Raw genomic sequence first — 120,314 nt, 5'->3', positions numbered from 1 at the left:
CAGGCTCCGGACGCACAGGCTCAGCGGCCACGGCCCACGGGCCCAGCCGCTCCGCGGCATGTGGGATCTTCGCGGACCGGGGCACGAACCCGTGTCCCCTGCATCGGCAGGCGGACTCCCAACCACCGCGCCACCAGGGAAGCCCCTGGGTTCCTTTTTTAGTTTTTCTTTTTCCTCTCTGAAGGAATTCCTAGACATTACAGGTTTACTTGGCTAATTACACAGTACTGTTGATACAGGATCACCTGGAAACCATTTACCATCTTCTCTCAGCCTCCTAATTGCATCACTTACTGTTGGGGCCAGGAGTGGGAGGAGAGGAAACAACCTATCTTGTCTTCTGGGAAGCAGAAAGTGAACATACCAGAAAAATTAAGGAAACACTTGACCGATTCACTTTCTCCAATCTGGCCCACTCTACTTGTGTTTACAGGAGTGTGTATGTTGTCATGGGGGGCGGACAAGCTCCATGAAGATTCATCACAGGCGGATTATTGTAAAAATTTTTGCAGAGCCAGAAAAAAAAAGCGGGGGATGGGGGGAGAAGTTGGGAGGAAAGGTGGGTGGCTGAGTAGAAGTGAAAAGAGTCAGATGTCCATGAACATGGGGGAACTAGAATGAACATGAAAGTGGGCTGCCTTCCAGATACACTGCTGAGTGCCCACTGGAACATTCTAGGGCCGAGTAAGAATACAAACCATTGTAATGGCTTCCTTTTTGGCATCTGTTTGTCTGAGTACCAACTCCTTTTAGACTCAACTCATATTTGTAAACACTACAAAAACACAAAACTGACCACCTCACAGTATTTTCTGCCCATCCTGGAGGGAGTAAAATCAAATATTAGCAATTCTATGCTGAAGACCAGTTCTGACCTTTTAAAAGCTCTTAGAATCTAAGATTAATTTTTCTGTTTTTTTCTGGAAAAGACTTCAAGAGACTATCAACTAGCTCACTGACTTGAAGAAAGGAAGGAATTATTCATCTAGTTTCTGTTTTAGGGATGAGGCAACTGAGCCCTAGAAAGACGCAAGGATTTAATTCTCCTGAAGTCCAGCAGGAAATAAGATGGAGCAGGGTTTAGAAATCCAAGTTACCCCTTCTGGCAATGCTCTCTGTCTTCCCTGTGATCTTGATGGGTTACAAGCAGTAAATTCCTTCTGTGCTGGGAGGAGGGAGCGGGGAACAAACAGGTGATCACTTACAAGGCTGCTGAAATCTACAAAGAGAACAGTAGAAGCAGTTCTGGAACCCTGGCTGTCCATCAGAGTCACCTGAAGAGTTATGATTGGGTCCTCCGGCAGGTGAGTTAAATCAGAGCCTGGGGCTTCTGGGAGGGGCCAGGGTATCTATTTTGCGAACGCTCCCCAGGTGATTCTAAGATGCAGCCAGGGCTGAGAGCCACTGTCTAGAGCTGTGATTCTTGATGGGGATAGATGGAAGACAGCCTCACCTAGGGCCGTGATACAGTGAGCGCGCCTCACACTGGTCTGGAGGGCTCGCTGGGCCTAGGCCCTGTGTATCCAGGGTCTGGGGTGGGACCGAGGATTTGTGTTTCTAACAAGCTCCCTGCATGATGCAGCTGAACCAGGGAACACACTTTGAGAATCGCTGCTCTGCAGGTAACTTTTCAAAGTTATATGTATGTATATATGTAAAATTCATATATATGTAAAATATATATAAAGTATATATGTATGTATGTGTATATATATATATATATATACACATCTGTCCCTAGCCCGAGTCGGCTGTACCCCCTAGAATGGACTTGGGGACCACAGGAGGGGTAGAAGACAGTTCTGACTAAAACTCCAAGCAAAAAGGATCACAGAGCACAGAACTCCCATTGTAGCTGGTGACGTCTCTCAGGTGTCCTGCAGGAAAATATTGCCAACCAGGAGTCCAGAACATAAAAAGCAGAACTGAATGCTGATTCTATTTCTTTTCTTAGCTGAAAGTCAAGTCTCCCGAAGCTCACCCTAGACTAGAACTAGTTAACTTTTGGGAAACAGTTCTAAAAAGGCTATAAATGGTCTATTATCAGGCATCAAGGGAAGCCAGCTACCGGGAGCAAGGGCTTTATCTAAAAAAACCCATCTTGCCAGGAGATTGGGGGCCTTTTGACCTCTGTGGGGCTTGTCCTGGCTCCTTTTCTTCACCTTATAGGGTAATTGCCAGGACCTCAGTCACAGAATGAGGTCTGAGAGCAATCTGATCTCAGAGGAAAGGCAGCAGTGAAATGAAAACACAGTGGATGTGTGATCACGCCCACAGTTCTCTGAATAGAACAGCCAGGCCTCTGCGGCTCCCTGGATGATCCAGCTCGAAGATGAACCATGCCGGGGCTGGGCAAGGCCCTGATGGCTCAAAGAAATGATGTGTGAGCTGGTAAAAATCTGATCGAGGGGACATGGAATAGAGTTCATGAGTGGATGGACAGACAGTGCTGGCAATGGCGGGGGCGGGGGAAGGGCAGGGGCTGCACCAGGAGACCTTCCAGAAATGCAGCCGTTAGTAACTATGTAAGAAGTCGAAAACTGAAAAGAAATCTCCAATGAACTTGTACGTTCAGAGCCACGCCTCACCAAACCAAAGCCTCCTTCCGTGAAGTGTTGGAATGCGGATGTATGCAATGACACGGCAAAACCCTCCAGGGAGGGACAGGACATGGGAAAATCCTTATCTCCAGTACAGTCACGTCACAGGCAGGACCCTACTGATGAGGCTTGGACAAACTCCCAGAGCCAAGCTACTTGAATGCGGCAGGTACGTCTGGAGGCTTTTAAAACTGAGAGTTTAAGGGATTCCTTCACAGGGAGAGGCAAGAATTTGGTGTCACAGTAACTTTTCCAGGTGACTAAGGTAAGTGTCTGACTCAGTGCCCTGAGTCCGTCTGTAGCCAAGGCAATACTTCCCATGGACTTGATGTGACGCGATGGCCCAAGGCTCTGGGAGCATCCGCCTGGGGTGACAGTTCCAGGATGCTGTACTCTGGACTAGCTTCTGTTCTCTCTAATCTGAGCTGCTCCAGAGTCCACAGACCAATGGAAGTACATTAAACCCTACGGATACCCCACAAGGTGCTGAATTTCAGGGGATTTAACTTATCTGAACAGGCCACTGGTGAAAAGGCTTTTTCCGAGCCCTTTAGCTGGGCCAAGGACGTCAAAACGCCAGTGAAAAACAGTCCAAGGAGGCATTAGCGTAGACTTTTGGGGTTCTTTGTGACCAGGCTTGAATTGTTTGATGAGCCCTGGCCCAATTTCCACAAAGCTTTCAACACCGAGGATGAAAGACATTCCAGAGCTGAAAAGGATTCTGTCTTCACCAGAGCCGGGATCGTCAGTGGTGATGCAGCTGTCTGCTGACTCCTGACAGGCTTAGGAAACAACCTTTCATCCACTTACATTCTGGTAACACCCACCCGTGGAAAGGAGAGCTTTTGTTCCTGAAAAGAAATATGAACGAGAGGGCCCTGGATGGCAGCAAAGAGGCAAAAAGGAGTAGGGGTTTCCAGGATGTCAGGCTGGCTGACCTGAAGGGCGGTGGGAGGAGGAGGTAGGGGCTGGGTCTGCAGCTCAATTACTTGGGGAGCTTAACATTTTTTTTAATTGTGGTAAAATATACAAAACATAAGATTTACCATCTTAACCATCTTTAAGTGTATGGTTCAGTGGTCCTCAGAAATTCACATGATTATGCAATCATTCCCACCATCTATCTCCAGAGCTTAAAAAAATGTCAGTTAGAATTTTTCATGTAGATTTTTTTCGATACAGCCATGAAAAAGAATGAGGTCAATGTTACATGCTGATGTGGAAAGAGGTTAAAAATACATTACAAAAAAAGAGCAAGACCCCACAGTGTGTACAGTATATATATAATATTTGTGTGGATGCTGGGATAATTTCAGGGAGAGGATACAAATTGTGGATGGCAGTTGCCTCTAGGAAGTGGAAATGAGGGTCTGGGATAGAAGGGATTTTAACTTTCATTGTATAATACCTCTTTGTACAGTGTGGGCTGTTTAATAGATGCCTGTGTTGTTCGCATTTTTAAAATTTCCAGCTACCTCCCAAATCAATTCAGGTGGTGTAGTGCAGAGCCCCAAAATCTGCTTATATTAAGATGGCCCTTTTGGTACCGGTGCTCAGCTTTGTTTGGGAAACAGGGCTTTGGAGTAAGAACTTTCTCCAAAGGAAGACATGGTGGGTTCGGACACCCAGAAGGGGTCTTCGGATTTCAGAGTATCTCTTTTAAACTAAGTGTGTCATTATTTAAATCCTATTCAATCACCATGGAAAAAGTTTATAGTTGAGAGCAAGGACCATGCTAAGGCTATTTGTGCCATACTCGGAGGTTCTCAACTTTTTTGTGCCTTGTATATCTTTGGCAATCTGGTGGAGCCGATGGATGCCTTTTTGGAGTAATGTGTTTAAGCCTCGGAATACTGTTTTGAATGTATAAAATAAGACACATATGACTATAAAGTAACAAATTACATTGTTATATTTACCCCCCCAAATTTTTAAAAGTTGTGATAGGGCAATGTATGGGCTTTTAACTGCAGTATTAAATAAAAAGATCTGGTTATAGTATAATGATTTCCATAATTTTAGAGCAGTGATGAGTATGAATGATATTTCAAGGTATCTGTAAAACCAGTGATAAGATCTGAAGCTATATGTGATTCTTACTGGTGATAAAGTCACAGATACTGCTAATCCAACTGTAACTTAATGCTACAATTGAAGAAAATGCTAATTTCAGGTAGAGTTAGTGAAAATTAAGATGCACTTTTTTGGTTTTTGGTTTTTTCTTTCCATCCAAGTTCAAAGACTCCCTGAATCCATACTCTGGCCCAGCTGAAGGATGAAGGGAGAGTTCAGTGGACAGGGAGAGATTCCAGGTGGGGAACGAGAGCAGGCTGGGAAGGGATGAGATGCAGCCTTAGAAGGGAAAGATGTCTGCCTTTGCTTCCCCAGGCCCGGATGAGGAAGTGGGTCAGATACAACACAGGCTGGGTGATCAGGAAAACAGGTGGAGAGGCTCTCATCACATGACCTCTGCTCGGATGAATGGAGAAATGAAAGCAAGAGGGTGTTGTAAACAAGGAAGGAAGGGAAGAGCCTGGATTTCACAGGCAACCTGACGAGACCCAGGACAGATCCAAGGACTGAGCCAGGGGACTCAAGACAGCAGAAGCCAGGGCTGGATGTAACTGATGAGCATCCGCTCCTGCTGGGCCAGGCCTGCTCCCTCCGGGGAGACTTTCTTCAGAAAAGCTCTAGTGCAAAAGGAGAAAACAGATTGTAGCGATGGCCTGGTGGGCAGGGTCTCTGAAAGCTGAGGAGGGATGAGAGATTCTGTGTGTGCAGAAAAAAAGAAAAAGGCTCTCTGGAAGATTCCTGAATATGTCCAAGAGTCCCTGGAGGGGACTAAAGGACAGGGCAAAATGGCAGCTGGTGAATCCTTGAAAACTTCAGGTTTGGGGGCGGGGATTGCAAATAAGAAAAGCAACGAGAAAGGAGGATGGGCTCAGGGTGCACTTGGGGTATGGTGCTCATTTAACACAGAGGTTGGTATGGAAATTTTTCTAGCAAATGCCGACAGTTGGATCGCTTTGAACAGCTCCCGAAGTGAGTCAGCCAGACTCTGCCAAGTTCTACAAGAATTCCTCCCTCGTGCCTTCTCATCCGCTCCCCTCCTCCTCCCTCAAGCTGTCCTCAGAGCACAGATTAGGCCACAGAGGAACCGCGTTTCAGTTATCTCATGCAACATTTACTTATCTACAGAAACTTTCATAACTCAAATGCTCGCCTCTGCCCTTTCTCCAAGTTTTCTCCCTTCACCTCTTTTTTACCCTTGGCGTGAATTTCCATTCTTGCTTCTGCTGTGTGTCTCCCCGCCCCGCCTTGACCCCAGTTCTCTCTTCTCTTCTTTTCCCCATCTCTTCCCACTCACTTCTTTCTTAGTGATACATGCGTGTCAGCATCTCACAGCTGTACAGATACGCAGCTGCTGGTCCCAGGCTGACTCTCTCTTCTGCTTCATGGGGGAAACCTGAGTGCCAAGTCAGATGCCTAAGCCCAGCACACCGAAGTGTGACTGATGCTCCAGGCTCCCTGTTAGCCACCACATCCCAGATAAGCAGCCTCAGAAGGCCTAGAAACACAGCGGGGGCTCTGGCCTTGCTTCCCCACTCTGTAGTTTCACTAGCTATTATGCCTGCTTGGTCTTTGTTTTTTTGTTTGTTTGTTTGTTTGTTTTTGTGGTACGCGGGCCTCTCACTGTTGTGGCCTCTCCCGCTGCGGAGCACAGGCTCTGGACGCGCAGGCTCAGCGGCCATGGCTCACAGGCCCAGCCGCTCCGTGGCCTGTGGGATCTTCCCGGACCGGGGCACGAACCCGTGTCCCCTGCACCAGCAGGCGGACTCTCAACCACTGCGCCACCAGGGAAGCCCTGGTCTGGTTTTGAGGGGTCTGGAGTGAGTCACCATCCCCAAGACAGCCTCAAGCAGCTTTGGTCTGTCTTTGGCCTGATTTAGACCCCTCAGGGCTCTTTAAAAGGGAGGTAGTGACTTGGGTAGGGGGTGTTTCAAGACTGGGGACTCCCTAGGGCCTCGTGTGCTTTGTGGATGTGAACTCCACATCTGTTGCAGCCACTCACAGCCCTCTTAGGGTTCCTCCTCCCCAGGGTGTCCTGCTTCCAAGGTGCCGGTGGCCAATGATGGTCAGAGACAATGGTACTTCGGTACATGTACACCCCAGATGGTAAGTCTGGGATTGAGCCCCATCAATATACAAATCATCCACCAAGAAAGGAATGAATCTGCAATTGCCCAGGAAGTTGCTTCTAAAGTTAGTCTTTGATTTTCACTTGTGGCTAAAGGGAGAGTTTGGTTTGACCCAAGGTGATCACAATCTGTGTAACATTAGAATAGAAAGGTGTTCCCTTCGCTAGGATATTTTTGGAGGAAGCCAACAACCAACTTAGATATGACTTCATCTTGTAGAGCTGTGGTTGGACCAGAGCAATGCTGCAAAGGCTGTCCTAGCTCAAGTCATCTCTCAGGAATTTACCCAGCAGATGGAGACTCAGAGATAGGATTCAAAAGGAAGCCTGAACTTGAATGAACAAGGTGAAGAATTTTGAATGTTTTGCATCAGCTTCTTTGTAGAGGTTTTGGCTCAAGTAAGCTGTCGCGCTGTCTAGTTGGTTGTGACACGGCTCAGCTCTATGAAGTGGCCTCTGTTCCATTTCTGTCCCCTACACTTCCTGGCCAGCCTTCCAGCAGGGGGCACTGCTACTGACAAGTGCATGTAGGGACTGCCTAGGAATACCTAGGAATACCTAGGCAGAGGGATCTTTTCTGCTCAGGCAAGATTAAGGTAAATGTGTGTTGATAAAATGGGAGCATACAACTTAGAGTGAGGTGAAATTATTATTCTTTCGTTTGTATACAAAACTGTGCACACTTTGTAGATGTGTATTTCATTCTCATAACAATTGTAGCTGTCATTTTATCCTTCACGTTGTATCACCCAGACTTGTCAAAACCGGTGCTAAAAATGCACAAGATAAAAGAAGGTAAGGGCTTCCCTGGTGGCGCAGTGGTTGAGAGTCCGCCTGCCAATGCAGGGGACACGGGTTCGTGCCCCGGTCTGGGAAGATCCCACATGTCGTGGAGCGGCTGGGCCCATGAGCCATGGGCGCTAAGCCTGCGCGTCCAGAGCCTGTGCTCCGCAACGGGAGAGGCCACAACAGTGAGAGGCCCGCATACTGCAAAAAAAAAAAAAAGGTGAAACCGGAAAATGGTCCTGTGTATCTGTGTGTGCCCGTGTGTATGTGTGTGGTGGGGTGGGAGTGGCGAGGGGGTAGATTGGCATAGGAGGAGACATAGATTCTTCTTCGTTTGACCCGTAAACTACTGATACAGCCTGAATGACTTGCAATGTAATTGCAACTGTTCTTTTTAAACAACAGTTCAGAGACTACGAAAGCAATGTGATCATATCCTGTAATTTAGTAGGACAAGGCATAATCCCCAGTTTACGTAACAAGAAATAAGCCTACATTGAGAGAAACCAGCATCACAAAGAGATTCCAAATCTGTGAAGGAACAACTGGATTGAAAATGTCCATAGACGCTCAGGAGCGTGGAGTCTTCCATCAGGGGTTGGCTCGCAGGCCACTTGGCTGGAAGAAACTAGAGAAATGGACCTCATCGCAACCATATTTTACATTTGGGCAAGTGGGGCTTTCAGCTCTGACAAAGCACTCTCTCTCACGGCCTTCTTCAGAACCGATCTTAGGGTATGAGAATGTTATGTGTGCATGGTCATAATCCATGTGACTGCAGGGATTAGCTGCAACTTTGAATGGACAGGCTGTGTTCTGAATGCACTAACATCATGATCTGCTCATGAAGGAATCAACAATGGGATCTCAGCTTTTGTATTTTTCTTCCCAATTCTTAACTGTTTTTAAGTGAAGGGAAAGCATGGACCAGGAGAATCACCTGTGTGTTGTCTAAGGCAGCAGAGGGTAGAAAGGAAAGACCGGCCCATCCATGAGAGACGTCATCCATGCAAATCTCACATTCGGCTGAGCTCAGTCCAAGATGGTGGCCCTGAAACACCGCTAAGAACGACATAAGCAAAGATGCTCTTCTAAAGAGGCAACTAGGCCTGTTTGAACGTGTCTTATAGGGCTTGGTGGGAGGTGTTAGGTTAAGATCCTGATATAATAGAGAATTCTAAAACGTGCTCCCCAATCTAAAGTCTATTTGTCTGGACTGGGCTTTCACACACACACACACACCCCCAAGTGGCCTTAGGCAGGTTATTTCCCCTCCATGTCCACATTTCCAAAATTTGAGCCAGGATTTGAACCAGACTGCTCTAAAGTACCTCCAGTTCTAATATTCAACATATCTACCCTCAAAAAGCAGGTCAGTGGATTCCATTGTTCTGTTTCATGGATGCTGACACACTAGGCACACCCCCCCCCCAAGATGCACCACCATCATTCCCACCCCCATTCTTAATTCAGATCCCACAAACTGGCCAGCTACCTAACTCATCAGGGAGAGCACCCAGGTGTAATAAACAGGAAAACAGCTGCAATTATATCTTCTCTTCAGTCTTTATTTGCTACTTCCATTCCTTTATCCCACCAACACAAACTGGGGAGGACAGCAGGAAGCCACATTTGAAGCGGCACATGCCAGCTGGCAGGGTGATGGTAACCATGGCCCCCTGAGCATTCCAGAGGTAACACGAGGCATCCGCTCCGGGCCTGGTAGGGAAGGCCACCTCCCACAGCAGTTTGGCTTTTAAAACACTAAGAACAGGTGCGTTCATTGTCTTTTTTTTTTTTTTTTTTTTTTGCTTTAATAATAAAAAAAGAAAACCCAAACCTTCTATAATTTATAAGCTATTTTTTGCTATCTACATTATATATAAAATATAGACTCTGTTTACTTTATAACACACATCTTTTTTCCTTGATAAATAACTCTTTAAAATATCTAGTATACATGCCTTGACTTTTTATATGTTATGTTTGTTTTTATACATATACATACATATACTCATGTTTGTAGAATAAACACGTACTCGACATTGACAACCAAACAAATGCAATTTTTGGTTAAAAACAACAACAACAAAATAAAACAACAGTAAAAGCACCAGGCAACCAACAGAAAACCATAAGTACTAGAAACTTCTCCCTCTCCTGGGCAAGGCACAGGGCAAGAATACTAAATATGGTTGGATGCCTGATGGGGAAGGAGAGCAAAGGAGCGGGCAGGTCGCTTCCTTGGGTTGTGTTTCTTAGCCTGGGACTAGAATCAAAGATCAGTCATGGAGTTCCTGGGGAGAAACCATGGGGCTCCTTCAACAACGTAGCCCTTGTGATGGCTGCAGGGGACAGCAGAGACCTGGACCTGGGTCAGTCTGGGGGCCCTGCTCACACCACCCAGGCAAGCATGATTGCCACGCCAAGCACGGAGCCACTGCATGGGATATGGCCTTGTTATTTCTCTACTCACTGCTGGTGTAAACAGAAAGGGGCAACAGATTCAAGAGTATTCAGTAGTGCAACACTTGAGGAGCCTGACAGAGCCAGACGCTTGGTGCCCCTCTCAAGAGCTCCAGCAAATAGTGACCGTGACATGGGGAAGAAAAAGTCAGTAGGCCACTGCCTTTCAGTGCTAACTGGTGTGGAACTCAGGTACACGGTACTTACTGGCTGCACCTGCACACTCTGATGGGACCACGGAGCCCAACACCCCTTAAAGAAGCACAGAAGGTCTACACTCCTCTTGGGAAAAGTTCTGAAGCCCAACTCACGGCTGTCCCCTCAAACTTGGGGTACTCTCCATCCGCCCGCTTCTCTGCCCAGGATGCTACAGGCCGGGGTGGGTCCGTGGGCTGCAGACAAGCACAGCTTTTATTTCATTACGCGTCTCCCTGTCCCCGAAAGGGAATTGAAAGGCAGGGCTCTTGAGAGTTGATTTAAAAACAAAACAAAACAAAAACCTCCCCAGTGTCGTGACCTCTGCCCTATAAACTTCAGGATTTGGATGGTCAAAGATGGAGGCGGTAGGTGGGGCAGGAATCCTAAGCTAGTCAAGACCTCGATCTGTGCGCAGACGCAGGATAGAGCCCGGAAGTAGAGCTGGCCTCAGGAAATCCCAAAGGCGAGCATCTGAACGTATGTCCCCCATCCCTGCCAATAGAATACAAATTAGAGATAACTGTTCACATTACAGTCACAAGGGGAAATTTTAAACAGCTAGTTTTCTGAGTACATTCAAGACACAACTGAGTTTTTAAAAAATGGATTCAGCTGCAACAGCTCAAGGAATACCGTCGGTTGCAGGTCTGAGTTCTAACGGCAGCTCTTGCACCAACTGGCCCTGCGCCCTGAGACCAGTCATTTCACCTCTCAGGGCCTCCCTCTCCCCGTCTGAGAGCTCTGAAGATGCAGGATGGGACTCAGAGTCAGAAAACTGGGATTTTAGTCCTGGCTCTACCACTACGAAGCCGTGTGACCTTGGTCATCACTCAACCTCTTGGGGATGTAAAAATAAAGGAAGTGAATATATTGGGCTCTGAAGTCCCTCCAGATGCAACGGGCTTTACTTTCTCCCCAGGGTACCCTTATCAACGCTGAATTCCTCCCCCGCCCCAAACCCACCAGAATAAAAGTGATGCAATCAGAAACCTACTTTGGGACCACGGGTCGTATTCAACAGCTGCGGCTACGAGAGGAGATGAAGAGTTAAGAGAGTCTAAAGGTACAAATGCAACGCACAGCTAAAGCCTGAGTCACAAACAAATGAACTGTCAAAGCCCCACTCCCTGAGAAAAGACATTTTCCTATGTTATATACTCAGTGAAAGCAAAACCCAAGGCCATCCATAATAATCGGTCAACGTTCTGAAGATCCCCGACTCTGTGGCTTGCTGCATCGCTTACAATCAGAATCAACTTAGGAAGTTGATCTGAGAAGAAGCCGAGTGATATTTCCATTTTGGAAGAGGAAGAAAGATCGACTCCTTCTATTTGCAGCTCTACAAGGAACCTTCTGGCAGAACATCAAACGTGGCATCCTGCTCCACAGGCAGGTGTCGACAGCAGCAGAGGGGCGCCCCACACAGGTCACGTGGAACTCTAATCACTGTTGCTCCACAGACCCCGATACGGTTCGAGCAAGAAGCGCTTTCCTGCCCGGCAGGAATTGCAGAGGCTCAAACCTTTCTTCGTGGGAGGCAGCGTGGTTTGGAGGAGAAGAAAGGTTTGGATTCAGGTGACCCCACTTCTACTGAATAGTTTTGTGACTCTGGGCAAGTTACTCTTCCTCTCAGCCTCAATTTTCTCATCTGTAAAATGGGACTGACAATACCCAATACTACAGGGCTGTTTTTATGGATTAAGCGAGATAACGTACTTAAAATACCCTGCACGCAGTAGATGATCAAGAAATGTGGGGGCACAGAGAGTACTGGCGTGGCTCTCTGAGGATGGAGAAAGGGTCTGGGAGAAGTTCACCTTGAGCTGGAGTCAGCCAAGCTGCCCTTAGAGTCCCGAGGTATCTGCTGCCTGGTGGGCTAAGGAGGATCTGTGGTCCCCTGCCACCCCTCTCCATCGGGGGGAGAAGTCGTAGGGGAGCTGACAGTCGTCATGAACTCTCCGGGAGAAAACTCAAGAGAATCCAACCCTTCCAAATAGGCCCAGAGCATTCCCAAACACTCGTGGTTACCCTGACTTATACCCCCCATCTCAGAATTTGGAATTTGGAACATTCTGCAGAGGCCGCCAGTGGCATGAGCCCAAATGTTCAGCATCAGAGGCCCCCCTCACAATGACGGGAACAAATCAGGCAAGTGGGGATTAAATGTGATGACCCTAAAATGGAGCCTCCATTACTCTGGGTCCTTGAAACACATTAAACAAGGCAGAGAGGGCTGGGTTACTCCAGAGACTTCATCTGAGCTCAAACCCAGCCAATGGTACCCAGTGCCCTATTAGGGGTGCTGGGCTGGGACAAAGTCCTTTCATAGAATGTTGCTGAAAGCTTGAGATTTCAGCTTTATATTGTGACTCCTAATCAAGTCTTTGCAAGTGATAAGACTGGGGCCCAAGGAGCACTAAAGGACCCATTGACTGTAGTTTTTACACTTAGAGAATGAACTCTCTTTTCTTCCACTTGTTCCTGCATCTACCTACTACATGCATTTCAGTAGACAGAATTTAAGAACACTTACTAAAATATTTTTCATGCTTCTTTTTAAGAATGTATATTCTGGGCTTCCCTGGTGGCGCAGTGGTGGAGAGTCCGCCTGCCGATGCAGGGGACGCGGGTTCGTGCCCCAGTCCGGGAAGATCCCACATGCCGCGGAGCGGCTGGGCCCGTGAGCCATGGCCACTGAGCCTGCGTGTCCGGAGCCTGTGCTCCGCAAAGGGAGAGGCCACAACAGTGAGAGGCCCGCGTACCGCAAAAAAAAAAAAAAAAAAAAAAGAATGTATATTCTTTCCATATACCCCAGCCTCAAATGAGAATTTTTGTTTTAGACACTAAATATTTATCACGGAGCTCAGTGATCTTTGGGGGGAAAGAAGTCCCAAGTATTTTAAGTACAGAAACAAGACTGAAACCCCAGGAACAGCCCTACTTAGATTATAAATGACTTAGAAAAATGAGACTCATAGAGTCACTAGTTTCCTTTCTCTACATCCTTGATCACAGCCTTTCGGGGCCAACTAGAAAAACAAAATATTCATTCCACTCAGTTTCCACAAAAGCTATTTATCCAGAGGGGAATTTAGGAGAATCTGAACCAAAACAGTCCATGGCATGGCCCTCTGCTCAAATTCTTACTGGGAGACTTCCATTCTACCAAATCTCTAGTTTTGAACTGGTAGCTAGGAAAGCTGGCAGGCTGATTCTGTCAACGGAGCAGGGACCAATCGTACGAGGGAGAGTTTTAGCTCACTAACCTTCCCACATTGTAGTAACGGACCAGGAAGCAGGGTAATTCTTTCTAGGGAGGCGATCCCTACCCCTCCGTGCTAGAAAATACCACATTCCCGTGGTGTTTGGACATGGCCACGCAGTACCCACGGGCAGCCTGGGATTCATAGTGTATTGGCCCTGGGAGGAAGAAAGAGGGAGCATCTGATCGCAAGGTTCATTTTGGGACTTTGCCCACTCAGAGCCTGGGGTTCACTCTCAGCCCCTTAAATTCCCTTCCAGTTCCACTGCGGGGCCATCTGAAAAGATGTCTAAATGTCACTTGTGTGCCAAAGACAACGGCTGGATTTCTGTGACTGTGAACAAACGCTGTGTACATTTACAAGTAACAGTCTCCACAGCCAAGCTCGACAAATGTCCTATGTGGGGTGAAGGATTAAGAAAAGATAACAAAAGGATAATTCCCCATTTTCAAAATGTATTTGACTTGGGCTTTCTTTCAAGACTAGGTCTGAATTTTTAAGAGCGATTTTAGTGACAATGGTGGTAGTGAGCATTTATAAACCCGTGTGTGTGTGTGTGTGTGTGTGTGTGTGTGTCTCTCTCTCTCTCTGTCTCTCTCTCTCTCTCTCTCTGGTTGTCCCCTTCTGGCACTGCCTGCTCCAAGCCTGCAGTTTGCCATCTCCAGTAAAAGCCCTCCCTGTAAGCAGAGGATGACAAGACAAGAGAGACAGGAGACCAAGAGGAAGAAGATGTTTTTTCCTACATTAGCCTTCTTCAGCCCACGGGAACTATACACCTCAGAGGGCTCTCAAACCCCATTTAGAAACACTGCAAATTATGTTGCTTGCTGTCCTTTTGTTTAATACCTATTCAAAATTTTTCATTTTTTGATGCGTGAAAGCAAAGGTCCAAGCTAAGGAAAAGAGCCTTGACTATTTTTTTTTTTCTTTTAAAGGGGAGAGGATTATATCTGAGTGGACCTGAAGGCTTCCCTTTTAAAATCTACAAAGCTGGGGAATCTCCTAAGAACCCTTCCCCAGCTTGCTAGGAGAGATGGGTCCAGGGCTCACTTTCCCTCCTGCTGGGAATTGCCACTGCGACCCTGGGGCGCAAGGCTGCCCCCGGTCCTGGAGGACAGCACAGGAGGCTGTGGTCAGACGCACAACAACTTCCCGCTGTCTCCTTGGCCCCGTGGAAGGACAACCTCGACGCTCCAGTACCGAACCCCTCCTTACAGGCAATTCCCCTCCACCGGAAATGGGCTTTCAATTGCTGGCAAATCTGAAGGGATATTTTCTTCTCTGCCTCGTCTGTTTCAGCGCAGGCTGTGCCCCTGCTCTCTCCTTTTGACTCAAGGGAACCCGATTCTCTGCTTGCTGTTCCTGGCCCTCCCTTACCCTACCTCAGGCCAGGAAAAGGGCACTGAGCCAGTTAGGAAGACACTCCCTCCCTCGGGCTTCCTGGGAGGAAGCCCAATCCATCCAGAAAGCTGTACACTTTGCTACCAAGTACTTTTTCCTTCAGACACTTGAAGTGGCTTCCTGCAATCTGCACTTTCTCTTTAGCCACTGGCGCCCCCCCGCACACACACCTGCAGGCTTGAGTGGGCACGTGAAGATGTGCCGTCTCCCGGTCTCCCGCCAGCCGAGCTCGCCCTTGGAAACGGGGCTCAGAGCACGCAGGAGCATTTGGCTTGCCAAGGAGGCCAAGGTGGGGGAGGGGGATGGACGAGGGGCGGAGGCCGGCAACCCCTCCCGGCTTCTCACAGTAAAGGGCAGCAGAGGCGGCTGACCGCCTCCGTCTCAGCCGACGCCAGCAGGGATGACCTCAGGGACCGCGGGTCACCGTCCCAACAGCCTCGTTCGGGGCCCCTCACCCGGACACGGGCTCAGCCTCCCAGATGCCATTTTCTCACCCTGCCTTTCCACTTCCCCACCCCTACACTCCTCGAGGCCACCTCTCTCCCAGCCTTTCCCCCTCTCTGGGCCCCAGGCGGGAGCCCTAGGTCGCGCTGGGTCCCCAGTCCGGGCTAACAGTACAGGGACATCCGGCTCCGGCGCATGGCCTCGCTGATCAGGTAGGCGGGGCTCAGCTCGGGCTCCTCCGTCATCACCGCGATGTTCTGCCACTCGCCCGTCTGGCTGGACCGCTTGATGGTGTCCACCACGCACAGGGCGTACAGGCAGTCGTCGAAGGTGGCAGCCATGGTGAGCGGTCGCCCGTCCCACGTGCGCCGGTCGTCCTGGTCCTGGAAGGCCTGGCGCACGGCCTGCATCATCTTGATGGTGCCGCGCAGGTAGGGCGAGGGGATGTCGCTGAAGGCCTTCTCGGGCAGCAGGGAGTTGCTGACGGGCGTGGCGTCCTGCACCAGCAGCTCCTGCGCCGGGGCGCTGTTGCGCTGCCCGTACAGGTCGGTGCCCACCGCCAGCAGGCGCCCGGCTGAGCCCACCACGGTCACGTCGTGCTTGAACTCGCCGGGCACGTTGAAGTTGAGAGTGACGGTGCAGCACACGCCGCCCTCCAGCACCATCTGGAAGGTGCAGAAGTCGTCGCTGGTGATCTGGCGGATGCCCTTGATGTGGTCGGTCTGCTTCACGAAGGTCTTGAGCAGCCCGTGGACCTTGACGGCCTTCTGGCCGGTGAGGAAGGTGAGCAGGTCGATGATGTAGGTGCCCACCGAGTGCAGGCCGCCGCCGCCCATCAGGTCGTCGCAGCTCCAGTTGTACTTCTTGCCCAGCAGGCTGCCACCGTGCACCTGCACCTCGCACACCAGCAGCTCGCCCACGTAGCCCTCCTCGATGAGCTGCTTCATGCGCACGAAGGCCGGCAGGAAGCGCAGCACGTTGCCCATGATGCTCATGAGCTTGGGGTAGTAGTGGGCGGCCGACATCATGCGGAAGGCGTCCAGGGGCGTGGCCGTGCGGTCGCAGATGACGTTCTTGCCGATGCCTGCGGGCGGGAGGACAAACAGCACGTCAGGGCGCTGGCGCCGAGCGAGCGACAGGGGGCGCTGTGGCCCCCAGATCGTAATTTAGGGACCGGGAACCAGACGCGACCGGCTACCCTTACTACACTTTTAAAACATCTTATAACACCTTTTACTTATACAAAAATAACATATTCTATACATTTCAGTGTTACTTTAAATATTTAAGTCGAGGGCCTCCCTGGTGGCGCAGTGGCTGAGAGTCCGCCTGCCGATGCAGGGAACACGGGGAATACGGGTTCAGTGCCCCGGTCTGGGAGGATCCCACACGGAGCGGCTGGGCCCGTGAGCCGTGGCCGCTGAGCCTACGCGTCCGGAGCCTGTGCTCCGCAACGGGAGAGGCCGCAACAGTGAGAGGCCCGCGTACCGCAAAAAAATAAATAAATAAAAAATAAAAATAAATATTTAGGTCGAATTACTTTAGTATTAAACCATCACACTGATTTAAATATTAAGATTTATTTTCATACATTTAAATAGTCTATATTTTAGCAAGTTTTTAAATGTTTGCCAATATAATATCAAATGCTTCATTTAATATTTTATTTATATGAATCTATAACATTTTATATACAAATGTATTTTACTTGTAAAGTTCAAATATTTAAATACAAAATGTAAGTTCTATTAAAGTGTACAATATCACATTCTACATATATTTTATTAAAAGTTATCTTACATGTGAAATGTTTTATATGTTTTATTTTATTTGTAAAATATAATTTTTATTAAAAATATCATATGTAGAGAAGAGAACAGTGTCTTTATCTGGACAGAACCTCAACACATAAGCTGAAATCACGGCAACACGAGTCTGATTAAGGATGAGGAGGAATTTCTTAACCATATACTTCAAAAGTCTAAGCTTTTAGCTGTCTCTCCCACAACCAGCAAGCTTGTTTACTGCAAGCTTGTTTATTGCTTGCAATAATCAAGCAAGAAAACACCAAGGATTATGTTTTGAGTGTTTTCCTGCTTGTTTATTTTGCATTATGGATTAGAGTTGGCTGTGCTCACAGAAGTGTTTGTTTAATGTTTTCCTGTTCCTTACAGGAAGAGCGGATAGTCCTTATATCTGAGGGATGGGCAGTGACTCGACCCTCATCTGTCTCACTGGCCTGGGAGGGTGGGGACGTTGGTGCCTTTGGCAATGGAGCTGAGGCCAAATAAGAATTAAGCTTATGCGATGACTCTACCGAGTGCCTAAGTTATAGGTAGGCGGAAGCCCTTTAGGAAACTAAGTGGTTCTGGGTCAGGAGAAAACAAAAGATCCAAGGATAAAAGAGTGACAGGGAATAAGAAAAGGATTTATTCCAAGATAAAGCTAAGAGTCAGGGAAGAAAGACAACTCAGCTGAACCTGGAGAAACAGCCAGTTGGAACTCAAAAAAATAAAGTAATCATTTTTTTAAAAGTATACCAATTTGTTAGCAAGCCAGATTGAAGGATGCCAGATTGGGGAGCTTCGGAGTCAAGGCACATGCCTGCCTATGAGTTCTCTGCTGTCCGGTCATGTTCTGCACGTAGACCCTCCTATGGAGAGCTGGACACTCCAGCCACAGACAAGGGACGCGCCACAAGGGAGATGGGGCAACGAGACTCGCACCCATCCCAGTTGTCCTGACCGCAGGCACCTGACTTGACAAAATCCATGAACACCCCCAGCAAGCCCAGCTAAGAGGGTCCCGTGGAAGTCCTACAACTGTGGGCGTCTGTCCAGTGGAGATGCCTAGGCAAGGCCACAGGCACGTGGTGCTCTCATTTTCCCATCGGAAGAGCTCGCCAAGCAATAGAAGTGGCCAGAACAGACTGGAGAAAATAAATACAATCGATGGCTGTCAGTTTCCAGGTGCACATCGAATTCCAGCCCCGAGTGAAAGGCCTGGAGCCACGCAACGACCCCATCTCCTGGCCTCCTCCACACTGGCAGAGCTGGGCTGGCTTTCCTGACGACCCTGAATGAACAGTAAGAAGCTTCTTTACCTCTGAGTAACCAGGTGAGGACTGAGGCTCTGGAAGAGGGGTGAGGAAACAGTGGTTTGTGTTACCAAAAGTGCCGGGTGCACCTGTGTGACATCGTGTTCTGATAATATGGTCCTATCGGCATCAGGCTCATGTAACACGGGATCATGCCGGAAGGAGATTTCTATGTAAACAGATGGGTAGGTCACTACAGGTCCAGGTGACAAATGTTGCCAAAATCTGCCTCACACCTGTTGGGTATAGGCTGTGGCCTCTCCTATACCCTATCTCAGGGTCCACAAAACCAAGACCCCTGATGGCCGTCTTCTGAGTACATGCTATTGTCATATTAATGACACATGAAAAAACGAGTTTATCTTGTTTTTTCTATTCTAAGAACTATCAGATAAAACATTAAAAGAAAAAATAAATTGAGAAAAATAATTCACTCCCCTCCACATACCCAAAGCAATCATCGCATGGGTAATTCTCTGAAGCTCTGTAGAGGTAAAGATACTGGTGAAAGCTATAGACTCCCTTTCCAGAAGAATGCAGGCCTGCCTCCCCCAAGGTTCTGAGATACAGGCATCTCTTCCTTTGGGCTATTTAAGTATGTTGTGGTCCCACACTTGACAGCAGCTTCCTCAAGGATCAAGGCTGGGCCTTCTGCTTTCTTAAGTCTCCTCTATGCCCACGGCACCTAGAGGCATGCGATGTGTGTGCGGGAAGCCAGAGATCATTGCTGCCTGACACCACCTCTCTGCCCACAGTCCTCTGCAGCGTCCACACTTTACAGATGGGTCTTGGCAACGTCTTAACACACAACATCTTCCAAAGTCAAAAGAGACTTCTAGGAATCTATCATAAAGAAATCCTCGAAAATGTAAGCACAGCTTCTCGCCCAAAGATGCCGTCACTGCGTGATTTATTAAAGCAAAAAGCTAAGAACAATGCAAATGCCCAATAGAAGAATGGGTAAGTAGGCTGTAATACATCCATATAATGGCGTATTGTGCAGCCATTGAAAATGGTGTTTATAAAGACTTTTTAAGGGCAAGCAAGATGATTATGAGGTCATGTTAAGTGAAAAGGGCTCTATTCATAGACGTCCTATGATCTCAACTCTCTCTTAAAAGGACAAAAGAAGAAAACCTGGAAGGGACTACCTCAAACTGTTTACAGTGGTTAATTGATTAGTAGGATTAAGACTAATTTTTATTTTCTTCACTACCTTTTTCCAAATTTATGAGTTCTAACTTTTACGGTCAGAAAAACATTTGTTTTTCTTTTTTAGGTCCAAAGGAGACACGAAGACTTAACATGATGGCAGAAGGGCCCTCCAAAGCCACGGGAGGGCAGGCGGGTTCCAGAACTCACGGACCTGCCCCAGCTCCTGTGCCCAGGGAGCTGACGAAAGCCCCTCTGACCCTGAACTTGTGATGCTTCCAAGGCTCACGTCTTCCTGTTCCAATTCCTCAGGACTTCTTCATGATTCTGGTGAAGGCTACGGACTCTCTTCAGAAGGTCAATTCACACGTACACGTAAAACTTTACCCACATCCCCAGCTTGTGCATGGCCCCCTGGGGTCCTGCAGAACAGGCAATTCCATTGTAAGTTGTAAGATAACTCCTAGAAGCTCATATAACGTATTGTTAAAAATAAGATAATGCTTCCAGCTTCAAAGGAACCCAAAATGCAGAGCTAGCAGACTGCTCACAGATTTATAAAGCAGTTTGTTTTCTCTGTTTTACGCAATCTTCCCTCAACGCTACCTCTTGGTAGGGCTTCTGCAAAGCGCTCTCTGGGACCATCCCCCAACCACCAAGATCCTTAGGTTCTCTTGGTCCACTTTTCCCCACCAAAATCTGCCCTTCCAAAATGCCCAGAACCTGAAACTCCAATGTTCTTAGCAATACCATTCTAATTGTGGACTTTCAGTCATTGGATAGTGTGTGTGTGTGTGTGTGTGTGTGTGTGTGTGTGTGTTGGTGCATCAGCGTGGCACAGAGCATTCCCCTCACCCCTAAAATCACATGCCATATAAGGGGAGCTTGTGTTGTCTGCACAGAGGGGTGACACAGCCCACAATCCGGGTGTGTCAGATGCCACTGAATATACGCGGGGATTTTTTCCCAAAGAAAGCAGACAGATCCCTGCCTTCCAAATTGCCCCTGTCAGCCTGGGCTTTGGGTCTGGTTCTCCAGAAATATCATAGGTCTTTGGTGTCTTCATGATTTTCATATGTCTCAGCACCATGCCTTTCTGGCCACCTCCAGAGAAAGTGCTGGAATGGGCTCTTCAGAGAAAAGCCCTCTCCATTTTGTGCTGGCAAGGAAATAATAAGTAGGGGCATCCTCCCCAAGCCCGTGGCTCTGACATTCCTTTGCTATGAAGATAAGTCGATTCTCCCAAGGAGACAGGAACTGAAGAGCTCAGGGAAAGGCAGAGCCCGCCCTCAAAGCAGCCATGGCTGACCCCTAAGAGGAAAATGACCACCCTGGTCTCTGCTCTGCAAACCCTAAGAGGACAGCCTATGCCCTGTCACTCCTGGGTGTACAACTTTGCCAAAAGTACAGCAGTGCCATATCCGCTGCCCTGCGTCCACAGGTCTCTCTCTCTCTCTCTCTCTCTCTCTCTCTCTCACACACACACACACACACACACACACACACACACACACACACACACACACACACTCCCTTTAGGTTGGGGGTTCATATCGTCTTGTGGCAAGATGTGTCTTCCTTCTAAGGCAAGAGATCCAAAACTTTAGCGAAAATCGTGCGGCAGAGAATCAAGCAAAGGGACTTGAAACATACGGACCTGATTTCACTCCAAATGCACAGGCAGTGTGAAATGGACCGGGGGAACATCCCGAGTGTCCAAGGAAAAGCTGGAGGCTCTGCCAAACCCCAAACATTTCCCGAGCAGCTGGAGAGTGTCAGCAAAGCCCACTGGCCCTCACAGTGACGCGGAAGAACAGCGGGAGCTTTCTTGGTTCTCTGGGCTACGGCAGCCGGTGGTCACCCTGCCGCTCCCTCTGGGGACACCACTGCCCCGCGCTCATCTGGCTCCACCCAGGGGCCTGTGGCTGCACCAGAAATGGCTGTCTTGGGACCTTGCTGCATTTGTCAAGGGGGTACAACGTGACTCTGGTGGGTGGCAGAGGACGTGTGGAGACTGGTCTGCGTGTCCTGGGGAGTCTTCCTAACCCACCTCCATGCACACCGTCTGCCCGTTTGCGTGAGGACAAAGAACGTAAGCTGGGTCTTTGGGGAGCCTCTGGGCTGGAACGAACTTACTTTATCAAGACAAGAACCCCTTGTCAGCAAATAAAGTGAGAGCTCTCTGTCCGGAGGATGGTGGGGTTAATGCCTTCTCACCTATGTCACGGAGCTGAAGTTGGGGAGAAAATGAGATCATGGGAAATTTCTGGAAGGTGAGTGTCATGTGCAAGGCAGTATGCCTGTTCTTTGTCAGGCGTTTTTACATGAATTCATTTCAGAAGGAGTTTTACTGCCCTCCTGAGATTCCCTCAGAGGGAGATGGAGAATTTGCTTCCTCCAGAGCCTGCTGAGTGTGTGCTCTCTGAGTCCAAATATCCACGGCCCTCGGAGGACTCAGTGCCACAGGGAAGGAGTTTCCAACCAACAGACCCCAAAGTCGCTTTCAGGCAGCTGTGCCCCTCATGCCCTCCAAGCTCAGGGTCTCCAAGTTGTGGCTGAGAACCCACCCATCTCTCTTTCCAGAGACTGGAGCTTTTATGAGGGCTGATACTCCATCCCACAGACCCCAGGAGCAGGGCAAGGGGCTTCCCACTGACACCTCCGGGGAAAGACACATGCCCTCTGCTGTCCCAAAAAGCTGCTGTCCTCTCCTGCCCTTGATCAGGTAGGTGGTACCTGGAAATATGGATGCCACCCAGCCACCCAGAGTCATTCCTTAGCAAAATCAGCCTGGAACTTCAAAGCATCCCTCCTGCCAGCACAATCCAATTACACACTCCCTCATCTAATCGACAGTGGCGATCTATGAGGCCGATGCTACTTTCCCACCAGTTCTTCCCGATGATTCCACTTGTGTTGACAGCCCCTTATCTTCTGAAAGCCAAAACGGATGCTGGTCCTGGAGGCTGGCTTGCGCTGTCCCGGCAGGTTGGCCGAGCCCCACAAGAAGTCCCATCAGATACAGCTTCCTAGTTCCGCTCCCCCCCCAACCCCATTCACCCAAGGCAGAGAGGGCTTTCCCTGTATTTCAAGCAGGGAACTCATTATCTTCCTTTATATTCCATTCCTGCAACATTTCTGTGCTAGGCACTGGAACCCAAAAAATGAGTAAGGAAGATGAAAAGGAGCTCACAGTTTGGTAGAAGAAACCAACTAGGAAATGAGTGATTATGGGATCTAATAGATATAGGATCTAATAGAAGGATAAACAATGAGAGCACAAAGGAGGGGCTGCCCAACTGACTTGGGCGTGGTAGGGAGCTCTGCTGAAGAGGTGACATTTGGGCAGGGTTCTGAAGCACGTGTAAGAGTTCACCTCTTCCTTCAGAAGCTTTGGGTCCCATTTAGAAAATGATCTAAAACAAGGGTGTTCTAAAAAAATTCCTTTATTTGAAATGCAATTTGAATTTAAAAAGATTTGCACTGTTCAAAAAATAAAATAAAACAAGGGTGTTTAACCTGGGTCTGAGAAACCACTAAAATTGGACTATTTAAAAAAAATTGTGGGGCCTCCCTGGTGGCGCAGTGGTTGAGAGTCCGCCTGCCGATGCAGGGGATACGGGTTCGTGCCCCGGTCTGGGAGGATCCCATATGCCGCGGAGCGGCTGGGCCCGTGAGCCATGGCCGCTGGGCCTGCGCGTCCGGAGCCTGTGCTCCGCAACGGGGGAGGCCACAACAGTGAGAGGCCCGCATACCGCAAAAAAAAAAAAAAAAAAAAAAAAATTGTGTGAAACCTGATGTTCATTTTCTGAGGAAGAAGATCATTAGAGTCTTAAAAGTGTCTCTCATTCAAAGGAAATCAAGCAAAACTACAGTTGAGAGTGAAGAAAAAAACATGTTAAAGGCCAAGATAGATAGATCTCTGGTTTCAACAGAACTAAGTATCTGAACAGACAGGGCTGTTTGTCATCGTTCCTTCTCTGCTCCCGGAGACGTGGGACATGTGGTCAGTTTCAGCCCCTCACTGTAACACTCCACTCAGTCCAGCTCAGTCCTTTCCTTCCTTTCTTCCCATCCCACCCGTTATCTCCTTCCCCTGCTCCCTGCCCCCCTGGCCCCAACACACACACACACACACACGTTTTCTTTCAGCTGAGAAAAGCATCAGCAGAAATGACCTGTCTCAACCCTGCTCTCTGCCCTCTGGCCCGTCTTCCATATACGATGGGAGGAGAGCCCCTTTGGAGAGATTAAATCCCTCATCTTCAATCTCCATGACAGTTCCTGACAAACAACTTCGTGACTCACAGCCCTCATCTGATGTGTTCACTATAATCCTGACATAATTTAAAATAGCAATCAACACCACTCACGGAGCACCAACTCTGTGCCAGAAGAGGCTGCATATTTTACATTCCTTTCCATTTTTGTGTGTGTACGCAACCCCACAAGGCAGGTATTAACCCTGTCCCCATCTCACAGACACGGAAACCGAGCCTCTGAGAGGGGAAGCTATTTGTCCATGGCGCCACAAAACTCAGTGGCCGGGACAGCTGGGATTTGAACTCAGACACATGCTCCCGTTCTGGCCAGCCCCACGTGTCAATGCACACATGTGCAATGCCCACGGCACCACAGGAGGGCTCCCAGGAGGTGGTGTAATGGGCTGGGGTGAGCACCAGAAACTGGGCCAGTGGTGGGCAGGTGTGCCCAACGCTCAGCTGAATGACCGCCCGCAGTCCCACAGCAACTTCTAATTTCAAACCTGAGATGGAAATGGGTCAGCATGACCCATATTCAGCTCCTTTTGTCAAGGATGCCCTCTGTGGGCTCTGAAAGAGGGGGGACAGCCGAACAAAGGAAGTCAGCACGGCTAACCTGAACAGGACTTGATCTTGAACTGACTGAGATGTTCAAGTGCTTTTCTGTATACAACCCTCCCTTAAAGGCCAGTCCCCATCCCACCAACCCTTTTTATGGACTTTCCTCCACTACTTGCGCCTGTCATCAGAGCCCTCCTTTTGCACAGGAATCCCTGTCGGTAGCTAGATTTTCTCAGATGGTTTCATGTATAGTAGTATCATCTAATCATTGAGCCTGTAACACCCATAACAGGGACGGCACTCTTGAAACACTTTTCATTTGTGGTTTCCTTATCGGTCGATCGCACATATCTCCACCGCTATGGCTCATACAGGTTGAGGTTGAGGATATAATGTTGGGAAGTTTCTAACCAGCTACTCCCAGCCTAGGCATCCCCAGGAGAGAAAAGAAAAGCTCGCCGCGTCTAGCCCAGGGAAACCAAGAGGAGAGGTTTAGAAACAGCAGTGGGTATGTGGCAGCCAGCTTCCCAACCTCCGTGCCTAGAGATGGCCCACATAGAGCCAAGTGTTGAGAGGGGCAGGGAGGTGGTGCGAGGGCCCCTTGGAGGACAGAGGTCTGGGGCTGGATGCAGTGGCTGCAATGATCAGGACTGGGGACAGAGGAAAATGGCCAGGACCCTCAGTCCCTCTTTCTTGGTCCCAAATAGCCAAATGACACCTACCACACCTCAGTGGTCTTTATTCTGGGGAGTGGCCTGCACTACCACCGCACACCTGGACAAGCCAGAGTCAGAGGCACCACCTGGATCCAGGGAACACAGCCAGTCACGCAAGCCTCACTTTCCCCACAGAAGCCGCCACCTTCTGCAGCAGAGGCGGGCAAAGGGTAGAGTACTGAACAACTGGGCCACCAGACTCATCAAAAAGAGGCCGAGCTGCTTAAAAGAAAATGTAAGCGATTGCGTTGGTGAGATGACCAGATTGCACTATGACTCCATTTCCTACCTACCCCCTAAAGATGGAGCTTAGAATGGGGATCAGGATGGCTACAGAGAAATAAAGAAATCTGTACTTCCTCTTCCTATTTGGAGTGGGAATTCTCATCACACATCCCAAAGGGTGGGAGACTCGTGGTAGCTCCCAAAGGCTCCCTGGAGTCCCCGACAAAACCTCAGTCCCTGTCAATCGCAAGTTAACACTCTTCAGAGAAGCACTGTCCTCACTGTACACATAATATGAATGCAAGACAAGACTTAAAACTAGGCAACTTCTCAAAAAAAAAAAAAGTAGGAAACTCTTTTCATTCAAGAGGGGTTATGCTTTAGTGAAGGGATCATAAGTATATTCACCGAGCAGGTGTTTTGTGGGGTTTTTTTGATCACTATATTTCACACAGTCCAGCCTCTTTTAAAAAAGACAAAGATCCAGAAGTATTGGGTTTCTTCCTCCAGAGCCTCCCGCACAACAGCAGTCAGCTGGAGCTGAATAGTGGCCTCTGTAGACCACAGTCCCTACCCATCCCTATTGCTTGCCTATATCGGTTTTCTACTGCTACCCTAACAAACCACCATGAATGTGGCAGCTTAACACAACACCCATTACCTTCCACTTTTCTAGATCAGAAATCCAGGTGCGCACAGCTGGATCTCTGCTCAGGCTTCCACAAGGCTCCCGCCAGAAAGAATGTGCTTCCCAGCTCATAAGGTTGTCTGCAGAATTCAGTTCCTTAGGGCTGCAGGCCTGAGGTGCCCTGCTGCTTTCCTTGCTGGCTGTGCAGCCTCTAGAAGCACTTGCATCCCTCAGGAGTGGCACCATCTTTGGGACATCGTGCGCAAGGCAGTCCTTCCCACGCTTGGAATCTCCCTGACTTCCCCCTTGGCCAGCAGCTGGAGAGAACTCTGTCCTTAAAGGGTGCCTGTGATTAGATTAGGTCCACCCGGATCATCTCCCTTTGGCCACACAACTAATCACAGGAGTGACAGTAGGGGGCGAAGGTCATCTTAAAATTACTCCAGCCCAGTCCCTTCATTTGCCTGTGAGCCCTAGAAAGCTCTGCCAAGAGGAAGATTCTCGAGTATTCTCCCAAGTAAAGCACTTCAGACACGTGTCAACATCCCTTCCAGACCTCCCTTTGCTTCTATGTTCTTGCAGAATTTTTTTTTTAAGATGTTGGGGGTAGGAGTTTATTAATTAATGTATTTACTTTTGCTGTGTTGGGTCTTCGTTTCTGTGCGAGGGCTTTCTCTAGTTGTGGCAAGTGGGGGCCACTCTTCATCGCGGTGCGCGGGCCTCTCACCATCGCGGCCTCTCCCGTTGCGGAGCACAGGCTCCAGACGCGCAGGCTCAGTAGTTGTGGCTCACGGGCCTAGTTGCTCCGTGGCATGTGGGATCCTCCCAGACCAGGGCTCGAACCCGTGTCCCCTGCATTAGCAGGCAGACTCTCAACCACTGCGACACCAGGGAAGCCCTCTTGCAGTAGTTTTTACTCCATCAAGCAGGACTCGGTGAGGTACTCTAGGCTTTTTCAAACCTATTCTCAGTCTCCTCATTACCATGGAGATTGTGTCCTCAATTCGGGGCTCCCTGTAGGCGGTGGTAATAGGAACAGGGCCAGGAAGGTGGCAGACTTGGCCTCTGGGCGCTAGAATGAACACAAGGAAGGGAAGGGGAGCTGAGATGGTTATGAACCCACCAGGTGCCCAGGCTTCCCGTTGGCTCAGTTAAGCATCATACAGGCATCGTTATCCCTGTTTGTCCGGAAGAGCAAACGGAGGCCAAGAGAGACCACGACTGCCCAAGATCATAGACATACACAGGTCCAGCTGCAAACTCACTTCTGTGATCCCAAAGCTCTCTGTTTTCCATCTTCCGTGTAGGGAATTGCTACCAGTGGGAGGGTGGGAGTAGCGTTAGGTGACTGAGCCTCAGAGCACCAGGCGGGTTAATAAAAGAAGCCCAAACCCTTTGGGCCCCGCTGGACCCCAGCACTGAGCTGAGAAGTGATTCAGGAAGGTGATGGAGGGAAGGCGGAGGCCGGCTACTGCTTGGAGGGGGAAGAGCTGAAAACCAAGAAGGGCTGGAGGCTCCACATGGGAGAACCACAGCCACTGCTGTCCCTGACAGGTCGATGTCATTGCTCTACACCTGTGGCAGTCAACTGGCCAGAGCAACTGGAAGAATTTTATCAGGAAGGAGAGTGGCCGCGGAAACACGGTGGTGACTGTGTTCCCACATTGAATAAAGGAAGCCCTAAAGGGGCCGGCCTCCTGCACGCAGGCACCTGCTACCTTGGCAGAAGGAACTAGGTAGCAATGGCCTTGCCTCATACTTCACCCCTAAGAAACAGTGTGGCAGCAAGAAAACGACAGCGGGGCCACACTCCTATCCCACCATGATCCTTGGGGGAATACGTACCTCGGTGTGGCCAGAAACCTGCCTAGGAAAGGAAAGCGGTCTGATGCTCTATGCTTCCTCACATAGAAACAAGGGATCTTGGCCCCACCCAGAAGCAAAGGGAACAGAAGTGCAGTGTTTCTGCTGATGTGACCAGACAACAGTAGCAAACCCTCCCCACAGCCAGGAGGCAAACCGGATCCAGGGCTGTGGATTATCAGGTCGGGATGATCATTAACAAACCACTTTCCAAAGCACCTTCACCTACAGCATCTCCACGTGTTAGACCAAATCTGTGACGAGGGGAGGGGAGGGAGCGGTGGGAAGGTGGTGATGATTAGAAACAGAGAAGTAACCTAGAATTAACTAGGTGTTTGTGTATGTCTGGGCGGGGGGTGCTGGAGATTTGTAATGTCCAGGGGCTGCCCAGCACCCGCATCTCCCTGCTCCATGTGGGAATTTCCCGTGTGGGCATCTTGGTAGGAAGCAGAGCTTCTTCCCATTATGGAAGCCAAGCCAGGGGCTGCTTTCCCAGCAGCCTTTGCAGTGAAGGCACACCTGGGTTTGGCCAACCAGGGACACTGCCTGGGCCTGGAACCCGAGAAAGCAGAAAGGTGGGGAGTCCAGGCTGGCAGTGGGGATAGCGACATCGGTCTCCAAGGGCTGCGGTGGCAGTGATGCCAATGACGACACGTGCAGCCCAGGGCCAGCATCATTGCAAGCAACAGGGTCCCCGTCCACATTGGTTGGGTTTCTCTGTGTGATCTGGACCGATTCCAGCTGCCAAGCCTTTCTTTGTTCTTCTTGTTTTCCAAGCCTGCTTCCCCAGGCGGCTGAACATTTCTGTGACGAATTAATGTCCTTTCAAAAAATTCCATTCTGCTAAAATCGGCCAGGCAATTTCTGTTGTTGGCAGTTAAAATGCTTCTCTAGTACAACAGGTTTACAAGCTTTCTGGACCCCTTTCTGAAAAGATTGATTTGGGCACAGAGGAACCACTGAGGGCCTATAAATAAAGCAGCCCAAGATCCGGTGTGATTTATTGGAAAGGGAAGTGGAATGGGGGTCGGGGGGACGTGGATTGAAGTTCTGATTCTGGCATTTGGAACTGTGTGACCCAAGCCATTTGATGTTGAGGGAGCTCAGTTCCCTTATTATAAAATTGGAAGAATAACGGCTTCTTCAAAAGGCTGCCTTGAGGATGAAATGACAACGGGTAACTGTCCTGACACATGAAAAGTGCTCATGAATGTCTGCTGGATTCAATAACACATCCAAATAAAAACAGCTCATGTCAGCTCTGAGAGAGACAAAAATTCAAAAGAGATCAGGGGCAGGGAGGTAAGTGCATCACAGCAAGGGGTGGGCGTGCTGGTGTGTGGTTTTGGCAGTGGTTAAGGTACCAAGACTTGAAATCGAAATGGGTTGTAAGTCTGGCTTTGCCCCTGATGCTATGTGCAAAAGCCATCTGTGAAATGGGGCTGATACCTGGCCCTGCCAGCTTGATAGGACTGCTGAGAATACGAAGTGAATAGTTTTTAGAAAAGTCTGCTGGAAGGAATAAGCCTATTGCAAGAATGAAGTTACTGCTGAGATGCAGTAGCAAAAAAGTCCCCCGAAAAAACAAATCTGCTGCAGCGTGCTCTGCCTGGAATCCCCGGGCTGGATGCTAGATGCACCGGCGGGGGTGCTGAGTCACTGGACATGGGGCACACCCCGGCAGGGACTTCCGTTGGCATCACTGGCTATGTGGGGTGGCCCAGGAGGCGAGGCCGAGCAGGTGGAAGGGCAAAGGCAGCATGAGACGTTTGGCTGAGCACCTTATCAGCTGTTCCTGTAAATAACTGAAGCTCAGCTAGTGACCGAGGCTGCAGATTGGAATCCCTTTTCTGAGAACCACCCCTCACCCTTGGCTGCAGCTGATATCTGCATGGATCTGTGCTACCGTCATCACCAGGACGAGGGCCCTGTCCACAGAACTCAGAACCTCAGAAATGGGCAAGACTCGGGGAGGGTGGGGTTGGCAGGGGGACGTTACAAAGCCCCTAACTGAACACAGAGATCCGTCCTCCCCCGAGCAGTGGCACAGAAGCCAGCTACCTCCTCCCTCCACCAACCTTTTCTCTTAAAGAGACAGTGTGCAGTTTTTCATCTCTGGACCAGATGACAATCCCCTGCACTGAGCAGATGAAGATTCAGCAAATTTAGCCAACCGTGGCTGAAAGGCCCAGGTGCTGGCTAGGGTGAGTCTTCGAGCTTTGGCGGTTTTGTTGTTGTTTTGTTTGGGCAACAATTTGCAAACAATGCAGGTTCTTTGTAAAGGCAAAAACCTAGCTGGCAGGAACTCCCAGAAAACTGGGCGTACCTGGGTCTGTGTTTGCCTGAGCAATGCTAGCTGCAAGCCTGAAAAGCGAGAAAGCTCGTGGGCTGCCTGGTGATGTCAGGGGGAAGCAGCCCCATTGTGCAGATGAGGAGACGGGCTGAGTCAAGTCTTAATGGCTTTCTCTTCCACACAGCACTACTGTGAGGCCCTGAAGGAGGCGGGATACAGGCATACAGGTGATAACGGCTCTTTATACATCCGGAGGATGCTCCCACACGGAAGGGGCTCTCTCTGACTCCCAGAGGAGGGCTCTACATAGGCACAGCGCTGGAAGAAGCCTGGCCTGGGGCTCGTGAACACGCGGCCACACATCAGACTTGCACAGAACTGTGGGGAGATGTCCAGATATCTTAGACACAGCAGAGCCCTAAAGGTGTGCCAGAAACAGAGAACAAGGACAGAGACCCAGGCTTGGTTAGCTCTGTTCCACAGTGGAGCGGGTGTCTTAAGGGCCCTGGAGGGCAGGCAGATGTGGCTTGTCCCCGTCCCTCCTCCACGACAGCCCTCACCCACCCACCTCTCATGAACCCCTCCTCCTGGGAAAAGTGTGTCATGCTCAACCGCAGAAAGTCTAAATGTCCACCCCCAGGAGGAAGGGTTACGGAAACAACTACCACGTAGTGACTGACGAGTGCACTAGGTACAAAGCACCTGGCAAAGCGCAGCTGCCGGGTGATCCTCCCAACACCCTGGAGAGTCACTGCCATCCCCATTTCACGAACCACGAAGCCAAACCCTAGAGAGTCAGTGCCCAAATTCACATCCTAGTAAGTGGCAGAGCCGGGATTCAAACCCACATATTCTGGTTCCCTCCACGTACCCGTGACTCACCTTGAAAAGTACATCGCGATTCTAAATACAACTTGACAGGCAGTAAAACATGGCTGCCGAGGAACCCAGCTGTAATCATGGATTTTCATGTAATTATTCGTTCATCCCACAAGCACTTAGTAAGGGCCTCCCGGAGAAGCGGGGGGGGGGGGGTGCCCAGCCTCTACCTGGTCTTGTATTTTCCACTACTAGTTTCTGTGCTTTAGAACCACAGTTCCCAGCCTGAACGTCTCGGCACTCAAGGCATCCAGGGACCCCATACCGAACTCACAGGGGCACTGCAGTGTATTTTTAATTTTTGAGGAAAACATAGTGGTACTCGACGTCTATCGGATGCCGCGGGAGATACTCGCTCTAAAAAGTTCACAGTTTCAATACCGACTGGCACGACATTCCTTTCGATAACACGCCATCTCTGTGAATCTCGGTTTTCAGCAGTTGCTGTGATGAAAAGCAAATAAACTAATCAAGGCAGGATGGGAAATGAGGGTGGTGTGTTCTATCTGATTCTGTGGTTTGAGAAGTCGTGTGGTGCCCAATGGGCACACATATCCCAGTGTAACTCATTCTGATCATTTAAGAATACAATACAAATATTTTTATTCCTTCAATTTATGTGTTATTTTTTCAAGTATCTGTTATGTTGTTGAGACAAACTATATATGTCTATTGGATACTACTTGGATCTTATTATTTGGACTTACTAAATGGAATTGCCAGGTCTTTCCTTTGGCCTAGGAGCACCATGAAAAAATTACTGAGACATTAAGAGCACCATGAATGAAGAATGTTTGGGAACCTTTGTTCTAGAACATTCTATGTACTCTCTCCCCTAACCCATGATTAGAAGTTCTTTAAAGGCAGGAGCCATCTTATACTGGTCAATACTTTGGTTTCCCCTTGGCATAGTTCTTGGCTTGCTGTAGATACTTTTTAGTACCTGTTCACAATTTACAATAGAAGTCTGAACCTGGCCTGCAGAAGCCCTTAAAGATCCACAGAGGTCCAGCAAGGTGTGAGTGATACAGGGGCTACTGATACTCCAAGCTCACAGGTCCCACCAGCTAGGGGGCAGAGACGTGTAGGGCACCTTCCTGACCTTAGAGAATAAATAAAATTTTCTGAGCTTTCTGATGCAAAGTAACACAATCAACTGCCTTTTAAGGGTTTTAAGGACACATGGAGATGTAAACTTTAGGTATACATCACTTTAAACTTCTGAGATTCTGTTTCATTTAAGCTGAATCTATGATCATGTCAATGATCTAGATTAGTTTTTCTAGTCTCGAAAGGCAAACCCACACCTCTGGGAAGACGGGCCCCTCAGCACAGAGGGGAGGGTCAGAGGCGGTGGGCAGCAGCAGAGTTCAAGTCCAGCCCTTGGGTATCTCCCAGCTGGAACTCTCCAGCAGGAGTTGCAGGGCTGCTTCTGTATCTGCTCACCAGGAGAGCACAGAGTAAACTGGTTGCTTAGCAACAGCTGCAGCCACTTCCCTGGTTGGGGTGGGGGGAGAGCAGAGGAGGTATAGGTCCACAGGGAGGCTGACGTTCTCATCTCAGGCCTGTGTCAGCATCTCCAGACACGACTGGCAGGAGAGGACCGCCCCCCCCCAGGCACCTGCTCCCACAGGGCTCTGGTCCCAACCAACGAGAGATGACATCAGCAAGCTAAAAATGCCAATGGAGCTCATGGAACGGTCTTTCAAACTGGCAAGTGATGATGGTGGAAGCCTTCTGTAAAAACCATTCGTTCTGCAACAAGGAAGGGTTGCTGTCCTGCTTGGGGCTGGGGAGAGGAAGATAGGGGTCTGGGACCTAGAGAAGATTCCTCTCGTGCATTTCTGCCAGGCTGGGAAAGGAAAGAACAGAATCCTTTTTCTTTTCTTTCGGTGCATTAAGGTTAAGCAGTCACCAAGGGGTTCATGAGTATAACTTATATTATTAGCTCACTGAAGAGCTGAGTGCCTTTTTTAGGCAGGTCAATTTCTGTTGAGGGGGTGGGAGGGTGAGAGAAGAGAGGTAAGTGTTAGGGGAGTAGTGTGGGTGAGGGGCAGGTAAAGCGCCGAGCCTGAAACACAGCCATTCACCCTTTTTCCGGGTGTAAAGCCTAAAGAATGTCCTCTGTGAAAGTTAAAACACTCATGGAGCAGAATAATAACAAATATAACAATAAACAATAATATATAAGAATAAAGTCATGAACTATTCCCTCCTCAGTCATGCCTGCTCTGGCTATGCAGCTCCCTTCTCTAGATTTCTTTTCATACCTCGTTTCCATCAAACACCAGTTTCTAAGACCCTCTGTCCTTATCGGTTGGTTACCTTAGGGTAGTGAGTTTGGACAAGTAACCTTATTTTTTCAAACAACAGCTTTGTGTTTATGGACCTCTGTTCTCCTTTCATTCCCAGGCCCTAAAGGGTCACTACATTGATGTCCCAGAGAGTCTCTAGCTCACCCCAATCCCCCTTGTTAAATCCAGGCAAACAAACCTGCGCTGTGTTTATGCTGGACACACGCCAAATGAATCAGCAGTTCTAGGGCCACTGCCTGGAAAGCTGACTCGAGGTAGTGGCTCCGCCCACACTGAGGAGGAACCTTGTTCGCTTGGGGGACACGGGGCTGTCCCTGCTATCCAGAGCCAGCAGAAGAGTCATTCACCTGGCGGAACCTGCTCTCGAGGGCCATCATCCACTCCCCCAACAGTGCGTTGGCAGCACAAAGCTCCCCTCTCCAAACACCCTTTATCCTGCTGCTCTGCCTGGTGGTTGTTTTTTTTTTTTTTTTTTTTTTTGTTAATGCGGTACGCGGGCCTCTCACTGTTGTAGCCTCTCCCGCTGCGGAGCACAGGCTCCGGACGCGCAGGCTCAGCGGCCATGGCTCACGGGCCCAGCCACTCCGCGGCACGTGGGACCCTCCCGGACCGGGGCACGAACCCGCGTCCCCTGCATCGGCAGGCGGACTCTCAACCACTGCGCCACCAGGGAAGCCCCTGCCTGGTGGTTTTTAACAGGCAGTGTCCCGCTCCACACACACCTCGCTATCAGAGGTTGAGTAATCAGTATCTGTGGGCACGAGGCCGGGGCCAGGGAGTGGAGACTTCCTGCGGATCCTGTTCCCATGCCCCGGCCCCAACTCGGCCCCTGTGCACTCCCTTATCCACAAAGTGAGGGGCTGGACTGAAGCCCCTCTTCTGAGGAACACTCGCCCCACAGGGTGTTCATCGCCCTGCCATGCACGAGAAAAGGATTCTAGGGTTAAGAAGTCTGGGAAGTGCTTGTTAAAAATGCAAACTAGTTGCAATTCTGTTTCCCATCCCCAGCCCCGGCCTAGATCTCACTCCTCACTGCCCCAGCAGAGATTCGACTTGCCAATCACCACCCTCGCCCCGTATGCTTCTGTGTGTTCCTGTCTTGATGGTTTTTAAAGCAATGTTAAGCACCGTTACACAGGCACACACACAATAAATACAAGTTGCGAGCACCCTCTCCATCAGCAAAAGCTTTCTCTAATATAGTACTTCTTTGAGCCATTAATGATTGCGCGAATCTCCAAGGAATCAACGACACTGGAACAATCCCCCAGGGATCCAACCTTTCCCCCTTTATAGTAAAGCATGTTGGAGAGAAGAGAGACAGCTAGTGTTTGGACTAGATGTTCCACAGGGGGGCTCCAAGTGTAACATCCACGATTTATATTCTTTATACGGTACCTTGCTAAGTGAATCACAAATCTGCATTTATTTGGGGGGCATAGAGGGAAGATGGGGGCCCAGAGGGGCTCTGGTGCTAAGTCAGGGTGGTGCTGCAGCTGGCCCTCCGCACGGCCTCAAGGGAGGAGAGCACATTAGTCCTTCTAGAAGCTACCATTCAGGGCTGCGAAAGCACTCAAGGACACGCTGCAGAGCACACGCTGCCCAACCTCCATTGCACACACACCTTTAGGTTGAAAGAGTTGAAAAGAAAGAGGTTTGGTAAACTGTTTAGAAAAATTCTCAGCAACTGGACATCTAAACGACTCACTGCAAAATTCACGTAGAGGACCTTTTGCCAACTGCTGATAGGCAATCAATTTTTTAAAGGTCCATACTGTGTCAATACAGTGGCTTTTAAAAATGTTTAACATCCCTTTTCCAATCTATCTTACTATGAGTCTTTTCCAAACAATGATACGCATATCGCACACACATACACACACACACGCCCCCTCCTGTTTAGAAACTTAATCTTTGCCATCGCCCATCGTATGGCCTTTGAGACTTCCCATGCCTTGGCCATGATTTATCCCTCTAAAGGGATTCTCTACTTCCCCTCCGCTAAGTCCTCAAGTTCAAACAGGTGCAGCCTCACCGTACACTTTCCCACCCTCAGACCTTTGCTCCCTTCCTCTCCAGTCTCCACTGTGCCAACCCCCCCTCCAAGGTCCAGCTTAAGTGCTGTCTCCTCTGAGACACCTTTCCTGAGGACTCCAAGCTTCAGGAATCTATCTCTCCATCTCTAATTTGCTGCCTGCATCAGGTGTATCTTTCTGAACCTTCATTATAGAACATCTGGGATTCTTAGCCATATTTTCACACGTAATATTGAAGCTGCCAACCATCTGTGAATTCTATAACTGTAAGCAAGGTTCCCCCAAACCTTCTGGGCTTCAGTTTATATAAAATGTGGGTAACAATAGTACCTACCTTAGAAGACTGTGATGAGGATTAAATGAGATAATGCATGTAAGCTACTCCACACAGTGCCTGGCATAGTAAGTGCTTAATAAGTGCTATTATTAACCAACCAGTGAAGCCTTTGGAACAACCAGGAACCGTCTCTATTTCCTGGTGTCCTCCAATGGCCTAGCACAATGACCATCTTCAATAAATCCTTATTCCTTGAAATTAACCCAAGGGGGAAGGAGGAAAGAATTCAGAGGAAGGAAGTTTGAAAGGATACTTAATTATGGTTTTCAAGGATATAAAGGGTTATATTTACAGAGGATGATGAACATTAGATTTTTTTTTTGTTTGTCTCCTTGAAGGCAAAAGATGACAATTGGACTTAAATTTCAGTCGTCTTGGCTGAAGCTTCCTGATGACACCGGTGAAGCTGCAGCAAAGAATACTGATGAAGGTCACATGTAGGGGAGCCAGACCAAGGACTGAGTCTGACCTCAGAGCTCTACCACTTATTTGGACAAGTAACTTTACGCCTGTAAGCCTCAACTTCTTCGTCTGTAAAATGGGGCTAAAAAGAGTATCAGCTTCATTGGAGAGTTGCAAGAATCATCTTAAAAACTTAGCACAGGGTCTGGAACATAGTAGGTGCTCAATAAACAGTAATGTTGGTCATGTTGTTATTGTACCAAGGGATGTTGTGGAGTTTCTTTAAAATGGTTACAAACAGTTACTTTTAGTAGATAGCTGGGGAACAGGCTGGCCCATTGCTCATGTCTTGTAGATAACTACTTGAGGTTCTGAAATTTGTTAGACCAGAAACAACTCTGGGATGGGAGGCTGGCGGGGGTGGGAGGCAAAACAACTCTGCTGACCAGGTATGCAGCGTACTTCCATCCTCATTACGAACTGCTTCTTCTGACATGGAAGCAACCTAAATGTCCATCGACAGATGAATGGATAAAGAAGATGTGGTATATATATTCACAATGGAATACTACTCAGAAAGAATGAAATAATGCCATGTGCAGCAACATGGATGGACCTAGAGATCATCAAACGAAGTCAGACAGAGAAAGACAAATATCATATGATATCACTTATATGCGAAATCTAAAATATGGCACAAATGAACTTATTTACAGGACGGAAACAGGCTCACAGACATAGAGAACAAATTTATGGTTACCAAAGGGGAGGGAGGGGGGCATAAATTAGGAGCTTGGGATTAGCTGACACAAACTACTATATATATAAAACAGGTAAACAACAAGGTCCTACTATATAGGACAAGGAACTGTATTCAATCTCTTGTAATAAATTATAATGGAAAAGAATATGAAAAAGGATATATGTATATGTGTGTGTGTGTGTATAACTGAATCACTGTGCTGTACACCTGAAACTAACACAACATTGTAAATCAATTACACTTCAATTAAAAAAAAATTGCTTCAGTGTGTTTTGCCCCTGGGTCCTCTCAGATAATTGACTCATTTCATACTGGGGGAGACAGGGTAAGTAGATGAGGTGGATAGATAGGAGAAATGAACTCAGGGAGCTTTCCAGGGAAGAAAAGAAGTGACATGGGCTTTCTGTGGCCATACTCCCTGGCTCACCATCTTTGCGGAAAGGCCCCCATGGACCAGTCCCATGCAGCCCTGAAGGAACACAGTGGCATCAAGGCTCTCCAACCAGGTGGAGCAATGGGGTTCTCCCAAAACACATCCCTCTCTTGTTTCTCTGGAATCTGGTGACACCAAAACTTACTGAAGCATTTCTTTATAATAATGCCAACTCGTGCTGCTTGAGTTTCAAAATTTTTTTAAAAATTGATTCAAAACAACTTTTTTTTGTGTGTAGGCATCATTACTTATTCAATTAATTTAGACTCTACAAGAATAGTACATTATTTTCCTTGGACAGTTCCTTAAAGGAATAATGTATAGGTATTTTGCTAGCTAGCTAACTGATAAGTATATAAACTGTTTTTCAAAGATTTACTTTATCATTAAACATGATCTTTTTCATGACTCTATGTAAATTTTGTATTTCACATAAAAATGAGAAAGCTCTTCACATATGATATGGAAAGTTATACAAAAAGGGCAAGGGGCAGAAAAACATGCCTACTATATTACCATCTGTATAGAAGGCAAAGAACAAATGTAATATTTGCTTGTATTTATGTAAAATATCTCTGGAAGGGAACACTGATAACCGGTAACGCTGGGTGCCTCTGGGTAGGAAATGGGTGGCTCAGAGCAAGAAATGGGAGGGGGGCTTTTCAGCATGTCTGCTTTTGTTCTCTTTGAATTTTCAACCCAGTGAGTGCATTACAGATTTTAAAATGAATAGATAAAATTACCATTTTTGTTTGAAAAGGAAAAAAAAAAAAACCTTTACAATGTCCTTTGGATGGAGGTAGGGGCCTAATCTTCAGGAGAGAGGGTCATGGGCACATCCAGCAGTGTGACAGCCGGGCCTTGGACAGGGCCCTCTACCAAGAGGCACTGGGGACACGATAACGAGCCTATAAATCACTCGATAAAACTCTCATATCGTGGCTGGCCTCTGACAGGGGAATCTTGTCTTTCCTTTCCTGTAATACAAGAGATTCATGAGTTATCCAGAAATTCAGAGATTGCGGTGTCACGGGCTGGTTGGCTTAGAAGTTGGGTAGAAGCCAGGCCTGCCCTTTAGCTGCTGTGCGAACTCAGATAAGAGCCTTAGCCTCTCAGGGGGTTAGCTTCCTCATCAGCACAATGCAGGCAGTAATATCCTGAGGAGCAAATAAAGAAAACTTATAAAGTGCCCAGCTGCCAGTCCTCACTCAAAAATGAGCAATACAGGGTCCAGAAGCCACTGTCACTGGGAAAGCCTTCCTGAGCTCCCTGGGCTTGGCTCCCCACTGAAAAGAAACTTCTTGGGCATATACACCAGCCAGCATCACTACCACCTGAGTGAGTCCTCAGCCATGAGCAGGGGAAGCTGGGGGCCTTCCCTTGGGAGCGCCCACTCTGGCTTGTGTTATCCCTGGTCTGGGGGATGCTGGGACAATTCCAGGCCCAGCTTGGGGTTCATTCATTCCAAAAAGATCTGATCCCGGGACTAAACGTGCCGGTCACTGAGCCTGGGGTGAAAAGGGCAGGCGGAGGGAACGCAGGAAGGTAATCCTAGGAGGTCACCATTGCCTGCCCTTTTCAAACTTGCAGAAGAGGATTTAGAATTTGGGAGCCTGGGGAACAGCATCTGTATGTTTAGTCTGTTGTTCACAACCACAGACGTTATCGATGAAACCACCCAACATGCAAACTAAGGTGGGGAACTGTATCAGTCCCACTTCTAGGTAGTTCACTAGAAATTCTCCAAATAATTATAGGCATCATTTATTGAGCACCTACTCTTCGCAGCCACAGTGCTCGATGCTTTATCTTTGATCTTTGCTGCAAAGTTAGGTTACTGCCTGCATTTTACAGATGAGGAAACGGAGCCTCAGAGGTAGTATATTTCACCTGCCAGAGGTCACAACTTCACTACAACAACAAGAGGGTCAGAATTTGAACTCTGGTCTGAGTGGCCACCCTCTTTCAAATGCGCCTCTCCACGTGACGGCCACGCTGAGTGTCTGCTAGCTATATCAGCAGCACTATCCCCTACAGGACAGGTGGCCTCTCCCAAGAGTGGGTGCTAAAGATTCCATGTCCCCTGTGGTGGTAGGTTGAAGGTCAACATCCCAATCCCCAGAATCTGTGAACGTTCTCTTATACGATGGCAAAAGGGACTTGGCAGATAGGACGAAGTTAAGGATCTAGCGGTGGGAGCTTAGTTTGGATTATCCAGGTGGGCCTGATGTAATCACAGGGTCCTTATCAGAAGGAAGAAAGAGATCAGAATGGGTGGTAGGGGACGTGTCACAAAAGCAAGAGGTTGGAGCGATGTGAGAACATCAACAACAAGAAACACAGCCAAGGCAGCTTCTAGAAGCCGGAAAACATAAGGAAAAGGATTCTCCCCTGAAGCTTCTAGTAGGAGCGCAGCCCTGCCAGCACCCTGAATTCATATTTCTCACCTCTGAGAATAACTCTGTATTATTTTAAGCCACTAGGACTGTCATCATTCATTACAGCAGCCATAGGAAACTCACACACCAGATGTTTCATGGCAGAGGGAGGGATATTTACCCCCCAGAAGGAGGGAAAAAGTTCTGGGGTGGCAGTGATCACAGGAGTACAGTGATCCACTGGAAGACCCACACCTTCAGAGCACAGAGAGGCCTGGTGAGGAAAGTGCTCAGGGAAAGACAAGGGCACCCATGACCGTCACTTCGCAAGCTCGCAGCAGTGACCGGGGAGAATTCCTCAGGGGAGAATCCAGCAGTGACTGGGGACTGTGGAGCCCCGCGGAAGCTGGCCTCAAAGGGAAAAGGGGTGTCTGGCTTCAGGTCCCTCTGCTCTCCATCGGAGGACAGCCAGCCTCTGTGAGAAATTCATCTGCACTGTCACTACCTGCTTTCACTTCCTCACTTCCCAGGCCCTCCCTCATCTTGGGGGCAGCCCCTGCTATACCCAGAAGGATGGGAGACAGAACATATCATAAAACCCAGAGTGGGACCACGGGAGAGACCGAGGGCCCTGACAGCACCTGGCAGGGCAAATGTTTGCCCCATCCGCCAGGTCAGAAGCCAACGCAAAACAGGAGAGCAGGTGGGGAACAGGAAATACACTTGGCCAGACAGCAATTCAGCCCTAGCAGTCGTGAGAAGACAGTGGTGTCCTGCAGTGGGCGTGTCAGGACACACCGGCCCACGTGCATACCCCTGAAGTGTTTTGACTTGACCATTGGGTGGGTGGGTGGGGGAACATTTTTTTTTTTATACAGGGAATCCTTTTTAAGTTTATTTATTTATTTTATTTTTGGCTGCATTGGGTCTTCGTTGCTGTGCACAGGCTTTCCCTAGTTGTGGCGAGCGGGAGTTACTCTTCTTTGCGGTGCGCGGGCTTCTCATTGCAGTGGCTTCTCTTGTTGCAGAGCATGGGCTCCAGGCGTGTGAGTTTCAGTAGTTGTGGCGCACGGGCTCAGTAGCTGTGGCTCGCGGGCTCTAGAGCACAGGCTCAGTAGTTGTGGCGCATGGGCTTAGTTGCTCCGCGGCACGTGGGATCTTCCCGGACCAGGGCTCGAACCCGCATCCCCTGCATTGGCAGGCAGATTCCTAACCCCTGCGCCACCAGGGAAGTCCCAAGGGGTGAACATTTTTATATTAAGTATATTTTATATTAAAATAAACACAGACACATGTGGAACCAAATACAAATTCTGCATTAATTTTTAAAGAAGAAATTTCCGACTATAGGCCATGGCCCCAGATACTCTGTCTCCTTAAGTCTGTACTCCCTTTTCTTAACAAATAACTCAGAAGAAAGTCTGAGAAGCCGGGTTTAGGGAAAAGTGCCAACACTGGAGCCTTCATAGCTGTGTTTGACTCCGGGCACAGCTAGCCACTAGCTGTATCATGTTAGTTACTGTACTGTGATAAATTATGTGATATAATATTTATTATACATATTATATATAGTATATATATGATGTTATATAATACCATATATCATATACAGTATATATAACACATGTTATATAATATTATGTATTATATATAATATACAGTATATGTAATGTTATATACTATTATATATTATATAATGTTATGAGTGTATGTATGTGTATATATATACACATATATACATATACATATATATATACACACACACATATATCTATCTATCTATGTATATATAAAACTTAGCCCTCCTGTGCTTCTCAATCAATGGCGCCTTCTCTCTTTCCTGCCAGCCAGGGTTCAGAGCAGCACCCCAGAACAGGAACCATCGAGGGCCATTCAGGGGCTCAGGGGCTTTGTAAAAAGCCTCTCTATTGACAAAACTGCTACGGACACCAGTGGACTCTGCTCATTCTCTTTATTTCTTCTAGCACAAAACACGAGCTAGTTAATCATGTTGGGCATTTAAAAGAAAAGGGCTATACAGGCACTTTGGAAAACAGGCAGATTTTTAAGAATGTAAAACATATATCGAGGTCTTCCCCGGTGGCACAGTGGTTAAGAATCCACCTGCCAGTGCACGGTACACAGATTCGAGCCTTGGTCTGGGAGGATCCCACATGCCACGGAGCAACTAAGCCCGTGCACCACAGCTACTGAGGCTGCGTGCCACAACTACTGAGCCTGCGCTCTGCAATGGGAGAAGCCGCCACAATGAGAAGCCCATGCACTGCAACGAAGAGTGGCTCCCGCTCGCTGCAACTAGAGAAAGCCCGCGTGCAGCAACGAAGACTCAACGCAGCCAAAAATAATAAATATAAATAAAATAAATTTTTAAAATAGATATTAAAAAAAATCCCACATATATCGACCCTAAAGCCCAGCAACTCCGTTCCTAGAAATGTACTGAAGAGAAATAAAAACAAAAAACCCTGAACACGGGGCTTCCCTGGTGGCGCAGTGGTTGAGAATCTGTCTGCCAATGCAGGGGACACGGGTTCGAGCCCTGGTCTGGGAGGATCCCACATGCCGCGGAGCAACTGGGCCTGTGAGCCACAATTGCTGAGCCTGCACATCTGGAGCCTGTGCTCCGCAACAAGAGAGGCTGCGATAGTGAGAGGCCCACGCACCACGATGAAGTGTGGCCCCCGCTTGCCACAACTAGAGAAAGCCCTCGCACAGAAAGGAAGACCCAACACAGCCATAAATAAATAAATAAATAAATAAATAAAAATTTAAAATCATATGGGCTTCTAAGAAGACCTCTGCTTAAAAAAAAAACAAACATGAACGTTCATAGCAGTTTTATTTATGAAAGCCCCAAACTGAAAACAACCCAAATGTCTGTTAGCAGCTGAATGGATAAAGGAATTGTGGTACATCCGTAAAATGGAATCTACTCAGCAAGAAAAATAAATGAGCTGCTGAGACATGCAGCGATGTGGAGAAATCTGAGACATGCTACACTGAGTGCAAGAAGCCAGGTGGAAAAAGGCCCATACTCTGTGACTCTATTTCTACGAGATTTGTTCAATAGGCAAAGTAAGCTATCATGACAGAAAGCACAGCAGTGGGTACCGGGCTGAGGCTGGGAGGGTAGAGTATGGACCCCAAGGTAAACTCAGGAAACTTTCTGGAATGATGGAAATATTCTACATCCTGAGACTGGGGTGCTGTTACATAGGTATATACATTTATTAAAACTCATCAAACTATACACATAAAACGAATGCATTTTATTGTATATAAAGTATACCTTCATGAAGTAAAGAGAGAGAGAAACAGAAAGGGACAAAGAGAGAGAGAGAAAAAGAGAAAGAGAGAGGTGTCTGATGTCTTTGATGGCATGTTCCCTTTCGAGGAGGCCAATGCATTGTTTCTCTTTCTCCTAAAATCCTCCACAGTAAATCACGTAATCACTAAGAAGCTGAGTTCCACCCTAAGGGGATTATTATCTATGAAACCATGAGAATGCTGATTTTTGTTTTTAAAAGGAGAGACCTCTGGTCTTCTGATATATTGGGGAGAGAGTAAAGATTTGATGGAAGGCGGAAGCTCTAGAATGGACACAGCACAGGCTATTACGCAGAAACGTCCACAATGCTGGGGCCAAGATTTAGCCAGTACTCAACCAATTAGAGGTGGAAAAAAATTAAAACGTGTATTTATCAGTTGGTCAATAGCCTCTGCCCTGAGATTTCTGAGCATCTCCCCATCATCCAGGACACCTTCCCACCTCCCCAAGGTCCAGCAACTTGAAGGTTGGCAGCTACACAGACAAGACCCTATTCCAGTTGTAAGGTGGCTTCCGGGCTGATGGGCTGGTGCCTGGCCACCCTGGAGGGGAAGTATTTTTAATGCCTCCCCTGCAAGAACAATATGAGTTAAGAGTAATCCACAAGCATATAGTGATTAAAAGAGCACACTCTGTCAGAATGAATTGCTGCCAATGGAAAAAACACAAAAGTGGGAATTTTTTTTTAGGCACACGCCATGTAAAAACTCTTAAGGGGTTTTTCCACTTGTAAGCCCAGCTTTGACCCTAATTGCAGACTTGTGTCTCGCTTCCAGGTAAACATTTTAAATGATGAGAAGAGGGAAGAATCTTGGAAGAACAGAGAGAAAACCACATCTGATGACTGGAGGCCAGGGATGAGAAATGGGAACACAAGGGGCCCTGAGTGAGAAACTCTCCCGCAGGGCTGGGGGAATCTAGCTCTCCACCCTATTAAATAAACTGAGAAGAGTGAGAGCCTTCTCTGTCACTCCTTAGAACAATTAGTCTTTGTTGCTCAAGTATGGGGGCGGTGGGGATAGGAAACAATGGTGTTGTGTCCAGTATCTTCAGCAGAGATTATTTCTCCTCAGCAGGTGCCTGGAGAGTTAACAACAGCATAATACACTGTGTAGACCAATGGACCTACTGCCAGAGGAGATAAGTCCATGTTTCAAATTTTTTTATCTGAAATGAAGCAGGAGGATTCTGATTCCAGTTAATGAGGATTATCTGACTGTAGATGTTAGCTCTGTATGAGGTCAGAGACTCACTGCGCCTGAATTATATAAATTTAAATCCTCAATGCACGAGAAAGAGAAAAGAGGAGCCATTAGCAAATGAAGAGGACTTGAAAGATATCATTGCCAGGTTTAAGGGGAGGGCTTGTTTGGATCCTGGTTTGAGAAGGCCAACCATGAGAAGACACTCTAGAGACAATCAAAGAGATGTGAATCTGGGTTGTGTAGGGAATGAGAGCAAGGAATTCTTGTTAATTGTTACGGGTCCAATAGTGGCCTGGTGGCTAATTGGAAAGAGAGGGAGGGAGGAAGGAAGGGAGAAAGGAAGGGAACACATGCTAACTCAGGTATTTACAACACGTGGAATGTCATATCAGTATTTTGGATGGTATTTAAATATTTAAAGTTTTGCAGAAAAATGAATGATCTGAAAATTAAATTAGGAAAACAAGTCCATTAATAACAGCACCAAAAAGGATAAAATATTGGGTTGGCCAGAAAGTCGTTCGGGTTTTTCGTTACTTAGAAATATATTTAAGAAATGAAAAACTTGTACTCTGAAAACTCAAAAAAATTGCTGAAAGAAATTAGAGAAGACTTACGTAATTGGAAAGATATCCTATGTTCATGGATCAGAAGATCTAACATTGTTAAGATGTGATACTACCCAATCTGTTGATCTACAGATTCAACACAATTTCTATCAAAATTCCAGCTGCCCAACCCCCCCCTTTTTTTTTTTACAAATTGATAAGCTGATCCTAAAATTCATATGGAAATGCACCCAGAATAGCAAAAACAATCTTGAAAGAAAACAAAGTTAGAAGAGGAACACCTCATGATTTCAAACTTAAGGCTACAGTAATCAGGATGGTGTGGTACTGGCATGAGGATAGACAAATAGATCAATGAAATATTTAGAACTGAGAATTCAGAAATAAACCCTCACACTTATGGCTAATTGGTTTTCAACAATGGTGCCAAGACCATTCATTGGGGAAAGAGTAGTCTTTTCAACAAGTGATGTCTGAAACTGGATATCCATATGCAAAAGAATGAAGTTGGACCTTTACTTCATGCCCTATGCAAAAATTAACTCAAAATGAATCAAAGTCCTAAGTGTAAAAGCTAAAATTGTAAAACTTTTAGAAGAAAACATAGGAGTAAAACTTTGAGACCTTGTGTTAGTAGGTTACGACCGTGGCATCCAAACTCCATGGACTTGAACCTCAGTCTGCCACTTCCTTGTTATGGCCAAGTGGGCGGCTTAACTTCACTTAGTTTCAGTGAAAATGAAGATGCAATCAGCCTCATGAGGCTGTTACAAGAACTATATGAGGCAACACTGGCATCTTCCAGAACATGAACTCAGTCTATGTGAGTTCATTGTTAGCCATGTTCTTAGTAAAAGAACATGCAAGCTACAGAGTGAAGCCTATGTATGGACTTGGGTGCAAAATGTAAAATGCCATTTCCAGATTTAAAAAAGAAATTCCAATTTACAAAGTTTGGTGTGAATTCTCTACAATGGGTAATTTTCATGGGATCTGTAGTGTAAAACAGTTTGTTTCAAAGGTCCCAAGAGTAGCATGCTGGAGTCCTCTGGGTCAAATCCCACCTGAAGACATTGCTTATGGAGGAACCGGCATTTAAAAGTTTTGAATTTGGATGCCTTTACGTGGGGCACCTCCTTCCAGTGACCCACAAGCCCAACCATTCCTTATTGTATAACCTCAGGCATATCTCACTTGTTTACATCCTAGTCTGGTTCCTGAAGATGACTGTTTCTACCCTCTTTCTCAAATGCTGTGAAATCTTTGTTGGCTATCCAACTTTCTTCTTAAAAATGTTTGGAGAGCCTCTTCTTTTTTTTTTTTGTCTTAAAAAAGACTTAAAATTTTGGAAGGTTTTAAGGCTCTTTTTAATATTTTCAATAACTTAAAAAAATATGGCGCTAAAATATTTTAAAAGGTAACATAGACCAGCACTGTCCCAACAGAAGTATCACGCAAGCTACAAATGCAAGTCACTTGCATAATTTTAAATTTTCTAATAGTCACATGAAAAAAGTAAAAAAAACATATTTTATATTCTTCTTTCAAACTAAGTGCTTGAAATCCGGTGTGTATTTTACACTTAGAGTACATCTCAATTTGGAACGGCTACATTTCAAGTGCTCAATAGCCACGGTTGGCCAGCAGCTTGCGAACTGGACGGTGCAGATATAGAAAACCAATGACAAACCATGCGCTGTAAGACCTTAGAGGAAGAGGTGGGGGTCTACAGGAAAAGAACACTGACATTAGAAACTATTTAAGTGGCAGATTCTGGGGCTTTGGTGGTCACGGTGGTGACAATGGTCATGTTGAAGTTTGAGATGGAGTGAAACTGAGATCATGTGATTCCAGTGCAGGAGTGGGAGAAGATATTCAGGGCTTCCTTTTCTGCTGTGGGTTCTACTTCCATCCTCCCTACTCCAGGCATATGGGGGATGGGATAAGACAGGGTTGAAGAAAAAGCAAAGAAGAGTAGGTGGGGTTGAGAGAGCAGCACTCCTAATATTTAAATCTGCTTCAAGCTCAGGCCCCCACTCAGCGGTGGCCCGAAGGGTCCTGGGGCGAGGATTTTCCAGCTACTCCTGACCTCCCCTCCCCAGCTTCTGAGGCAGCTTCTCTATCTCCCAAGAACAGGCGTTCTGCCTCTGCTCTTCAAGGAATATTATGTTCTCCCAACTGTGATATTTTGGGTCTTTTTGGCAGGAGGTGGGATGGGCAGGGGTGGAAATAACTCACGAATGTTCTCTGAACAAGAAACCAGGAAAGTACAGCCACCTGGCCTCAGGATTTTGCTGGTTCCAGGGACATCACTGTAAACTCACTAACACTAATTGCTTTCACATCTGCTCCCATTTCTAGTGGAAATAAAATGCCTCTCCGGCTAATGGGAGACAGAACGCCCGCGTGCTGTTTGTTTACCTCGTTATGTAAGAGCTCTGGCTCCCACCACTCCTCCCCCGGCCCCCAGCCTGAAACCCTTGAAAGGGCATCTTGCGCAAAGCTGGCAGGAGCCTCACATGCACAGAAAGGACGCCTGCGTTCCTGCTAGGGCTGCAGAACTCCCTAATCCTAGACTAAACAAATGTGGGGTGTTGGGGGAGGCAGAAAGGAGAGAGAGAGAGAAAAGGGAAGGAATCCTACGTGCTTTTAATTCATGCTTCCTGGGATATTTTGGATCTCTTTTTTTGACATAAAATACCAAGATCTGAACCTCAACTTCTGAATTCAGACTTCTGACTGCCAAAGAGGGAAAAATACAAGTCCAGCTGAAATTGGGGTTTAAGCAAATGGACTCTCAACCCACTGGGCCTAACACAGTTGCCCTTTAAAATGATTTACGGAAGCTCGCTGGGAAGCCATCTTTGACAGTCCTGTTCTAGCTGGGCTGCCTGTGTTTACCCCTGTGGTAGGACTTATTACACAACATGGTCTGTCTCCCCACTGACCGTTGGGCAGGACAGCATCTTACACACTCCTCTATCTTCAACGCCGAGCATGAGTCTCGGCAAAGCACAGGTGTAGCTCAGAGCCCTGGCCGTCCCTCCCCTCTCCCCAAAGATTCTAGTAACAGAACCATTCATTTTTAGCTGGACCCACAGTTGCTAAGAATAAAAACTACATTTCCCAGTCTCCCTTGCAGTTAAGTGTGGCCATGTGACTAAGTTCTAGCTAATAGGATATGAGTAGAAGTGATTTTATAATATATATAATATAAAGTTCCCATGGTGCAATTCTCCATCTCCCTTCTTCCTGTGTGAATACTGACCAGGGTGAGGTCATCTTGGGCCATGTCGTCAAGGACAACACCCTAGGGATGCTGGTGTGATAAGACAGGTTCCTGGAGCCTAGACAGTGTGGAGTGTCAGACTGCTTTTGGAGGGGCTGCTGTGTGAGAACGAAACTTATTTTGGAACTGGGTTATGGTAGCTGAAATTACATGCTTAGGATTTATTTGTTGAAAAAAAGAAAGGATGATACCCCTGTAACAGAGAACCCCACTGTGATGGTTATTTTATGTGACTGGGCCACAGGGCGCCCTGACATTAGGTCAACGTTATTCTGCAGTATCTGGAAGGGTGTTTCTGGATGAGATTAACATTTTAACAGGTAGAGTAAGCAGATTGCCCTCCCTAACGTGGGTGGACCTCATCCAATTAACTGAAGACCTCGGTCTGCAGGCTGAGTAAGAGGTACCTCCTGCTGCCCAACTGTCTGAGCTATCAGTCTTTTCCTGCCTTTGAACTAAAACGGAAACATCAGCTCTTCTTGAGTCTCAAGGCTGTTGGCTTTCAGACTAGAACTTACCATTGGCTCCCCTGGTTCTCAGGCCTTTGGACTTGGACTGGAACTATGTACACCATTGGCTCTCGTGGGTTTCCAGCTTACCGACTACAGCTTTGGGACTTCTCGGCCTCCATCGTCGTATGACCTATTCCCTTACGATACATCTCTTTCTTTATTCTTGGCAAACATGGGTTCAGCTGAAAGTTAATGGTTCTGTCACTAGAGAAGAGGAGAACTGATTTGGGGGAGGAGAGGGCCAGCCGGGGGTCTGTGTGGGGGTCTGTGCTACATCTATAATGTGCTGAGACCCGTGCCAGGCGCTGGAGGTAAAGTGGTGTATAAGATGCGATCCTGCCAGCGGTCAATGGGAAGACAGACAAGGCGTTGTCTAATTACACCATACTGTGAGCTATAGAGAGATAGATATAGACGTAGATCTGGATGTATCTCCAATTGGTTCTGTTTCTCCAGAGAGCCCTGAACTAATACACTCACTCTTTGGCTCTCCTTCTGGACAGCCAGCCTCTGGCTCGTCCTGCCTCTCTTACTGATGAAGAATCTTACATCCCTGACTAGATTACATGCTCCTGGGCTACAGAGATTCATCTTTCTCATCACCTTCTTTTTTTTTTTTTTTTTTGCGGTACACAGGCCTCTCACTGCTGTGGCCTCTCCCGTTGTGGAGCACAGGCTCAGCAGCCATGGCTCACAGGCCCAGCTGCTCTGCAGCATGTAGGATCTTCCCAGACCGGGGCATGAACCCGCGTCCCCTGCATCGGCAGGCGGACTCTCAACCACTGTGCCACCAGGGAAGCCCTCATCACCTTCTTTTGTCTCCACCTCCCTCTATATGCTGCCTACTCTAGGCTGGAACAGAGCAGCACTCCATGACCAGACACTTGAATAAAGGATGATATTAAAGACAAAGCCTTGGGGACTTCCCTGGTGGCACAGTGGTTAAGAATCTGCCTGCCAATGCAGGGGATACGGGTTCGAGCCCTGGTCCGGGAAGATCCCACATGCCGCGGAGCAACGAAGCCCGTGAGCCACAACTACTGAACCCACGTGCCACAACTACGGAAGCCCGTGTGCCTAGAGCCCATGCTCCGCAACAAGAGAAGCCACCGCAATGAGAAGTCCGCGCGCTGCAACGAAGAGTAGCCCCCGCTCGCCACAACTAGAGAAAGCCCGCGCACAGCAATGAAGACCCAATGCAGCCAAAAATAAACTAATTAATTAATTTTTTAAAAAAGAAAACAAAGCCCTTTGTCTTGTCTCTTTGGAGTGCTTTTGAAACACCCTGTTACAATGGCCAAGAAAACTGTCCAAGATGGCCAAATTCAAATGGCTTATCTTAGCATCAAAACCTTCTTCAAAGCAGAGACTGGGTTTTTGTATAAACACCTTCTGAGTAGCCATGATGTTCTATGTAGTGAAATGAAAGTGGGAAATTGGGGGGAAATTAATTTGGGGGGAAATTACAATCAAATGGGGCTCAGAGAATAAACTGTTGCAACCGGATTTAGTCAGATGGCTTTTCCTGAGTCACTGAATTTCATCAGGAGAGAACTGCAAACTCAAACCCTTTGTTTAACATAGCTGGTGATGAAATAAATAGGGTGACTCCGACTCAACCCCCTCCCCTCCTCACACCCTTCCAACCGACTTTCCGAGATTGCCCAAACCAAGAGCAGAAGTTCAAAGAATCTCTCTTCTTGGGTCAGCTCCCAGAGGATGGGAGCACCTGCCTTAGCTCCCAGGAAAACCGTGATCGGGTGAAGGTATGTGAGAATCGTGCCCTCCCCTACGCGACACCGCAGAAGGGAGAGTGGCCCGGGACCTGTCACGGGTCTGTTTGTCTCCATGTGGAGAATGTTTATTAGAAACAGACACATTCGCTCTCCAGCTCAGGAAATAGCTGCCTGGTCAGAACACAATTGAACCTGACCTTGGGCCCCAGCTGTAGCAGGCAGAGGTTAATTTCCTCTCCTCCTCCGGCAGGACCCAGGGTTGATTGTCTTCTTGTGCCTAATTACATTTTCTGCACAATACAGCATGCACCTTATCTCGCGCAGCAGGCAGCTAGGCCAAAGCTTCCCGTGGTTCCTCCCTATGGCTTGAAGTAGAAGTTTGATAAGGGGCACATTTCACTTTAAAAAAAAAAAAGAAAAAAAACCGCTGTTAATTGTGAGGAGAGAAAGTACTTTTTCTACTGGTATTTTTTCCTCCAGTAAAAATGTACATTTGCCTGTGACAACCTCCCCATGTGACCTGGCAGGGAGAAAATAGAAAGCGGCCATGAAAAGGAGCTCAGGTGAACAACTTAGGACCTGAAGAAAAGTAGGCCAGTGGGTTGAAATAAAATCCTGCCACAAGCAAGCAAAAGATTTAATAAGCAGGAGACAGAGTGGCGCTGGCACAGGCCTCGGGCCCCCTACTTTCAGTGTGTTCCTGACCATCGGTGCCCAATGGCCATCTCAGTTGGGATGATACACTTGTTCATTTAATATTCATTTATTTTGGGGTGACTTTATTGCCTTTTGGAGAAATGACACATATTCCTTTGTTTGCTTTTTTACTTAACTCAGAAAACTCTGGAGAGGAAAGTGTACCTTCTAAATCCCACCAGCCATCAAGCAACCATCCTTAAGTTAGGTGACCACGATCCAGTTGTATCTTTATGCACATGTACGGTTAGGAAGATGGGTAGATTTATAGGTAAGAAATCATTTAAAAGGGACTTTACCACACACTATCCTTTCAGTATTTGAACTTGACAGATAAGAAAGAAACTGAAATGAAACAGAATCTGCTGAATTTCTGAAAAGATACAGATTTCAAGCCTGGCAGGATTCTGAAGGCAGGGTGAACGTCCAAGGCCAACTGAGGTAAATGACGTCAGAAAGGCAGGTGGCACGGGGAAATAAAACCCCAAGCCCTAAGAGATTTGAACTGTTTTCCTTGGCCCTCTGGAGAGATGCCATCAGTTGAGATAGGGTGGCCTGCTCCGGACTCAGTTTTCTGGAAGCCCAGGGCCTGGCTTTAACACCGCAGCTGGCTCACGCTGCATTTGCGTAGATTATCTGACCTCTTCAGAAGGGAGCATCTACCTAGTGCTGGTAAGTTCTGACAGTAACAATGAAGGTGGAAGGGAGGTTGCTAGTCACTGAGTATGCTGGCAGGAGAAAAGCAGGGAACAATGTGAAAGCTCAGAATTCGTACCAGGGGACTCCCAGGATAATCGACCAACGGAGGTCTGACCAGTTTGGATGAAAGATGAAAAAGAGAAGAGAAAGAGTGAGGGAGGAAGGGTGGGGGGTGGGAGAAAAAGACACATCTGGCAACCCTGAGGCTGAAAACCAAAACCTTATCTACCCCTAACCCCACCCCTCATGCTCTGTCTGGGCAGCGGAGGGCACATCATTATTCACACAGCGAAGCAGTTTAACCTCAAGGAGACAGTGGGAAATGCTTTCAAAGTAACCAGGGCCTCGTACCCAGGTGTAGGATAAAGCCTCAAGCTCAGGAACAGCCAGGGCCCTACAAAGAGCCAAGTTCACGGGTAGCCCTGTTGGCCACTGTCCTTGCCCCCCAGCACTGCCAGAAGGAAGGTTCCAGGCAAGGGGACACCTTAAGTCAGAGACGCCAGCTATGAAAACAGCGGCTCCAGGCCCTGAAGGAATCAAACCTCTGGCTGTTGGCCAGCCTCCTCCACTACGAGGGGAGGACCCAGAGAGGCTCCAGCTGTCCGTTCTTATCCCGTTGCAACGGGCGGCCCGTTCTCCTCAGATGCAGGGATGGCGTGTCACCTGGGAGACATCCTGCCCCCCACACAGAGGTCAGCGGTTGACCCCCCAATAGGAAGGCCTGTCCTCCCAGCCTGTGACAGGAACCAGGCCTGAGGGTAAAAGAGCACATCGGCATTTTCTTCTCTCAACAAACTGAGATTAGACGTCTCCTCACCTGACACTAGCTCAGCCTCCGGTGAGAGACCTGGGCTAAGCCTTGGCTTCCGAGGCTGCGTACAGAGGCTCAGCGCATGGGCTTTGGAACCAGGATGCCCAGTTCTGGCTCTGCTGCTTTCTCAAGTTCTTTGTGCCTCTGTTTCCTCATCTTTAAAATGGGAGGAATATTCATAGCTACCTTAGAGCTACTGCAGGGATCAGAGGAGTTGGCCCACGCAGAGCGCTGAGCACAGTTCCAGGACACAGGAAGGGCCGTGAGGACCATTACTACCACTGAGCCCTTAATAAGTGTTAGGGGCTAAATTGTGTCCCTGGACATTCATATGTTGAAGTCCTTACCCCCAGTACCTCAGAATGTGACTGTACTTGGAGAGAGGGTCTTTCAAGAGGTCACTGAGGTAAAGCCAAGTCACGAGGGTGGGCCCTAATCCAGTATGACTGGTGTCCTTATAAGAAGGAGAGATTAGGACACAGATGTGTATAGAAGGAAAGGACCACGTGAAGACACAGGGAAAAGGCAGCCATCTACAGGCCAAGGGAGAGGCCTCAGAAGAAACCAACCCTGACAACACCTTGATCTCAGACTTCTAGCCTCCAGAACGTGAGGAAATAAATTTTGTCGTTGAAGCCACCCGGTCTGTGGTACTTTGTTACGGCATCCCCAGCAAACTAAAACACATTCAGCCAGCGTGACCCCATGTGGAAGTAGAGCCAGTGTCACATCTGATTGGTGGTATCAGTTATAAAATGTTTTTGACATCCGCCCCCTCCCCACTTCCTGTTAGTCTTAGCCCAGTGGTGCTCACCCTTGTGTGAGAGAATCAGCCTTTTGCTGCAGAATCAGTGAGAATGGGTCTGCTTTCTACCCCCCTCATCTTGCCTCCCCTTCTGGGCTCACACAGTCCAGGGCCCTGCATCCTCTGAGCATCTCTGCCTCCCTTCTTTGAAGCATGCAAGTTGCAACAGTGAAGGGGTGAAGGGGGCTCCTCTGAGCAAGGCCATCACCAAATCCTCATCTGAGGAGCCCCTGGGTTCCTGTCTGCTTCAGAGAGCGTAGCGTCTGAGGGATGTGACAGGGTTGCTATGACAAGAAGCATGCACGCACGCTGTTTGCTCAGCACCTTTCACAGTCTTCCAGGCAGTCTCGGTGCCACCCACTGTACACGCAAGAAGCCCAGGGACATCGGAACTGGGAAAGAAGTTGTACCAGAGCACTGAGCACACCCAGGCTGATGGCCCCCCTTGCTCGGTCATCAAGTTAGCCTTGGCCACCCCATCCTCCAGAAGGTCTGCACCTGAGACTGTGCTTTGCTGTCACCTGGCATTCTCTTTCTCTTGTAAGGTTGCTGGCCACAGGATTTGGTGGAGCATTTGCCCGCAGTGCCCTGACCCTTTCACACTCTCTCGGGCAGCAGGAGAAAGGGGCAGAGGTGACCTTTCAGTCTCACAAATCTGTCTGGGGATAGGCGGCGTGGGTCACCACTTGCTAGGGATTCTTTAGCTGTTACGGGTCTCCACTGTCTCCTGCCACCACGGTACGTGAGCCCAGGCAGAGTCGGCAAGGGTGATGAGGAGTGACAAGCATGCATTCCTCAGCCAAGGTCATCAGAAGAGGAGGCCTGGCCCACGAAAAACGAATACAATCTTTTTCTAATCGAGGGTACCCACAGGGGCATGCAGTCCAGAAAGGCAGGGAGCTCCCACATGGCTGGAACTGAGCTCTTTATTCTCCTCATCTAAAGTAAGCCAAGGGTGAGGAAACCTGAAAAGAATGTCTGAGGATTCTTTGGCCAAACTGGGAGTGGGAGGAAGCACCGCTCTGAAGCATGCACTGCCCCCGCCCACCAGGGCCACACCAGCTACCACTGCCTGGCACGGCAAGCAGCCTGTGCTCCCCTCAAAGTAGCACGTGTGTGACCCAACCCACAGCAGAAGCAAACAAACAACCCGGCAGATCAGCCCCCAAGACTCTGCTGAGCGAACCAGGTTCAATCTCACAGTTCATTCTGGTTCTGTCTCTTGAACAGATCACTGAGAACAGCAATGCCTTCGGGAATTACACAGCTCAAAGATGTTTGCTGTAACGAGGCCAAGAGAAAATGCATGAGATGGCTAAGCCCCTAAAACCATCAGAGAAATCACATTCTGGAGTTTACAGGTGATGTTTTCCTCTGCTTTACGGCTGCCAAAGCAAACCACGTTTGTTATACAGAGAAGGGCTTGTTAATACCAGTCCAATGCAAGTTTTATCCACCTGCAGAAGGCTGCCACTTAAGAGGAGGTTACTCTGTCCCCTAGTCAGGCTAAGTGTTATTAAACCACTTCTAAGCACCCACTGATATGCCACGTGCTCTGGGGAGACCACAGGAGAAGAACAAAGCACGGCCCCTGTTCATTAGCATCTTGCCATCTGGATGGGGGGAAAAGATGTGCATATTTGGAAATGACTGGAGATAGCAGGGCAGTCACACAGGACGGAGGGCCACATCACGTGACACAGGTATCAGTGCTTAAGAATTTGGAGAGCGCCAGAGTCACCCAGCCCTACCGCACATCCAACCAACTAAACAAAACTAGTCAGCAAAGACTGGAGAGGCCGAAGAGCTGAGCTGCTGGTCTGAAATGGGGCAGGTGGTGTATTTGGTGGCTCAGGGTCGTCAGGGCTGTCTCTGGCCGGACACGCTGTCCAGCATAGAGTTGGAGAGAGTGAGTCTGTGGGCAACTTCTGGCACCACCACTTGCTACATGCGTGATCTTGGGCCCCTCACAGGATCCCCCTGGGCCTCCAGAGCTCCAGCTGTAAGTGGAGACTGATAAACAGCACTCACATCACTGGGTTGTCGTAGGAAGAGCCTCTGCACAGTGCCTGGCACACAGGAAGTGCCTGATAAGTGTCAGCTGTCACTACCATGGGTCTGGACTTCTAAAGGGCTTCCCTCCAGCTCATGGCAGGAGTCAGGATATTCAGTCTAAGGTAAAAGACAGATTCGTTAACAGAAAGCGATTTTAATTTTAAACAAGACAAGGGAGGGAGATTATTTACAACACAGAAACAGACTCACAGTCACAGAAAACCAAGACAAGAAAATAAGCTATGGTAACCAAAGGGGAAAGGGAGTGGGGGAGGGATAAATTAGGAGCTTGGGATTAACAGATACATACCACTGTGTATAAAATAAACAAGGATTTACTGTAGAGCACAGGGAACCATATTCAGTCTCTTATAATAACGTACAACGGAAAAGAATTTTAAAAAATGCACACACACACACGTATATATATATAACTGCATCACTTTGCTGTACACCTGAAACTAATATAATATTTTAAGTCAACTATACTTCAATGGAAAAAAAAAAAAAGGGAGGGAGAGGCCCTAGAGTGCCATGAATATGGCGTTAGTCAGAAGAGGCTGTAAGTCAGAGTGAAGGCCACGGTCACCCCAGCTCGTGGTTAGGAACAGAAGGCTGCCTGCTGTTCCTGCGGGTGACCAGCAGCTGCAGCGTCCAAGCCGGGAACTGAAGTCAACCCTGAAGCCAAGGGGCATCACAACGAAGTCCCAGAACACCTAGCGGCAGGGAATGAGCCCAACTGCCTGCTGCAAGGACTCACTCTTCACTGCCTGGATTCAGGTCACTCCCCAGGGCTGTCACCCTTCTCGGTGAGAACACATAGACTATTCCTCAGAGGCTAGACCCAGACACCGTCCCTTTCTCATGTCCTCTTAAAAGTCAGTCCCGGGCTTCCCTGGTGGCGCAGTGGTTGGGGGTCCGCCTGCCGATGCAGGGGACACGGGTTCGTGCCCCGGTCCGGGAGGATCCCAGATGCTGCGGAGTGGCTGGGCCCGTGAGCCATGGCCGCTGAGCCTGCGCATCCGGAGCCTGTGCTCCGCAACAGGAGAGGCCACAGCAGTGAGAGGCCCGCGTACCGCAAAAAAAAAAAAAAAAAAAAAAAAAAAGTCAGTCCTCTCCCCTCTTCCACCTTTTCCAGAACTTGAACACACAAATCTCCTCATGAGATCATTCTAGAACATGCCTGATCACAGCAAACGTGACCTTTCTCTGCCAGCCAGTCTGCCCTGCCCTTCCGCCCACTGAGCCCCTTCAACACCGACATCCCCTCTGAGGGAGGGCATCCTCTCTCCTGAAATGAACGCAGTATGGCTGAGTCACCTCCTCCGCCCTACCCACCTTGTCTTGGCCACCCAAGCTCAGAACACAAAACACAGCTCTCAGAACGTGGATGCACTAGGCGTGGTACAGTCCCGAAGGTAGCTACAGACCTGGGATGCCTTCCTACCCTCGTGTTTCCTCAAGGTGAGGCATCTATCTGTCCAAGTCCTGGACCAGGGCGGACTGGGGGTGGTGAGGATCTGGCTTCACCTCTGCAGGGCATCAAGTAACAGACCGGAACCTGTGTGGGTTTGGCTTCAATATCTGGGCAAGTTGACTTGTTTGATGGCTCACGAAGATCTGTTTTGGACCATGGAAAGGGCTAAATGAGATGATGAACACAAAGCAGGCAGTTTAGCGTTTGGCACACGACGGCCACTCGCCTACCCGATCATTAGCGTTATTATCTCTACGTTTATTATGATTAGTGTTCAGTTTTCTATTCATTCATTCAACAAACATTGACCGTGTTTTTTTAGCATCAACCATGTGCCAGGCACACATGGTCCCAGCCCTCCTGGAATTTAGAATCTAGTTGGGGAGACAGCCAATAAACAAGTAAACAGAGAGAGACATCATTGCAGGTCGTGGAAGGGCTAGGAAGGAATCAAATGGAGTTTGTGACAGAGAATAACCAGAGGGAACTTACTGTCGATAGTGTCACCAGGGAAGGGCTCCATGAAGTGACATTTAAGCTAAAATCTTAAGGAGGAGAGAAAGCAAGAGAGGAGAGACCGAGTCCTCTGAGTGGAGTGAAGAGCACACATGATGGCCCTGGGGTGGGCGGAAGCTTGGCAGGTCCAAAAAATGGCAGAAAGTCAGTACAGCTGGGGTGCCATCACAAGGGAAAGTGTCACTGGGTGAGGTGGGAGAGCTGGGCGGGGGCTAGAGCCGTCGGCCTCGAAAGGACGTTTGATTTCTATCCTAAGGGACTGGGAGTCTCTGAAAGGTGTTAGCAGATGTATTACACTTTCTTCGCTTATTCACAGCAAACATTTATATCTGTCCATTATTGAGTACTCAGTATGTGCCAGCCTCTGTGCTAAGAATTCCACTTGCGTTATCTAAGCAACAGAGCAATGATGGGTACTAGGGTGATGGAGACAGGGACAGAGAAGTGGACAGATTTGAGATGTACATAAGAGCAAAGACAGCAGTTAGGCTTTGCTGGTAGAATGAATGGGGCTCAGGGAAGAAACTAGCTCAGACATGGCCACTGGCTTCTCCAACTACGGCATCATCATGATTATCATCTCCCAGGCACGATTCTCATTTAACCAAAGGACAAGATGAACTCAGTCAACTTATTTATAGAGCACCAACTATAAACAGGGCACTCTGAAGGACAGTGTGTTCCGTAAGAAGCACGCGCTAGGGTATCCTGCACTCCGGTGTCCTCTAGTACTCCGTGCTTTACTTACTGCCAACGTGAGTCTAGAAATAATTTCCGAAACAACCTGACCGCTGCTCGATGGTCCAGTTGATTTAAGTCAGCTCCAAGAGCAAAGCCAGGGGACAAACCTCACGACACAAAGTACCAATGCTGTTAAGAATGCAACGGTGCCGCTTGTACAGATGGCGTCATTAGCGTGAAAGGCTTCTTACTGCGTCAAGCGGCCTTTCAGACAAAGACCTGGAACCATGTCGGCTCAAAACAGCAACAAAACCCTCAGCCCAGGGACGGCTTCTCAAAAAGCCAGCAGTAAAGAATCGCTGGGACACAGGGTTCTTTCAACCACAGCATGAATAACACGATCAGTAGCCACATCATCACTGAAACAATAATGCTCGTCTGGACTGGGAACCTGCTGGGAAATGATTAAGTTGAAAGAGTATAATCCACCCTCAGTGGGGACCACACACACTCATTTTAGGAAGACGTGGACCACGTTCATCAGCGTACGGATGGATTACACCACCATAGGCAGCAGGTGTACTGAGGAAACGAAAACAAAGTGAGAAGAGAAAGGGACTTTCTAAAGGTGAATGCCTTGGGTGAATATGCCCGAGCCTGGGAGGATGGGTTAACTTGGAGGTACGGAGAGAGAAAGGCATCAATCAGACTTACTTGACCTGGCTTCCACCCCACACCTGGACTAAGGCTGTCATTGTTAGAAGCCAGCCACTCCCCTACTCTAAAGTCTAAACCAAAGCCACTGCGGGGGACGGGCAAGACTATAAATCATAACAAAATAGGGAATGTGCCTTCCAAAAAACGAAGGCTGGAGTTGCAGTAAACAGTCATCTCTTGGGTGGGTAATTGTCCCTCCCTTGTTAATTTCTCTTCTGAGATGCAAAAGTCCAACCCAGACGCACAGTCTGATGGACACACAGCTAATCAAACTAGAGTCTGCTGCAGAACATGCAGCCCTCTGGATGATTCCCCCTGCATGGAAGAAGCTTTATTTTTTCATTCCAGCCTTCAGTGTGTTCATCCTTCCTTTAACAGAACAAGGCAAGTCATGCAGCCCCTGACATCTTGAAAATTATGAACGTGGAGGCCATAAAAAGTGGCACAGTGAAGTCTGCCCTAAATTCAAACCCAGACCACCACTTGGAATTTCTAGAAGCCCAGAATATTGGTTTTATCAGTCACTGCTGCTCCTTATTTCTTATTCAACTCTTCCTTGGAACTGTAAGATGTTAAAGCTGAAAGGCATCTTAGAAACCAAGCTGTTTAGGGCTCACGTTCAAGATTAAGCAACAGGGGACTTCCCCGGTGGCACAGTGGTTAGGAATCTGCCTGCCAGTGCAGGGGACACGGGTTTGCACCCTGGTCGGGGAAGATCCCACATGCCGTGGAGCAACTAAGCCCACGTGCCACAACTACTGAGCCTGCTCTCCAGAGCCCGTGAGCCACAACTACTGAAGTCCATGTGCCACAACTACTAAGCCCGCGTGCCTAGAGCCCATGGTCCGCAATGAGAGAAGCCACCACAATGAGAAGCCCACGTACCACAACGAAGAGTAGCCCCAGCTCGCCGCAACGAAGACCCAATGTAGCCAAAAAAAAAAAAAAAAAAAGATTAAGCAACAGACCTAGCAAGGATGATGCTCACAGGCACACATCTAGCAGAGCTAGAAGGAAAAGTAAGGTCTCCTGAGCCCGGGTCTAGTGAGCGCCTTCCTGTTATACTAGGAAATGTTTCTCAGCCCTTTTTACTAAACTAATCGATAATGCAAAGCCCTAGAAGGAAGTCCAACAGGTGCTGAGGCTGATGGGACATTCAAAATGCATCCTGACGATTGTCTGTTCAGTGCTTCCTGGCTGGATTGTATAGTTGCAGAGCTCTGGCAGGTGGTTCCTGGTTTTGTGGGGGTTTTTTTTAAGTTCCCACCCAGCAGAAGGCTTGGCATGGACGGAAAGAAACAGATGGCCCTGGCTCAAGTGTGGGCTGCCATGTTGGACTTCTACTGCATTTCCTGTTGAAGAAAACTTGGAAAGAAAGATTCGTGCCCATTTGAGAGGAAAGCATCTTTCCAAAAAGAGGCGGATGTGATTGAGGCTTGGAGAGCAGGATTTCAAAGAGGAACAGACTGTTCTAGAAGTTCCCGCTCTTCCCTGGGGGAGGGACAGCTTTCAGAGCCCTACCCCAAGGAATGGAGTGAAGGCAAATGATGTCTGAGCTCCTACACGGTGTGCTCCTGGGGACCGCTCCTCACGCCCCGCCCTGCCACCATCTCCTGCCCCCCGGACTGTGGCAGGAGCTGCTGTTCTCCTTCCTTCCCGCCCCTGTCTTCTGCTAAACCAGAGCCAGAGCCAGCCGTGGGAAGCAGAACATCAGGTCACGTTGTCATCCTGCTACCCACACTCCGGGGGCTTTGCAGTACATCTAACACAGAATCCGAGTCCTCGCTGTGGCTTCCCGAGTGTCCACGGTGCCTCCCTGCCCTGACTCTCCCCCCGCTCAGCCCTTCATGGTCCCCTGGCCTCCCCCTGTCACAGAACACGTCAAACTCACTCCAACCGCTTTGTGCTGGCTTTCCCTCCGCCTGGAGCATCCAACCTGTGAATGTCCCCAGATGGTCACCGCTTCCTAAAAATCTCTACTCACACGTCAGAGGACCCTTCTCTGGCCACCTGAGGGGAGCCAGCCCCTCCCGCATCCCCACCTGCCCCATCACTCTCTGTCCCCCCCCACCACAGTGCGCTCACCCCAGCTGCGGGGCCGCAATCACTCCTTCGGTGTTTCTCTTCCCCGCACTGGAAGCTCTGAGCACCATGTGGGCAGGACTTGGTCTGTCTGTTTGCTTTCCTGTCTGGGTCAACAGCAGGCACACAGAAGGAACTTAATACATACTTGTTGGCTTGCGTGGAACTGAACCCACGCCTTTCAACTTGGTCTGGATGGAGAAAACACCACTTCTGCTGGAAAACCCAAGGCCAGTTGGACCCTCTGGTTTTTTTGTCTACATAGATTTGTTTCTGAATATACACCCTTCCATCTGTCCACATAGCCCTGCTTTTGAAGAGTGGCAACCAAGCCTCGGGGAACGCTACAGGGAGGCCTGGCAGGGAGGCTGAGAGAGCGGCATCCGCCGACGACTTCCCAGAGGGACGGGGCCACCCGGGGCTCAGATCTCAAGCACAGCCCCGACTCTGAGGCATCTCTCAGTGGAAGATCCTATCCCATCTCATTCTGAGACACAGCTAATTTATGTGTGGAAAGCAGAGGAAGTTAAGAGCGGCAGAGAAGAGCAGAGGACGGCCAGAAGCTGCCATAAACCAAGACGACCCCAGAGCCCTCCTGCAAACACCCCAACTCTGTGAGAACAAAGGTATGTGTTTTCTCTTCCCAATACGATGCCTCTAATTTGCATCACATGGAAACGCAATAAAAGAGCTGCTGTCTTTTTTTCTAAGTCTCTGGAATAAACTTGGTCAGGTGTCTATCTTAACTTCTGGGGCTTCTATTTATGCAGCTGGCTGATGCCTCTAACTTCAACAAAGGACTGATTTTCCAAGTCTAGGAAGAAGTAGGCAGGGGCCGCCCTCTTCTGTGTGGGAGCGTGACATGGCACTAAAGCTACGCTGCAATGTGTTTTCAGAGTGGTTGTTTTAAATTCCATGCTCAGTAATTGTGTTTAGAAGAATCCACTCTAAACAGGATGTCACAAATCAGGCAAAAAGTTACTTGCAAAGATATTCATCTCAGCATGATAATAGAAAAAAGCTGGAAACAACCTAAATATCTCAAAATGAGACTGATAATGCATGTAAGATTCTTAGCCCAACAGGGAACTCTGCTCAATATTCTGTAATAACCTAATGGGAATAGAATTTGAAAAAGAATAGATACATGTTTATGTGCAACTGAATTACTTTGCTGTACCTGAAACTAACACAACATTGTTAATCAATGATACTCCAATATAAAATTTAAAAAAAATTTTTAAACCATAAAAACAAAACAAAAATTCTTAGCCCAGTGCCTGTCACACAGTGAGCGCTCCATAAGGAGTAAATATAACATTTTATTGTGAGTAATTAAAGAAAGTGTGGTACACTGTAGGATGGATACTTTTTAAAGCTTTTTTCCCCTGTTGTATAGTCACATGCCTATAAAAATCTAAGGAAAAGAAAAATAGACAATTATCCTTCAGCAGGAGACTGTCTATCCACCTGTATTTTCCGAAAAGCCCATCTCTCTTTTCCTACCACCCCAAGCCCTGTATTTGACAACTGCACAAAAGGCTACGCCACCCACAAGCTCCATTCCTTCTACCTGAACTGCTGCTTTATCAGTCTTTTTCAGCCTTCCCTCTGAGAGGCAGATGGGGAAAAACAAAAAACACCATTCTGTAATTCAATCACCATTTTTAGCATCTACCACATTTTGTGCTTTCACTGAGATGAACGTCACGGGAGGGACTATGTAGGTTATTGGGTCAGAAGCCCTTCCTGTCTAAGGAGGTTCTCCAGTGAGAGTCCAGAAGGTTTGCTGGGCACGTACGGCCTTCCTCCACAGCTGTCAATCAAACAGACGCAGAAACCTGTGATGGATACTTCAATGACTGGTTTCTTCCTCTGGGGAGCACCAAGGCGCAAACTCTGGAATGATAAGCTATACTTCCTTCGAGGAGAAACAGTTCTAAGGAAGGAAGAACACAACTCAGTAGGCTTTCAGAAAACTAGGGACTGGTTGGGACCCCCCTCATTCACCTCTCTATATACACAATACAGGAACACACACACACTCACACACACAGACCTGCTCACCTACATGGCAATCACACACTTGCAGACATACACACAAACACATGTGAATACACAATGCACACATATGCACACACACACACACACGCACATGATCTTCCTTTCCTCTGATCATACCCTTCTGCAGTTAAGGCTGCGATTCAGTCCTTAGGTTCTAATGACAACAAAAAGAACAGGAATTTCACTTTTATGGTGTGTGATGCTGTGAAAACCCCAGGTGGAACCAGAGGCCCATGGAACTCATACCACCCAGCTATGTGCTCCGAAGAGTAAAAGACAGCAGGTGCGGAGAACGCCACAGCTGGAAGGGACTTAAGAGATCCGCGCCCCCCCGCCCACCGAGGAGGATGCTGAGGCTTACCAAGTGATGCTTAGTGTCCCCATGCCATGCCCTCTCCAGCTCCAACCCCAGTCACTACCCAATAAATCCCCTCCTTCATCCTCCCGCTTCCCTGCTTGCTTGGGACTTGGTTTATATAATGCCTCCATTGGACAGAAGACACTTCCCGAAAAGCAGACGTGCTTCCACATCTACACTGTGACCCTTCCCAAGTAAGTCACTAGCTGTTTCAGGTGGATGTGAACACAGAAAAAGACAGAATAAAGAAATCCACCTTCCTTTTGATTCAGATCATTTCCATCTCAATAGGAAGCATGTGTTCACCCAGATACCAGTGGGCTGGTTCCTTTGTTTAAACAAAGGCTTTCCTGAAAGCTACAGGGGAACCAGAGGCCGAGGATTCTTAGCAAGAATTTTTCTCTTAGTGAAAGCAGGAGGGGCTCTGGTGGGAACGCCTTACCCTGGTTTGACAATTCTGGACATTCAGCTAGCCGGGTAAATTGTGTGAATGTGTGTGATTAGCGGTTTTACCCAAGGAACTAGTTTACACCCAGCTTGCTTTAGCTGGCTATTTCCTCTACATCTAATGCCCTTTTTTTTTTTGCGGTACGCGGGCCTCTCACTGTTGTGGCCTCTCCCTTTGCGGAGCACAGGCTCCGGACGCGCAGGCTCAGCGGCCATGGCTCACGGGCCCAGCAGCTCCGCGGCACGTGGGATCTTCCCAGACCGGGGCACGAACCCGTGTCCCCTGCATCGGCGGGCGGACCCTCAACCACTGCGCCACCAGGGAAGCCCCTCTAATGCCCTTTTAAATGCAGATCCTCCCAGATGAAGCACATGCGTGGGAACAGATGTGATTCTCACACAGAAGTGGTGTCTGAGGGGCCATGATACCCATCACAGCTGATCTACTGAAACAGTCCTGAAAACTAACCAAGAGAATGCCTTTGAAAGCCCGTTTCACTTCATAAAGAAAATAATGGAAGGAGACCCCAGGCAGCATTATATCTGAGAATAAACCTAAAGAGCCCAGCATAGTACCTGGCAGACAGAAAGTGACATAAATCTCAGTGTTCAGTTGAGAACATATTCCCATCAACACCTGAAATTCACAGTGACAGTGACGCTCCTAAGAGGACAGGTTCCTTTACTGAGAACCTGTTATGTGCAAAGCACTAGTCCAGCTGCTCCTTGTACGTGTCGCATGTCTCCCTGACAAGGCAGTCAGAGCCACTTTACCATACAGAGGAGGATGCTGAAGGTGCCAACGTTATTCAGTAAGTAAGCAGCAGAGCTGGGACTGGAGCCCCTTGGATCCAGGATGCACTCTCTTCCCGCTCCGTTCCACTGCCTCACGTGGAGGACCTTCTGAAAGTATCTCAGAGATGGCTCCTTCCTTGGAGATCCTTTATGACCCACCTCCCACCCAAAGCAGCAATGTCCCCAGCAGACGGTCATTCACCCTTTGCTTAAATAATTTCAGTGACGGTGGGCTCAGAGTTGCCACTCCGTGGCTGAGTTGTGAACCAACTGTCAAAAGTTCTGTCTCTACGCTGGGCTGAAAGCCGCCTTCACATAACTTGGATCCGTTGGTCCTGAGTGTGCTCAGTTCTGTGACAGATTTTGCGAACATCAGGAAGATGATGTTGGCAATGATGATGACAACGATGGCATCAGTGTCCATCTTCAATGCTCGTTACACAGAGAAGCCAGATGTCAAGGGGTTCCCTTTCAAACCTAACACCCTATCTAGTACATAGGGGACATGTTTGGATGTGAACAAAAGAGAAAACTTAATGCATTATGTCATCTGAATGGTGGAATATCATAATACCATTAAAATCAGGTTTCAAAGGACACTCCAGACCATAAGAAAATGCCCACCACATACAGTTAATGAGAAGATTATAAAAGTAGTATAATCACAATTTTGTAAAAAACAAACAAAAATAAAACTGTAGGGGCTTCCCTGGTGGCGCAGTGGTTGAGAGTCTGCCTGCCGATGCAGGGGACGCGGGTTCGTGCCCCGGTCCGGGAAGATCCCACATGCCGCGGAGCGGCTGGGCCCGTGAGCCATGGCTGCTGAGCCTGCGCGTCCGGAGCTTGTGCTCCGCAACGGGAGAGGCCGCAACAGTGAGAGGCCCGCGTACCGAAACAAAAAACAAACACACAAAAAAACATATATATATATATATAAAACTGTAAACATAAAAGTGTATAGAAGGAAATACAAAAAAAATTGTGATCACCCTTGATTAATGCAGAGGGCTTTAAAAAATGTCTTCCTTTTATATTTCTGCATCATTTTGAAATTTTACAAAGGCTTTTTTTTTCCTTTCTTAAATGTTTTGGATTTAACCATCCAATCTAGGGAACTACCTGTAAGCACATTCATATAAAGATTACAATATTAATAACAGTAGTAATGATAATAATAACTGCAGCAGCTCTAAAACTTATATTATTTACCCCAAACCAAGCAGCATTCTTGGGACTTCACACATATTAACACATTCAAACCTCTTCACAACCCTGAGTTAGATACTACCATTGTCACCGTTTTACAGATGAGAAAACTGAGGTCGGAAAGATTAAGTCACTTGTCAAAGGCCCCAGAACTAGTAAAAGGCAGAGCCAGGATTTAAATGCAGGCAGTCTGACCCCAGGGGCGTGGCTCTTGGCCACGACTCTAAGGCCCATGTTCTACCTGAGCTAAGATAGGATTCAGAGGAGCAGAAAATGGCTCAAAAGCCCGCCCGATCCGCTTCTGGGTGTATATCCCCAATTACTGGAAACCAGGTCTTGAAGAGATATCTGCACACACATCCACGTTCACTGCAGCATTATTCACAATAGCCAAGAGGTGCAAGCAACCTAAATACCCATTAACGGATGAATGGATAAAGAAAATGTGATACATACACATACACACACACACAATGAAATATTATTCAGCCTTAAAAAGAGATGGGGGCTTCCCTGGTGGCGCAGTGGTTGAGAGTCCGCCTGCGGATGCAGGGGACACGGGTTCGTGCCCCGGTCCGGGAAGATCCCACATGCCGCGGAGCGGCTGGGCCCGTGAGCCATGGCCGCTGAGCCTGCACGTATAGAGCCTGTGCTCCGCAACAGGAGAGGCCACAACAGTGAGAGGCCCGCGTACCGCAAGAAAAAAAAAAAAGAGATGGAATTCTGACACATGCTACAACATGAGTTGTCCTCATGGAGGAAGCTGGAGGGCATCATGCTAAGTGAAATAAGCCAGTCACAAAAGGACAGACATTATATAATTCCACTTACATGCGGTACTTAGAGTAGTCCAAATCATAAAGTAGACTGGTAGTTGCCAGAGGCTGGAGGGAGAGGGAAATGGAGAGTTTTTGTTTAATAGGGGCAGAGTTTCAGTTCTACAAGATGAGAATTCTGGAGACGGATGGTGGTGATGGTTGCACAACATTATGAACGTATTAAATACCACTGAGGGCTTCCCTGGTGGCGCAGTGGTTGAGAGTCCGCCTGCCGATGCAGGGGACACGGGTTCGAGCCCTGGTCCCACGTGCCGCACAGCAACTAAGCCCGTGCGCCACAACTACTGAGCCTGCGTGCTGCAACTACTGAAGCCCGCATGCCTAGAGCCCGTGCTCCGCAACAAGAGAAGCCACCGCAATGAGAAGCCCACGCACTGCAACAAAGAGTAGCCCCCGCTCGCCGCAACTAGAGAAAGCCCGCGTGCAACTAGAGAAAGCCCGCGTGCAGCAATGAAGACCCAACGCAGCCAAAAAAATACGTACATACATAATACATACCACTGAACTATACACTTAAAATGGTTGAGATGGTAACTTTCATGTTATGCATATTTTACCATAAAAAAATTCTGGGAGAAAAGTTCAAAATGAATAAAAACCATCTGAAGATTGTGAGCTTGTGGGGCTACTCAGAGACAGAAACTAGGGTCACAGTCCTCATTCAGGTTTGAAAGCTTCCGGGTCTCCACTCCATGCATCTTCCTGACCAGTACACATGGCCTGAGCGCTCCCACCCTGGCCCCTGCCAAGACAAAGCCAACCAGAAGTAGGCTCCATTTGTTCTTCTAGAAATTAAGCTGAAAATGACAGCCATGGTTCACCATTTCTTCCCAGAAAAGAGGAAAAGGGTCTGAGATGTCCCACTCACATAGCTGTGGGCACAGGCACCTGTCACCAAGTTTGATGGGTGCCATCCGATGGGGGAAGCAGGTGAGTCAGGCTGAGGCTGCGTCTCCAGCTCTCTCCCTCCTACCTGCCTCCACTGCGCCTCCTATGTGAGGGTTCTGAGCTGAGAAGGCCACATACAACAAGGCAAGCCTCAGGTCCAGCCTGCCTGCTCCTACAAGGCAGAAGACACAAGCAGCAGGAAGCCACAGAAACAGCCAAGGATGGGGCTCGATGTCCCACAAACAACCTCAGGTCCATCCTCCCCCAGCCCCTACTGTGTCCTCTGGGTGACAAGATGGGATGGGAGCTCTAACTGGGGGTGAGACACAGACCTGCCAACTCCCAGTAAAATGACTGCCACCTCCTCTCCGGCCTCCTGAAGCTGCCAAGGTCCCAGGGGCACTGCCTGCTCCGTCAAAGCCTGGGAAGTTGCCTTCTGCCCCTGGGATGCTGAATGAGAATCTTGCTGGTGTCCTACAGGCACCCAAGGAGGGCACGTCACGAGAGCCTGGAGCAGGCAGGAGAGCAGCTCCCCAGAACTCTGGGTAGATGCACGCAGCAGGCCCCGGGCAAGGGACAACTCAGCACCTTACAAGCCAGATGGGGACTGGAACTAAGCTAGAGCAGAGGGCAGAGAGCCCCCTACCGAAGGCGGCAAGTTCTCCACAGCTTTCTCCTGCTCTGGGGATGGCAGCCGAATCTGCAGGGAGAGAACATGGCTCTGGAGCCAGAGGCTGGGGTTCAAGTTCAGCAATTTCTTTTATTCCCTGTGTCTTGGGGCATGTTATTTACTGTCTCTGGGACTCAGGTTTCTCCTCTGCAAAGCAGGACGAGAACAGTATCTACTCTGTGTGTTTGTGATGAGCAAAACCCTGGGAAAGCATGTCTGAAACCACAAGCAAGCTGGAAATGGCCCTGACATCGTGTGTTGTGGGAACCCACAGAACGAACTCACAGTAAACGGGGGCTCACAGCACACTGAGTTTTTCCAGTTTGCCTTAATCATCTTACATTTTGCAGAGTCTGCCCAGGACCCAGGCTGTGGGTCTTCACCTCAAGCCTTGGAAGAGAAAATGGGCCTGCATGCTGGGGGCGGGGCGGAGAGGGCCCTTGGCCATCAGAAGATCCAATAACTGTGCAGAAATCCAAATCACCAACTGGGAGACTCAAGGGAGAGAACAGACCTGAGGGAACTAGCAAGAGTTAAAAACAATTTTTAAAAGTACTGCTTCTTAGCCAACTCCTCTGATGTCTTTGGGACACCAGTTGACACAGGTCTGAGCTCCTGCGTTTCACAGATGCCACCATCATGTTCGATAATAAAGGAGGGTTGATGCCACCACCTGTGCTGGGCCGGGAGTGCCCTTGGATGGTGCACCTCGGGCATGCCGGGGGCCCCGATGGGCACCTCTCTGTCTTTGGCAGGTCACTGGACACCAGATGAGCCTCAGGACACTGCGGCCCCTAAGCATGGGAAGGGACCACTAAACTTTGAGGTCAACTCTGCCAAAAGACAGCAATGACCAGTCCCCTGATGGGAAGCTGATGACAGCTCCCGGCCGGCCAGATCACAGAAGCCTGGCAGCGTACAAACCTACAGCAACACGATCAACATTCAGACACATGCAGGCCTGGGAATCCCGGGCACCATACCGACAGGAGATCCAGTTGGAAACAAACTGCCTTTTCTGTCAACCACGTGTCAGCGCTGAACTCCGTACTCTTCTTGGTGTTAGAAAAAGGAATGCAGCCCACTTCTGGCGTCTGTAGACGGCTGGTCCCGTCTCTGGCTCGCAAGCCGGGCTGAACGTCCTTGCTCTGGTCTTGGTGCCTCTTGTGACACAACGTGAGCCCTGGTCCAGGGTGACACTCGTCACCGAGCGGTGTGAAAACCGGGGGCTGGGGAGGAAGTGGGGAGCGTGTGAAAGCAGAGGGGGAGGAGGTGCCGCAGGAGCCCATGGCCAGCAGTGGAGACGCAAACTTGACGCTGTCATTTTCTTGTCACCTTCTCATCTCCAGCACCCAGGGAGACGGTGCCGGCTTTTTACTTCCCCCTGCTTTTCACACCCAGCACGTTAAAGACGGCTTCAAGAAAAAGAAAAGAAAACAAAAAAAGGCTCAAGTGTTTAAATCATAAAGCTCAGGAGCCAGTAGAGAGTTCTCTCTTTACGTCCAACTGAAGCACCCAGAACCTTCTGTGAGGGAATCCCCGGGCCTCCCCCAACTCTCCATTATCTCCTCTTTGATGCTTGCCTCTCGTGACACCACAGCCCAGCTCTAAGCTGACAGCGCGCCCACCGTCTCCCATCGGGAGCGGAGGACTTCCCAATTACTCGGTTACTCAGGTCCCACCAGGGACCCCACCATGTCCAGCTTACTGCCTGCTTTGTCTTTGACCTGGTTCACAAGTACCTTGTGAGACATCCATCTTTTTGATCATCCAGAAAGTGGAAATAAGTCTCTTAATTTGTACCAAAGTGCCTAAACGTGGGATGCTAGCTTACTCGAAACCCAGGCAAGATCCTAAGAACATGAACCCAGCCATGAACCTACAAGGGTGTGCTCCCGGGTGCCTCACAAATGAAACGCGCAGAAAGACCCAGAAGAAATCAAGGCGGGTGGGGGATCTGTTCATTCCAGGAAAGCAAGAAAGGCAGAGGTACCTCCATGCAGGATGCAAGGCTCCGGCCAGACACACCCCACCTCCCAGTCACCGGCCTCGGCTGCCCGGGCCGGGAAGCACCACAACAGGCTGCAGGGCAGAGCTGGTCCCCGTGCGGCAGGCATGGCACTGTCAAAGGGCTGAGTGGCCCCAACGTGAAAGGGTGGCTACATTCGGGAGCTGGTTCCTTCACACACCATCAGCCAGGACATTCCTCCAGTTGTTGCTGTTTCAAAAACTGCCCGACTACCTATTTGATTCAAAGGACGAAGATTTCAGAGACTATGAGGGGTGAGTTTCATGGTCCTCAGAGGCAGAAAAGTATGTGTTTCCTGCTGGTCAAGATCTTGGAGTCACTCAGGTACTGCTGATACAAAAAGCTTGGCCAGAAACTTTGGTGCTGCCTGGGGACCCTGGGTATAACTCAGACACTGGGCTTCTTAGAAACAGCTCTCTGCCCAGGAGTTTCTGGAAGAACCAGACCAGGGCACAACACAACAGTGTGCCATGAAACGGACTGAGTGGTTGGTAAAGAGCATCTTTCTTAAAAGAATAGAACAGAAAATAGAGTGCTATCCTGTGTAATAAGTTCATTCATTTTATATATTCATGTATTATATGTATGTAATATACCTGTCACTATGAATATGCTATCATACCTATATTAGATATACACATCCATGTATATATTGGTGTGGCAAATTGTATTTTTCAAACGTGATTGCAATATTTATGAGCTCACATATTCCTCTAGAATCTTGTCACTTCCCAATGAAGAGGCAGAATCTATGACCCTCCCCTTAGATTTGGGTTAGTTTTTGTAACTGGCGCAGTGAGAAAAAAAAATGCAGTGGAAGTGACGCTATGTGACTTCCAAGGGTCAATTATAAAAGGCGATATGGCTTCCAGATGACTCACGCTGTCTCTCGATGCTCACTTTTGGAATTCAGCCACCATGCTGTGAGGAAGCCCAAGCCGCACACAGGTGTTCGTGCCAACAGCCCAGCTGAGATCCCAGTGAAGAGCCATGTCAGTTACCAGACAAATGAGTAAATGAGCCTTCAGCTGACTCTAGCCTCTCTCCATCTTTAGAGCCACCCAGATGATCAGCGTAGAGCAGAGATGAGCTTCCCTACCAACCCTGCCCAAATTACAGATTCAAGGGCTAAATACATGACTGTTATTCTTTCAAGCTGCTAGATTTTGGGGTGACTCATTATGTAGCAACAGAGAAGCAGAATCATTGAGTTGCAATATAAAATGTAGCTCCTACATCTATCTCACATCAAAAAAGTTTGGGAAACACTGAACTGGACCATCACTCACTTTATATTCATTCATTCACTTATTTACTCTACAAATATTTACAGAGCCTGGTACGATGCTGGACATATTACATGCTATTCGTTCAGTCTTCCCAGCAACCCTGGGAGAGCCCACCTCATTATCATTCCTATTGAACAGAGAGAGAACAAGTGAGGCCCCTGACCCCAGACAACAGGTGAATTCTCAATCCTGCTCAGAGCAACAGTAAGGCAAGGGGAGATGAGGAAGAAGAGCTGACCTTTCCATGGGGAGATGCAACAGAGAAGGCTGCTTCCTGGAGAAGCTCTGTCATAAAAGGCAAGCTTTCAAGAACTCATACAACTTATTAGAGTTTAGAGTTGGCTTGAAAAATCATCCAACCCAAACCCTCCTTCTACAGATAAGAAATCGGATTCCAGAAAACACAAATTTACGGAGCTAATACATAGCCAAGTTGGGACCAAAATCCCAAGACCCCAGTCGGCAGCCTGGTCCTCTTTCCAGCCCACCACACTCCAACAGCCCTGTCTGGGATTTAGTAACAGACCAAAATAAGTTTATTCTGAAAGGAATGGGAACCACAGTATGGGATGGTGGCCTTCAAGAACAAGCAGAGGGAAGGGAATTGCCGAGTTGTTATCTGCACTGTTATCCATATTCCCAATGCTCCTATACAGGGCTCCCAGGGAGACTGGCAAACGGTGAACAATAGAGAGGACACCAGTAATGAGAGAAAATGAAAGGAGCTCTTGGAGCCCACGTGCTGCAGGATTGGTGGGGCAGCAGGTGGGGAAGGAGTGGTCCTTGTGCCCATCAGCCTTGCAGCCTCCAGCACAACCTCCAGACGGCGGAAACCAGGGGCACTTGCCAGTCTCAGGAGTGCCCGCCCCACCTCCACCTCCTCCTTTCAAGATCGCTACCAAACGCCACCCTCCCACCTTCTCCTGCCTCTCCAGCAGGACCCCTCCCTCCCATCAGGATACCCCCACCCTAAGGAGTCTCAACTTCCAACTTTTTCAAACCCTTACTTCTGGTCATTGCGCTAAAACCTTGTATATGCTTTACCTGTTTAATATTCACAGCCCAACTTATATACTTAAGGAGGCTGAAGCATAGAGAAAGAGGTTAAGACATTCACCTAAGGTCAAACCACTAAGTGATGGAGTTGGGACTGAACTGGAGCAGTTGGGTTTTGCATTGCTTGTTTTGAATCACTGTGTGAAAAACTACTTCACGAAGGAAAGTGAGCTGGAGAAGGGAACTGACACCTTCAGTTCCCAGGGGTGGTGACGGGGGTGACAACGGTCAGAAGACCAAACTCTGTGGTGAGGTTATTTGGTCATGGTTTCCAATCTTCACCAGTCTAGCCAAGGAAGAGGAAACTGAGGCTCAGAAACTTGAAGCAGTTTTTCCACTTCCCTTAGCCAGACCTCCTTTTCTTTCCACATGTCTGCTCACATCCTCCTATGACTCAAGAAGAGCACGGTCCGACCCCACCTTGAGCAGCTGCACTTTCACGTTGCTTGTTCAGACTTTCACGTCCTCTGTGCTCTTTCTTTAAAGTCACATGTCCTAACCTCATCTCCTGCCTCCTCATGGGCTGCCAGACCTCTAAACCACATGGCGAATGGACCTGCCCAGCCTCAACTCCAGACTTCTGGAATCCCAGTCCTACACAGAAAGAGCCCTCCTTCCAGGCGATTCCCACCCACACCAATAGGGCCACGTGCCTTTTAACCACAGAGCTTGGTGGCACTTTTCTGGTGGTACCAGAAGACCCTGCAGTCACTCTTTTCTAAGTAGCAATGTGCAAACTGCACCTTAAGAATAAAGCATATCATTAATAATGGGGAACATCCCCAAGCAATAACCCAGCATCTCAAGACAAACTTGAATGACCATTTATATTTCGTTCCGAGGTTGCCACCAAGTATGGAACATCGCCAGCTAAGAACCTCTAATTAAACTCCTTTCCCCCAGGTTCCGCCTCCCTTTTGCCTGCCTTCAAAACCCAGAGCTTGCCAGAAACAGTTGATCATTCCAATAGCAGATTTCATGGAAAGAGCAGCTCTCTCCACACTCAATATGCACAATCACCAAGACAAAAGTTGTTTCCCCCAGTAGCATCCTCTCTCTGCTCTCTTAACGTAGCTCAATGAAGAGAGGCTCTTCACCCCTCAATGACTCGGCCCCAGCCGAGCCCCCCTGCACACCCGATGGCTTCAGAACCCACCCTGAGCAGCCAGTGTCAAAACAGCAAGCTACAGATACAACCACAATGATCAGTCCAAAAACAGAAGACAGCCAGCGCCACACAACGGTTAACCAGGTTTCATCCTGGCTGAATGTTGTCCAAAAGAAATAAGAATCTTGGGAAGAAAACAGATGAGGGAGACAAGGCAGAACTCCTGTTTCCATGTCCACAATGACACTTCTGCCAAAGGGAAACTCAGGGAAGGCAGGGTCATAAAGTGTCCCCATCCAGTCCCTTCACCTTCTGTCAGTTTGGGCTGCTACTATAAGAAACCATACACTGGGTAGCTTAAATGACAAACATTTATTTTCTCACAGTTCTGGAGGCTGAAAGTCTGAGATTAGGGTGCCAGCATGGTCGGATTCCTGGCGAGGCCCCTTTTCCTGGTTTTCAGATGGCTGCCTTCTCCCTACATCCTCACACAGGGGAGAGAGATCATCCCTCTCCTGTCTCTTCTTTGAAGGGCACTAATCCCATCATGGGGCCCCACCCTAATGGCCTATCTCAACCTGATTACCTCCCAAAGGGCCCACCTCCAAATACCATCACAATGGCGGTTAGGGCTTCAACATAAGAATTCTGGTGGGGCACAACAGGCTGTCCATAGTGCCTTCCTCTTATCAGGACACCCTCCTACATGGTTCCCCTTGTGCATCCACTCCTGTCAAAGGCCTGTGCATGATGGGACCGAGCCGCCATGGTTGTTTCAGGAGTGGGCAGCACAGAGGATTTGCAGGCTGTGCCTCCTATGCATCTCCCTCATCCCACCCTCTAACCATTTATCCCACCAAACCTGGGTCCTCATAATGAGAGAGGCAGAAAGCTTCAACGAACAAAGCAGCCATGTGCCCTCAAACCCACTTCCTCTCAGGATCTCTGGTCATAAAACACTCCCTGCACAACAGCACTGGTCAGATGGACAAGTTAACTAGAAACATGTAACACTTAGTCACCTGGCCCGAGTCCACATAATCAACATGTGGCTAAGCCATGGTCCATTTAACTAGTCAACCTCCCCAGCTGGGACAAACAAAACTGTCCCCAGACACTGCCAAATGTTCCCTAGGGATGAAATCTCCCCCAGTCGGAGACCTGGGCTGACCTGCTGGAGGGCCTCCACGGGGAAAGCCCACAGGGGAGTTTTCACACCATGCCTACACTTCTCTCCCCCCCAGCTCCACCACACATCACCTTCTCTCTCTCTCCAGTGCGTTTCTACCGCCTTCACCCAGGTGCCTGTGGCTTCCTTCTCACCCTCCCTCGAGGGTCAGCAGAGAACAGATGCCTCCCTTAGGGTCGTACGGGTCCCTCCAGTCCACAGAGCACCACGTGCTCTGGTTTCTAAAGCTGCTCGTCTGCGGACCATTCACTCAACAAGCATCCTTGGAGCCTTCTTGTATGGCCACTCCAGGCCTTGAACGCCAAGAGGAAGCATGTGCAGCCCTGAGAAGTACCACGTCCTGGGAGAGCATGGAAGTCACAGGCAGCCGGCCTCACAGAATCACGCAGGGCAAGTGTAGGGCACCATGGAAACACAGGAGTCAAATGCCCAACTCAGCTTGGGGGAGAAAAGGGAGGAGTCAGCATCCCCCAGAGAGGCGACGTTCAAGCCAAACCTTAAAAGACCAGTGGGAATCAGCTAGGCAGAAGAAGCGGGACGGGATTCCTTAAGACAGGGCGGAGGGAAGTGCAGTGGGTTCTTGGAAGAGCAGGCTGGAGGCTAGTGCACATCAGAAGCACCAGAAGCAAACAAACAAGGCAAAGTGTGGCCGGAAATCCAGAGGCCTGGAGAATTTGCCGCACGTTCACCAGCATCTGATTCACTTCAACAGGCCCCTCGTAACAGCAAAAGGTCACCGTATAAACGCACACATCCTGAGGGAGGGGCACATGTCTCCAACCAAACACCCCCCAGGGCAACCTCAGAGCTGCCCCTTTCTAGGGCTTTCCCTCTGGGGCACCTCCAGGCACATGCTGTGTTACACTCATGACCACCCTCCCCGTCCATCTAAGGGGCTGGGGGCCTGCAGCCTTGGGCTACAATCTCTATCTACCTACCTGGGAGGACAGTGCTGGTAAAGACAACCAAGGACTAAACTTGCACGTAGAGGAACAGATCGCCCTTGGAGAATGTAATCTTGATTTGTAAAATGATGGCTGTGCTGAGGGTGCTATAGATCTTTTCCTTGCATCATGAGAAAGTTACCTTTGCACATGCTGTTCCCTCTGCCTGGAATGCTGGTCGCTCCCCTCCCCCCATCCTCACTTCCTGAGTTATTAGCAGGCACAAAAGAAGTTCCTTAAAGTAACTTTCTAGGGTGTTTCTAGTTATTCAATATTATAATGCTGCAATAAATAATTATGCTAATATAGCTAAATAAATCCCCAGAAGTGGAATTGTAGGGGTGAAGGGTGGGCATGTTTTTAACTTTGATTACCATTGCTGAATTGCGGGGCACATCAGCATTCTGTGGCTTTATTTTCTCCATCTGTAAATCAGGAAAATATTAATGGGCTATCAAGTCAAAGGGCATGAGTTGAGCTTTCACCTCCATTCAAAGTGGAATCCTGTAGATGCAGTACTGACCTCCCAGTGGTGGACACCCCTGCACCTCCCCACTCCTGTCCCACGTTGCGCCTGTTCCACTAAAGCCCAGGATAAAGAAACTGCGCACACAGTGTTCACATAAGAAGCGGCAGAAAAGAAAGTTCATTTCAACACGAAGGTGAGGCAGTGAAAATGTCGAGGAACTAGGACGCAATGACCTTCTTCCCAAGGAAAACCACTTGCAATCACACACGGACTTTTACGGTATCTTGTAACCATCCGAGACCAGTTCACAAGCCTCTGAGAAAATCCAGTGCCACCTATGAATATAAAAGTACACCTTCTGGGGCTTCCCTGGTGGCGCAGTGGTTGAGAGTCCACCTACCGATGCAGGGGACGCGGGTTCGTGCCCTGGTCCTGGAAGATCCCACATGCCGCGGAGCAGCTGGGCCCGTGAGCCATGGCCGCTGAGCCTGCGCGTCCGGAGCCTGTGCTCCGCAGCGGGAGAGGCCACGGCAGTGAGAGGCCCGCATACCGCAAAAAAAAAAAAAAAAAATTACATCTTCTCAAAAATGAACAGGACATAATAAATTTAAATGTAAAAACGTATGACTTGTTGCAATGAGTAATATATTAATTATAATATATTAGAACAAAATATATGAAATATACATTTATTATATATATTAATAGATTTGCCTACACTACTGAGCCTTTATTATGGACCTGACATATATAATTCATATAGTTTCTAATCTGTATCACCGGCCGTCCTGCAATATGGGCATCACGGTCACCCTTTTAGAGACGAAACCGAGTCTCGGCGGCCCAGTTCTGACCTAGGATCCTTACCCAGACTTCCTGAGGCCTGAAGCCCGCGCCCTCCACACTCCTCATGGCCTCACTGACGTGCTGTCCCCTCTATTTCACTTGAGGGGGGAGCCCTCGGCCCTGCAGCTTCCCATACACACCTCAGTACCATGCAGGCGCCAGTCAAACCCCCTGAACCGGTGAATCTGTGTCAGAGCCAGTACTCAGGTGAAGGCAGGAGCTGGTCATGTTCTGAGAGCAGAATTAACCCAGACGTGATGTATTGATTATATAATTAATATGTATGGAGGTGATAAAGACACAGATTAATATTCCATAAGTAGATGGAATGTCTACTTAAGTAGAAATAAGTACTTATTCCATAAGTAGATGGAATTTTTACTTAAGTAGAAATAAGTACATCACATAAGTAGATGTGATTTTCTATCACTGAGTGAGAACAACATCACAGAAACAGAGGCTGATTTGGATTCTTTTTTTTTTTTTTGCGGTACGCGGGCCTCTCACTGTTGTGGCCTCTCCCGTTGAGGAGCACAGGATCCGGACGCGCAGGCTCAGGGGCCATGGCTCATGGGCCCAGCCGCTCCGCGGCACGTGGCATCTTCCCGGACCGGGGCACGAACCCGTGTCCCCTGCATCGGCAGGCGGACTCTCAACCACTGAGCCACCAGGGAAGCCCTGATTTGGATTCTTGACTTCTAGAGACATCCATCCCTGCAGTCCCAGTACTTGGGAATTAACTGTTCCGGATGTGCCAGGCAGAAGATTTGAGATATAGGACCCAAACTTTCCTCACATTTGGCTTTCTGGAGACCGCTGCTGGTCAAGCACATCGCAGGATTGGTTTTTAAGCAGCCATCGCAGTGCCGAGGCAGAGGAGGGGAGAGCCTAAACAACTGAGAATAAAAAAAGAACGTGTGTTTCTGTGATTTCCAATGGATTCGGTGTGCCTGCAGGTCTGAGAAAGTGAGACCACAGCAGCACGGCCACCCTGTGCAGACCTAACCCGGAGGGGCTCCGACGCTCAACAGTCCTCTGCTGCTGGCGCCAGCTTAGAGCGCGCCTGTCTGTCTGTCTCAAATAAGTGCAAGACCTGTCATCCGAGCCTTCCTTTGTGGATGTGAGAAGTGTCACATCTGCATTTCAAGAGTTCTCTCTGCAAGGAGAACAGCTGAGCTAGTGATGCAGGCTGTCCTTTACTGAGCTCTGACTACGTCCTGGGCGCTGGGCTCAGCACCTGGCTTGCGTGTGTTCTCTTTTTATCTTCCCAGGAACCATATATGTTAGATAATGTTATCCCCACTTCACAGGCAAGGAAACACAGCTACTGAGCTAGTAAACTTCTCCACGGTCTTACTTGAGCCGTGGTTCTCAACACAGTTATCCACGATGGGGGAAGAGGGCGAATACTTTAAAAAATACCCGCGCCTGTTTTCCACTCCCAGAGATGCTTATACACCTGCTCTAGGATGCAGCCTGGGCATCCAGAGTTTTCAGAGCTTCCTGGGCGATTCTAACGTGCAGTCAAGATTGAGAACCACAGCACCAGGGTGAGTAAGCAGAGGAGGCAGGATACGAACCCAAGTCTCTCCAATTCCAGAGCCTGCAATCCTAACTGCTTACCTAGACGATACTCCATGGTGAAATGAAGACCATCAGGTGCTAGCAATCAGTAATAACTGTTACAGGAAATCCAAACAAGACCAACTCCACCATTCCAGGCTGTCCAGGTCTCCCATCCCATTTCAGGTCTTTCAATTGAAAGGTTAGCACGAGTTCTCTGTGAACCGTGCCCACCTCCTGGACTGTATTCAATCAGTCTTCGACATCTGCTCTCAGAGCTGCCCCTGGGCAGCTCTCCTCATTTCTAGAAAACCAAGAGCTCAGACTTCCTCCGATCCCCGGACTGGTTTGGTCTCCTGGCAGCAATTTTACCAACAAATGTTTTCAAAAATCAAAACCAGATCTGTTTCCTATTAAATCAGAGAACAGCCTTCTATGTAAATAGTCCTTGGGTCATTACCCAAACAGCCCTGGTTTGTTTTAAGAAATAAAGAGCCCTTTAAATACTTTAAAATAAGTGCTTATGCTGTTATCTTCCAAAAAAGCTTCAGCTTTGTCGAAATGGCCCGGGTGTATGCCTGCCCTGCCCTTGAAACACTCTCTCCTCTTTTCTCCTCTCTACTGCTTCTCCCCACGTGACAGACGGGAACCACTGCAAACCTTTGGGTTTTCAGATGGACAGGAATAAAAAGAATACGGTTTGGCCCAGTACGCTGACTACTGCATCAGCTGATCAGAAAGTAATCAGACCATTGCGAAGAAGTCATTCCACGATCCACGATGGCCAATGTTGATGTCATTACATGATAAGCATTTAGCATTAGGTCCTCCTCCCAGAGCCCTCCCTACAGAGGCGAGGGCAGCGAGGTGCCCACAGTGGCGCCCTCAGCATCAGAGAGCTACACGTTTGATGTCAGCTCCTAGGACAGAGAGGTGAGCAGGCATGTGTCTGTAGCCCAGACCAATACTGCCCATCCCTGGGTTCACATGTTGTGCCCTGTTCACTGAGAACCGGCCAAGTCCATGGTGTCACAGACTCTACTGGGCTGTGAAGCCAGGAGGCTTATCTCATGACCATTGTGGTTTTCAACCAGCTGTGACCTCAAGCAAGCGACCTAAGACCTAAAGACTCTTGGGGCCCTCATTTCCTTATGTATCGAGACCCCCGCCAGCTCTGCAGGTCCATGGGCGCCAGCGCAGGCATCTGCTCTCCTCCTGTGTCCGCTCGCAGGCGTGCTGCCACCACACCCCTACGTGTTTTGACCTCCCTTGTTTCTGAACTGGTGGGACTTTTGGTGAAAAGCTTCCTGGAAAACAACAAATCTGAGATTACTGCAAACGACAGGTCTCTTTCAAATGAAATGCAGCCCTCATCACGGGCACAGCCCACAGACACACACTTACCCAAGGGCAAAGGGGCAAATACTTGAATTTAGAGTTCTCTTCAATTTCATACTTTGTGCAAAGAATTTATCTTTCCATCTTCTCAGCTCCACTATAAATATCACTCTGATTATTGAGTGAACCCCCTAAAAGGTAACTAAATTAATAATACAAGTGACAGGCCTCCTAGAGCAGCATGTTTATCACCAGTAATGCGGTGACATCCTGTCTTACGCACACAGCGAGAGCACTAAACAGGCAAAGAAGCAGTTCAGCCTCTGGCAGAAGGTGAAGTGGAGGAAGATCGGGGAGGGGAGCAGGATTCTGGTAAAGGCGACGGCTGGCAGCCATCCAAGCCTGCGGATGCTTCCTAACTCCTGTCTCTATAAAGGGCCAGATTTCCTGATGTCCATGGAGCACCACTTCTTATATTCATACGTGAATATTGAGAAGCTAATATGCATTTCAATGAGATCCAAGACCGCCTGATCATAATCTCCTATTTGATCACAGTAATCTAAAAGCAGCAGCCCCAAACCCACCTTTCCTACCCGATTAACCATAGAGTTCAAATGATTTAGGAAAACAAACTCGTTTGACATTTTTCAGAGGCAAAGACAAGCAGATCTTGTCCTTCGGCAATGCCTGGAGTCTATCCTCTCAAAACCACAGTCTGAAGCGGAGAGAAGATTCCTCCGCCCACAAAACAAGCAGGAATGACAGCTGGGTCTGGCATCTCTGTTCTTCCTAACAAGCTTGCTTTCAAAAGAAAGCTTTCTCCCTTATTCCTTTGCAATCAAGAGATGTACTCAATACGAGACATCCTAATGCTGCAGCTCAGAGGATAAACCAACATAATAAAGTGCACATCTCATCCTTAAGAGGCCAGTAGCCTTAGGCCACGTGTGGCACAGTCCGTCCTGCTGGGTTGCACGGTACACACGTCCAACCTGTGGCCATCCTAAGCCTCTAGGGCTGGACACCACAGTGAGGTCTAATCTCTTAATACAGCATCACGCCGAGGACCCAGCCAAGTATGGCAGCCTCGATTAAAAGAAATGCACAGGGTGGCAGAGGGAAGGTTGGAGAATATCTGTTCAATTGCTGGCAGACCAAAAAAGACTAGCAGAGGGAGAGGGGACCACAAGCCACCATGCTGGAGTTAGAACCTCCCACTTTGCCCACTTTGCTACCAAGCACAGCCCCATTCCTAGCATAATGATGAGGCCAAGAACAGAAAGTTAACGAAGCCACAGCTCTGGGGACTGTGACACAACACGGGACAGGCTTTAGAAGTATCCGTATCATTAAACAGGATTTATGTCACATCATCTTTAAAACCTCCAAACACAGATCTATTCACCTATGACTCCCAAAACTGAATCCTAAAATCCAGCACTCCCAGGCCACCCCAGGAGAAGGAGGCTAAAGCATCAGAATAGAGGCTGTATTTGTAAGAACTCTGAGGACCACTGGTAGGGTGATTAGTTCTATCGCCTGGTAGCCTTGATCTCTAAATTGGAGGCAACAGTGTGGGGAGGACCATCCTTCTGGAAAAACCACTAAAGAGGAAAAGCCTGGCTGCGCAGCCCCAGGAGAGGAGGAGGATGAAGCTGGGAGAGTGTGAATGACAGGCAACTGTCAAACCAGGCCTGTTGTGGCCACTTGTTAATCCCAGAGTGACGTTCTCAAGCAGTGCCAGCAGACACGCCCCTGAGATTGCCTGTGAATCACATGTGCAGGCTGCATCCACACCCCCAAACACAGCTATGCAGGTGGCAGCCAGTTACAGCAAGCCTTGCAAGGACTGGGGGTCCTAAGAAAGAGAAAGAGGCCAACATGATCCCACTAACCGGTCTGCTGATGGTGAAAAGGGCTTTCAGAGGCTGGAGATACACATTTGAGCTTTTCCGCTTTTGACCAGCCCTTATCCTCACCAGACCCCTACCTCCTAGGGGCCCAAAGCAGAGGTAGCATCCCAAATTCTGGGTCCATCCACACTAGGTGTCAAAGTTTTTTGGCAAAAATTTGCTAATCAGGAAGGGAGTGTTTAAGGGATGTTTTTGGAACCTCTATGCCTTCCTGGATGTTAAAGTAAACAAACCACTCTTTCACCATCACTACAAAAGATCAAAGATTCAGGTTGGAAGGTGAATGCGTTTGCTAGGGTTGCCACCACTAAGTACTACAGACTGGGGTGACTCAAATGACAGAAATGTACCGTCTCACGGTTCTGGGGGCTGGAAGTCAGAGACCAAGATATTAACGAAGCTGGTTCCTTCCAAGGGCCATGACGGAGGATCTGTCCCCTGCCTCTCCCTGGGCTTCTGGGGGTTTGTGGGCAACTGCTGGCCTTCCTCGGCTTGTAGATATATCCCCCCGATCTCTGCCTTTATCTCACATGATGCTCTCCCTGTGGACGTGTTTCCAAAGTTCCTCTTTTTATAAGGACACCAGTCACACTAGATTAAGGCCCACTGAATGACCTCATTTTAACTGGGTGACCCTATTTCCAAATAAGGTCACATTCTGAAGCATTGGGGGTTTTATGGAACACCAGCTTTTAAAAATGCTCTGCAAAAAGAGAAGCCTTCCACAGGTATATAGTTATCCCCAAACTCATCGAGTTGTATACATTAAATATTATAGATTTTTACATGTCAGTTATAAGTCAATAAAGTGCTTTAAAAAAATAAAAGATAGGGCTTCCCTGGTGGCGCAGTGGTTGAGAGTCCGCCTGCCGATGCAGGGCCCGGTCCAGGAGGATCCCACATGCCGCGGAGCGGCTGGGCCCGTGAGCCATGGCCGCTGAGCCTGCGTGTCCGGAGCCTGTGCTCCGCAACGGGAGAGGCCACAGCAGTGAGAGGCCCGCGTACCGCAATAAAATAAAAAAATAAAAAATAAAAGATAAAATATATTTAATATATGTGGAGATATATATATGTATATGTGTGTGTGTGTGTGTATATATATATATATATATATATACATAAAAGAGAAAGGATGAATCCTCTCGCCCAGTATGTTTAAGAAATGTTCCAACCCTATCCTAAAGATTCGTTATTACAAGACACATTTAGGAAGTGCCTCCTCCATGTCAGGTACTGACTATGGCTCTGAGACTCCAAAAATAAATAAGACCTGAGGGATCAGGTTTGGGCAGTGATGGAGAGTGGATGGGAGTGCACTGTGGTAAGTGCTATGACAGAGCCCAGAGGAGAGAGACTTATCTGAGCCTTGGAGGAGAAGGGGAAGGTGTAGGAGAAGGCCTCCCAGAGGGGAAACCCAGCTGGGTTGTTTTTGTTTTTGTTTTTGCAGTATGCGGGCCTCTCACTGTCGTGGCCTCTCCCGTTGCGGAGCACAGGCTCCGGACGCGCAGGCTCAGGGGCCATGGCTCACGGGCCCGGCTGCTCCGCGGCACGTGGGATCTTCCCAGACCGGGGCACGAACCCGTGTCCCCTGCATCGGCAGGCGGACTCTCAACCACTGCGCCACCAGGGAAGCCCCCAGCTGGGTTCTGAAGAGTGCATGGGGTTTGCCAGTCAAAGTCATCAAGAAAAAGGCATTCTGATCAAGAAAGCAAATAACAGTAATAACCCAGCACACATTTGAGGCAACATCACAAGCCGAGTACTCCTAGATGATAAAGGACAAGGCGGGTGAGGTGGAGGTGAAGAGGAAGAGGTCTTGAGGATTACTCTGAGGGTGAGAGAAGCCACTGGAAGCACTTACGCATGGGAGTGATGCAACCAGAACAGACAAGGGGTGAATGAGTGAGTATAAAGGCAGGGCTGCCCGTCAGGAGGGCGTCTGTCTATTTCATTGATCCAGGCAAAAGACGACAGTAATGCTGGAGTCAGAAAATCATCATTTTGCAGCCATCATAACACAGACTGGTTGAGGTCCACACCATTGATGGATGCGGGATCCCGGGAGAAATGTTGATGGTAGGCCAAATGGTCTTCAAGAGTCTCCCCCAGATCACTTCTCAGTTGCAGTGGAAAAAAAGTAGTCACACACAGAAGAGAAACCGGGCACGCCTTTACCAGGTGATCAAAACTAACACTGACAACGCTGGGCAGATGGGCATCACGCGTCTCCAGACGTGATCCTGCTGAGAATGTGTAACCTGAATTTACCCATCAGGAGACCCAGATGAACCTCAAATGAGGGACATTCTATTTCAAAAAACAACAAAAAAGAAGAAACCATATTCTTCTAAAATATCATATCATAAAAGAAAGGCCTGACCATGTTCCAGACATTGGCATTGACATTGGCTAAAGAGACATGACCACCCAATACAGTGCCTGACCCTAGACTGGATCCTGTTTAGAGGAGGAAATGCCATAGAAGACGTTATCAGGTCAGCTGGCAGAACCGGAATATGGAAGGTAGATTAAAGCATTGTATCAATAATTAAAGTCACTGAAGTTGATAAATGTATTGATAAATGTATTGTGGTTACATAAGAGAACACCCCAGTTCTTAGGAAATACACACTGAAATATTTAGGAAGTTAAGGGCCATGATGTATGCAATTTATCCTCAAATGGTTAAAAAGATGAGAGGGGTGGGTGTCTGTGCAGAGAGAAAGAGAGCACAGGCAAGAGGACACAAAAGGGATGTTAACGGTGAATCTGGGTGAAGCGTCGATGCTCTTCTTTGCACTATTATTCTACAACCTTTCTGTAAGCTTGAAATTAATTCCAAATAAAAACTCAGGGAAAAAGATGATGCTGAGGGCCTGAACTGGGGCAGCACTGGCAGCAATGAGGAGAGGAGGGGGTAAAATCTGGGGTGACTGGTAGGTGGGCATGAGGGAGAGGCACAGCTAGAATGACTTCCAAGTCTCCAGTGTGTGAGCCTGGGGGGCCTCGCGGTGCCCTGAACAGAGCCAGGAAAGGGATCAGGGCCAGCTGGCCAGGCAGGAAAAAGGAGATGGTTCTGAATAAATGTCTGGCTTTAACGATTCCTTCGAAAACCTCTTTCTTAATAACATCTCTAGTTGGCCACACCTGACTCTGGCTACAAGCCATCCTATGTAAGGGAAGGTGCTCATGTACACAGGTATTTTCCATTAATTTATACTTTTGCTTTGCAAGTGCCCATCAATCATTCCTCCCAGGTAGGAGCTGCAGGGCTGCCCCCTTACCCAGCCCGAAGGGAAGCCCTGGAAAGGAGAGAAGACTGGTCTCCCTGGTGCCCATCCCCAGCCCTGTCAGGCACGTGGCATAGCGTGTTCTCTGCTCAAAGGAGATGCTCAATAAAAGCACTGGCCGACAGTTTCCTTTTTTGTCATTTTGTCATTCTAGCCCCAAGGAAAGGGTGTTCTTATTGGTCTTCCACCAAACAGGGACCATGTGAACAATTCTGAAAAGAAAATGAAAGTTTCCAAATGCCATGGCAACACCCAGACTTCCTCACCAAAGCCAAGAGGAGAAGATCTGCCTACTCCTCACATGTTGTTTGCAGCAGCTTTTTGCATGATTCAATGCCCTGAATCCGCTCTTCTAAGGATAAGGAGAAACGTGCTTACGCCACACGCGGGTAAAGTCAGTGTCTCACCCCACTGAACTGCCCGGGGATTTACAGACTCTAAGTACCGCTTCTGACAGCCATGCTTCTAGCCACCACGCTCCAGTGGGCGGAGGCCTGGAGCGCCTCCTGAGATGCTCTGTTCCTACAGCTGCTGACTTCCAACGCTGCCTCTAGAGACCAGGCCAAAAGCATCTCTGAAGCAGGGGCTAATTTTATTTTATTTATTTATTTATTTTTGCAGTACGTGGGCCTCTCACGTTGCAGAGCACAGGCTCCGGACGCGCAGGCTCAGGGGCCATGGCTCACGGGCCCAGCCGCTCCGTGGCATGTGGGATCTTCCTGGACCGGGGCACGAACCCGCGTCCCCTGAATCAGCAGGTGGACTTTCAACCACTGCGTCACCAGGGATGCCCTGGGGCTAATTTTAAATGCTGGAATATGAAATGTGGTCGAGTGATCTTCTGCCCTTAGAGGGCCAAATACTCAACCACCCAGGCTACCTGCAAGCAGAAAAGAGAGCTGCTTAGAGAATAAAATCTGTGATGTGGGTTCTCACGGTCCATGAAAGATAAGACAGCCAAACACAAGAGTTCATACTCTCCTCCATTTGCTTAGAGACTCACAGTTCTTGCCAGTAAGAGTGCAAGACTTGACTTCCCCAGAACAGAATTCTATTCTAAACAGAATGCTTTCCTAAAGCGTTCAGGAAAAGCGATGTGGTTTCCATTCAAAGTTCACATAAACAGTCTAAATATGCTAAGGTTAAGACCTTGCATTTCCTCTCCAATGATCTTTCCCCCATCCAGGAATTTTCCCTAACATATCAGACTAACTGGCTTTCCTGACTTGGCCCTAGAGAGTCTATAACCTAATTTGATGAAGAATCTTGCTGCCACAGTTGCCCTGATAAGCCGCCATGCCAGCCAAATCCTGTTTCAGAAAATTCCCTCCTTATCCTGGAATGTCAGGCTGAGCCAGGAGGTCCTGGCTGGCTTTTTACACCTGGACCACGCACGATCTGGCCTCTCAATGGACAGTGCAACATCTGGATTCTCCGTGTGGCTGGAGGGGACCTTAGTGCTAAGGAGGCAATATTTACAGATTTTAACTAAGCTGAAGCTCCTCTTAGAGCAGGTAGAGGAATCCAGAACCGGTGTGTCATGAGTTAGCACTAGGGGGCTACACTGCAGTGTCGGGCTTGTCTCTACTTGTTTTCAGTCACTTTAAAGTCCATGAGTATGGGGGTCCCCAAGGCCGCCCCCAGGCTTGGAAAGAGGTGAATTGGTAGGAAGATTCCCAGAACTCAGCCTATAGTTATACCCACATCTACAGTGAATGAATAAGAAGCAAAACCAGCAAAAGGAAAAGACACGTGGGGTGAAGTCTGGGGGAACCAGGCACAAGTTTCCGAGAGTCCTCTCCCTGCGGAGTGTCACGGGATGCGCTTAATTCCTCCAGCAGCGAACGGTGACCACAGGCAGGGAAACCCATCAGAGACTCAGTGTCCAGGGTTTTATTGGAGGCTGGCCACAGAGGCACCCTCTGCCTGGCACGGGCCAACATTCCAGACTCCCAGAAGGAAAGCCGGTGTTCAGTATAAACCATACTGTTTGCACAAACAGGCACAATGTGCCACGATTATTCCTTAGGGAAAGTTTTATCTCAGCGTAGGGAACTGTTTACCCACCCAAGCTCCCAGACACTGGCCAAGGGTCAGCCTTGCGAGCCGGCCTTTCTAAGCCGAGCAGACTCAGGCCTGCGTAGTGAGTGAACTGAGACTCAGGCCGAGGTATGTGAATCCCAGACCACAGCTGCCCGGGCTGCTCCTTGTAAGGTGCCTCCCAGCCTTGGCGTTAGCAGGGCTCTCGCCTGAGGGCTAGCCCGCTTCCACGCGCGTGCCTTCCTCTCCATCCGCTGTGATGTCCGTTCTTTGTGCAGCCTTGGCAACTCCTGCCAGAGTCCCTGATGGGCATCACAGAATTTCTCAGAACAAGAAGCGCCCTGGAAGAACATTGGTTCATTCCCCTCAGGATACAGATGAGGAAAGAGACCCTTAGGGAGGGTAAGTGACTTGCCCAGAATAAGTCTGCATTTGAAAGGCTTTCTTCCTCTGCCAGACTCTCCCGGCCTCTGACACTGAGCCGGCCCTGATCCATGGCCCTCAGCCATGACCCATGGGCCTACATGGGTAGGTGAGAAACAGATGGGCAATGTGGAGGCCTGAGCCCAGGGAGCGGCCTGGTTGTGTGACCAGGCCTACTGAGGTCTGGGAGGGGTGCCTAGCAGTTCAGTCCTGGTGAACAAGAGGCCACGGAGCACGCAGCTCAAGCCCAGTGCATCCACATCAACATGGGGCCCACCGGCAGGTGTCTTGAGACTTCATCAGCAAGGCCCTCCAAGCGGTGGCGGTGTGACAGCTCCAGAGGTCGCTCAATTTGAAGCCAGGAGCTTGGGGGTCAAGGGTGGCCAAGGCCAAGCAGCTCCCCCTGGCCCCAAGCAAACGGGCGGGACTGTCATCCCAAAGCAGCAGAAATGCGAATCAGCAACAGAACAGATGGCATCAGACCCGAGCAGTAAGGACCAAGGTCAGGGGGATGGTCCCCCAAAGTCGCTGATAATAATCCCAGATCAAATCCACCTGGAAGGAGGGCGCCTACGTGCTGTGTTTTCTTAAACAGACCCCACCTCCCCCATTCTTCATTCTCACACATGAAAGGGAAGCAGACACGTGGAGGTGTGAGTAGGATTGAAGAGACTGGCTCTGCCTGGCTACTGTCTTAAATGGACGAGGAATAAAGGCAGGTTTGGGCGGTGGTAGCTGCTTTCTAACGTGCAGATTGGGAAACAGGCAAAGTCAACGGTACAGAGAGCAGCTCCGATGGGAAACAAGAAAGCTCCCTGGTTCCTAGGCCCTTGGTTGGACCCCTCGCCAAGGCTGAGCCACAGCTCCGTCTGGGGCTCCGGGAGACACCGTGTACCTGAATCACACCTCAACCAGCCTGGCCCCTGTAGGCCTGCTCCCGGAGCTGCTTCTGGGACCTGCAAGCAACACAGGCTTAAGGAATATGGGGAGCAACAGCTGACCCAAGCTTGCAGAGTTCACTTCTTCACTATGATAGAGAAAGGCTGTGGGAATGTTCCAGATGAAAGGAGTCTAGAGATGGGGGCCGGGGACGGCAGGGCCCATCAGGTCAGATGTTAGCCCTCAGCGCTTCCCCAGTCCTGATTCTCCAGCTCAGAATCACGCGTGACCCAGCTCAGGGCCCTGGAGCCAGGCCGTGCGGCTCTCCAGGCCGACTCCATCCCTTCGAAGCTTGAGACCTGACCACACAGTTTAACCGCAGCGTTCCTTGTCCATAACATGTCTAGCTGTACAGGCCCACCAGCCCTTTTCCAAAATCTCTGGCCCCAGATGCCAGGTTTTAAAAAGGTAATATGGCGCGTCTGCTGGATGTTACATATCACCCCCATGCTTTCCTGTAGAGAAACGTGTGAATGTTCACGTGATGTGGAAAATAATTAAACAACAAATTGCCTCACAGCAGTTCAGCTCAGGTACTGTAATCAAATGAGTCTGCACCAAAGCAAGGACAAAATTCAGTTTTCAGAGTTGAGGTTTTTGGTTTTGTTCTTTTTCCCCCAGAATTGAGGATTGGGGACCGTAGCCCTGTATCCACTTCATCAGGTCCCTGTACGGATTACACGGGTTAATCCGGGTGCAGCTCCATGCAGGATGTCTCTTGCTGCCTGAATGCCTTGCTTTATGTCTCTCTCACTGGCTGCAAGTTCCTGAGAACCCAGAGACAGCACCCTAGTCATTTTTGTTTTAAATCCACCTTAGCACATAGCAAAGTATTCTGTGCATAGCAAGGCTTGAATAAATGTCTGTTAAGTGAATAAACCTAGTTTCAAGATGAATTTTTTTCAGTATTCAAAGCACAATGGATCCTAGCAAATTCCCTGGAGGGGACAATTATTTCGTCATCTGAAGATGTATGAATCTAGAAATTCAGGGGCTAACATCCGTAACTCTTTCAATTCACCCTTTTGAAAGCATCTTCGGTAACACAAAAGGCTCATAACTTTAAACAAGCAAGTGAATAGTAGAGGTAATAGCAGAAGCAACTTACATAAGTGAGAGCTAAATGTGCCATGTGTTGTTTAAAGAACTTTGTGTGTATTAACTTATTTGATCCGTCAACCATCTTTTTTTAATTTGCCCAATTTACTGTATGGAAACAAGGCAACAACTTGCCCAAAGACACGCAGCTACTTAGTGGCAGCTTTCAATCCCAGGCCATCAGACCCCATAACTCACACTCCCGTGGCTTCTCGTGTAAGGTGAGCACAAAACCCCTTTTGCCCCTCTTATGGGTTGAACTGTGTCCCCGCTCTCCCTGCAAAAGATGTTGAAGTCCCAACCCCCTGCACCTGTGAAGGTGCCTTTACTGGGAAAGGAGGTCTTTGCAGACCATCAGGTTAAAATGGGGTAATTGCATGGGCCCTAGTCCAACATGACTGGTGTCCTGGTAAAAAGGGGGACATTTAGACACAGAGACACACGTGCAGGGAGAACACCATTGAACATGGGATGCTCTATGAGCCAAGGGGTGTCAAGGATGGCCAGCAACCCCCCAGAAGCCGGGGGAAAGGCCTGGAATGGATTCTCCCTCCTGGGCCCCAGAAGGAACCAGCCCTGCCGACACCTTAATCTCAGCCTTCCTGCCTCCAGGACTGTGAGAAAATTCATTTCTGTTGTTTAAGCCGCCCAGTTGGTGGTACCTTGTTAGGGCGGGCTCAGGAGACTACTAGAAGCCCATCAGGCTACTAAAAGGAGGAGGCTGGAGCCAGCAAGGCTGACGTCTCCTTCTCAGGGATAGTCCTGCAGTAACAAAGTGACTGACACAGTGACGCACGCTTGTGGGACCGGAGAGTGAGAGATGCTGGATGCTAGCGGGGCTTCTTGCTCACTGGCACATCCCCTAATCCTACTTCCTGGCCTTTCAGTGACTACATCTTTCAAAACCAACCAAAAAGAAACCCAGAGAAGACATTTCCATGCTACCCACTGGCTCGCTGGAATGAGGAATAGCGCACGCGCCCCCTTCCAGGAGCACACGTGCTGTCATACCCACATCACCCCCGCAGAGCAGCACTTCCCTCTCCGCTGTGCAAGGCCACTGCTGAGCTCTCCACCTCCCATAGACCGCAGCCTGCGGTGATTCCGAGGTGACAGCTGACAGCCGGGGACGGACGCCAATGCCTCCCAGGCCCTCTGGGGGCTGCAGGGAGACAGAGGTGGCCCCGAACAGAGGACACCAGAGCAGTGCTGGGGAAGAGGGAGAGGGGGACCTCAGACCTCAGGACCCGGCTTCGTCCTCTGGCTGTCACTCACAGCAAACTTCCAGTCGGCTGCCCCGATATGAAAAACCTCAAGTAGATAATAAACGCGCTTGGGTGAGATTTTATACCATCTGATACCGTGGCTCCCACCAGAGTTTACAGTTTAGTCATGTGAGGCCCTCTGATCTGAATCTCTGTTCACGTGTGCCCGTCACAGGGGGGTTCTGCACACACACATCCCCACCCCCGCCTTCCCCCCAGGCCCCTGCCAGCATCCAAGCCGAAGCACGCGCCTCCTCAGGCATTCTGGAAGCTTGGCAGTGAGCGGGTACACCCCGAGAGGTGCCCGGGGGGTCAGGTTTCTGACCTCATCTGGACTGAGTTTTACGCTGAGGGTTAGTTCTTTCAGAAGTTCCTATCGTTAAATCACCTCGGTAATTCCAGACGCCCATCAGGGTTTTGTTTCCTGAGCAGGAAGCCAGGCCCAGCTCACAGAAGCTGTGGGGAATCGTCCCAGGCAAGGGGGCAGCCGTGTGTGGGAAAGCAACCTTGTCTCTGGTCTGAATTTGGTTGTAGAAATGCCCGAGATGCAAACACGTGTTATTTCTAAAGGGAAAACCCTCAGGACACCGCACCACAGATTGACAGGGAGATTTCTGAAGTTGCAGGCAAAGGGCTATCCTTAAGCCAAAACAGGAGCAAACCAGGGGCTCTGCTAACTGCCCATCAGCAGTGCCCTGCCCGGGCCGCCTCACCTCCTGTTTGAACCAAGGAAGCCCGTGCAGAAGAGAAACGTCTCAGCCACATTCAGCACAGATTCCCACACAAAGAACCACATTAGATCAGGAAACACAGAAGGTCCAAGTGCCCCATAGCCTTCCTGCGCATCTTTGTACACCCTCCCGCTGGAACCTGCTCTAATGGGGGAAGGGAGGCTGACTACCCCAAGCACCCTCACCTGATCCCCCAGTTGGTCCTGGTGTAACGTCTGCCTGATCAGCCCTCTGCGGACAGCATTGCCAAAGATTCCATGCGAGTCCCATAGGACCACTCTTCTAGCTTGACTACTGCTTACTCCTAAAGCAGTGCCATGCGAGATTTGGGCAGAGCAGGACTGAAGGCTGGGGACTCCCATAGCTCAGCCCGGGGAGGCCCTCATGCCACAACAGACAGGGGTGTCAGGGGTGGTCCAAAGCGCAACCTCCCTGCCTTGCAGCAAGATCCCAAATGGTCAAGAGGAAGCGAGGCTTCTTATAGGATGTTGTAGCTTTTAAAAAACTGTAATGAATAGCGCCATAACAGAGGAGGCTTATTCCACTTTCTTTTGCCCATTTAAAGACACGTTAACTTTCAAACTACATACTGCAGCCACCTCTCATCCTTTCTAGAATAAGCAAGGCTCGAAATAAATATGTAGAAAGAGCGCAGTTGCTGCCCATGATCAATCCTGAACAGAATGTGAGGTCCCGGGCCTGCACCCCTCCCCTACCCCCACCCACCCCCACACACACACACACCAGGCATATGGTAGCCTCCTGGGAATAAAAGCTTTCATATTCAATCACCGGGACACTAGTGAATAGAATGAAAAGTTCCCATGAATTTTTCAAGTAAGGACAAGAGACCTCAAAGAGACGTGACTGTCCCAGCAGAAGGTGCTGAGCTCTGCCCCTCCCCCTCCCCTGGGGGACCCGAGCCAAGGAGTTTGGGGAGCACCGTGCGGGGTACTCGGCCTGCGGACACATGGGGGAACTTTCCCACGCCTCCCTGTTCCCATGACTAATAGGTGACTTTAGTGGCCCACATGGCAAAGTCAAAGATGGGTCTTTCCAACATAACCACGAGGCGGAGGGGCAACACTGCCTACTGCACACAGCCGTGCAGACCAGAGACACAGCTGCCCGAATGGAAAGCGGGAAAGACCAAGGGGGGCTTAACCGCCCGCAACACGCTCCCTCCCATGGATCCTGAGTCAGACCTGCCAGGAGCAAATGGGCACCTGCTAGGGATGTGAGAGGGGACCTGGAATTCCCGTCATTTTCCCCGAGCCTAAAATGGAGAACGGTCTCTAGAAAGTTCTACCGCATGTAAAACTATGCCCGACAGGTAGCAGGTGCTCAGTCAGTGTTTGGAGATGATGATGAAGAACCTGCCGCCAGCAAAGAGCCAACCAAGGAACTCGGCCCTCCCATCCGCCAGTCCCCATTACAGCAGAGTAGGGGCCAAGGGTCTCCATTTTTAACAAGCCCCTCGTCCACCCCCAACCCAGGATCCTCAGAAACACTTTGAGAAACGGATGCAGAAAAAAAAAAAAAAAAGTCACATGCCCGGGGAATGACAGAGCTGGGACTAGAGCCTGTGTCTGGATAACATTACACTTGATACTTCTCCTATGCCAGGAACATTATTGATTATTGATGGAGAGCAGGTATTTCCCACTAAGTGTCAGCAACCAACTGTAACAAATGCCTGCAGCTGGATGTGATTCAGAGCAAGCAAGACACCTCAACATGGTTCTAAACTGGACTCTATAACTTAGGTTCTTCGGAAGCGGCCACTGGCCTGTTCTCGCGAGAAACATGAACGCAGAGCTTTCACCGGCGCTGTCCTCAATGCTCTTACATCATTCGCTTGGGCTCCTTCCATGACGACCTTCGGTGGAAAGCAAGAAGCATTTTCTATCCAGGCAACAGCAGAGGTTCCAGACACGATTCCTGGATGTCACACTGGGGGGTCAGTGGTTCAAAGGGATGATTTCACTCCTGCCCAGCAGCCTATCCCATCCTACAAGCCGAGGGACTGTGAGTTCTTTGGGGGCAGGGACCCCAACTCACTCTGTTTCCAACAGATTCGAAATAAACCATTGCTGAGTCGTTGCTGAGCCCAACTTGAGTAATTCCAGTGGGTCTCCCCCGGGGCCACAGATGGCCGGTATTGGATGGAGAGAAAAAGGGAATTCCATCACTCCTCTGGTCGGCCTCAGAATCTGCCTTAGGTTTCTGTTTCCTGCCTCTGGGTGGTGGATACCAGCGACGCCCATGTCTACGGGTTCCAGGGATGTCAAAGGTACACAGTGAGTCACAAATACCTGAGGCACAGCGGGTCACCTTGAACTTGTCATGCTTGAAGTTGAGAGACAGCTCAGCAGAGCAACCTAAGAGGCCAAATAGCAGGTTCAAATTTCGACTCGGACAGTTTCTGTTTTGTTCTGGTTTCTTCTGTTCTGTTGTTGGATAACGTCTATTTTTGATCTCCCAACTTGATTCTTTGTTAGCAGGGTCTCCATCTCATCACGTTCTGGGTGTCCTCTGCGGCCACTGGCCGAGTGTCTTGTACATGGTGGTCCCCGCAGCCCATCAATGCTGCTCCTGTGGCGATGATGACGGGCAGCACCCTGCCCCCCGGCTGGCATCTCTTTGCATCACTAAGCCAGAGCAGCTGGGAGAAGGGAGGATGTCCCAGTTCAGAGGGGGCAGGAAGCAGCTGAACCCACAGGCCCAGCCCTGCACAAACCCTCACCACGATGCCATCTGAAACGTCCCGGGTCTCCTGAGTCAGCCACAATAGCTGTGATTCCTCCAGCACATCCTCGGTTGGCTAATGACCCAAAGCCACATCCCCCTTGTGTTTTGTTTTTTTGGTTTTCTTTTTTCCTTTTTTTTTTTAAACATCTTTATTGGCGCATAACTGCTTTACAATGGTATGTTATTTTCTGCTTTATAACGAAGTGCATCAGTTATACATATACATATGTTCCCATATCTCTTCCCTCTTGTGTCTCCCTCCCACCCTCCCTATCCCACTTCTCTCGGTGGTCACAAAGCACCGAGCTGATCTCCCTGTGCTATGCGGCTACTTCCCACTAGCTATCTATTTTACGCTTGGTAGTGTATATATGTCCATGCCAGTCTCTCACTTTGTCACGGCTTACCCTTCCCCCTCCCCATATCCTCAAGTCCATTCTCTAGTAGGTCTGTGTCTTTATTCCCGTCTTACCCCTAGGTTCTTCATGACCTTTCTTTTTTTCTTAGATTCCATATATATGTGTTAGCATACGGTATTTGTTTTTCTCTTTCTGACTTACTTCACTCTGTATGACAGACTCTAGGTCCATCCACCTCACTACAAATAACTCAATTTCGTTTCTTTTTATGGCTGAGTAATATTCCATTGTATATATGTGCCACATCTTCTTTATCCATTCATCTGTTGATGGACACTTAGGTTGCTTCCATGTCCTGGCTATTGTAAATAGAGCTGCAATGAACATTTTGGTACATGACTCTTTCTGAATTATGGTTTTCTCAGGGTATATGCCCAGTAGTGGGATTGCTGGGTCGTATGGATCATGAGAGATTACTACAAGCAACTCTCTGCCAATAAAATGGACAACCTGGAGGAAATGGACAAATTCTTAGAAATGCACAACCTGCCGAGACTGAACCAGGAAGAAATAGAAAATATGAACAGACCAATCACAAGCACTGAAATTGAAACTGTGATTAAAAATCTTCCAACAGGGCTTCCCTGGTGGCGCAGTGGTTGAGAGTCCGCCTGCCGATGTAGGGGACACGGGTTCGTGCCCCGGTCCGGGAAGATCTCACATGCCGCAGAGCGGCTGGGCCCGTGAGCCACGGCCGCTGAGCCTGCGTGTCCGGAGCCTGTGCTCCGCAACGGGAGAGGCCACAGCAGTGAGAGGCCCGTGTACCGCAAAAAAAAAAAAAAAAAAAAAAAAAAAAAAATCTTCCAATGAACAAAAGCCCAGGACCAGATGGCTTCACAGGCAAATTCTATCAAACATTTAGAGAAGAGCTAACACCTATCCTTCTCAAACTCTTCCAAAATATAGCAGCAGGAGGAACACTCCCAAACTCATTCTACGAGGCCACCATCACCCTGATACCAAAACCAGACAAAGATATCACAAAGAAAGAAAACTACAGGCCAATATCACTGATGAACATAGATGCAAAAATCCCCCTCGTGTTTTTCCATCCACTGTCCGCTCACACCTTCCACCCTCCAGAGTAGGGCGGTGCCACTCTGCCCTGGCTTTGCCTTCGGCTCCCTTCGGCAGCTGCTTCCTGTCAGCTGAACCTGCTAGGGGTGTGCTGCTGTTTTCCCCTTTGTCTGGTATGCATGAGGTACAGTCTCTCCTTTACCAGGAGCTCCCTCCCTCCGCCTTCAGAGAGAAAGAAGGCTCCTGGCTCCATCGCTCCACCTCGCCCCAGACTCAGCTCTTCCCAGAAAACACACGAGCCAGGCTCAGTCTCCACCAAGAAAGCCAACGAGTGGAGGACTGGCATTCCCAGCTCCCAGAGTGATTGATGTTCACCACGGACGCCATCGTGTGCCTCAGGCACCATCTGCGCGGACCAGGCACGGTGCACTGAGTCATCAGTGTTCTAGGGCCCAGCAGGCCACCTTCAGCCTGTCAGGCCTGAAGCTTAAAGCTGCAGCAGCAGATCTGGGTTCTGAGTCTGCCAACTCCTAGCTGTGTAACATTGGGCAAGTTACCTAACCTCTCTGTTTCTCCATCTATAAATGAAGACCGTCACTTCCTCAGAATGTGCTGGTAAGAATTAAGTGAGATGCCTGGCACACGACAAATACTGTACTTTTAACAAAAAGGGATGCATTTATGTGTAGTGGCATTTGATACAGCTCATCGTCACTGCTGTCACTGCACCCTTTTAAAATTCCTCTCAATTACCTATCCACAGAGAAAACAACACGTAAACAAGATGAATGCTCCTAGCAGGCTGCACCGTGTAAGTCCAATCAGGGGCTGGTTCTTTTGATCCCAGTTTCTGAATGTCACAAGTTAGGGCTCTTCCGAGAATTTCTGTCCCTCTTTTGACCCTCCCATCGGAGCTGAAATGAACGGGCAGAACATCTTGGCTCAAATCTGGGCTCAACACAGAGCAACAGGCTTGAGCTGCTCGCTCAGTTCACCTTCAGTCTGGCCAACCGTGGGGGGACCTGCCTGGGAGAAGAAACCGCTTTCTGCAAAGTAAAATAAGCCGACTTAGGTGCCCTGCCAAGCCCCACCTCAGTCAAGGTTGACTCTTCATTACCGGAACTTTTTGGAGAGTGAGGAAGACATCACTCCTCCCCCCATCCTTTCCCAGGTCCCTTCATCTTTTCTAGCAGTGCCCTGAGGTCAGTGAAGTAGAGGGTCTTTTCCAATCCCAGCTGCTTGAATCTAAACAAATTCTGTCCACCAAACCTCAACTGTAATCACTAGCTTTGCAAACCACATACAACAAAAAAGAACGCAGCCTGAGGGTTAACCTCTGCACCCCAATTCCCACAGTTCTCTTGCTTTGGGCCGTTACACCTGTCCGGGGAGAGGTTTCCTCCACTCGAGAAGAAAGCCAAGAAAGCAACCAGTGGAAGAAAAGCACCTCGTGTTCAGGTCGCAAATGCCACCCGGAGCCCAGCAAGTCGGTGAAGATGGGCTGCTAAGATTTCATTAAGCAGAAAGCATCTCTCTTTTCAAACTGCCAAGTCACACAGGTGAGCAATTAAGCAACTGAAAGGGGAGAAGGGAAAGGTTTCTTAAGGACCACTTACAAATGCAAAGCACGTTATCTGTAACACCGTGCAGGGCACTCAATTAACTACGTGCCCCAAGTAAGCATCTAGCCTGGCTTTCCTGACCACCAAGACTCAGAGAGGTGGAGCTGGCCAGCCTGTGGGTGTGGGTGTCGCAGGGGTGTGGGTGAAGGTGGGTGCTCACTGCCCTAGAGCTAGTTAGAAGCAGGGTCAGGGCAGTTCCCCAGATCTGGGCTGTCCACCACTGGAGCCACCAGCCACCGGCGGAGACTTTTTCAATTTATTAAAACGGAATAAAATGTAAAATTCAGTGCCTCATTTGCACTAGCTTCATCTCACGTACACAAGAGCCACATGGGGCCAGTGGCTTCCGCATTGGACAGCACAGAACTGAATGTTTCCGTCAGCACAGAAAGTTCTACTGGACAGCACCCCTCCCGATCACGAGACTCCCCATGTTCTTCCAGTCCACCAGGGTTTGCGTCTCACCTTCACCGCAGGTATGCATCCATTAAGCACTGTGAAACTGGGTCAGTGGGACAGACCAGCTTCTCTTCTTAATGCAACAGCAGAGAACAGAAAATATCATGTCAGTATCATGTGCTGATGACATAAGGGGAAGTGCCAGGTGATAAAACGTTTTCAATTTGATTCCATTTTATTTACATACACACACAAGTACGTGTATGTTCTGCATATCAATATATTTATAGTTTTATATCTACTGGGCCACGATGTAAAATATATTTCTTCCTGGGGTCAGGGTCAGAAAAAGTTAGACCCTCTGCACCACAGCATGTTCCTTGTCCGTAGGTAGTTGGGTGCTTTTATCCCCACTCACCTTCCCCTTTTCTGGATGACTCAAATCACGAGAGAGTGAGGTCGAGTGTCTGCTCCAGAGCAACACACACGAGTTTTCCTCCAGACCTGATTTACCCTGTGTGCTCTTCCGTGTCAATCCATTTCCCCTGGGCACCGAGCCAAGAAGCTGGAAGGCCCAGGCACTTGTCTGGGCTCCAGGGCCCACACACGGGCAGGGGCAGAGAGCAGGGTGGGCAGACAGACCCACAGCCAAGCCGACGCCGATTCTGTGGCTTGTGAAGTCCAGCTCTGCTACATTTACAGCCGAGCAAAGAACTGTCAGATCATCAACAGCAAAGCTTAAGAAATGCCCAGAAGTCATTCTTGCTCCCTTGGACCACACATTCCTCCCACTCCAGCTCTATTGCTCACAGAGGCCAAAAGAAACTAGAATACCCTTTCCCTCGTTGAGGGGGTTAATTTTATGCATCAACTTGGCTAGGAAATGATACCCAGATATTTGAGCAGACATTATTCTAGATGTTTCTGTGAAAGTATTGTTTCGATGAGATTAACATTTAAATCAGCAGACTCTAAGTGCACTACGCGCCATAGTGTGGGTGGGCCTCGTCTAATCAGTTGAAGACCCTCACTAGAAAAAGACTGATCTCCCCTTAAGAAGAGGGAACTTTGCCAGCAGACGGCCTTCAGACTTGAACTGCAAACCTCGCTCTTCTCTGGGTCTCCAGCCTGCGGCCCTGCGCTGCCGGTTTCAGATTTACCAATGTCTACAACTGCATAAACCAATTTCTTAAATCTTTCTCTCTCCCTCATTCGTATACATACATACACACACACCTACATATATACACACATACAGTTGACCCTTGATCGATACAGGTTAGAACTGCGTGGGTGCACTTACATGCAGATTTTTTTCAATAGTAAATACTACAGTCCTACACAACCCACGGTTGGTTGAATCCACGCAGGCTGCAGATACAGAGGAACTGTGGAGATGGGGGGCCGACTATACGTTACATGCAGATTTTCAACTCTGCGGAGAGTTGGCACCCCTAACCCTCACGTTGTTCAAGGGGCAACCGCATACAAACACACGAACACACATCCTGTTGGTCTGCTTCTCTGGAGAAAGAGAAGTTTCCCGAACTAATACACATTCAATATTCTGCCCCAAAGAAAAAAACCCTCCTCATTGTTCAAGGCATTCTCTCAAATGCCACCTCCTCTGTGCAGCAACCCCTGATTTCCTCTGCCAACATAATTGCTGCTTCTTCTGTGCACATTTCTGTAGTATACTCCTTGTGCGCATTTTTGCAAACATAATTCTTAACTAGCCTTGTACCATCGTTAAGATTTAGAATCTAAATCCTGTCAGTCAAAGCTTGGTCCATGAACCAGTGGCATCAGCATCCCCTGGAAACTTGTCAGAAATGCAGAATCCCCATCCGAGACCTAGGGAACCAGAATCTGCCATTTTAACAAGATGCTCAGGTGGTTTATATCACATCAAAGTTTGAGAAGCCCTGTTTTAAACAAAGCTCCGTAACTTTGAGGAGCTTTTTTTTTTTTTTTTTGCGGTACGCGGGCCTCTCACTGTTGTGGCCTCTCCCGTTGCGGAGCACAGGCTCTGGACGCGCAGGCCCAGCAGCCATGGCTCACGGGCCCAGCCGCTCCGCAGCATGTGGGATCTTCCCAGACCGGGGCACGAACCCATGTCCCTTGCATTGGCAGGCGGACTCTCAACCACTGCGCCACCAGGGAAGCCCGAGGAGCTTTTAAAAATATCAATTGCTACCATCAGAGGCTCTGATGTAATTGGTCGGGGACACAGGCTGGGCACCCAGGATGCTGAAAACCTTCCCAGGGCTTCCTACTGTGTAGCCAAGCTTGAGAACCATCATATAAAACAAACCCCTCATTTTATAAGAGGAATTGAGACCGGAAAAGTCAAGAGACGGTCAGGCTGCAAAGTGAGTTAGCATCAGGACCCGGCCCCCCGCAAGGTTTCCTGTCTCCCTAAAAACGTAAAGGAAAGAGAAAAAGATCCATGTGCACAGTCAGCAAACTTAAAACGAAACCTGGATCATCCAACGCCCAGCGGACGCAAGACACTGTTGTGACACCAAGCAACTCCTCTGTAAAGAGGCACCAACAGGATCCTGTATGAACACAGAGAACCACTCAGTTTAGGCTGGATCTCAGGAACCCTTCCCATTTTTAATGACTGTCAAACATTGAAACCAAGCGTAAAATTAATGCTGGGAAAGACAGAGTCACCCTGGTCTAGGGTGACCCAAAAATGTCCTATGTAGACACAGATCCTTTCTCTATTGGCGCCTTTATCTTCCCCCAGCCCGATTCTTTGCTTACGTAATTCCTGTGGAAGGTACAAGGTGATATTATCGCGCTGCTTAGGGTTCCCACATGGCACGGATTTTTCATCTGAGTTGGGAGATAACAGAAAGAAAAGATGGGAGGAGTAAACAGAGTTATTTTCCTTTCAAACCCTCTCTGCGCTTATCTTTACACCGACCAGGTGAAGCCCACTAATTCCTCTGCCAGGGTTATGATCGGTAACACCAGATTTTCCACCCAGTTTATTCCCATCATGTGCTCTGCCTTTTAGGAAGGGTGACTAAGGTGCAGAGGGCGCCCGTCCTGGGCGGACACCAGCGTGAAAAGTGGCTGCACCCAGACGACCGCTCATGAAGGACAGGGTGACATTCTCTATAGCCGCCTCCTATAAACTGTCCCCAGAACAAGTTCTGGCCTGGAGTTGCCTGGAGGGAATATGCCTTCGATCTGCTGCTGACAACGCAGTAGTTCTTCTTGGGCAGAACTCCATCTTCCCTTAGTGCCCTGGAGGACGATCTGCTTCACGAGGCACCTGCAGACAAAGCTAACGCAACCGACTGCGCTGATACACTTGTGCCCAGAAATCACACCAAACCCGCTGAATTACTAGCTTGACAGCTGGTAGTAGCAGCTACCCCTACAGATGTGGTCTCAGCAGTGATAATAAAGGAAAAAAAGAAACCCACACCATCAAGGGCACAATGTACACGGGCGGGTGTGCACACACGCACACACACACACACACACGCACAGAGGTGCGCACACAACTTAGGCTAACAGCCTTCCCACCAAGCCACACCAGTCGGGCCACTTCGCCCCCAGAACACATCTCCCTTTCAGATAAAGGGAAACTTTATCTTCCCGGTATAAAGGAGAGCTGTGTGTATTTGTGTAACAGATTAAAAAACAACAGGTCAGAGTAATCAACCATGACAACGGTAGTAATGAAACGGCACTTAAAAATATTTACCAAACCAAATCACTTTGCCCGATCAGTGCCATGCTTTTAAAGCGAGGCGTTGGAATAGATCTACCAGGTAGGAACTCTGATAAACTTGACTCCAGCGCCTGCATTTTACAGTGAAGGTAATGAAAAGTCTGGAGAGGTGAGGTCACTCACCCAAGGTCACAGCTAATTAATTGTGCTGTCGGGATAAGAATGGCCTGTCCAAGCCCCCAGGCCAACACCCTCTGGCTGCACCACATCCCCACCAAAGCCCAGGAAGGAGTTCCAGAAGACGGTGATGCGTTTCCCAGAACAATGGTTCTGAAGCTGCTCACCGGCTGCACCAGCACAGGTCTGGCTAAAGCGAAAACTTCCGGCAGAGAAAAGGGTAAGTGAAAACTGGAAATATTTCCACTGCACCATCCCTATATTTCTTTGGAGGGCTGAAGCCAATAAGCGCTTCACTTCCCACCCCGGGGGCAAAGTCAGGAAGCAGCAGAAAAGGATGGGGCTGCCCCGGCTCTTTCCAGCAGCGTTTGGCCTTTGGCTGCACAAGGTTAGAATTACAAAGAAATCACCCTAGAACCGAGAGCCTATGGCTTCTCCCCATATTCTGTCACTTCCAATTATCAACAACAGCAGAGCTTCTATACCTTCATACATCCACTTCCACCTCCTGGAAGACTGCCTTTCCCCTTCAGCCAAGGCTGGACTCATGTTTACACATCACAAACGTCTCCACGTGCCTGGAGACAGCTGTCCCAGATTCAAGGGATCTCAGAATAGAAGAACCAGAGGGTCATTCCAACCAAACATTTTTTCCCATGTTACTGTCTTTTTCTGTTAAAAAAAAGAAAAGAAATCGATGTATTTTTTCCATTAAGACCATATTTTTAAAAACTGAAACTCTAGAGAAGAAATAAAAATCCATAATCCCACAGCCCCATGATAACCAGCGTTAGGATTTTGGCTGATGACCTACCAGGCTTTAATTTTCTGGGCCTGTGTGTTTTAAACAAGGCTATCATCATCATATACAGATACTTCTGTAACCTTTTTCTTTACCTACCATTATATCATAAAAATTCCCCATATCGCTACAGTCTTCCTATACATAATTCCAATGGCTATTTAGCATTTATAATCAGCTATATTTACCATATTTACCTCACTGCTTCCCTACTGTGGAACATTTATGTTTGTTTCTAGGGTTTCATAACGTAAATAAGACTTCACTGAACACTATTGTGTGTGCGCATTTTTTCATCATTATTATTCGAGGTTATTTCCTCAGGAGAGCTTCCCAGAAGTCAACCTCCCATTTTTTTTTCATTGTTGGAGAAACACAGGCCCCGAGCGATTAAATGTCTGATAAGGTAAAAAGAACAGGCTCTAGGGACCCGGGTTCCGTCCTGACTCAGCTGTCAACGATTAGCGGTGTGAACACCCACCAGCCAGTCAACTCCTCTGAGACTCAGTTTCCCTTGGGTGTTAGGGGATAAGTCGCTCCAAGACATGTCACGGTGTCTCTGTCCACCATTCCACACAGCCTCCCATGAGACACCAAATCACCGGCTCGTCTCCCCTCTATTTGTCTGCTTTTCACACCAGCTGCTCAGGAGAAGGACTTGGTCGGAGCCCATCGTGAGACCAGACTCGTTTAAGCAGACGGGGCCATGCAGGCCAAGCCTACGACTTGCAAATGGCGGCAGCCACCTTGGCTGTTTCTCCCCCTGCCCCGGTCCTTGGCACTGCTTGCTGAATCCAGGTCAGCTGTGGAATTCAACAGCCCTCCCTTCATACCTGAGTGAGCTGACCAGAGGGCAGTGTGACAACAATAAACACACCCAGGCCCGTGCTTGGGGACTTCCCAGAATTCAGCCATGCAGGGGAGGGAGCTGGCCTGAGTCTCCTATCAGGACACTGATATCCAGGACACTAAAGAGGCCGCTGTGCCTGCAACCATTAGTCACATCCCCCATGGGTTCCTGCAGGTGAGAATATGGCCCTCAGCCCAGAACACACGGCACCAAGGGAGGACTACCTCGCTCCTGTTTCCACCTTGTCCACACAAGAGTTTGCCATTTATTTTTTATTTTTTTTATTAGTTTCTGCTTTATAACAAAGTGAATCAGTCATACATATACATCTGTTCCCACATCCCTTCCCTCATGCCATTTATTTTTGGCCTCTTTCAACAATGAGTTATAATCAGTAGAGAAGGGAAGACAATGAGACAACATTTTCTCAATCTCTCAACATCCTGTTTGACACATGCACTTCCCCAGCTACTGTCCCCACAGTGATGGAATAGATGACGTGAGCTCCAATTTAGTCACCACTTCCCCCTTTTCATACTACGTCTGCGAAAGCCCTATGGACTCTGTGCATATGGCGCACGGATTGTGCAGCATATTGTGCTGGAAAAAAACGCAAGCTTCGGAGTCAGGCAGTCCTACGTCGAATTCTGATTCCACTTCTCCTTAGCTGGGTGCACCTGACAAAACACCGTTTCGCAGAATCTAAGCCACCACTGCCAAGACCTATGATGATTTCACTTACGACCAAGAAAGAAAAGCCACTGCCAACTAAACTACGACCTGACATCGATTATAAGTCAGGTCCCTATTTTAGATGTTGAAGTGTGAAAAAAAATGTGTCTTAGAATCAATGATTGTGACATTTAACCTCTCTCCAATTAAACTTCTCACTTGTAAGATGGAGACGCTAAATGCCCACCGTGAAGCTTGGTTGTGAGGTGGGAATGAGGTGACACTTGTGCCTGACTCTGGACCCGGTATGAAGTACTCAATAAAGTGTTGGTTCCTCTTCTCATTCCAAAAGGGATGGGTAGGTTCTAGATGGATTATAAGCTCTTTTCAGAATACTTATCATATCTTATACATCTTTGACCTCTTCTCACCCCCAGTGACCAAGAGCAATGCCATACACATTGTAGGCACTTAATAAATGGATTGTGAATACAAGTGTTGAACTAGTTTGAAAACTGATAAATACCCACTCAGGGAACCCCTGATGGAGGGTGTGACCCCTGCAATCCCACTGGCTCCCCCGGCACCTGGAGGTGATGAGCACACCTGGCAGTGCCACCCTGGGTCACAGGGGCTGGAAAGGAGAAAAGCAAATGCCAGGTGCTTGGGTGCACATCCCCCGTGGAAGCCCCCATGGGCAGGCTGTGGACGGCGGCCCACTGCACTGGGGTCAGCACCCGTGGCTACGTCTCAGGTCCACAGACAAACGCCGCACTGTGGTACCCGCAGGCCTCGCGGGGAAAGCCGGGCTGCCTCTGTGCCCTCGATGTGAACGGCTGTGCATATTAAGTCAGACAGGCTATGTCCCCAGGGGCTCTAAACCTGTCCCCAGGACTCCCTGAGAGCAACACTGTGCCATGTAAACAAATGTCCCATGTGGGTGGTGCTGGAAGGAACAAAAGTTCAAACAAGCAGAATCGTGTGGCATTGGGTTTTTTTTTTCCGCAAAATGTTTATACCTGCTGCTTTTTTCTCCTCTGGTGCCCCAGCTCTATTGGAAAAGGAGGAAAGACAGAGCAGGGGAAAAAAATCTCATTTTCCACCACCCACTTTCGATTATTCATAGTCTTGTAGGAGATGAGAGCGCTGCCAGCGACAAATTTAAATGACAAGCCTTCTAAAATCCTGACGTTGCCCTTGACTTCAGTCAAGATACGTTCTGTCGGAGGCACGTGTGCGCTCACACCCTCACAGAGGCACTCACCGCTCCCTCCAAGCTCCAATTAGCTGGAATTTCACAGACCCGATTCCCTAAGGAACACTCACACAGATGGGTATTGCTTTCACAAAGTTAATGGGACTTGAAGGGGGAAAAAAAGCAATAATAATTACCAAAATAGTAATTACCTATTCGCTGAGGCTTCATGCTTGAGTGCCTGTATAGCCTTTCCCCTCGCGGGAAGGGAAGCCGGAGGGAGAGGCGAGAGGAGGAATTGAGTGAGAACGTTCATTTCCCCCAGAGCTGCAGAGTGCTGGCCGCTGAGAGGAGAGGAAGGCAGTATTCTCCCCCATGCCCAGGCCCCAGAACCGGCAGGAAGTGTTCTCTTGGGTTCTCTTGGGATGAAGGGGCCTGAATCTAGTCCCTTCCCCCACTACCCCCAGGTGCAGACTCTAAGTCCTTTGGCTTCTCTGTGCTTTGGGCTCTACATTGGCCAAAAGCAAGGAAAACCTCAGGGGGTTGCTCAGAGGCTAAGGAAGCGTCTCTAGCGAGAGAAGCTGCATTCCTGACCTGGCATCACTCAGCCTCATCTGTGCCACCTGCTACCCAAAGCCCCTGGGAGGACCCCAAGGTGGGGCATAGTATCACTTATCTGGTTGTGCATTCCTGACATTTAAAGGGGATTTTAGGAGACTTTCCACAGCACTTCTCCTTCTTATTAATAAGTCCTTACTTACAAATAGGGAAAGTGGTACCTACACGTCATTAAACATCCCCTAATTACTTATGAGACTCCAATAGCCCACACTATGGACTCCCCAGCGTCCCAATCCTGGAAAAAAAAAGGAAACACACCCAAAAGTTTGGATTTCTCAAAAATCCCTGTTTACATTAAGCATAAATGGCTGCTTTGTTCACAGCTGAATCCCCAGCCTAGGGATGAGGGCTGTCCAATAAAAGTTTCTACAATGATGGACATGTTCTATGCTGCAGTGTCCAATATGGTAGCCTCCAGCTAGCCACATGTGGTTTTCGAGCACTTGGAATGTGGCTAGGGCAACTGAGGACCCGGATTCTTTATTTAGTTTTAATTTATGTAACTTCACAGAGCCATGTATGGTTGGTTAGTCACTACTGTATTGCAAAGCATAGATCTAGAGAGTGCCTGGTATACAGCTGGTGCTCAATGAAGATTTGTTCAAGGGAAGAATGAGTGGACAGTAGCTCACCATAATAAGTCCTGATGAAGCAGGATTCCCATGCTTTTTGAGCACTCACTTTAAACAAATCCCTGTTTATGTCTACAACCTTCTGAGTTAGGTATGTTTATTATCTCTGTTTTACACATAAAGAAACACAGGCTCAGAAGAGTTAAGTGGAGGACTCCCGGCCACGTAGAATGTGGCAAAGGCCAAGACTCAACGCCAGGCCATACACAGGACGGGGCAGCCTCTTAAAACTAGTCAACTTTTCCCCTGATGACAAAAGCATCTGGATACCTCACTTTACTTTCTACAGATGACACCAAATTCAACATTTTTTTGGAAACCTGGAAAAGGAAAGAACTTTTCCTTATGAAACAAGCAACGGATACGCAGAGTGTCATGGTGGGGATCTTCTGAGAGCCCAGCCAGCGCGCTCACCTAGCAAGGCCCTGTTAACTGACTCTGGGTCCCAAGTCAATAACTAACTATAGGGGCTTCCCTGGTGGCGCAGTGGTTGAGAGTCCGCCTGCCGATGCAGGGGACGCGGGTTCGTGCCCCGGTCCGGGAGGATCCCACATGCCGAGGAGCGGCTGGGCCAGTGAGCCTGCGCATCCGGAGCCTGTGCTCCGCAACGGGAGAGGCCACAACAGTGAGAGGCCCGTGTGCCGCAAAAAAAAAAAAAAAAAAAAGGAACTATACATCACACCACTGGGGCCGTTCCCTAAAACCATCACCCATGCGGCAGACTCCTCTGCCGTAGCTTCCTGGTCGTCATCTCCACGAGTTCTCACCTCCTAGTGCTGCCAAGCACGTCCACCTCTCATGCACTGAGTGTCCTTCTCCAAGGAGAGTCCTTCATCCCTTCTCACACGGTGACTCACAGCCCCAGCCCGCCTGGCCCCTTGGACCACAAGGGCCTCGACCATGTAACAGAAAGACGCCCACCGTCCGACACAGCACAAACCCAGCAACTGAGCATGACCTATAGTGGTCGACTATAGGAAACGTAGTTTTTCCTCAGAGTGCTGCTATGGAGCCAGGTGGTTCCCTGAAGAGGATTTTACATCACAGAGGCTTCTACAACTCCCTTTCAGTTACTTAAATCCGACTCCCTGGTCCCGTAGAAGCCCCACCTCCTCCAAAGGTTCTTCCCAAACCCTTCAGCCCTCAGGAATTCCTCCGTCCTCAGCTCAGGCAACATCCATTATCTGCAAGGCCACCTCCTCAGGGACCCAGGCTGCCTGAGGGGACGGGCGCTGGGGACCGGTGTGGCTTCTTCTCACAGGCGCTGTGCGTTTTAGCTCTAACCTCAAACTCAAGCTCCCCTCTCATCAAAACAAAAGCTCATCAGTGAACCTGGGCCAGCCCTTCTAGAGGACAACAAGGCAATACTTCACCCCCTATTAGAGGAAGCCCCTTCCAAGTCTCACTCTGTTGCATCTCCCATTCCATCCACACAGAACTTTTTTTTTTTTTTTTTTTGGCGGTACGCGGGCCTCTCACTGTTGTGGCCTCTCCAGTTGCGGAGCACAGGCTCCGGACGCGCAGGCTCAGCGGCCATGGCTCACGGGCCCAGCCGCTCCGCGGCATGTGGGATCTTCCCAGACCGGGGCACGAACCCGTGTCCCCTGCATCGGCAGGCGGACTCTCAACCACTGCGCCACCAGGGAAGCCCCACACAGCACTTTTTATGAAGAGAATTCTGTTCAAACATTTTCTCTACTTTTCCCCTTTGTTCTAGCACCCTTTACAGACTGGCACTGTCAAGCTACCCGGGTAGCCCACCCTTAACCCAACACTGATATTTTGGGGTTACTCAACTGCCTTAAGCAAACACTTCCTGCCGTTGCAGTATAACGATTCATACTGTACTTAATCATATGTTCTGTTGCATTACCGTGTGCTTGCGTACGCTTATCTTCTCTCAAGAACAAAGGCCATATCTGTAAAGGCCATTAGAGAAAAATAAATGGAAAAAAAAAAAGAGAGAGAGAAACACTCTCCAAACACTGGACAAAATAAGTAACTGAAAGGTCCTAGAGCACTTCTGAAAATCTTCAAATTGGGAATGTGCCTCAAAGGGTGTTGTGTATCTCATCAGGGCCCAGGGCAATGCAGGAGCGCTAGCGTCAGCATCCGCTCACATGACTGTCTCGCTCTTTTAAATAGTGAACCATTTCAATGAATATTTGGCAAAGCTGATTTCACTTGGGTTGGAGAATTAGTTCAGCTGTATCTAGTTCCAAAATCAAAAATAGAGAGAAGTCTTTAAAAGCCCCCAGAAACCTACCCCTAACTTAACAACATAACAAAAGCGTAAAACCATTGCTACTAACTCAGTAACGAGATGACAAACAACCCCATTTAAAAATGGTCAAGAGATTTGAATAGACATTTCACCAAGGAAGATATACGACTGGCTAATAAGCACATGAAAAGGTGCCCGACCTTATTAGTCATTAGGAAATGCAAATCAAAATCATAATGAGATACCCCTATGCACTATCTATAATGGCTATAAGCAGGAAGACTGACAATATCAAGTGTGGGTGATGATGTAGAGAAATTAGAATTCCCTACCTAGCCAGTAGGAATATAAAGTGGTACAGCTGCTTTGGAAAAGTTTGGCAGTTTCTTAAAAAATTCAATATACATACTACATACCCATCAATTTCACTCCTAGATATCCGTTCAAAAGAAATGAAAACATGGGTCTACAAAAGACTTGTATGCAAATGTTCACAGCAGCATTATTCACAATAGCTTAAAAACTGGAAACAATACAAATACCCATTGAAGGGTGAATGGTTAAACAAAATGTGTTCTATCCATACAATGGAATATCACTTGGCAAACAAAAAGAAACTTCTGATACATGCGACAACACAGACGAACATCGAAAACATGCTAGGTGAAAGAAGCCAGACTTAAAAGACTACATATTATATGACTCCATTTATACGAAATTGCTAGGAAAGGCAAAATGTTAGAAACAGAAAGCAGGTCAGTGGTTGCCTGGGGCTAGGAGTGAGAACAGGGATTGGCCAAAAACAAGCATGAGGAAACTTTTGGAGATGTTGGAAGTATTCTAAAACTTTTTGTGATGATAGTTTCACAATCATATAAGTTCACTAAAAATCATGAAATCACTTACAGTGGGTGAATTTACGATATATAAAGCATATCTCAATTAAGCTGTTTTTTGTTTGTTTTTTTAAAAAGCAATGCTAAAGCTGCAACTTAATTTGGGGCTTCAAAACTACAGTTTCAGTTTATGGATATTATGCTAACTACAAGAGCATCTCAATAGCCTAAGGGCTATTATAGTTGGAAACTGGAAATTTAAAAAACAGTTCATATCATTTTAATGTAAAGTCATTTTTCCACGTTTTTTCATACTCATTAACAATTCTCAAGGAAAGTCTAAACCCCAAGGCATCCCAGACTTGCCCAAACCTGAGAGATGAACTCCCCCAAAGCCCTGTCGACAGGTGTAGAACCATCAGGGCGAGGGGTCAGCGTGGCTCTCAGCGGTGAGTGTGGCCAAGTCTCTTCCCAACATTCCCTTTGGCTTGAGTCTGAAATAAAAAGAACCCCCCCACCCCCAAGGTCTTCTGGCTTAGAGAACAGTGTTCACTGAGTGCTCTCCTAGGGGCCCACACCCATCAGCTGAGCTCCCCAGAGCTGCTTCTCCACCAAGTCTCTCCAAGCCCACATCTGTGTGACACGTCTGCCAGGTGTCTCATGGCCCAGCTTGCCTGGCCAGGTGGCCTTGATCCAGCCAAAATCTGTACTCGTCAGGATTCTCCAGAGAAACAGAACCAACAGGATATGTATACATAGAGAGGGCGGGTGGGGTTTATTTTTAAGGAATTGGCTCATGCCATGATGGGGCTCATGCCACGATGGGGACTGGCAATTTGCAGGACAGGCCAGCAGGCTGGAGACCCAGGAAGAGCTGATGTCACAGTTTCCAGAAGGAAAGCAGCCTGAAAGCAGAAATCCCTCTTCCTCCGGGACCTTAGTCTTTCCTGGCTCCTTAGAGGTCCTAAGCTAATACTTGAACTCAAAGGGTCTCTGTCTCCTGGTGGTCCTCTGCTGGCACATGCCACATAGGAGGTGGCAGTCAATGAGGCTTGCAAACCTCCAGATGACCATTAAACTCCACAGAGTGGGTCACGTTTATCTGCTCTCCCATCACCAACTTTCAATATATGCACACCCTAAATTTAATAATCCTAATGAGGCTGGCATCATCTCATCATGACATATATCTTTCTCTCTGCTGTTTTACTACGGTCATTAGAAGAGCAGCAAGATGCCCAATGTGTATTCCACAAAGTAGGTAAAGAACCTACGTCATCAAGAAATGTCTACATCTGTAAAGTCTTCACCCAAGTCTATGTTCTCCTAATCAGCATCTTTGTGGAGTGTGGCCCAGCTCAGAATGACCACTCAACCCCTCCACCTCCACTGCCCTCCAGGAGAGTGGTCCCCCACATTGCGAGATCATCTCCAAAAAGACTGAGCCGGGAGGTAACATCAGACACAAGCAGGGACACCGGGGGTGGGGAGCAAGGCGAGGACTGCACTTCTCAGGTGGCTGAACCAGTACTATTTCTGTTTGGGAGCCACATGTGGACGGTGTTCTGCCCATCACACGAGCCCAGGACGCAGAGGAGGCTGCTCTGAAGAGGGATGGGTGATGCAGGCGACACATGGAGAGGGGCAGAGAACAGAATGGTACAATTCCAGGAGTTCATGGTTTCCAGGTACCTACTGAGACCCAGCTACATCCCTGCCCCGAGCTCCATGAGACAGCCCTGCATCCTTCCCACGGTGATGACGAAGCCTCACGGGAGGATGGTGAGCTCCTGGTGACACCATCAGCACTTTCTAGATCCCGTATCTGTGAATCAAGTGCTAGATTTTCAGCAAAGACAGCACCTGAAGCTTGGCTTATGCATATTCCCTTTTTAAAATAAAAAAAAAACTTTTAACTGTATTTTCTGAGTCTAGCAGAAAGGAATCGTCTCATCAGAAAAATGAGGGAACATAAATCTTCAGAAGCACCATTTGGAATAGACTAAATAACTGACCACAGTGGGAAGAAGGAGAACATTTATTGAGTCTATGCAGACAGCTAAGGGGGGGCCATGGACTAGGTCTTTATCTACCCCCCTCATTTTAATTGTCATATCAACTCTATATGATAGTATCTTTAGCTCCATTTTATTGATGAAAAAAATGAGGCTCAGGGGGCTTCCCTGATGGCGCAGTGGTTGGGAGTTCGCCTGCCGATGCAGGGGACACGGGTTTGTGCCCCGGTCTGGGAGGATCCCACATGCCACAGAGCGGCTGGGCCCGTGAGCCATGGCCGCTGAGCCTGCGCGTCCAGAGCCTGTGCTCCGCAACGGGAGAGGCCACAACAGTGAGAGGCCCACGTACCGCAAAAAAAAAAATGAGACTCAGGAAGGACATTACGTCTCCCAAAGCCACACAGTTGTAAACTGCCAAATTTTCCCAGTTAGTTTTGCGTAATACCACATCTTAAATCATGATGCTTTTTGCTGGACCATGATTTCCCCGAATCAAAATATAGAACAAATTGCCTGTACATTACTTTCTCAATGAAACCCTTAAAACATGCTATTTACTTTCACTTTTTTTGTTGTTCTTCCCCAGTTTCAGGTATCAAAATGTCCAACTTCTTCATTTGGCTTCTCCCTGCTCCCATATAAACTTCTGCAGAATTGTACGTTTGCAAAGCCAGACACCATCAACAAAACAATCACTCACCTGAGCCTAATTTCAATTAGGTAAAATGAGGCTGGTGATGCTTGATTTTTCCTAACAGTAAATAGAGTCATTTCTTTCATTTACATAATGCCCCAGAGCTTCCTCAACTCTAAACCAAATCAGTAGACCGAAATCATTTCTCTCCACGTTCAGGGACGGAAACTTGGAGAAAAATGCAATCACATTTACTACAGTCTTCAGACAGGCAAAGATTGAGAACAGACTTGAAGGAAGAACAGGAAATGCAGGGTTTGCTGGAGTTTCAGATGGTGACTGTCAAGTCCAAATACACAATTTCATTATCTGCAGCCCTATCTCTGCTAGTGTGGCAACCATGACCAGTGCGGCCCCGTTTCTTTCCCGCTCCCTCAGGCCTGTCCCAGCAGCCCTTCTCAACCTTGGGCAATTTGCTGACACTGTGAAGTAGGGCAGAAAAGGATATAGAGCTCCCAGTCTGCAGCTCATTTTGCCAAACAAGTCGGGGCAAGATCAGTGCGCAGCAAGGTCAAGGCTCAATGAAACTCTGCAGCCTTATTCTCTATCCCCAAAGCGCCATCCATCCCCCAGAGAGACTTTCCCAAGGGAGCCTGCACTACTATCTCCAAAAACCAGGGCAGGGACCATGAAAACAGATGTCGCCACATGACCCACAAAGGCAACAGGTATTTTAACCCAGCTCCCCTGCCAGGTGAACGACTCAAGGCCGTGGATGTCTTCTTTTCCCAAAGGCAGAGAGCCATCACGCCTCTGTGTCTGGCTGCGGCAGCATCCAAACCACCTGGGAGCTGGATGGAAATTCTGAATCTCAGGTCCCATCCTGCAATCTGCATTTTGACAAGATCCCCAGGTAATGCAACCGCGAAATAAAGTTTGAGAGGTACTATGCTATTGCATGCAGGACAAAAATGTTCTGTATTGATCGACACACCCTCTTGATAAGCCAGGCATTCATTCATTCGATGAAAAGCATTCATTTGGCATTCAAGAAATATTTATAGTGTGCCTATGAGGTGACTCAGTGCCTGGCACCGTCTAGGGGAGATAAGGCCACTGGGTGAGCCAAGCAGACAAAGGCTCTACCCCCTCAAAGAACTTACATTCTAACTGGGGAGACAACTAACAAAGAGAAGAACAAGCAAACAAATGAAAGAGATGATCACCACCTGTGATTAAGAGTTCACGGAGTCATTCTACGAGCACACTGGCGTGTGTGCAAAACGACATCTGCCCTCGATTAGTCATCACAAGTTGGTATAAGCAAAAGGTTGGAAACAGGAGAAAATACTTGCAAAGGAATCAACGGACAAAGGATTAAACTCCAAAATATATAAACAGCTCATGCAGCTCAATATTTAAAAAAAAAAAACCCAGTCAAAAAATGGGCAGAAGACCTAAATAGACATTTCTCCAAAGAAGACATACAGATGGCCAAGAAGCACATGAAAAGCTGCTCAACATCACTAATTATTAGAGAAATGCAAATCAAAACTACAATGAGGTATCACCTCACACCAGTTAGAATGGGCATCATCAGAATATCTACAAACAACAAATGCTGGAGAGGGCGTGGAGAAAAGGGAACCCTCTTGCACTGTTGGTGGGAATGTAAGCTGATACAGCCACTATGGAGAACAGTATGGAGGTTCCTTAAAAAACTAAAAATAGAATTACCATACGACCCAGCAATCCCACTACTGGGCATATACCCAGAGAAAACCATAATTCATAAAGACACATGCACCCAAATGTTCACTGCAGCACTATTTACAATAGCCAGGTCATGGAAGTAACCTAAATGCCCATCGACAGACGAATGGATAAAGAAGTGTGGTATATATATACAATGGAATATTACTCAGCCATAAAAAGGAACAAAATCGGGTCATTTGTAGAGACGTGGATGGACCTAGAGGCTGTCATACAGAGTGAAGTAAGTCAGAAAGAGAGAAACAAATACCGTATATTAACACATATATGTGGAATCTAGAAAAATGGTACAGATGAACTGGTTTGCAAGGCAGAAATAGAGACGGATGTAGAGAACAAATGTATGGACACCAAGCGGGGAAAGGGGGAGGGGACGTGGTGGGATGAACTGGGAGATTGGGATTGACATATACACACTAATACATATAAAATAGATAAGAACCTGCTGTATAAAAAAATAAAATAAAACAAAAACAAAAGGTTGGAAACAAGCTAAATGTTGAATAATAGGGAGCTGCTTAAGTAAATTCTGGTTTATCCCATACAGTGAAATACTACACAGCCAAAAACAGGAGCAAGGATACTTTTACATTCTGAGTTTTAAATATACATCTATGTGTATATATACACACAAATTTTCAAGATCATATTGATGCATGATGAAAACAAAGTATGTAACAGTAAGTATAAGATGTTACTAATTGTGTGAAAAATATTTTTCAAATTCTCAACACACATATTCACCAGTCCATACTTAGAAAAGTCATCAAAAGGAGACAAAAGAACTTATAACCATGATTGCCTCCAGGTGAAGGATGGGGCTGGGGAACACTTCCTCTTCACTGTGTACTATTTCAAGTGTGTTAGAGCACTTGAAACGTGTACCACGTGAATCTATAACCTATTTATAATAACTAAATAAAATCTACTTTTTAAGCAAATGCATTAAAGTTAAGTGTAAGAAAAGATGGAGGCACGCAGTGCTGAGGCCACAGAAGGGTATGGGGGTGGGGGCGGGACTGAGGAAGGGGAAGGATTCCGGGAGGAGATGCCACTGGGCCTGAGGCTGGATGAACAGGCATCCATCACACACACGAGGCAGAAGGGTATTCCTGACAGAGGCACGGACACATGAAGGAACAAGGGCCTTTCCAGGAAACACCTGCAGTTTGGTTTAGCTGAAGTGCGTGGGGTTCCAGAACCACCAGCAGGACGTGAGGCTGGGCAGGCTCGTCAGAGGCCAGGTCTTGCCTGTCATGCCGAGAAGCTGGGGCTTTTTTTTTTTTTTTTTCGGTATGTGGGCCTCTCACTGTTGTGGCCTCTCCCGTTGCGGAACACAGGCTCTGGATGCACAGGCTCAGCGGCCATGGCTCACGGGCCCAGCCGCTCCGCAGCATGTGGGATCTTCCCGGACCGGGGCACGAACCCGTGTCCCCTGCATCGGCAGGCGGACTCTCAACCACTGCGCCACCAGGGAAGCCCGAAGCTGGGGCTTTTCCTAGAAGTGATGAAATGGGGGGGCAGTAATGTGATCAGGTTTGCAGTTCTTCAAAGTAATTCTGGCAGCAGAGTGGAAGGTGGATAGACGCAAGGGTGGCGAGGGGCACACTGAAGCCTAATTCAGATGCAGTCAGGGCCTAGCTCCTTCTACGGAGGAAGCAATGATGCAGAAGAGGGAACAGATACAAGAGGGATGAGGGGCTGGCATCAACCAGATTTGGGAACTGATTCCATGAGTGGGGTAGACACACAACAAAGGATCCCTCAACCATCTCACCTGGGCTGCCACTCTCTGAGAGAAGGAAGTGCAAAAGGAGCAAGTTTAGGGGATGGGAGGGGAAGCAATGACTTGGAGTGGGGGGGACACATGTCCTTGAGCAACTCAACTCCAGCCTCATCTGTAAGATGGGGCAAACAGCTACCTTCGAGGATTATTTTAGTCAAGAAATGAAACATTTCATATAGAACACTTACCACGTTGCACACAGTAGGCACATAACAAGAGGCAGCCCTGGATGCTGTAGAAATTATACATTGCAGAAAAGTCTCTCCAACAGAGAAATGCCTAGTTCGCTTAGGAAGGGATTTCAAGGAAATTTTTAGAAATCAAAGGAGGATGTTGTGATTCAACTGACTGCAAGTTTTATGCCTCCATACTGGTCACAGCCCCTCACCTGGACAGACCCATGACCAGTATGGATCCAGGGCCACAAGTCTCTCACCACTGCCAGGCAAGCAACTCAAAGAAGGACAGGACGACGAGGCCAGGACTAGTCAAGGTTGGCTTGTTTCCATATTAGGCAACCACTAATATCTACAAACCGCCACCGGCCAGACCGGCCCAATAATTGTTCGGGGTTTTTCACCTCCTGTGTCGTATGTGTTGAGCCTCTAACTGTAACAGCACAGCACACCAAGATGACCGCCCCACCGGGTACTCGCAGGTACAATGGGAAGAGGAGCCATGTCTGGGGTCTTTCCACTGAAGATGAGGCCTGGAACAAGCCTACGGTCCAGCCACATCTAAATCCAAAGCCTCCACATTTCCTACAAGCAGAGACTACCTCAGAATCAGGTAGTCTGATCACCTGTGAAATCAGGAATTTTAAAAAAAGTAAAAAGCCCCAAGACTCAGCATGAAAATATGAACAAACCCCTATTCCTCAGTCATGATGATTAAACCAAGGCTATTTCTTATGCCTCTGACACTTGGTTTTGAAAAGGTAAACCACCTCAGTCTTGTCAAGGAAAAAAAAAATCATAGGGGTTTCTGAAAATAAGACCAGAAGAAGTATCCAGAAATGTATAATTTGTGCCACTTCCCAAAGCCAGAGCCCCCAAATGCTTTCATGGCTAAAGTACCAGAGATGGTCAGAAAACAGGAACATCCCTGCTTCCCAAATTGCCACCCTCCAGGAGACATGCTCTAGGGCTGCTCTGTGGGTCTGACCTGGAGGGCTGGGGTGGGGTGGGGATGGGAGGGGGAGGGCGGTGAGAGGGGGGGGATGTGACAACAAGGCCTTTCTGATGTGATAGGTCGTAAGCCCTCTAGCAGAGACGGGGCTCAAGAAGCACCCATCTTACATGAATTGCCCTCACAGATTTATGCTATAAGACGGTGATCATCTACTGAATATGCACAGATCCACTGTGAGCACAGAGGTAAGCTACCCAACGTATATATTCGATCAAACAGAAAAGAAATGTTGGCCAGAACCTAATGACATTCCATTCAAGGCCACAGAAAACAGGCAACAAAAGTCAGAAGCTTAATAAAATTAACATGAAAACGGACAGCCTTGGACGGTCTCCTTAGGAATCTTGGCCTGATGAAAGTGGTTTTCTAGGGAGAAAGAGTTCTACATCCTGGTCATAGTTCTCGGAAGATAGAATTAAAATATATGTACGTGTCACCTACCCTAAATCCATGCCTGTTTTTAAAAATAAAACATTCCAAGATTGCATAAACTACCCTTGGTTTCTGTTCCTTCCCAGTTCTTGCTTTCTACCTCTTTTGCCTTCTAAGCTTTGTCTCTTTCCTGGCCAACAAAAAATTCCAACTTTCAAGGATGGGCAATAACATTTTCTCGGGACCTAAGGAGTGAGCAGCCTTCCTGGTTCGTGTGAGGACTGCTGATGGACAAAAAAAAAAAATGCACTTCTTCCTCTGGGCACGGCAGGGACTCTGATACTCTGCCCTGAGATGGTCCAGTCGGCCTGGGTTAGGTGGGGGAACCCGACGGTGAAGGCTGGTAAGCTCACCCCCAACCTGCCTGTCACCAGGCCTAGGCACTATTCCTGCGGGGAATTAAGGTGGGACTATTGCATGCTTCCACGTGAAACTGGCAGCATGGGGCCTTTCCCCACACAAAGCATCCGTGCCTCTGGAACTACTGCGCTCATCACCTAAAATTCTAAGATCCTACTCCAAATCTGCGCGGAAGGCAATTCTTGGGCTGCCGCACTCCAAAGTTAACTCCCTCTGCTTTTATCAAATTAGTCTTTACTAACCTATGACCACCCCCCTCCCCGCCACGAAGACGTCCTAATAGATCCCCCGCCCCCATCCAACCACTCTCACCATCCTTGCTTTCAGCGAAGAAGAAATAATTCCAGCTAACTGTCACATCTCTATAATCTCCCACTAAACTAACTCCCAGCAGGAAGAAAAAAACTATCCTAGCAGGGCGCCACAGCTGCTGACGGTCAGGCAGTTGATCGCCCCCAGGAAAACCCGAGACACGTGTGGGCCCTTTATTCCGGCGTTCCTGGGCGCGCACTCGCCTCTCGCAGGCGCGCACGCACGCACGCACACACTCGGGCACTGCACACTCAGCCGGCGACTTAGTTTTGTCTCCCTCAGAGCAGCCCGTCCCCAGTCTTAAGAATTTCCTCAGCCTGGTCGACTTCCCCGGAACACACGCCGCCTCCAGCAGCCTGGGCGCCACGCGCGTGTGAAAGCGCGCCCAGGTGGTGCCAGGAGGGAGGAGGGAAACGTAGGTGTGGGGAAGGCCAGGGATGAGGAAGGAGAAAGCTCCGAGTGGGATGTGGGATCTCAGGTGCCCGAGTCGGCGTAGATGCCATGTAGGCTTCCGGGATGAAGAGAGGGCAAGAGGAGAAAAGCAGCAGGGGATGAAAGGAGCGAGGCTGGGGATGGGGCGGCGGAGGGGGAGGGGTCGCTCACCCAAGGTCTTGACTGCGATCTGCCTGGTGAGGGGCGGCGGCAGGTTGATGCACACCAAGTCCACGTCCTGATGCAGCAGCACCTCGTCAATGCGGCTGGTGTAGAAGGGGACGCTCATCTCCTTGGCCAGCTCCTCCGCTTCCTCCTGCGTGCGGCCCCAGAGCGCCTTCACCGCGAAGCCCTCGTCTTTCAGCAGCGGGATGATGACACGGGCCGTGAGGCTGGTGCCGAACACGCCCACCCCGGGAAGCATGGCTGCTCCGGCCCGCCTGGTCCTGCTTTTAGCTCGGATCTCCGGTCGAACACGCGCACGCACAGCCCTCTAGCCAGTCCCGCAGCCGGCTCGCCGCGGTGCGCCAGCCGCCGCCGTGCACCGGGCCAGGCGCCCGGGTGCCCAGAGCGCACCGAGCCGCAGGCGGAGCAGGCTCGGGCGCCTCAGTACGGTGACTGCTGCAGTGTCCGCCACGCGGGGCTCCCGTCCTTCCCGGAGGCGGCGGCAGGGAACCCCCCCGGCGCGCCTGAGGCCCCGAAGCCCCGCGGAGCCCGGGCTCAGGCGGCGTCCCCGCCGCAGCTCGGGCCGGCTGCGTGCGCCCCGCCGAGGTCGCTCCATGGCCGGCTCATCCCCGCGCCCGCGCCGCCGCAGCCGGGACCGGCTCTCCCCCGCGTCGTTTCCGCAGCCTGCGAGTCGCACGCAGGAGCCTCGACACACTGCCAGAGCCCGGACCGGCCGGGCTGCGGGGGTCCCCTTCCTCCCCGCCCGCCGCTCCGAATGAAATGCACTGGCGGCCAGCAGGAGGCCGGCTAAGCTGGAGGCTCGGAGGACGCCGGGCGTGGATCTGGAGCTGCAGCGCGGCGGCGGCGGCCACAACCTGGGGCCAGCCTTCTCATTCTGCTGCCATGTTCGCTCGCCGCGCGGCTCGGGCGGCCTGGGCCCGGGGGCAGGCTAGGGCTTCGGGATCCCGCGGGAGGGCGGAGTTGGCGAGTTTGGCTGTCAGCGGCCGGGGGTTCCTGCCCCGCCCCCGCCGCAGCGCTGCGCGCCATTGGCCGCCGCGCGCCGCCCCCGCCCCCGCCGCCGCGGGCTCGGGCTCGGGGTGCGTGCTGCGCCCGGGCCCAGAACACGCCCGGCTCCTTCCCCGCCCCACCTAGCTCGCCTCCTGCCCCTCGCGTCTTCCCTTTCTTCGCCGTCCACCACCTCCTTCTTCCCCTCGCCTTTCCAAGCCCCGCCCCAAACAAGCCAATACATCTATCGAGTCAGGGCGCGCCCTAATAGGCTAATCATCTCTGCCTTGCAATAGACCAGCGGGCGCCCGGGCCCCGAGAAGGCCGGGGCACGCGGCCAGGTGTGAGCAGCGGGTAATTACCACCTCCGCTCCGAGAGCGTTTCCTCCGTGCCGGGCATCACGCTAAAGAAGCTTTCCTTGCATTCTCCCTTACTCCTCGCACCAACCCCAAGGTTATAGGAAACCCACATAACCGATGATGTAACTGAGTCCTGGGAAGGTTCAGGGTACTTGCGCATGGTCGCGTAACCAGGTAAGCAACAGGCCCGGGATCGGAATCCAGGCTCCAGAGTTTGGGTGGCGAGCGGGGGAGTTCTCCCCT

The 120,314-nt window shown here is 48.9% G+C and overlaps 1 protein-coding gene across 2 annotated transcripts; it reads right to left on the bottom strand.

Annotated features, from left to right (window-relative positions):
• Nucleotides 1-15,406: 15,406 nt before the first annotated feature.
• Nucleotides 15,407-119,049, bottom strand: GFOD1 (Gfo/Idh/MocA-like oxidoreductase domain containing 1; the record flags this gene model as incomplete). 2 transcript variants are annotated; one of them, XM_082637353.1, is made up of 2 exons in its annotated part: nucleotides 15,407-16,440; nucleotides 118,713-119,049. In XM_082637353.1, the coding sequence occupies 2 exons, from the start codon at nucleotides 118,963-118,965 to the stop codon at nucleotides 15,521-15,523; spliced, it is 1,173 nt and encodes a 390-aa protein (XP_082493479.1). In that variant the 3' UTR covers nucleotides 15,407-15,520. The 2 variants fall into 2 exon arrangements, with proteins under 2 accessions (XP_082493479.1, XP_082493480.1); XM_082637354.1 differs by lacking the exon at nucleotides 118,713-119,049 and adding an exon at nucleotides 21,263-21,359.
• Between the last annotated feature and the right edge of the window lie 1,265 nt (nucleotides 119,050-120,314).

The sequence above is a fragment of the Mesoplodon mirus genome (genome assembly GCF_964341445.2).
Source record: "Mesoplodon mirus genome assembly, chromosome: 12".
In the NCBI taxonomy this organism is placed as follows: domain Eukaryota; kingdom Metazoa; phylum Chordata; class Mammalia; order Artiodactyla; family Ziphiidae; genus Mesoplodon; species Mesoplodon mirus.
Note: the sequence above shows the minus strand (reverse complement) of the source record. Positions and strands in the feature narration are given on the sequence as shown.